The sequence below is a fragment of the Nicotiana tomentosiformis genome, chromosome 4 (genome assembly GCF_000390325.3).
Source record: "Nicotiana tomentosiformis chromosome 4, ASM39032v3, whole genome shotgun sequence".
Classification (NCBI taxonomy): domain Eukaryota; kingdom Viridiplantae; phylum Streptophyta; class Magnoliopsida; order Solanales; family Solanaceae; genus Nicotiana; species Nicotiana tomentosiformis.
In genome coordinates, this window is record NC_090815.1 from 121,751,417 (window position 1) to 121,895,595 (window position 144,179).

Genomic DNA, 144,179 nt, shown 5'->3' on the forward strand with positions numbered 1-144,179 from the left:
TCCAAAATAGCCATTGGCTCCTCAACATAAGATAGATCCTTGTCCAACTGGACTGAGCTGAAATCCAACACATGACACGGATCACTGTGATACTTCCCGATCATAGAAACATGGAATATCGGATGAACTCATGCTAGACTGGGAGATGAGGCAAGCTCATAAGCAACCTCTCCAACTCGCCGCAACACCTCAAATGGACCAATGAACCTTGGTCTCAGCTGGACCTTCTTCTCGAACCTCATAACGCCCTTCATAGGCAAAACCCAGAGCAAGACCCACTCTCCAACCATGAATGCAACATCGCGAACCTTCCGATCCGCATAACTCTTCTGTATAGATTGGGCTATGCGAAGTCGATCTTGAATCACCTTCACCTTATTCAGAGCATCTTGAACCAAGTCTGTACCCAATAATCTAGCCTCACCTGGCTCGAACCAACCTATTGGAGACCGACACCTCCTACCATTCAAAGCCTCATATGGTGACATCTGAATGCTCGATTGATAACTGTTATTGTAGGCAAACTCCGCAAGTGGCAAGAACTATTCCCAAGCACCCCCAAAATCTATCACACAAGCGCGGAGCATATGCTCCAGAATTTTAATAGTGCACTCGGACTGTCCGTCCGTCTGAGGGGGAAATGTTGTGCTCAACTCAACCCGAGTACCTAACTCCTGTTGTACAGCCTTCCAGAACAGTGATGTAAACTGCGTACCCCGGTCAGAGATGATGGATACCGGTACGCCATGAAGCCTGACGATCTCGCATATATAAATTTTAGCCAATTGCTCGGAAGAATAGGTAGTCAGCATAGGAATGAAATGAGCTGACTTGGTCAGCCTATCCACAATCACCCAAACTGCATCAAACTTTTGCTGAGTCTGTGGGAGTCAAACAACGAAATACATAGTAAACCGCTTCCATTTCCACTCCGGAATCTCTAACTTCTGAAGTAACCCACCTGGCCGCTGATGCTCATACTTCACCTGATGGCAATTTAGACACTGAGCTACATGTTCCACTATGTCCTTCTTCATTCTTCTCCACCAGTAATGCTGCCTCAAGTCCTGATACATCCTTCGCGGCACCCGAAAGAATGGAATACCGCAAACTGTGAGCCTCCTAGAGAATCAACTCACGCAAACCATCCACATTAGGCACACATAGTCTGCCATGCATCCTTAATGCACCATCATCCCCAATAGTGACCTCCTTAGCATCACCGTGCTGGACCGTGTCCTTAAGGACAAGCAGATGGGGCTCACAGTACTGACGCTCCCTGATATGATCATAAAGAGAAGACCGAGAGACCACACACGCCAATACTCAACTCGGCTCAGAAATATCCAATCTAACAAACTGGTTGGCTAAGGCCTGAACATCTAATGCCATTGGCCTCTCTACTGCTGGTAGACATGCTAAGCTCCCCAAACTCTCTGCTCGGCGACTCAAAGCATCGGCCACCACATTGGCCTTCCTAGGGTGGTACAAAATGGTAATATCATAATCCTTAAGCAGCTCTAACCACCTCCTCTAACGCAAATTAAGATCCTTCTGTTTGAACAGATGTTGCAAACTCTGGTGATCGGTGTAAATCTCACAAGGGACACCGTACAAGTAGTGCCGCCAAATTTTCAAGGCATGAACAATAGCTTCTAACTCAAGGTCGTGGACATGATATTTCTTTTCATGCACCTTCAGCTGTCTGGATGCGTAGGCAATCACCTTACCGTCCTGCATCAACACTGCACCGAGACCAATCTGCGATGCATCACAATATACAGTATAAGACCTTGAACCTGTAGGTAATACCAATATTGTGGTTGTAGTCAAAGCTATCTTGAGCTTCTGAAAGCTCTCTTCACGTTCCTCTGTCCACCTGAACGGTGCACCCTTCTGGGTTAGCCTGGTCATAGGTGCTGCAATAGATGAGAAACTCTCTACAAATAGACGGTAATACCCCGCCAAACCAAGAAAACTTCGGATCTCCATAGCTGATGATGGTCTAGGCTAACTTTACACTACTTCCACATTATTTGGATCCACCTGGATCCCATCACTCGATACTACATGACCCAAGAAATCCAGTGAGTCTAGCCAAAACTCACACTTTGAAAATTTTGCATATAACCTCCTTTCTCTCAGGGTCTGAAGAACAGTCATCAGGTGCTGCTCATGATCCTCCCGAGTCCGGGAATACACCAGAATGTCGTCAATTAACACAATGACGAATGAGTCAAGATAAGGCTCGAATACGCTGTGCATCAGGTGCATAAAAGTAGCTGGGGTATAGGTCAGCCCAAATGACATCACAAGGAACTCGTAGTGACCATACCGAGTCCCGAAAGTAGTCTTCGGGATATCTGGCTCCCGAATCATCAACGGATGATAGCCGGAACGTAAATCAATCTTGGAAAATACCCTGGAACCCTATAGTTGATCAAATAAATCATCAATACGAGGCAATGGATACATGTTCTTCAACTGGCAGTAATCAATACACATCCGCATAGAACTATCCTTCTTCTTCACAAATAAGACAGGAGCAACCCAAAGTGACACACTGGCTGATTGAAGCCCTTATCAAGCAACTCCTGAAACTGCTCCTTCAACTCCTTCAATTCAGGAGGAGCCATACGATATGGAGGAATAGAGATGGGTTGAGTGCCCGACAATAAATCAATGCCAAAATTAATATCTCTGTCAGGCGGCATGCCCGGAAGATCAGCTGGAAACACATCTGGAAAGTCCCTCACTACTGGAACTGACTCAACTGTAGGGGTATCAATACTGAGATCTCTCACATAAGCAAGATACGCGTCACACCCCTTCTCAACCATTCGTTGAGCTTTAAGAAATGAAATAACTCTGTTGGGAGTATACTCTAAGGTACCTCTCCACTCAAATCGCGGTAAACCTGGCATAGCCAGCGTCACGGTCTTAGCGTGAATATTAAGAATAGCATAATGGGGCGACAACCAATCCATGCCCAAGATAACATCAAAGTCTACCATGTTGAGTAATAATAAATTGGCTCTGGTCTCAAAACCATTAAGAGCAATCAAACACGACCGATACGAGCGGTCCACAACAAGAGAATCTCCCACAGGAGTGGACACATAAATAGGGGAACTCAAAGAATCCCGAGATACGCCCAAATACGGGGCAAAATAAAAGGACGCATAGGAATATGTAGAGCCTGGGTCAAATAATACTGACGCATCTCTATGATAGACCGGAACAATACCTATAATGATAGAGTCGAAAGCAACTTCCTCTATACGAGCCAGAAGAGCGTAATATCTCGCCTGGCCTCCCCCTCTAGGGTGACCTCGACCTCCCCGACCTCCACTTGAACTGGCTGAGTAGGTGGGTAGTAGCTGGTGCTAGAATCATAGCTTGATGACCCGGTGGAGTACGTGGTGGCTTAGAAGTCTGCGGAGGTGCACCCCTCCTAAGTCTGGGGCAATCCCTCACCATATGGCGGTTGTTGCCACACTCAAAACAACCCCTCGGAGGGCGTGGCTGCTGTGACTGACTCGGGCCAGGTATGCTGTACTGGCCGCTAAAAGAACCCCGAGCAGGAGGCACACTAGCTACTAGCGGTGCATAATAAGGCTTCTGGGTTCTAGCAGTGGCTGGAACACCACTGGCGGCTGGAAGGGCTGAATGAAAGGGGTGACTCTCATAACCCCTACCATGTCGAACTGCAGTTGGGGCACGAGTACCGTTATAAGTGCCAGACTCTCGAGACCTCTTGGCTTCCCTCTCCTCTCTATCCCGGGGAAGCATGCCCTCCAATCTCCTAGCAATACTCACAACCTGCTGATAAGAAATATCCATCTCCAACTCCCTGGCCATACGAATACGGATACTAGGGTAGAGTCCCTCAATAAATCAATGAACCCTCTCTCGAATTGTGGCAACCAAGGCCGGTGCATGTCGGGCCAAAACACTGAAACAAACTGCATCTAACACAGTCATAGCACCCAGGCGCATCTGCTCAAACTCCGCGCGCCATGCATCCCTGAGGCTCTGAGGGACATACTCTCTCAAAAACATGTCCGAAAACTGAGTCCATATAAGTGAAGTTGCCTCATCTAGACTACTAAACTCATAAGCACGCCACCACTGATAGGCTGCTCCTCTAAGCTAGAAGGTGGTAAAAGAAACCCCACTCATCTCCGCTATGCACATAGTACGGAGAATATGATGACACTCCTCCAGAAAACCTTGGCATCCTCTGAAACCAATCCACTGAAGGCAGGAGAGTGGTACTTCTTGTACCTCTCAAGTCTGAGCTGCTCCGCCTCAGAAACTACTGCCCTAACCTCGTGCTAAACCGGAGCTACCGGCTGTAGAGGTATAATCTTTGGAATCTGGTCGGCCTGAACCCGCTGCTCTGGAGTATCGGCGACGGGAGTCTGTGCTCCTCCCCCATCCTGAGATGTGGCAGGAGCAAGTGGAATCAATCCAGCCTGAGCTAAGGTGCTGAACATGCTCAGAAATTGGGCTAGAGTCTCCTGGAGGGCCGGTGCAGCAACAGGTACCTCAGGTGCCTGCCCTCCAGCTGGAGCTACTGGGGGCTCCTCTGTAGCAGCTCGTGCGGGTGCTCTAGTTGCACCGCGTGAACGTCCTCGGCCTCTACCCCATCCCCGGCCCCGGCCTCTCGCGGCTCTACTAGGGGGCGCGGGTTCCTGGTCATCAGATCTGCATGTACGTGTCCTCACCATCTGTGAGAGAATAGAATACAGAAGTTTAGAAATTTTGATGTCAACAAATTTCGCACGATAAGGAATCAACGAAGTATAATTTTTCCTAACAGTTCTATAGCCTCCCGAAGATAAGTACAGACGTTACAGTACCGATCCGCGAGACTCTAATAAACCGGCTTGTGACTCTCGACACCTATGAACCTAGAGCTCTGATACCAACTTGTCACGACCCAAACTCCCTCCGTATAACGTCGTGACGGCACCTAGTCTCTGCAACTAGGTAAGCCTAACAAATTTTGGAAAATGACAAAACGAAAGTAAAGCTTGGCAACTAACAGCAGTGGATAACTGAATAACTAGTAACAATGTCGCCCGGCATGTACAATAACCAAGGTATATAATAATAAAGTAGGAGAATATAACAGTATAATAAGAGACTGGAAGTTAACAAAAAGAGAAACACAGTGATATAGCGATACAACACACAGGGATAAACAGTAGGGGATATCTCGAGATACCGTCTCGTAGACCCAAAAATAAATGTGCAAGGAGAACTCCCGAGGTACCGCCTCGTAGTCTCAAAAGTAAATGTGCAGCGAGAACTCCCAAGGAACTGCCTCGTAGTCTCAAAAGTAAATGTGCAGGGAAAACTCCCGAGGAACCGCCTCAAATTAAAGGAAAAACAGGTTGCTACTCAGTAAAATAAAAGGGGGTTTTCAACAAATAGCCCGTGTACGTACTCGTCACCCCACGTACACGGCGCTCACATATCACAACAGTACCAAATTCTAAGGAAATTTCCCCCACACAAGGTTAGGCACTTACCTCGAACCAAGCTCAATCAATTGGTAACAATGTCTTTTCCACGAATATCCAACTCTGAATGGCCCAAATCTAGCCAAAACCAATTACATATCATGAATACAACTATAATAAACTAATCTAATTAGTGAAATCAAGATTTTAACAAAAATTCTGAAATTCGTCTAAAAAGGTTACCCGGGCCCACGTCTCGAAATCGGGAAAAATCATAAAATTTGAAAGCCCGTTCACTCACGAGCCCAACCATACAAAATTTATCAAAATCCGACCTCAAATGACCACTCAAAACCCAAAATCCAACTCTTCAAATCCATAGCCTCAAACTCCCAAATTACAACTTAAATACACACTAACTAGGTGGAAAATAAATGGGGAAGCAAGATTATTGATCAAAAATAAGCACAAGGGACTTACCTCATGAAATCCCTCGAAAATGCTCACAAGAAATTGCCAAAACCGATCTCAAAATGATGAAATAAAGCAAATTTTGCGAAGTCTCGCATTTAAGGACTCTACCCAGGCCTTCCGCACCTACGGCAACTTGGCTGCTTTTGCGGTCTCGGAGGTGCGCCCCTTGCCCGCTTTAGCGCCAATCGCATGTGCGGAAAATCCCCTGCATATGCGCCTTGCCCACATCTGCGTGTCTGTGTGCTCTTCTGCACAAGCCGCTTCTGCGCGCGAATGGCCACATCTGCGGCCTCTGTCCATGGCCTCCCTGGCCGTTTCTGTGGTCCATTTTCTCGCTTCTGCGATCACGCATCTGCGGTCCCCAATCCGCAGATGCGATTACACAAGCAGTTGCAAACCTTCAGCCATTCTTCAACTTCGAACCTTGGTCTGTTAACCACCCGAAATCAACCTGAGGCCCCCGGGACCTCAACCAAACACACCAACAAGTCTCATAACATCATACGAACTTAATCGAATCTTCAAATCACCTCCAACCACATCGAAAATACGAATTACACACAAATTCAAGCCTAAGAAACTTCAAAATTTTCAAATTCTACAAACAACTCCAAAACCTATCAAATCACGTCCGATTGACCTCAAATTTTGCACACAAGTTATAAATGACATTACGGACCTACTGCAACTTTTGGAATCAGAATCCGACCCTGATATCAAAAAGTCCACTTCCAGTCAAATTCTCCAAAAATTCGACTTTCGCAATTTTAAGCCTAAATGAGCTACAAACCTCAAATTCACAGTCCGGACACGCTTCTAAGTACAAAATCACCCAACGGAGATAATGGGACTGACGGAACTCCATTCCGGAGTCATCTTCACACAGTTTCGACTACTGTCAAAATTCTAAGACTTAAGCTTCCGTTTTAGCGACTAAGTGTCCCAAAACACTCCGAACCCAAAAATAAAATCTCCCGGCAAGTCACATAAGCTTAAAAGGATACGGGGGAAGCAGTTAATAGGGGATCGGGGCTATTACTCTCAAAACGACCGGCCGGGTCGTTACACCAACTCGCTCTCTACGACTCTTCAGAAATGTGAAGTAAACTGAGGGTCTCTATCTGATATGATGGAAATCGGCACACCATGCAACCGAACTATCTCCTGAATATAAATTTGGGCCAACCTCTCTAAAGTATACATAGTCACAACCGAAATGAAGTGTGCCGACTTTGTCAACCTGTCGACAATGACTCAAACTGCATCAAACTTCCGCAAGGTCCGCGGCAACCCAACTACGAATTCCATAGTAATGCGCTCCCATTTCCACTCTGGTATAGTCATCTACTAGAGTAGGCCACCTGGCCTCTGGTGCTCATACTTAACCTGCTGGCAATTCAAGCACCTAGATACATACACTTAACCTGCTGGCAATTCAAGCACCTAGATACATACTCAACTATGTCTTTCTTCATCTGCCACCACGAATAATGTTGTCTCTAGTCACGATACATCTTCATAGCACTTGGATGAATAGAATACCAAGAACTGTGTGCCTCCTCTAGAATCCTCCCTCTCAAGCCATCGACATTAGGAACACATAAACGACCTTGGAGTTGCAGAACACCATCCTCGCCGATATAAACCTCCTTGGCACTACCATGCAGTACTGTATCTCTGAGAATCACCAAGTGCGGATCATCAAACTGTCGAGCCTTGATCTGCTCCAATAGTGAAAACTGGGAAACGACGCATGTAAGAACTCGGCTGGGCTCTGAAATATCCAACCTCACAAGTCTGTTAGCCAAAGACTGAATGTCCAAGATATGAATTCCAAGTTACTCATACTCTCTGCCTTCCTACTCAAGGCATCCGCGACCACATTCGCCTTGCCCGGATGATAAAGAATGGTGATGTCTTAGTCTTTTAGTAACTCAAGCCACCTACACTACCTCAAATTGAGTTCCCTTTGCTTGAACAAATGTTGCAAACTGCGATGATCAGTGTAAACCTCAGTGGACACCCCATAAAGATAATGCCTCCGGATCTTAAGAGCAAGAACAGTCACGGCCAACTCCAAATCGTGCACAGGATAATTCTTTTCATAGGGCTTCAATTGGCGCGAAGCATATGCAATAACTCGCCTCTCCTTCATCAATACACAACCCAAGCCAACGCGTGAAGTGTTGCAATACACAGTATACATACCCGAACCGGAAGGCAATACTAGGACTGGTGTTGTGGTCAAAGCCGTCTTAAGCTTCTGGAAGCTCGTCTCACAATCATCTGACCAACGAAACTGAGCACCCTTCTGGGTCAATCTAGTCAAAGATGCTGCAATAAATGAGAAGCCCTCCACGAACCACCTCAATCTTCTTGGGATCCACCTTAATACCGTCGCTAGATACAACATGCCCCAAGAATGCCACAGAATCTAACCAAAACTCACACTTTGAGAACTTAGCGTGTAGCTTCTATTCCTGCAAGGTCTGAAGCACCGCTCTCAAGTGCTGCTCGTGCTCCTCCATGCTACGTGCTGAAATCATGGGCTGATGACCCTGTTGTACTTTCTTGCCCCAAATTTTGGGGCAAAACCTCTTCATGTGACCCGAATCCCCACACTCATAATAACATCTCGGCACTATAGATTATTGCCCCGAAGTCTGACCCTGATGGCCTGAATACCCACTAGAAGAAACCTGGATGGCTGGTGAGCGGTATGAACTCTCTGGCATGGCACTAAAATAGGCGCTAGAAGAAACTTGATGACCCGAGTACCCACTGGAAGAACCCTGAATGGTTGGTGGGCGGTAAGAACTCTCTGGCATAGCACTAAAATAAGGTCACGCTGGAGCACCTCGAGGAGATGGTGGTGTTGGATATGCGGGCCTGCTAGGCTGACCCCTCCCAAACTGACCTCTGCCCCCAGCCGGGGCACCTCTAAACTCTCCAGAGAAATGGGTCCTCTTGTCCCGTTGTATCTGCTCTCTACCCCTATGGCGATATCCCTCAATCCTCCGAGTAATCTTTACCACTAGCTGATAAGAAGTCCCCATCTCAACCTCCCGGGCTATACTAGCCCAAAAACTAGAGTGCAACCCTACAACAGACCTCCGTACTCTCTCTAAGTTAGTAGGAAGTATCATAAGTACATGGAGAGATAACTCAGATAATCTTGCCTCATAATCGGTCACTGACATCTGACCCTGCTCTAGTTGCTCAAACTGACACCGCAACTCTTCCCTCTAGGAGGGTGGGATATACCTGTCCAAGAAAATTTGTGTAAACTGGTCCCAAGTCATGGGAGGAGAACCCACTGGCCTGTCGAGAAGATAAGACTGCCACCACCTTCGGGCCCTGCCCTCCAACTGGAAAGTAATGAAATCCATCCCATGGGACTCCAATATCCTCATGTTGTGTAGTTTGTCCCTACTCCTATAAATGAAGTCCTGGGGATCCTCATGTCGCTCACCTCCGAAGACAGGAGGGTGTAGCCTAGTCCATCTGTCCAAAAGCTTCTGCGGCTCGCCGGCCGCAGCTGGTCTAGGCTCAGGTACAGCCGTTATAACTGGTTGGGACCCGTCCACGGGTAGTGTACCCGGGGTCTGATATACGGCAGCTGCATGCCCAGGTGCCTGAGCAGTAGGGGTCTGTGTTCCCCCTCCCGCCTGAGGTGTGGCTGGGTCTGCTGGAAATAAACCAGCATGGGTCATAGAATACACGAACCGCAGCATACGGCCCATGACCTCCTGAAAGCCCGGTGCTGACATGAAATCTACCAGACTGGCTCTGTTGGGGGCACCTCGCCCTGCTCTTCAACAATGGGATCCTCCACTGGATTCGCTGCTGGTACAACTGGGGCAACTCTGGGATGTTCTCGTCCCTTACCTCGGGCTGGTGCCCTCCCCCGACCTCTACCTCGGCCTCTTGCAATAGAGGGAGCAGCTCCTCCCGGGTCTGTAACGTCTGATGCGCGCGTTATCACCATCTGTGAGAGAATAAGAGAAAGAACTTAGTTTACCATCAACTACACGATAGGGGATGAATAAAGAGTAGTTTGCTAACACTCTATAGCCTCTCGAAGATAAGTATGGACGTCTCTGCACCGATCCGCAAGACTCTATTAGGTATGCTCATAACTTGTGAGACCTACGCGAACCTAGTGCTCTGATACCATGTTGTCACGACCCAATTTCCATTATAGGCCGTGTGGACGCCTAATACCATTGTTAGGCAAGCCAACACTGATCAATCTAGTGGTTTCCCGTTTTTAATAAGTTTGCTAAGAGAATAACATTCCTCATTGTTAAAAGATTTATGAATTTACAAATTTAAAATAATTAAACGAAAGCAACTGAGTGCAAATCGTAATCATAAAAATAAATCCAAAATTATAAGTCTACTAGTGTATGCCAAGACCTGGTATCACAAGTATATAAGCATTCTATTAGAATATACAAAAGAATACAAGTCTATTGTCTAAAAGGAAATAGACAGAAAATAAATCAAAAGAGAGAATCTGGCTGCTAATGAACGGCTCGAAAGGGAAGCTCACTGTGTGGTCTCGGGCAAGAAGTCAAGCGTGCGCGCCGGACTAATAACCAGATGCACCTGCCTCAGACCCTGCATATCAAATGCAGAAGAGTAGCGTGAGTACATAAACAACATGTACCCAGTAAGTATCTAGTCTAACCTCGAAGAAGTAGTGACGAGGGGTCGACTTCGACACTTACTATGGGCCAAAAATATAATAGTATGAAGTTATAATTAAACAGGATATATAAAATGATAATAGAACTCATAGCAGGAAAAATAAGTAAACAGTCCTTTCATTTCAAGTGAGAACCAAGTCATTTCTCTCGTCTAATCCTTTCACCTTTCAAGTCCATGGAACAATATTAAATATAAAAGGGTTCCAATATCTTTACGCACGAATTATGCCGAGGACGTATGGCCCGATCCAAATATACATATAAATATATTGTGCACTGCAGGGGGTCGAACGGCCCGAACCATAGATACATCAATCAACCTGCCGAGGCGAACGGCCTACTCCCATAAGAGTAGTAGAAATTTACCCCGCTCGCGGAATATACTTGCGAAGTTTTCTCAAGTTATCATAATATTTCTCAATTCTTTTTCAAGGTAAGAAATTCATCTAGGAACCTTTAAAATATTGAAATTCTCAACCTCCGCTTTAATCGAAACAATTAGTAAGCATAAACAAGCAACGGTATCAACAAAATATGGTGTAAGCCTAAATCTACCCGGACATAAGCATGAATAGTAGCTACGTACGGACTCTCGTCACTTCATACGTACGTAGCCTCCCCCCCCCCCCACACACACACACACAAAACAAATAGAAGTACATAATGATTAGGTTCACCTATGGGGTTAATTCCCTCTTACAAGGTTAGAAAAGAGACTTACCTCGTCTCAAGGCCTACTTTACGGTCCGAGATTGTGCCCAAACCCTCAATTTGGCGCCAAACGACTCGCAACTAGTCAAATATTCTTTAAAATAGTTAACAAGCGCTTAAAAGTTCATATCTCAACTATCAAAGTGATTTCCCAAGCCTATTTGCAAATTTTCTAAAATTCGCCCCCGGGCCTACGTGCCCGGATTCCGGAAATGTTTGAAGAAAGTTGTTACCCATAACCTTATGAATTCAAATATATGATTTTTACTAGATTCCATAACGAATTTCATGATTAAATCTCAATTTTATCAAAAACCTAGGTTTTCACCTAAACCCATAATTTTCACTAATTTACACGTTATAATCTACCCATAAACTATGTATTTAACACACATTGTATAGAAATTACTTACCTTAAAGTACTATGTGAAATCCCCTCTCTAAGAGTTCTAAATATCGCCCAACAATGGAAATAAATGAGCCAAAATGACTAAGCCCCGCTTTAAAAGAGACCTCACTGCCTCCAGCGATCTCGCACCTGCGTTATCACTTCTGCGGACAAAAGTCCGCTTCTACGGAAATGCCCAGGCAGGCTGGCTCCACTTCTGCAGATGGGGTCCCGCTTCTACGGTCCCTATTCTGCGGAGGTTGGGGCGCACCTGCGGATCCTGGGCTGCCCTTCCTTGGCCGCTTCTGCGAGCTTGCACCTGCGGCTGGCCAAGCGCAGGTGCGATTATGACAGCAGCTGGGAGGTTCAATTGTTGCTCCCAATTTCTAACTTGATCTGAGCCTCGTCCGACTGATACTCGGGGGCCCTGGAGCCCCGCCCGAACATACCAACAAGTTTGGAATCACAAGACGGACTCGCTCGAACTCTCAGAACACCCAAAACAACATTAAAACTAAGAATCACACCCCAAAACCAATTGAATCAAACTTATGAACTTTAAGTTCTTCAATTTACTCCCAATGCGCCGAAACGTACTTAAACTACTCAAGATGACACCAAATTTTGCGTGCAAATCTTAAATGATATTACGGAACTATTCCCAGTCTCAAAATTCTATTTGGACCTCGATATCACCAAACCCGCTCCAAACCAAATTTAAAGAACTTCTAAAATCTTCAAAGAACCAACTTTCACTATTAGGCGCCAAGATGCTCCCGGGTCATCCAAACCCCGATCTGAACATACGCCCAAGTCCGAAATCATCATACGAGCCTATTGGAATCGTCAAATCCCGATTCTGAGGCCGTTTACTCAAAATGTTGACCGAAATCAAACTTAGCCTTTTAAGGCCAACTTAAGGAACCAAGTGTTTCGATTTCGACTCGAACCCTTCCAAATCCCGAATCAACCATCCCCGCAAGTTATAAAATAGTAAAAGCACGTACGGGAAGTTTTATTTAGGGTAACGGGATTCTAGAAAGTAAAATGACCGGTCGGGCTGTTACAGTACCCCAAGCGCTAATATAAAGCCTATAAGGCATGCTGCAGCGTGCAGCCCGATCTAAAATGATAAATAAGACAACAAAGCATGTTGCGGCGTGCAGCCCAATCCACAATAACACTCATAACACGGCTCTCAAGATAAACTCAATCATCAATCTCTCAAGTCTCAAGGGCTCACAGATCTCGTACCTCTCAGCCCAAATAATGATAACATGTAATGTAATAGTGAATGATAACAGAGACTGAGATATGATATGCAAATGAAGAATTATGATTGAGTACATAATTGCAGTTAAAGCTAATAACTCAAAAATAGTAGAAATAGCCTCATTAGGTCACAACCGAATAAGCACATAACCTAACATGATTTCTAACATGAATCACAGTTTAATTACTCTAACGAGTAGGGATTACACGGATAAAATAAGACTTGATAGCAACTCAGTACAAAAATGCCACCCGGATCATGGTTACTACAGTGCACGCCCACACGTCTATCACCCTAACACAATACAAATAACACATTTCCCAGGAATAATTACCTTCAATTCCAAGTTTAGAAATATTACTTACTTCAAAACGTACAACTCACTACTCCAACAAGCCATTGCCTCGCGAATCGGCCTCCGAACGATTCGAATCTAGTCACAAACATTTAATATAATCAATACAAGCTATAGGACACAATTCCATATGATAAAGCTAAGATCATTAATCAAAACCAAAAAGTTAACCCCGGGCACGCACCTTGGAATCCGACAAAATTCATAATTCCAGACACCCATTCGATTACGAGTCCAACCATGCCAAAATTATCCAATTCCAACCTCAAATTGACATTCAAACATCCATTTTTATTTTTGAAAAGTTTCCACAAAATCCTCCATTTCTTCACTTTAACTCACTAATTAGATGCTAAAAATAAAGATGGAATCATGAAATAATAATAAATCTGAGTCAAAAATACTTACCCCAATTAAAATCTTGAAAATCCCCTCCAAAATCGCCTACAACCGAGCTCTACAACTCAAAATATGAAATAATAACTCTAACCCTCGTTTTGGGTTTTTAACAGTATGTCCAATTCTTTCTTCTTCGCGAACGAGGAAGGTTCCTCACATTCGCGAAGCACAAATCTCCTCAACTGCCAATTCCTCCTTTGCAAACGCGATCAGCGAACGCGAAGGCTAAATGCCTGATGACCCCAAGCCGATCTTCTTTCTATGCAAACGCGGCTCCCTGCTCGCGATCGATGCACGGCCTCCTCAAGCCTTCGCGAATGCCACCTCTGTGTTGCGAACGCGAAGAGAAAAAAGTCACCTGCCATCAATAACACTATGCGAACGCGAAGAAGAGTACACCAAATATCATATCAGCGGTTCTTTAAGACCAAAATGAAATCGAACTTTGTCTGAATCACACCGGAGGCCCCCAGGATCTAGTCCAAACAAACGAATAGGTCCTAAAACAGGATGAACTTAGTCGAAGCCTCAAATCACATCAAACAACATCAAAATTACGAATCGCACCCCAATTCAAGCCTAATGAACTAATGAACTTCCAACTACTAAAACTAATGCCGAATCCCAAACCAACTCCGGTTGACCTTAAATTTTGCAGACAAGTCATAAATGACACACCATACCTACTCCAACTCCCAAAACTGAAATCTGAAGTCGATATCAACAAAGTCAACTCTCGGTCAAACCTCTCAACCTTTCAAACCTTCAACTTTCTAATTTTTGCCAACTCAATCCAAAACGACATACAGACCTCCAAATCAACATCTGGACATACTCATAAGTTTAAAATCACCATAGGAAGCTATCGGAACCATCAAAACTTTATTTCAGAGTCGTATACACAAAGTCAAACACCTATCAACTCTAAGAACTTAAGCCTCCAACCTTGGGACTAAGTGTCCCAATTCACTCCGAATTATCCCCGGAATCAAAATAACTACCCCGATAAGTTATATAACCACAAATAAACATAAAAGAAGCGGTAAATGGGGAAACGGGGCTACAATACTCAAAATGACCAGTCGTGCCATCACACTTATAAAACCAGACAGTGTCCATGGCATAAATGAACACAATAGTGAGAACCAAAGGCAGTTAAGGAATGATAGTGTGACCTATGGTTGTCTAGGTATACACTAAAGTTTGACAGTTTAAAGATATCAAACCTACCGATTGACCAAGTATATCCGACATAAGTTCACTACGGAAAGCTCAAAGGGAAACCAACTTATCCAGATGTGATTAATCATTGCTTGTGAATCACACGATTTTTCATGCATATTTCCGTTTTATAGCCATTCGCATTCATGTGGGAGATTGTTGGATTTTTAGTTAAAAATTGAGATGAATGGGAAATGGAGAAAAAAATAAAATTTTAATTTTTCCTCCTTTACAAAGGAATATTGTCCCTTATTGGAGGAGAAAAGCTCATTTGTTAGGTATATATATATCGCACTTCTTTTAGCTCTTAAAGAGCCAAGAAGAAGACAAGCCTCGTGTCGTCGTCGTCGCTAGGCTTCGGCTTCGAATCAATTCGGATTTTGTCAAATGATCGGATTTATCGATTAATTTTTTGAACCAAATTTATTTGTTTAATAGTAAAACTAAATTAAAAAATTTTAATCCATTGTTGTGCAAATTACCGTGTGTGAAAGTTGTTGGATACTGGGTTTGGGTTGCGGGTCGCCCATATGGACTGACTCTACCCATTTAGAGGAGATAAAACCTTACGCAAGTTAAAACATAGATAAATAAAAGAAAAAACTGTTGCACGTTAAAAAATAATGGAAACGTGCGATCAGTTTGTGTGAGCGACAGTTTTTTCTTGAAACCTCTCTCTCCTTTATATATTTTTCTTCCTCAATAAAGAAAGGGACTAAGAAATGATTTTTACTAAAGTAAGAAACATGTCGTGATAAACAAAAATAAGATACTTAGTTCGTGAACAAGAATTTTATTTCCAAGAGAGACAAAGTCAGATTCGAGTAATTAATTGGAACAAATTTTGCAAAAACTTATGTTGTTGTTAACAGGTACACAAAGTCGATGTCTTTGTTACTCGATTTTAATCATTATTGGCATTAGAGCCTTTGTTGTGTGTTCTATTGTTTTGAATACACAGTTGAAAAATATCGCCATAAAGGGTGTGTTTGGTATGAAGGAAAACATTTTCCGAAAAATATTTTTTAATTTTTTATGTTTGGTTGTTTAAATGTTTTGAAAAATATTTTCGTTATGAACTCATTTTTCTCCAATTGGAGGAAAATGTTTTCCTTATCAAGAGAAGGGAAAATATTTTTCAAAACTCCTTCTCAACCTTCCCCACCCTCGCCAACCCACCCAACCCCCACCCCTCTCTCCAAAAAGGCTTTTTTTTTCAAATTTTAGTTTTTTTTTTGTCACCACCCAGCCCCCACCCCGCACAAAAAAAAGTTTTTTTTTTACTTTTTTTTTGTAATTTTAAATTTCTGTTTTTTCGTTTTTCTGCACATCCACCCCGCCCCCCCCCCACCCACCCACTAGAAAAAAAATATTTTTTTTTATTTTTTCAGTTTTAGTTTTTTCATCTTTTGGTTTACAGGTTCGAAATTTTACAAGTTTCAAAGTTATGAGTTCGGAGGTTTATGTGTTTGGAAGTTTACGTGTTTAGAAATTATAAAGTTTACGGGTTCGAAATTTCGCGGTTTCGAAAGTTTAGCGGTTCGGAAGTTTATGAAATTTGTGGGTTCGGAAGGTTGTTGGTTCGAAAGTTTATGGTTTCATGTTTATTGTATCTAAATTATTTATGAATACTCTTGAGAAGTTATTTTCCTTAATTTGCGTACCAAACACCGAAAAATGAATAAAATTATTACTTATTTTCCAAGAAAACATTTTCTACGGAAAACATTTTCCGTTATACCAAACACACCCAAAGTTCTTTATCAATTCGTTTATTGGAAACTGTTTTTGATGTTTTGGCGTGAAACTCAATTTCAAATTAAGAAGGTCAAGAGTATCGCCGAGTGAAAAATGATACTCCTGTTGTGGTGGATTAAAACCAGAACTCAAATTGTTTTAATGTATCGGCTGTAGAATTTATTTTTTGTATGTTTTTGAAGCCGTCAATAGCGGCCCTCCATCGTTATATGGTGACAAGTTTTCTAAGTATAGGTTCAGACATCTTCTATATGCAAAGGAGAACAAATGAGAAGTAGTCACTATAATTAGAGATGGAACCCACAAATCTTGATTGAGACACATGTGTGCACTTATATAGTAGTCACTTTCTCTGTTTGGCATTTTCTTTAAATTCTTAAAGCCATTGCCAGTAAGTCTTCACAAATATTGAAAGAAATCTCATAACAATATTTGTTTCTAAAGAAGTGGCTTCACATGTTATGATTTGGGTCATGAATGTTTTTATGTAATGTTAAAGAGATGTTTCTCTATGATTAGATGCCTAAGTCGCATTTTCTTTTTTATTTGTTAGGGCTTCTTTGTAATAATAATCTTCTCTGTTTTGTATTATAATCTTCTCTGTTTTGTAAACTAAGTATTAATGAATACTTGCCTTCCTTTTTTTGGGTTGACATATGTTCAACACAATGAGGCATGAGAAACTACAATTTGTTTTGGGCAGATTGACTTATCTTTTGAATGGGTGCATGATATTCATATTTAACATGTCAACAATATGTACTGATTGTGCCTTGACGTAATGGAATTAAGCCAAGTTATAGTCAATCTGTATTGATAGAAAAAGTGATCACATATTATTTTATGTGCTTAAACAGAGTACTTAAATATTAAGAATACTAGTCTTAGTTACATATACCCCTATTCTTCTACAAGTTATTGTGACATATATTGTCGCATTGAATGGTTGTACCCATTTTTATTATTTTCTTGGTCCTATTTCAGATATGGCTGAATAGGGACAAGTTCGAATTACTCGAATTACATAGATATTACTGATTGGAAAGCATTAGCTATTTTAGCGGACTCTTTTCGAGGGTCTTGGGTGAAGTTTTAACTGAGATTTATCATAATATTTGGCCTAGTTCACCTTTTAGTATATATGTGCAAGAGTTAGTGTTCGATTGGTACATGTATGTCTTAGCAAACATGTAAATTATTATTATATATTTTATTTTCATGAAATTTAAATTATGTTGTTTGTCTCACTAGTTACAAATATTATTTATTATTTTATTTTATAATGGATTGATACTTGAAATAAAGTACACACTAAGAAGTGATTTTAATATTAATTAAAATATTTAGATATAGATGATGAATGGAAATATATTGATCTTTCGACATGCATAAATTGACTAAAGTATATATTGATGAGTTAAACTTGTAATATTGTCTCTAATAACAGACATGGCATCGAAAAGTATTATTGCGGACTTGAACAAGGGTGACAAACTGAAGGGTGAAAATTACGACATCTGGAGTCGTAAGATGTGGTATGTACTCAAAGAACAAGATGCTCTTGAAAGTATTAACCATATTATGAGTCACTCATAGGAGGGTAACACTGCCCAACACATGAGGGATATGGAAACTTACAATATTTGAAAAAATAAAGAATCCACTGCACGTGAAATTATTGTAAGTTCAGTTGATGATGATCTCATCCACGAATGTAAGCAATATCCTACTGCTCAAGCCATGTGGGCACATTTAAGAGAGGCATATGGCGGTGCCACTGTGACTCGCCTTAGACAGCTAACAATCAAGTTTGACACATACAAAAAATGGCATGATCACAGTGTCAAGTAACATCTAAGGGTGATGTCAGATATGATTGCTCAACTTTAAAATGTTGGTCATATTCTCTTTGATGAGCAACAGGTTCAGGCAGTGATTCGGTCTCTTCCCAATAATTGGGAACATTTAAAGGTCAACTTGATCCACAATGATAGCATCAAAAATTTTACTAATGTTGTCCATCATGTGGAGCTTGAAGATAAGCGGCTTGGTGCAGCTAAAGCTGTGCCTAATGCCTTTGTGGCAGAACCAAGTGGAACAAAGAGATCAAGCTTCAAGCGCAAGAGAAACTCAAAAAAATAATGAAAAGGATAAAGAGACCGGAGAAGGATCCTCCAAGAAAAGAAACAAGCCATATTCTAAGAAAGAAAACGGTTCTACAAGAAGAAAGACAAACGTAGGATGAAGTGCTACAATTGCCAAGTTCTAAGGCATTTTGCTCGTGAGTGCATTGAGCCGAAAAATGTAGCATTTCAAAACGTATCTCTTAGTTATATATATGTTTCTAGCACTGTTTTACTAACTGAATTTCATCCTGTGTGGATTGTAGACTCAGGGGCCATCGACCATGTGAGCCGTGATAGAGAAGCATTTATAGAGTTTCGCCGAGTTTCACCTAGATCAAAGCATGTATATGTGGGAAATAATGCAAAGCTTGAAGTCCAAAGGATAGCCACTTGCAGAATGGACATGCGTTGTGGCCGATATTTGATGTTGCATGACGTCCTATATGTTCTAGAGATTCGACGAAACTTAGTCTATGTGTCTGTTCTTCTAGATTTAGATTTCAATTTGAACTTTAGTCGCATTGGTCTTAGAATTACTCTAGACAGTATTTTTTTATGGTTTTGGACATCATTATGATAGTTTTATCGTGTTAGATTGTAATCCTTCTACGTATAACTATTATCTTGATTGTTGTGTTATGGCATGTTATTCTAGTGATAATGGTGTTGATGTTATTACATGGCATGCAAGATTAGGTCACCTAGGGCAAGATCAAATGAATAGATTGGTTAAGGAAAGACATTTAGGGTCTTTCTCTAAAATTGAATGCCAACTTGCAAAAATTATCTTGCCAGAAAGATTACATGTAAACCATTTGGAAAGGCTAAGAAAGCTGATTTTCCATTGTAATTAATCCATTATGATATATGTGGTCCAATGAATGTGAGGGCTATGTCGGGTGCTTTATATTTCATAACGTTTTCACGCTCTTTGGTTATATCTATTTGATTTCTCATAAATCTGAAGTACTAGAATGCTTTAAGAAATATTTGAATGAAGGTAAGAATCAATTAGATAAAAGGATTAAGACCTTACGAACCGATAGAGGGCATGAATATCTATCAAAATAATTTGAAGAATTGGGTAATGAAAAGGGCATCACAAGACAATTAACTATTCCTTACACACCTCAACAAAATGGTGTAGTAGAAAGGAGGAATATAATACTATTAGACAAGATAAGGTCCATGATGGCACAGGCAAATTTACCTATCTTCTTTTGGGGAGATGCGTTATTAACTACAGTCTATATATTGAACAAAGTGACTTCTAAATCAGTTTCTTTTGCTCCGTATGAGCTATGGAGTGGTAATAAATCAAACTTAAATGATTTGCGACTTTGGGGTTGTGCTGCATATGTAAAAAAAAATTAGCAAGTTTGGTAAATTAGGTCCAAAAGGCAAGAAATGTATCTTTATAATATATTAAAAATACTCCAAAGGGTATATGTTCATTGGTGAATTAGAGGATGAAAGTGTTACTGAGATTGAATCACGAGATGTCAAGTTTTTGGAAAATAATTTTCCAAAGAAGGGCGAGTTAAAGAATGGAGAGCCTTTTTATGAAATGTTGAACTCAGTTAGTCAGCAAATGTCTTCTGACACAGCTGATAATCAAATCGATCAAGATCTTATTCTTGATCCGAGTGGGAGTGGGAGTTCGCATCCCAAAATCCTTCTAACGAATCTGAATTTCCACTACGAAAGAGTACCAAGAAAAATATACTCAAACGTACTTATGAGATTGATGATTACGTTTTCTTGGTATCTCCCATAGAAATGGATGAGCTAAAGTTTGTGACTAAGGCTTTATCGAGCCCTAAAAAAGATGAGTGGATAAAATCAATGAAAGAAGAATTAGAGTCCATACTAACCAACAAAGTCTGGATCTAGTTAACCTTCCGTCAGGGCGTGGAGCCATTGGGAACAAATGGGTTCTCAAAGTTAAACTCAAAGTGGATGGGTCAATAGAAAGATATACGGCATGATTAATGGCAAAAGGCTTTACTCAAGAAGCTGGAATAGATTATGAAGAAATATTTTCACCAGTTATGAAATTTACCTCAATTCGTTTACTTTTGGCTATTGTTGTATGTTTGGATTTGGAATTACACCAAATGGACGTGAAGATAGCTTTTTTCAATGGAGAACTAAACGAGGAAATCTACATGGAACAGCCTGTAGGCTTCATCGTTAAAATCCAAGAAAAGGCCTTTAAATTGAAAAGATCTATTTATGACCTGAAGCAATCGGCAAGGCAATAGTATTTGAGATTTCACAAGGAGGTGATCTCGTATGATTTCACCATGATCAATGAATACCATTGCATTTATGTGAAGAAGTCCAATGGGATATTTATAATTCTTTCTCTTTACGTGGACGATATTTTATTGGCCGGAAATAATTTAGAGTATTTGAAAAGTATCAAGTCATGGCTTTCAAAGTCATTTGACATGAAAGATATGGGTAAGGCAGACTATATCCTTAGAGTTAAGATCCAAAGAGACCGTTCCAAAAAGGTATTGAGTCTATCTCAAGAAACTTATATAAAGAAAAATTTGGAGCGTTTTTGCATGAATAGTTGCAAATCCATGAATACTCCTATAGCGAGAAGTGAAACTTTAAGTCTTGAAAATGTGTCCCAAGACTGAAAATAAAAAGGAAGACATATCTCGATTTCCGTATTCAAGTGTTGTCGGAAGCTTGATGTACGCTATGATATGTACTAGCCCAGACATTTATTATGCCGTAGGTCTGGTTAGCAGGTATCAATCCAATCTTGTAAGAGATCATTGAAAAGCTGTGAAGAGAATTTTCAGATACATGAAGGGACTACAGATTATTCACTATGTTATAGTGAAAATGATTTATACTTGAGAGGATATAAATATGTTGATTGGGTTGGTGACCGAAATGATAGAAAATCAACATCCGAATATGCTTTCTTACTTAATGGTAGTGCTATTTTACAGAAAAGTAAAAAACGAACGTGTACTAATCTTCCGACGATGGAAGTTGAGTCCGTGGCTTGTGCATCTGACGTACAAGAAGTTGTTTGGTTGAAGAGATTCTTCGAACATTTGGATATTACAAAGAATTCTCAGGGTCCCATGACTCTTTATTGTGATAGGCATACACAAAAGATCCTAAGTATCACAGCAAGACCAAATACATTGACATCAAGTATAACTTTGTGAGAGACATGGTAGCAAGTGGATAGATAAATTTACAATACATTCCTACGCGAAGCATAATAGCTAGTCCTTTTATAAAGGCGATATCTAGAGACTTGTTTGAGAAACATGCTATGGCTCTTGGTTTGCAAAGGATATGAACATATTTATGTATTGTAAAATGACTTTATTATTATAATATGCTCATCAATATTTGACTCGTGAAATTATGCTTATATCTCGTATACATGTGATGATGTTTTGTTGATAAAGTATGTCGAACAAGTCGCGAGATTGGCTCTTTCACACGAGCAATTGCCTCTTACGTTAAGAATCGTGAAGACATAAGACCTTATAGAACCTTGGATAATACGAGGTTATATTCACTTGCAAAAGGTCGGTCTTGATAACTAGTCAGACTCATAAATTCCACCATTCGATTATGACTTATTTTTGTAAGCCAGATGCGAGTTTCTCTAAGAAGATGGATTGAGGATTATTGAAGTGAGAAATTCAAGTTAGACATTTGTGGGTGTCTAGACTAAGATCCGTACGGTAATGAATTATTTAAAAATAATGAGATGCATGCGCCAATATAAGGCAAGAATATTGTAGCACGTATTGCATACCACGTGTGCTTAGCAACCAATGGGTTAATGAAAGAATGGATCCCTGCTTCTTCATTGTGCGAGACCCAGAAAATCATAATTAACTTTCTTTGGAATACCCTTTGACATTTTATTGTATCTTGAAGTACCAATTAATGTTGTTACTTTAGCATGTCACTAATAGCTACGTGTAATTTAGCAATGCAGTGCATGTCTAGGAAAGCAGTTGATCTGGGATGGATAGTTTCGAGTAAAAAGGGAAGACAACTAAAATAAATAAATAATATAACTTATATTCATTGGTTGGCCATTACACTTACCATAGGGTAACAAGTGTAATTGTGGATAAAGCTATACATGAACTCGAGTTCACCTCTTTCGAGGATGAGGGGTCGAATAACTAACTACTTAGAGTAGCCAACGATGTCTGGGGTATAACGAGTAATAAAATCTTCGTGTTAGTAGTGAATCCTTTCCTAATTTGATTGGATTTCTAGACTAAGCTATATATATTAAATAACCTTAAACAGTCAGAAATATTATAGCTCCAGTTGCTCGCAAATCACACGAATTATTTACTAGTATAAATTACGTGTGTTATTCACATGGCACTAGTTTGAATCTAGCCCATCATGTGCGAAGTGGGAGATGTTGGATATTGGGTTTGGGTCGCGGGTCACCCATGTGGACTGACCCTACTCATTTAGAAGAGATAAAACCTTAAAGAGGTTACCTAGGAAAGTTAAAACATAGATAAATAAAATAAAAAATTATTGCACGTTAAAAAATAATGGGAATGTGCGATCCGTTTAAACTTCTCTCTCCTTTATATATTTATCTTCCTCAACAGAGAATGGGATTAAGAAGTGATTTTTCCCAAAGTAAGAAACACACTATGATAAACAAAAATAAGGTATTTAGTTCGTGAACAAGAATTTCGTTTCCAAGAGAGACGAAGTCGGATTCGAGCAATTGATTGGAACAGATTCTACAAAAACTTCCGATATTGTTAACAGGTATACAAATTCAATGCCCATGTTACTCGATTTTAATCATCAATTTTGATATGGTACATAGGTTGAGCTTTACAATCACACTTAATGGCTTGAGAGCATTATACTCCTTTGAAACACGTTGAATTCGAACTTATTCCATTAGGAATATAACTTACGCGTATTCCATTAGGCAAGTGGGCCGGTCCTTAGCACGAGGCCAGCGAGACCGGACCGTTTGGGATCGGGACCGGGCCGGTCCTAGCGGGCCTAAACGATTCCAAACGGTCCCAACGGTCAAAATTTTAAAAAAAATCTATCTGTTTGGGCATTTAAAATCTAGTCGTTTTCTCTGCCAAAATAGTCGTGGGCTATTTACAAAATAGTCATTTAACCCCCACAACTTTGTTTTAACCTCACACTTTTTATAATTACCCCAAAAAAATATAAGTGTAGAGTATATATCTTAAGATGTATATATAGTATAGTATAGTATAGTATATATATATATATATATATATATATATATATATATATATATATATATATATATTATAACGCATTGCTTTGAATATCTCTTTACAATATTTTTGTCTTTAAATTTGAATTAAAAAATTTAGGTCACAATTCTATAATATAATTTACAAGGAATTGCCTTAGATATTTTTATTACCATTTTTTTCTCTAACTTCTATAAAATTTAAAAACAAAATAGAAAATATCAGTTGGGCCCATATGTTGGGCTCACTTAGGCCTGGGACCGGCCCACTTAACCCGGGACCGTTAGTTCGTGGTCCCGGGCCGATTCCAACAAGAAGCCTGTGAAGCACGGGACCACTTAGGACCGGCCCACTTAGGACCGGAACTACGAAGCCCACTTAGGATCGGGCCCGACCCACATACCACCCTTAGTTCAAACGGAGGCTGGTTCTACCGGCTAAAGAGCAAACGGGCTGTTAAATCTGCAGACTCTAACGGCAATGGGTGCATTGATGAGGATGAAATCAACAACCTTGTGCAGTTTGCGCAGAAGCACTTGGGTATTAGGATTATGTTTTGAAGTGGTCTTTGTGTGTTAAAAAGTCTACTTGTGTATATATATTTCTATTAGGATCGAAATAATCAGGTATCATGCGGAAGCTAGTAAAGCTAACTTTGAACAACGATAAATCAGATAACAAAGAAAAATATACCAAAAGAGATACAAACATTTAACGTGGTTCGGTCAATTAACCTACGTCCACGGGGGAAGATGAGCAATCCACTATATAAAAGAGAGTACAAAATATCGAGAGAACAACCACAAGAAGAGGCAAACACAAGTGGCAGGCTAACACTTGTCCCGAAATTCTTCCCCTAAACAACTCTCAAACCCTATATGGCTACATTGTGGATGCTACTGAATGAGAAGGAATGATCTTCAATTTATAGAAGTCCAAACATTTTCCTCCAAGAAAAAAGACTAGCTAAGGAAAAAAAAACCTAAATATGGTAAATATGTAGTCATTTCCTTCGTGAGATAGGAAAACCAAATATAGTAAAAAAATTATGACAACCACCTAACAATTCCAAACTTAGTTTATTTTCTATTTCACTTTCTCTTACTCCCTCACATTTCTATGGATAACTCCTGTATATTGTACTTCACATTTAACACGTAGCATGAAGCTGAGAAATGCTAAAAGCTTTTGAAAAAGCATTCAAATAGCCATTGCAAAGTTTACGAATTCTACTTAGTAAGGGACCTAAACACATGATTTTTTTTCTCTCAAAGTCAGACCAAGCCTTATGACGAAAAGGAGAGACAAGACGGATCACCTGTCGATCTGTGATTAAAAAAAACCTACACATGAATTATAGGATACAGATTGACAAACACAATGGGCTCTTCATGCGTAAAAGGGGAAAATCTTATTCTAACAATCTAATATCTAGAGCATTTGATAAAACGAACCTTCCTTTCGCTCTTAAGGTGGACATTTCTTGACAAAACCAGTTACACAGAGACCAGATCCCCTACATAAAGTTCAGAGAGAATTTTCTTCAAATGCAGGTCTCCATTATTCCAGTATATGTGTCATTCACAACGATGAATGCATCAGTAGCATCACACTCTCCAGTCATTTACCCATCAACGGCGAAAAAACCTCCTCTTAGTAATAACACTTTGTCCATAACAAATCTGTTCATTAACAAAAGATTCTATAAATGACCAAAATCTATACCTCTCATCCACACATAAACTACAACATTATACAGAGTTCAAATTATTCAATCAATGTGGAATATATATAGTAATTTCCTTCCACACTTGTTCATATACAAGAAAGCACAACAAATGAGCAATCCTACTATCGAATATTGATGCGTAAAATATCAGAAATTGAGTAAAATACTTCCTTTTGAAGGATGGGTGTATAATACAACAGCATACTAGTAAACTTCCATGTGCAATATACAGCTATAATGAGGCTGTCTTTGGTCAACCTTAGTTGTAAGGTGCACACATAAATTAGCAGTTTCTCACGAATCCATCACTCCCCCCCCCCCCCCCCTCTCCTTTTCTCAGAAACAAGGGCAAGTTGCTTCCAAGTTAATATTTGAACAAAAATTTATATGAATCTCTTCATAGCCATGGGAGTGCCATCCCTGAATCTCAAAAAATAATTGGATGGACTGGCCTAATCTCGGATAGGAGACGGAAGCTTCCAATAATTCCATGAATTAAAATCCTCCTAGAAAAGTGAAAAATTGTTTGGCGACTGTAAGATGATTGAGGTTTCAAGAAAACACTAGATATGTATTATAAAATTAAATTTCGAACCAGCAAAATCTAGTATTTCCAGGACTCCATAGAACGATGTAAAATTGTTTTGAGAAGGCAAAGCTGAGACATGCAAGCTCTATGTACCCTGAAATGATCAAGGGAGCCTAAATAGTCATGGGGATAATACTGCAACGGTGAGACTTTTCCGCTCATACTTTACGCTTTGGGTCGTCTACGCCGTACATCGCAAACATGGCATGAACTTTAAAACTGGGATAAAACTAGCCCCTTCGAAACCTACTAATTTTTTAGCAGTTAATTCTAATTATCCACATTTGAATATATAATTTCTAGGTTACATGTAGATGGAGTTAAAGTCTCCAAATAAAACAAACATGCTGACTAAATAAAAAAAATAGCCAATCGTCAAAACGAATATAATGGTGAAAGTGGTTCTGATGCTCCACTTCAAGATAGCTAACTTTCAACGTCCCACATCACTTTGGAGAAGGATAACAGTGAAGCTCAAGAAATCACAGGCTTCTCTTTACTCTATCATGTGCTAAATAGCCCATTATCGTTTATTCAGAACAAGAAAAGCAAAGAAATCCAACCTGCTCACGTGAGGACAAGGGTGGAAACATGCCATCGACGCAACCATGTATGTAGGTGTATGACTTTGTATCTATGTGGTGGTTCATAACAATTTGGCCCTGTGCATTATAGAACTACCATCAAAAACTCGAAGAAAGTTACTTGCCAAATGTCCTTAGTTGATTCTACATACCTTGGGATCGATGGTGAAGATTTTTCCTTCAGGTATTCCAACCTTGAGGTAGCTGAGCTTGTCGGTGTCTCTGTTTCCAAAACCAGCATAGAAGGGATTCCTATCAGAAGGGAACAATGCCTTGACATCCTGAAAATTTCAATAGTTAAAAGTTAATTATCTGCATATGTTGCCAAAGCTGATGACAAGATAAAGTGCTGAAAGTTAGCCACTAAAACTTCTACAATTGCCCGTAATTTAGATACTCCCTGCCTATAGTATTCCAAGAGAAAACCCATGATAAATAGGGGGAAAAACACCAAAATAAAAACCATTGTTGCATTTATCATAAAAGACGTAATCCACTCTGAGTTACAGTTTCGAGCTTTCTCTTATTAGTCATTATATCCATCTTGCGATTATTCATTCCATTAGTTACATCTTGATGTTCCTGCACGGCCATATTTTGAGTGTGGCACAACAAACACACAACTTCTCATCCACCTTAAGCAGGAGTAAGATCTGTTAAATGGTATTTTTCTATGTCCAAATCGCGTTGTATCAAACGTCCACTTGTAAATTTTGGAGCATTTGGGACTTCTGCGTGTGTTAAACAGGGAGTTTTTGTGCAGTTAAACTAAAAAGCACCAAATACCCATTTATTCTCTCACTCAACTTGTTTACATCACAAGGCATATCTCCCTTAAGATAGCAGAGAAGTTAAGATTAGACAACACGGATGTAAGTCATCTTTATTCCATTAAACGATAAAAGCACTCTACCAGATGCAGCTCGCCTCACAACTTTTGCAGACATGCATAACTTTTTTGTTTAAAATGCTAAAGTTACTATTAGGGGGGAAAATATGAATCAAGAAACTGACCTGTAAGCAAGTAATTTTGAATTCATGAGGAGATCTTGTAACCACTGCAAAAGGTAAACAGGTAGATACACCTCTCAATCAATATTATGAGCAGAATTTGAAGCGGTTCTTCTGGGAGAATTTAATATCATATTACTAAATGGTGCAAGAAATGCAGAAGGAAATAGCACATTTCACCATTTAAGCTCATAGATAAAAGCATGAAACAGCCAGTCCACTGAACCAATTAGAGAATAGGGTGCCGACGGCAGGATATTAAAAATTGCTAACAATTAAAGAGTAAAAAGGAGGACATAAGAACATGACACTGCAAGAATTGTCAGCAAATATTGACAATGGATACTAAAAAACTTCCAGGCGTCATTACCATTTTTTTATGGAGTAGATAATTTCAACCATCAAAATAGTTGTTCTCTCTTCAGGATTAAGTTCAATGTTAAATACATTTAAACCAAAGAGCAAGTTAATAAAAAGGGGACCAGCAATTGAGCAATCCAGACACAAATTAAAAAGGGTAGCAATAAAAGGATAGAAAGCACAACGTGCTATATATAAATTATCTAATAAAAACAAAATTTCCAGGCACCGTCCATATCAGGTTTTAGTCTACCCATATGTTGATAGATAATTTTGTTTTATTCTACTAATCATGATTCATAAAAATACAGACAAACAGGACAAACAGAATATAACCAACTCAATGGGATGCATAGTTTGGAGCAACGAAAAATATAAAGAGAAGGCACTTCACGAAATAAAGAAAGGAATAGCCCGTAACCTTCTCGAAATAAAGAACGAAAAAGTCCATCAGGCGATGTAAGAACAGGTCCTTCTGGTAATCCCTTTCCATCCTGCAATTATCAAAAACACAAAAAAGCCAAATTAATTGATGAGGAGCAAAAAGAGAAGTGTGGTTACTTGAGACAAACTTACTTTTCATACCTGCATAAGATTAAACAAGAATTGTCTAGTGAGATAGGCCTGTGAAATAGCACGTGCACTTTGGAAAAGCAATTGATAGCCGTTCTCCTGCAACAAGAGGACAACATCATGCATTCTTATTCTACTATCAGACGAAAACTAAAACATATATTTACATAGAAGAACTGTAGAGACATTTCAATCCTTAGCAAGCATAGCAAAAGGGAAAACAAATTCACAACATAAGAGAACATCCTTGAACTAAAGACTTGAATTCTGACCAATTACTTGCCATAACTATGAAATTGGCATCATTCCACATCACAGCTCGTCTGAATAAACCTCAAAAAAGATTAGAGAAAATGAACTAAGCCTAAAACCTTGATAGCCGAAAAGAGATGTGCAACGCCTGACTGTGACCAATCCACCCCAACCAAAGGCATGAACTGTCCTAGAACATCAGATCTGTTTAATTGAGAAAAATATCACACATCAGGCAGGCACAAGGAAATAATATCATCCATATTTCTATCACCAACTCAAACAGAAGTCTAGCATTTTTGTTCACAAAGTTGTTCACTAAGGAACCAAGAAGACGAACCAACAGATGTTCAACGAGGATAACAGGAAACTAGCGTAGAAAATTTTAGAGCCCAGAGCTTCATTCTAACAAGGTTGACTATGTAAACCAATTTCTCACTTGTTTCGAAATATTGTCTCAGGTAGTAGATATTTGCTTTAAATCCTGCCAACAATCAAGTGAAGAAAAAGAACCAGAGACAAAGGTGGCAATATTAGCTAGAAATGACAGTTGTCATCGTTGCTATTCCATGTTTCGATGGAACGACATCACATATAGTCATAGAGTTGGATTCAATCAACAAATTCCGCAGCTCAATCTAGCTGTTCCAAAAGTCATGAGCCAAGTCAAATTGGTCAACTGTTTGATTGACTCAGCTAAATTGCATCCCAATTGTAGGCCCATATAAGAAGGGCCATATCCTTCATTTCCTTCTTTCTGATAGCTATACAATTCAAGTTGGTTATATCTTAGAAACCCTCCCTCCCTCTCTTGACAACGGAAATCTTCACTTCAACTATTCAGTACTTCTTGAACACTATACTGATCACAAAAGTAGTCTAAAAAACAAATCGCAAATGTCAAATAGAACTTGCTGCATGTGCATAAAAGATTAATTAATCCTAAACTGATACTCTAATAATTAATCCTACACTGATACTCTTCCATCCCACTCACTTTTGACTGAAAGTCAAAGCAATAATAGACATATGATAAGATGTACCATTTGAAATATTATTTAGAGACTATATAAAACTACTACAAACAGGATCTTTTTCCAATCCAAAATATTAAAAATGCTCAAGAAATCATGATCAAAATTTACTGATCTTGAAAATCATCAAATGGTAAATATTTTGACCAGAAGAGATCAAGAGTAACAGAAATAATATTATGATGTGAGGTCCACTATTTAAAGCTTTCAATTCCGGCATAGATCACAGAGGGAGAGAAGACGAACAAGACGGCATCTTAAATAAAGGTAATATGCTTTCTCCATGTATCACAATAAGTACCACTTGTTCATAGACTTGGAATTGATAAATATTCAACAATGTCCATTGTCAAAGCTTGTAATACTAATTTGCCTTAGAAGTACAAATGAAGTCTTAGACAACATTTAGTTCATTGTCAGCTTGGGTTCAGAAATAGTTTATGACTGAAGTAACCTAGTGTGTAGTACGTGACATGAATGCTATGTTGCCCGGACTCTCCAAAAAAAGCTGCCGCACCCGCGTCGGATCCTCAAAAAATGCACTAGTTTTGGAGGATCCGACACACACCGGAGACATTTTTGGAGAGTCCAACTGTCCGAGCAACATAGCATGAATGTGAACGAGTTTTTTCAGCATAGATTCTTGTAGTTTTGAATTCAATTCTGGTTATATTATTATACCATGGCAACTCTCTGGAAAATTTAAGGGACAGAGTCAACGGTAAATTTGGAAGGAGTCTCCGTGTTGGGACTCCAAACTGCATCTTGAAAGTTCCCTTTCGAAAGTACGAAGATAAAACCTCAAAAATACCAAAAATGACAACATTACCTCTAAATTGGGACCCACTTTTCTCTACACTAAATTATATATCAGCTCTGTTCTCAATCTCCAGGGCAAACTAAGAAAATCTAATCAGGAAGAGGGATATTGGACTTGTGTTTTCAACACTTTTAAGTGAATCACGCTATGGTTCATCAATTAAGAACGCCTCCTTGCTTCTAGGATATGTGCATGGAAGTGAATCACAAAGTTAACTACACCAAAAAAGCAATTTACAGCCAAACATTGTACTTAATAAAGTTGATGTTGATGTTACGATATGAGGTTCATGTAACAGAAAAGAGTTACACAAGAAAATATCAAATAATTACCATTAACACTCCATTTGGACTAATCAAAAGTTGATGGAGTAATTGTTGTGTCCAAGACTTGCTATTTTCAACTTTAATCATAAAGAATGTCACAAGTAGCAACTTTTTTGAACTATTATGTTCAACTTTGATCACAAAGAATGTAACAGTTATCAACTTTTTTAATCAAAAAAGCTGATAATTGTTACATTCTCCGTGATCAAAGTAGAACAAAATAGCAAGTCTTGGACACAACAGCAAGCTCATAGAGAAATCAATAGCACCAACCATCTATAGCAGAAAAGTGAATCAATTTTACCTAGTAATTGTTCCATCAACATCAGAGACTACAATATTTGTGTCCCATCGCCACAAATATATACACGCATCAACCTGCAAAGTATGTATCTCAAACAAATTATAAGCAAGCATTTGCATAAGCACACAATAGTTAACCAATAGTAAAAAAAAAGAATCAAACACCGAAGCAATGTGCAATGAAAAGAAGTCTTAGCAAATGACCTGCTGTTTCGAGCATGTGAATACAACTACATTCTTTCCCTCCTTCAGATTCAAAGTTGCTAGCTGTTCGGATGTTCGAGTAGTTAAAGAATCTCCATCTACCATGTCCAGCTCCCTTAGAAAGTATGCTTGCCCTCTACTATCTAAATTCATACAGAAACCCGCTTCCACGCCATTGACACTTACATTAACCACCTTTTCTTTTGCCTTCAAAACCTCCTGAAACTTTCCGAATCGAACATACCAAGGAGAGGATTTCAAACTCCCATCTGGTTGCTTCACCACTATGATATCCACAGCACCACCAAATGGATTTAAAGTCCCAGAAACACTACGTACGCCTCGACCTATATAGCTACCTATCCTCCCCACAGTATTCATTCTCTTACAACAACAACAAATACGCCTCAGTACCAATTCGGTTCCGCTACTCGTTTAAATCATCTCATGCCAATATTATGCAAATACAGTGTTCATTTTCTTAATAGAAGAAAATCTGTCAAGTTTCCACTTTGGCACAGTCTTATTGCCACGTCACAAATCAAACCCCCAATTCATCAAGATTGATTTTTTTTAAGCTCATCTGCAACAATCCATTCATTCCCTCACGTAAATCTTTAGATTCTCTCACAAAGATTCAATCTTTACTTGATTCCCAAATCAATTCTCTCGCTCACGTATTTGAATTCTAACAACAATGATCAAAGAACATTAATTGATAAAGATTCAAAGACCGGTGAAAAAACGAGCTTTCTTGCTTAGAAAAAGGCAGATAAAAGACGAATATCTGAAGGAAAACATATATATACTATAACAATGCACAAATTTGCTGAAAACACAGAAAAGTATACCTAAATAAATTGTAGCAGAAACTGAATCCAGCTCAAGAAATTAATCAGTGGACAGGGTCACAAATGAAAAAAAAACGAAAAATAAAAAGATAGTATTCTTGCAGTATTAAAACCGCCAAGACTTCAAACTTAAACGTTGAATAATAGTTGGCTGAAAGGTCGACCAAGAAAAAAAAAGGTTGGCTGAAAGAGCATATATTCTTTTCTAAAATGATATCCGAATGTGCCACTGCTATAATTAATTGGAATCTTACCGAAATGTCCTAACTCCTAACTTACCGCACTGTAGTACTTATCAAAACTAGCGGAATATATATAAAAATTAAAAACTCAAAAAAATAAGGTGTTTTCTCTCTAATAATCACATACAAATTTTATATTTTAAGCGTGATTAGCAGTATTAAATGCTAAGACAGGAAGAAAATTTTATGAATGAAGTAACAAATAAGGTGATGAAATACAATATATATATATATATATATAAAAACAGGATTCTAAAAATTTAAGCAAAAAATGACTTTTTTCAATGGGTATGGTTGAGATTCATTGAAAACATATAGATGAATCAATATACAAAATTTGGGGAAGATTGGAGGTGATTTGAACTGATTTGATTTCAAAATTCGTAGTTAAAATCGAGTTCAAAAAATTCTTCTGCGACACATGTATCACGCATGTATCTCACACGTAGTGGATACATGGATATACATGTGATACACACTTGATACACATTTGATACAAATATGATATACAAAGTGATACACAGTGTGATACACCTATCATTTTTTCATGTTCATCTTCTACTTCGAATTTTCAATTCAAACCACCTCAAAACTCCACAAAATCGTCCCAAAACTGAGATTCAAGCTCCTTAAGATTTACCAAATCTATTCTAATAACACACACTCAAAAGAAAGCAAATATTTGACCTTTTTTGGCTACAAATAATTATTTGATTAATATTAATAATATTTTATAAATTGGCCAATTTTTGTAATAGGTTATTTATAAATGGATATAGCTGATATTTTTCCTCACTAATTTGACACGGTCCAATAAGACGACACCGCCAATGTCTCTAATGGAGTAGTAATTTTTATACACTTATACTTCTTTTGTCTCCATTTAATAATGAGGAAAAATAAAAGACTTTTAAATTTATGATTTAAAATAAATCATACATATTTATGTATTTATAAATTATCTCGTTAAAGGTAAAATAAATAAATTATTTAATATAAAATACAATATTCTTTTTTATCAACTAAAAGGAGAGCGTATTATATAAGTTGAGATGGAAGGGAAAAAATAGCACAAAAACATCCACTATTTGTAAAGTTATTGAAAAATAGCCATTGTTTTGCTTAAACACGGAAAGTTCCAGCATAATATGAGGAACTATGGAGCTCCTGCGTATAAACTTCCAGCATATGATGTTGGAACTCCATCACACGTAAAGTTCCAGCATAATATGCTGGATTATGGAGCTCCTGTATATAAACCTCTCGCATATTATGTTGGAACTCCAACACATTATGCTGGAACCTCATATGTAGAAATTTCGAACTCCAGCATATTATGCTGGAATATTTCAGGATCAGGGGCGGCCCGTCCATAAAGCAGGTAAAACAACTGATTTAGGCCCCACATTTGTGGAGGCCCAATTTTTTTTACCACCTAATAGGCTATATATAATTTTTTTAAAAAGTTATGTGAAGTGAAAAGGTTTGATTTCTTTATTTAACAAATAAAGGGATGAAGGATTTGCAACTGCTTTGATCGGCCAAGGAAATTGCATTTGAAATTAATATCGAACCCGAATTTCATAAGAAACCTGTAATATATATGAAGAAACAATTTGAGGAGAATGTTAATAGTAAAATCTCAAAATCTCTCGTAGTGTCCTTTAGAGTTGATTACTTTTTATACATACTCCCTTTGATCCATAATAAATGACTTTTTAACCTTTAATGTGCCCTTTAAAAAAATACTGACTCCTAGAACAAAAATGTATTTTGATTGAATTATCCTTAATTAAAATTTATATGTTGTTAACTTGACACATTGAGATATATAAATAAGGGCAAATTTTGGAAAAATAAAGTTAATTCATTCTCGATTATATAAAAGGACACTTATTTTGGACCAAAATAAAAGGCAAAAAAAAATATACTTATTATGGGCCGGAGATAGTAGTTGACAAGGTTGTTTTTTCACTTTAAAATAGATCTGAACAATTAGAGGCATATGAAAATATTTTTGTTTTTCTATCTAGCAGTAAAAACTGAGATCACTAGTTGATGAAAATTTGAAAAATATTTCCTTCATCTTGAATGCTCCTTAAATCATAATAATCAACCCGGTATTGATAGTTTATATTTATTTTATGAATCAAAAATATTAAGAAAAATAGTACAATTAGAAGATAACAATTTAATTGATATACTCAATCAAATAAAAGGATTTGATTATTTTTCAAATGCCTATTTTACTTATAGAATAATGTTAATAACTCTTATTACTGTTGCTTCAACGGAAAAAAGTTTTTCAAAATTAAAATTGATAAAATCTTACCTAAGATCAACAATGTCTTAAAGATATTAAATGAATTAACTATATTGTCAATTGAGAAAGACGTATTAGGAGAAATTGATTATAAAAATTAATAATAACTTTGCATCTAAAAAAACTTAGAAAAATAGACTTCAAATAAAATAAAATATATTTTATTAATAAAAAAGTCAAGGCCCCTCATAAAGTTTGGCTTTAGGCCACGAAATTGGTCGAGCCGCCCCTGTTCAGGATCTTTAAGGTTGTTTTTATTCAGATTTTATCTTTACATGAAAGTGACTAAATTTCGATTACTTTTGAAATTGTGGCTATTTTTTAATTACCAGTTATAAATCTAGCTATTTTATATTATTTTTTTTCCCGAAAAAACATATATTGTGACTCGTATATTGTTAAACTACACATGTATCAAATGTGTAAATAATTAAAAATAGTATATTAAAAAAATAGACGGTTAAATCAAAAGGGTTTATTTTGTTAAGGCGTGTAAGATGTATTTACTTGATAGGATAGAAATTGAAGACAAGGCAAGAGTGTATTAGAGTGTATTCGTATTTCCTTTTTAATTTCAAGGGTCTCTCAAAAATGTTATGTAGTTATTTATTTGAATATTATTTGAGATTTGTAACACTTGTGGTTTAATTTAATATAAATCTATCTCTTTCCTTTAAAAAAATTCTTTTAACTTCTTTTGTTACACGCTTACATAGGAGGAAAGGAGAGAGAATAGTCCGCAGGTAAATCGCAAACTCTAACTCGTACTACCCCAAAAAAAAAAAAAAAAAAAATCCTGGTGCACTAAGTTTTCGCGTTGCGCGGGGTCCAGGAGAAAGTATTAAATTTAACGGTGAAAAGCCAAATAAACCTTTGTATTTTCGAAAATGGTCTAAAATACCCATCGTTATATTATTGAGCTATATATACCCTTCCCGTCATATTTTGGAACAAATATACTCTTATTTTGGATGGAGTGCCACGTGTCAGCACTAGATGAAAACGACCCATTTCTTTTTTTTACCCGATCCGTTTTAAAAAACTCATCACCCGACCCGTTTTAAAATTCAATTTTTTTAAAGCATATATTTTGTAAAAAGTGGAATTTTTTTTTGTAAAATTTTTTTTAAAAAAAGAAAGGGAATTTGCAAAATATATATTTTTAAGTCTTTTCAGTTTTTTTAAAGTATTTGTTTTGTAAAAAATTAAAAAAAAAATTAAAAAAAATTAAAAATGCTTTAAAAACTGAAAAATATATATTCTGTAAAAACTGGAGAAAAAAAAGAAAGAAATTTGCAAAATATATATTTTACAGTTTTTAAAGCATTTTTAAAGTTTTTTTTTTGTAAAAACTGAAAAAAATAAATAATTACAAAATATTTTTATTTTTTTAAAACTAATGCATATGTAGTCCACTGCTTTAGGAGAGTCTTTTTTTTTTTAGTTTTTAAAAAACATATTTTTTTTCAGGTTTTACAAAAAAAATACTTAAAAAAAACTGAAAAGACTTAAAAATATATATATTTTGCAAATTCCTTTTTTTTTCTTTCAGTTTTTACAAAAATAAATTCCAATTTTTACAAAATATATGCTTTAAAAAAACTGAATTTTAAAACGGATCGGGTGATGGGTTTTTTAAAACGGATCGGGTAAAATAAAAAATGGCTCGTTTTCATCTGGTGCTAACACGTGGCGTTCGATCCAAAATAAGGGTATATTTGTTCCAAAGTATGACGGGAAAAGTATATATAGCCCAATAGTATAACGAGAGATATTTTTAGACCATTTTCGAAAGTACAGGAATATATTTGGCCCTTCGCCGTAAATTTAAACAGCTTCAAGTACTAAATCCAGTACTTAAAGCCTTCATACAAAAAAATTACTTCAAATGCAGGTCCAATATACTCATATGTCTCGTTCACAATTCAAATATGTATGCATCATTAGTATCACGCTCTACAGTCAACGAACTATCACAGGCTAAAAACAGCTTTTCATATCAATAACACTTTGCTATAACAGTTCTGTTCATTATAAGCTAAAGTATATATAAATGACTGAACTACTACAAAATCTACACCTTCTCAAGAACATATAATACTACAACAATTTACAAAGTTCACCTCATCCTGAAGCGTGGAACCTGTTTGTATTTTCCTCCCATAATTATGTATATACATGTTATGTCCAAGCAAATCGACAAGCCTATGATCGATGAGTACAATATCGGAAAATTGAGTATACGATTTTCTTCCTCCAGGATGAGTGTACAAAATATACAGTTACAAGGAGCTTGTCTGTATGTTCGGTCAAGCACATGCTAGCTATTTATAGTATTGACTCTAGCCTTTTGCTGCAAAAGAAAAAGTAAAAGTAAAAGTAAAAGCATATACATTAGACCACAGATTGAGTACTGAATCTACTCTTATGTCTTGGCAAACAAAATCCTGTAATTTCAGTTCTCTGTCTTTGGTAAATGATATCTTTAGCATGCAGACAGGCTATCGCTTAGAAACAAGAATAAATTTTAAGTTAAAGCATAAACAATAGTTACCTGAATCTTTCCGTGGCCGTGGGAGTACCACCCTTGAATCTTAAAAAATAGTTTAGGATGGACTGCTAATTTTCAATCAATAGGTGGAAATCTCCAGAAATTCCACGAATTAAAATCTTCCTGAAGAAAACCGAAAATTGTTGGGCAAGAGTAAGGTTTTGCTTTTCAGTCAGCATTGGATGTATATCAGACATATAGCACCGAAGAACTCATATTCCAAGAGAATACGGGATACAATCAAGCAACACTTTGATTAAGCTATTTTGAAGTGTGCGACTTTCTGATCTAAAAGCTTAAGCTATTACAAATAGCATACTTTTATTTACTTAATTACTTCTTCAACAAGCTGCCATCTAATTTAACATTTACACACAAAAAGGAACAATAAAAACTTTCCTCAATTGGGATATTGTAACACCTCCGCACACCCAGCACTAGACATCTTGAACATGAGTAACGTAATTGAAGGGCCACAACATTGGAAAACACAACAACAATGACGGGTCTGGTTGTCATATCATGTTAAGAAAATTAACTTTGAACCTAATTCAACCGCAAAAGCTAGTTCGTATGATGAGATTTTTCCAAAACCATGCAAGGACACAACCTACTCCCACAACCAATGTGGTGTGGGATACTCTTAACATTAACATCGAAAAAATAGTGTAGCTTCAACTGAAAATGTTGGTATTTTTGCTATCCAGGATAAGCTAGGTATCCCTTATTTGATTCTGATTTTTTAAGTACAATAACAAAAACATGTCCGGCCAAGCGAAAAGGACTGAGGTTCAAAGCTCTTTACTTCAATTTTCTTTACTCCGTAACATGGTTTTAACTTTCTAAAATAAGATTTCAAATTTCAGCACTATTAGGCTCCATAACCTGCAAAACAATGCAACCAATTACTTCTTCCAATTCATTAACTATTAGACTTTTCATGTTGGCCATAAAAACTTTCCAGCCAAAGGACATTCCTAAAGTTTTACCTTTTAGCTTTCTAAGATTGGTTCAATTATCGAAAAAGAATTTTGTCCAACCCCCGTTTCATAGACAGAGTGTTCAAGAAGGGGACACGCTTAAAAGTAGGTGTCATCCAAGAGAATAAAGATAACGATGATACACCAACTATGCCTCAATCCCAACCTCGATAATAGTAATAATCAGCAAAGAAGAAAAAAACACTACTACAGCAACGCTGCAGAGAGGGGCACACCAAATGGCTGCTACTTCACTGCCGGACCTTGCACAACAGACATTCTTTTGAAACAGAATGATGACAAGTGCAGAAGTTTCAGCTTCCACGGAAGACAAGGAAGAGAACTTGAGTGTAGCGAATCTACTATAACTTTAGAAAAAGTTTTAAGTCTCTAAATAAAGAAAACCTTGTTCATGACTGAACAAGATGATGAGTCGTTAAAGTGAACATCACGACGAAAGTGACTCTGATACTCCACTTCAAGAAATCTAATTACATCCTACATCTCTTTGCAGATGAGAAAAAATTGAAGGAACAGATCACATACTGCTCTTTACTCTATCACATGATTAACCAGCTAATAATCATTCATAGAGGAAAAAATCCAACCTGCTCACATGAGGACATGGCTGGAAACATGCCATTGACAAGACAATGAAGAGAGGTATATGATTTTGTATCTATGTGGCGATTTACAACAATTTGACCCTGTAGATTATAAAAAATGTCATCAGAAACGTTCTTTAAGAGTTATCTGCAACAGTTGACAGTAACAGTTGACTACATACCTTTGGATTGATGGTAAAGATTTTCCCTTTAGGTATTCCAACCTTGAGGTAGCTGATCTCATCCGTGAGTCTGTTTCCAAAACCAGCATAGAAGGGAAAGGGATTCCTATCAGGAGGGAACAATGCTTTTACATCCTGCAAACTTGAAAGTTAACAGGTTATCAATCTGCAATTCTTGCCATAGATATAAGAGAAATTGCTCAAAGTTAGTAAATATATCTTCTGCAGAGACAGTAATTTAGATACTCCTTGACCTCAAGAATTTGCATACTTTATTATTCCCATAGAAAACCCATGATAAACAGAAAAATAAAACAAAATACAGGAAAAGAAAAAGAAAGAAAACCTTTCTTGCGTTTATGGTAAAAGATGTTTCCCAAAGTTTCATGTTTTCTCTTATTAGCTATTGATATTCGGCTTAAAGTATGTTGACGGGAAGTTGTCCTACTTCGCCCGGGACAAGGTTATTTCGACCCAAGACGCCCCCAACTTGTATAAAAGCAAGTCTAAACCTATTTTGGAGGGGGAGAACATATTTTTGAGAGTGGAGACGCCACTTTGAGAGGGAAGAACACGCACGGAACACTCGGGAGCAAGGATTCTCAATTTTTTCTTTCTCTTCTCTTCCTTTAACTTTATAGTTCATTAGTTCTAGAGTTGTGGGTGCTACATGAACGTTGTAGTTTGAAGCTTGAATTGTTCTTATTATTTTATCATATTGGTTTATTTATTCAATCTTGGGCTTAATTATTTGATTGCTTGATCACCAATTAAATACTATCTACGAATCTAGGATTAAACTCGGGAGAGGGAATTCTAGATTGCATATAAGATTGAGTAGAGAAAGATCTTTAACCTGAGCATCGGGAACGGATTTGCGGTTAGGAAAGGAATATACCTAATCGCCTTACTTGGTTACTATACAGGAATTATTAATGCGTTCTTGTTAATCCTAATTCCATAGGAATATAGGCGTTAGGTTAGCTTGAATAGGCGATTAGTACTTCGGGAGACGGCTACGAGTAATATTAACCCTGTCAATCAATAAACTAGATAAATTAATTAGACAATTTAGGTAGAAAACTCAACGGGATTGTTAGCTAACCTATAGCTCTAGAATATTGTCGCCAAATTGTTTACTTTAATCTCTTAGTTTGCTATTCTAGATTAGTTGTAGTTAATAATCTTTAGAAAATCGCTTGAATAGATTAATTGTCTTAGTTTAATTTAGTTGATAGTTAATCACAAGTCCCTGTGGATAAGATATCTTGACTTACAATCTTATATTACCTGTCCACGTATACTTGCGTGTGCGTTTGGAAGCAACAGCTATTATATCCATCTTGCAATTTATTTCAATAAATACATTTTGATGTTTCTGCACAGCCATATTTTAAGTGCGGCACCCCAAACAACCCAATTTCTCATCACCTTAAACAGCAGTAAGATCAGTTAAACAGTGACCAAATCTCAGTGTATCAACCAACTGGTTTAGACATTTTGAGCATTTGGAAATCTGCTAGTGTAAAGAGTGAGTCTTCGTGCATCAAAATTCAAAAGCACTAAATACCCATCTATTTCTCTTACTCGGATTGTATTACGTTTACATGTTAAAACTCCCTTAAGCTAGAAAAAAAAGATTGGACTAAACATAGAATTAAGTCGTCATTAATTCAGTAAAAAGACAAAAGCACTCTACCAAATGCAGATCATCGAAGCAAAAGTCTGAGAGCCTCCCTAGCCCCATGGCTTTGGAAGACGTACAAAAATTTGTTTGCTTAATAAGCTAAAAGTTCTATTAAGAAAAAAAGGAAGCATGTCTGAATCAAGAAACTGACCTCTAAGCAAGCGATTTTGAATTCATGAGGAACTCTTCTAACCACTGCAAAAGGTAAAAGGGTAGATGCATATCTCAATCATAATATTAGCAACATTTGGAGCATTTTTAGTTTCTCGAAGGAATTACTTAATATTTAGTTACTCAATCAAGACATGCTGCAAGCATGGAGGTTAAAGTTGCAATGCCGAAGAAAATAGCTTCTTTCACATTTTAAGTTCATGCTGTAGCAAAAACATGAAACAGCAGCCAGTGAACCAATAATGCGTTTTGCATGAAACCAGCAGCGACTGAACCAATAATGCCTTTTGCATTCTAAATGCATGTTATTACTAATACAGTTTGAGGCACGTTTGCCAGAAATAACAACTATCATTCCTTTTTATCACAGAGCCATAGAGGTAATTGTCAATGGTAGGATAGTTAAAAATCGCAAAAACAACTAAAGAACTAAAAAAGGACATAAAAAAGTGCAAGAAAAATCAGAAAATATCTAACAATTGATAGCATATAACTTTCAGGCATCATATCATGTTCACTGGAGTAGATAATTCCAATAAAATAGTTGTTACTTCTTGAATATATTCCCTCTTTAAATGCACTTAAATAAAAAATCATATAAAAGTGGGAGCAGCAATGTGAGCACTCTGCCAGTAAGGAAATGCTTTTCAGAAACGTGGGGTAGCAAGAGTGGGGTTACGGTGCAAATATGCTCATCAAAGAGGAGAGGAAGCAAACAGTAAGCAACAACAGCTTACTTCTACTTCAATGCTCTACCAGCATCCCCAATAAAAATAATACATAGGATAGAAAGTACAACATGGTCTTATTTTTAGTCTACCCAGGTGATAATGGATGGGTTTGTTTAATTCTAATAATCATGATTCATAAGAATATGGAAAACATTATATTTGCAACTCAATGGGATGCATAGTTTGGAGCAAAGAAAAACAAACTCTTCACAATATAAAGAAAGGAATAACGGGTGACCTTCTCGAAATAGAGAAGGGAAAATTCCATCAGGAGATGTAAGAACTGGTCCTTCCGGTAATCCCTTCCCATTCTGAAATTATTTTAAAAAAATGAAGTCAAATTAGTGGATGAGGAGAAAATAAGTGATTACTTGAGCCAAATTTTCTTTTCATCAAACTACCTGCATAAGTTTAAACAGGAATTGTCTAGTGAGATAGGCCTGTGAAATAGCACGTGCACTTAGGAAAAGCAAATGATATCCATTCTCCTGCAGCAAAGAGGATTGTCTAGTGATTATGCACTCTTATCCTATAATGAGTGACAAATTGTTTTATTTACATAGAAGAAGTATAGAAACATTTCGAGCCTGAGCAAACAGAGGAAAAAGGGCAGAAAACATATTCACAATATATAAGACGAACATTCTTAAAGTAAAATCCGGGATCTAATGACAGATTACTTGCCAGAACTACAGAAGTGGCAGAATACCTTCTCACACTTAGTCTGAATAAACCTCAAGAAAAGGGGAGAAGAGAAAACAAATGAAGTATACGGACCTTGATAGCCGAAAAAAGATGTGCAACGCCTGTCTGTGACCAGTCCATCCCAACCAAAGGCATGAACTGCCCTAGAACATCAGATCTGTTTAATTGAGAAAAATATCACATCAAAGACGCACAGGGAAAAGGAGGGGATATTACCTTTGTTATATAAAACATTTATAGTGTTTGTCATATATCAATCAGCTCAGATAGAAGTCTACTCTTCTTGTTCGCTAAGGAACCAAAGAGTGGACCCAACAGAAGTTTGAAGAGGAGAAAAGAAAACCAGCATAACAAAGTTTGGACCCTAGAGATCTGATCGAACAAGTTGAAAAATGTAAACCAACTTCCAATTGTTTCAATATATCGTCTCAGTTTATAGATATTTCCAGATAAAGAATGACTCAACCAAGAAGAGTTGTAATTTTTCCGCCTTTAAAAAGTAACACTTATGAATTAGTAGAAGTGAGGGCAGAACAAAACAAAAGACAAGGGAGGGAAAATTTGCTAGAAATGACAGGTTTTTTCTGTTGATATTCCATGTTTTGATGGAAAGACACAACATAGAATCTCAATCAAAAAATTATACGGCTCAATCTAGCTGATCTAAAAGTCAGGAGGCATGCCAAACTTATCAATTATTTGCTTGAACTCAGCTAAATTGCATTCCTACTGGAGTACAGTAAATAAGTATCAGATCCTTCATTTCCTTCTTTCTGATAACCATACACTTCAGGCTGCACCACCAAACAATCTCTATTTTCCAGTAGAATGTTTCAAGGTCAGATGGTGTAAAGTATGGGCGTTGTTACATGAATGTTCAGCAGTTTTCTCAGCATTGATTCTCTGTCAGAAGTTTGAATTGATTTCTAGTTACAATACACTTATGTATTACCGATCAAAAACAATTTTGGTACACAGTTAAGGGAGAATTTGGAAGAAGTTTCCAAATTTGTTTTCCAAATTCCATCTTGAAGGTTCCCTTTTTAAAAGATAAAATCTCACTCGTACCTAAACGTCCACTTCATATCTAACTTTTGACCGTTTTTCTCTACAATAAATTATAAATTGAACTCTATTCTTAAATCTGGTTTATGACAATCTATGGGGAAGGGTGAGTCCTCGGCTTGTGGAATTTTCAACAGTTCCAGGTGCATCATGTTAAGGCTCATCAATTGAGAACATATCACATCCAATGCTTAGATTGTAGGACATGGAAGTGAATTACAAAGTTAACCACATGTAGAAAGCAATTTACGGCTAAAAATGTAATTGCTAAAGTTGATGATCGGACAAGACGATTCCTACTTATCCAAAAAAAAGGATAAGCCAGATTTTTGTAACAGAAAAAGGTTGGCATATCTGACCTGTACAAATAGATATTGAATAATAAACACTGAGGCATCCATTCAAAATCTATAGTAGAAATGAATCAATTACCTAGTAATTGTTCCATCAACATCAGATATAACAATCTTTGAGTCCCATCTCCACAAATATATACGTGCATCAACCTGTGAAGTATGCATCTAGGACAAATTATAAGCATGGAAGCGTTTGCACACAGAAAGATAGATGTAAAGTTTCTTGAACGTGCTCAAACACAAAAGGGGGATGTAAATAAAAGTCCAAGCAAATGACCTGCTGTGTTCCCAGCATCGCAGTCGAAAACGTGAATACAACTATATTCTTTCCTTCCTTCAGATTCAAAGTGGCCAGCTGTTCAGATGTTGGAGTGGTTAACATTATTTTCTTCTTAGAAATCCTTGACCTGGGCACATCTTTTTCTCTGACACCACCTGTGTTATTTGAAATACTTTTAGCATCAGAGTTTACATCTTCATCCACGGATGAGCCAGAACTTTTCTGGCTTTTTGATCTCTTATAAGAAAAAGACCATGATCTCCAGTTCCCACTCGATAAATTATTGGATCTGGCATCTCTTTCTGTAAAGATTCAATTAAACTCGTCAATAATTATCTTTCCTAATTTATTGGTCCAGCAAAGAGGCATAACCACTCAGGCGATCTAAAACAAAAATACACTTCAAGTGTCTCAAGGTAAAATCACAGTTTCACCGGAGAAATGAGAAAATTATCTGAAACTCAAACTAATACACATAGTACACGAGTAAAGAGTAGAAAAAGCATTATAATAAGCTTCAAAATGATTTAAAAAAAGGTGCACATTTAAATATTCTTTTACCAATTTTTGGAGTGGCTGAAATATTTTGCACCTCCTCTGCGACCTCAGCAACTTCTGTTGTCTGTAGTACAATTGATGAGTTTAGGTCATCGGGGTTAGAAGGCATATCATTATCAGGAGACCACATATTGGGTAGAGATCTGCTCATCCGCATAACTTCGTTATCCTGAACTACTACAGGAATGTCAACGTTGCTTGATACAGTTTTGAGTTTTCTTCCATCTGCAACAAATGGCGGATCACGTTGGATAGACTTTTCCAGAGCAGGACCAGGCTCATTCTTTGGGACTAGATAGTCTTTTTCCTTATAATCTAAAGAAATGGACTCTGCGTATCTGGCAACCGTGTCACCACAACCATCAATGTCACCAAAGAGAAGCTGCTGTTCCTCCAAGCTTTCTGATGAAGGAACAGTAAGTGGGACCAAACTGCCGCTAGATTCATGAGGATCACCAAGAGCTTCTGAAGAAGACATAGGCAAAATCCACCCAAAATCTGCTTCCGCAGCAGAGCTATTCAATGAGCCACTCTCACAGACTAAAAAATGAGTGGTTGAGTTTGCACAGATTTTGTTGGTTAAATCCTTGAAACAGTTTTCATTTTTTTCAAATCCTTGAACATTTGAAGAATCCTTTTCAACTAATAAATCCTCTTCTGGTTGAGAGTTCCCCACTGCCATTAAATCATTCACACCGAGAAGCGTTTGGGGATGCATACAAGCTTCTAGATCACGAGAAGCACACAAGTTTTGAGTAACTTGTTCAATTGAAACATCTAGCACTGCTGTTGAGTTCTCTTCAGTTTCACAATAGGAAAAAGATTGGACCGCAGCAGTTTCATTTTCCTCCTCTGAAAGATGGTTAGTTGCAAAAGAATCGTGTCTCTCAAGCTCAGCGGAGTTCACAACTTGTGAACTGGAATTTGAAACCTCAGATATAAATGTAATACCCTTGGCATCATGATCAGCATTAACTATGCCTAGGTCACCACCGTCATAAGAACTCTTTAAGCTTTCTTCACCACTATAATGTTCGCCACCTTGGACAACAGTTGACACTCTTGCAGCATTCTCAGATGCTGAAAATAACACATGTTTACTAGATTTCTTGACAGACTTCTCTAGAGCCTGAAAGATCAGTTGATTACCATCATCCTTCTCACGAGCAGACTCACGGAAATCAAGATTGTCTAACTTGTTATCATGTGACGGAAAACTCATATCACTTTTTGTGTCATTAATTTGCAAGTACTCATCTTTAACACCCTGTGACGTATCTTCGGCAGAAATTCGTGTAGCGTAGTCTCTACTGTACCTCTTGGGGGTCAGATTAGTAGACCACTTCATTTCTAAGAGATCAGCTGCCATTTCAGCACACTCCAACGAGTCTGCCCTGATAACACTGGCATTAGTGTCTTCCTCGAGAGGCCTGTAACTCTTCATCGACTTCCTCCCAAAAACCCTGCCTAAAATCCCAGGTTTTCGGGAATTAGCCCTCACCAAGACATCCTCACCGCTCACATTAATCTGAGTAACTGAAATAGAGTCAACAGCATCATAATTGCAACTCTTTGATTTTGTTGGCGGCTTACTACTCGTTTGCCCATCAGTATCCTCACCCGAGGATGAAGAAGAAAATAAAGAGTCTCCTCCATCTTCTATATCCAACTCCTTTAGAAAGAAAGCTTGTCCTCTATTATCTAAATACATATGAAATCCCGCTTCAACGCCATTGACAGTTATATGAACCACCTTTTCTTTCGCCTTCAAAACCCCTTGAAACTTCCCAAACCGAACATACCAAGGAGAGGATTTAAAACTACCATCTGGTTGCTCCACCACTATGATATCTACAGCACCACCAAATGGATGGAAAGTCCCAGAAACACTACTTACTCCTCTCCCAATGTAGCTACCTATCCTCCCCATAGTATTCATTTTTAAAAATAATACGAATATCTGCCAAAGCTTCCACTTAACACAGTCTTATTGCCACATCACAAATCACAACCCCAATTCATCAAGATTGTAAATTTTTAAGCTTAATTGCTACATTTCACTCATCACATCCATTAATTTTCAAATATTTCCCACAAAGATCCAATTTTTAATAGTTTCCCCAATCTTTATTGTCCCCGGCTTATTTGAATTTTCAAGAAAAGGATCAAAGAACAATAATTGATCAAAATTCAAAGACAGATCAAGAAAAGAATCTGTCTTTGTTGGAAAAAAGACAGACAAAAAGAAGAAGAAAACTAAAAGGGGATACACATACACTACAACAATACACAAAATTTGCTGAATACCCAGCAAATCAAACGAAAAAAACAGTAATAAAATGGTATCAGAAACTGAACCCAGCTCAAAATTCAGTGTTGAGCTGATTAGGGTCCCAAATCAAGAAAACCAAAAAAAGAAATATAAAATAGAAAAGAAATCATAGTTCAGAACCAATAACCGCCAAGACTATAAGTTGAAGAACAGTTGGCTGAAAAAAAGTATATTCTTTTTAATATGATCCGAATGTGCTTCTGTTATAATCATTTGACACAGTCCAATAAAACGACACCGCCATTTGTGTCTAAAACTTTATTACTTATAATTATATACTGCCTGACCTGTATTTACGTAAATGAATACACGTATATAACGTGTAAGTAATCAATGAAGAATAAAATTACAGTGTGAAATCAAAAGGGTTTTTCTGTAAAGACAAAATGAACTTACCTGAGAAGACACTGAACAGGAAATACAACGTTAATATTTGGTATATAGTACTAGTACTAGTAATTGATTGATATTTTTGCAGGATTTACAACATTTGGAGAAGCAAAAAAAGATTTCTACATGTGACAGTGACACGTCAGTTTTGAATTCAATGAGGGACCCTGAATTAGTTGGGAGACTTCAATTTGGGGCTTAAAATTCTCTGCCGTATTTATTTTCCTTTTCTTTTAACTATTCTATCCAATTAAAATAATATAAGGACTTTTTTCACTTTTATAACCCGTATCAGAAATTATTTAAAAGTAAAATATAAAGTTTGTTTAATTTTTGTATATAACATACAGAATATATATATATATATATATATATATATTTATTTGACTATTATTTTCAAAGCGATTGTTCAATGTCATTTTCCAGTAGGTTTCAGTTATGCCAATTTTTTAAATAAATTCCGACTTCAGTTCCTAATTTTTGTGAAATGTATGTTGAGTAAGTATTCTGTAATATTAACATAAGGTGTTAGTTTCAATACAATATACTGAATATAACAAATGGAACTTATAAATTGCAGTTTTATTCTAATGAAGTGTTTCTACTTATTAATTTTTATTTAACTAAAGATTATAACCGTAATAAAAATAATTTTTGGGTCTAACTCAATTGATTAAGTGAGGATTGTCAAGACAACATCTCATTTTCTAGACCAATGCGTGACTTTCATTAGTTTTACTTGATAAATTTATCGTTGACCAAATCTAAAGCTTATACTTTGGCATAATGATTAAGAGTAATCTTGTTTTAAGAAAGCTCTTACAACTTAACACAATGTACTTTGCAAAAGGTCACTCTCACTAACTCAGCACAGTATTTAAATGGGGTTTTCACTTTTAGCCCGCGAGAAACTATTTAAATTCGGTAGTCGAAAAATAAGTTTTGTATATAAAATACATAATATATATATATATATATGACTATTATTTTGAGAGCGGCTATACAGTGTCATTTTTCCTATAAACAGGTTTCATTCATTTGGTCTCGGATATCCCATTAAGGCAAAAACTTACAAATTTCTTGAAATTCATTAAGAGTTGAAACAAAATAGTCGAATAACTAGGAGTTCTTTTCGGGAAATCTACACAATATAGACGCTCCCCAAAAGTCAAAACAATAGCAGAATATATATATATATATATATATATATATATATCAGTATATATTTTATGTATATTTAGCTAGCAGCTGTAATTAGTTTCAATCGACCGGCAAAATATGTAAAAAGCGGGGCATTTTCATATATACCCATTTTTGATGTCACCATTGAAGTTATACCCGCATTGCATAAAAATTTGCAAAGTGTACTCACTCGAATATGAAGTAGTTCAACCTCTTCAATGCAATTTCAGAAAATCAAATTTGAAGTTCTTCTATCTTTCAAATGCAATTTCGGAAATTCGAATCTTAAGTAGTTCAGGCTCTTCATTGCAGCTTCAAAAATCAAATCTCAAGTTCTTCTATCTCTCAAATGCAACTTCAGAAATTCGAATCTTAAGTACTTTAATCTCCTATCCAACTTTAGATTTTGAATCTTAAGTTCCAAATCATAAACTTGTTATTCGAATTTCAACAATCCAACACACGATTCAATGCCTAAATCTACTCCAAATGAGCTCAAATTTGAAACATAACTTTCAAATATCACAAAGAACAAACCTCAATTATCAAATTATCAAAACAACAACAAATTTAACAAATCCATTTTGCAACTAAGGAGAAGGAGAAGAAATTCTAAGCACAAAGAAGAAGAATGCAACAACGAAGAAGAAGAGAAAAATGTATGTATCTAAAATTATCTAAAAATTGGGTATCTGTTATAATTTTTTTTTTAAAAATAGGTACAAATTCAACGAGCAGCGTAAAATTGGACGCCACATAAAAAATTTACGTTAAAATCTCGAACGTCTTCTAACTCTAGCCCACGCGGAGTTTCCAAATTCCAGCCCAGGCCAATTTTTAATACTATAAACTATGGGTTTTAAAAGAGTTGAAATTGGTAATTTATTGCTTGTACAAGTTGGACTGTATGTTACTGCAGCCCAGTTAAAGGAACATCAACATCTGAAGCCCAGTAGAACAACAAAAAGAAATGGGGCAAGTGCATAGACTAGTACTTATTTTTGTTTTAAAATTTTAAACAAAAAATTTTAACTTCAGGACAACTCATGATATTTTTGAATTGAAAAATTGAAATCCAAGACGCATTGACTAATTCGTAAATAACAACTCTTTAGAGTGCTACATGGTGTCATTTCTACGAGAAATCATACCAAACTGAAAAGAAAAAAATGACCATCAAAATCTGTTCCTCTTTTGTTTTTCTCTTTTTGAATTCTTCTTCTTTCAATTGGGAATGTCAGAAAAGAAAAGGACTGAACTTAAATCAAGTATGGTTGCACGGTTTTCCAATCACGAGAAAAGGATAACTAAAATCTTTATCGAGCCCATTTAAGTATCTTTTCTTTTTTCTTTTCTTTACCCTTTTTCATTTAATACTCTTTGGAATTCCAAACTAAAAGCCTTACTTGTTACTTAGTTTCTATGCATCGGATCCAACTTCTGCATGATATCTTCAGAAATGTGGCCCCTCAGTCAAAAAGTAGGAAAAAACATTTGGGAAAATGGTTAATGAGGCACTTTTCAGAAAAATCTTAATTAATCTGCTACTTAACAAATTGCTATACGGTACAAATTTAAATTAATATATAGTGCACAACTTGTGAATTGAACCAAATTTTCCGCGTACTGGAAGTAAGATGGCTGACTTCTTGGATAAAAGAAAGACACTGATTTTAGTTTCTAGTTTTGAAGATATAAGTGAGCCACTATAAATTTCAGATTCATAGTTTACTTTTTTTTAGCCGCTATATATATTATACATGGTTATATACATATTACACATAAATTATATATATATATATATTATACATTCGTCGACTATTTTTACTTTAAGAGTTTTGATTCTTGTATAAAATTATGTGCTTATTTGGAGCTTCCCGCAGTTAAAGTTAAATAATTTGGTTGCAAGATTGACATGGATCTTATGCTAGTATAAAACTATAAACTCGCCCGAATTACTCATAGTCATCTTGGTAAGGGCTTCATTCGATAGTCAATTAATTCATTTTTTTTCACTTTATATCATACGCTTCAATGATTTGTTTACTCTACAAGCCCACATAGAGTATAGATAAATAAATAAAAAGGAAATTTTACCTTCTATATTTTATATTTTATAGCAAAATAAATATTTATGGCATATACTACCATTGATGCATGAAATAATTAAGGCATGAAATACGCAATTTATGTTTTTCTTCTTTCTTAGACAGCCGGACATACTTATTTTTAAGGTGATTGACGTTATTGTATTCATGAATACATGACGCAAATATAAGTGAATACATGCGCGTACATCTGGACTGCCCTGATTTTAGGCACTTTTTGTTGTTGTATTCATGAATACATGGCGCGAATACATGTGAATATATGCGCGTACAACTGAACTGTCCTGATTTTAGACACTTTTTACTGTTGTATTCATGAATACAACAACGCAAATACATGTGCGTACAGCTGGACTGCCCTGATATGAATACAGCAACGCGAATATAACGAATACACTACCGTAACAACTGAATAGTAGCTATAGGAAGTAATTATATATATGGTAGCTGTAGGAAATTAATTAGTGGTTTCTGAAAATTTTTCATTAAAAAATATTAACTTGTTAATACCTTTTTTCAATTAGAAACAATTGTACCTTTGATTATATTTTTTAAAATCCAATTTGGCAGTGGAAATTACCTTATGATTGTAAACCATTCTTGTTGCTTATTTTACTTGCTCACCAGGTCAGATCATCACGAGCAAATCATATTAATGATCATAATCATAGAAGGTGTAAATTAACAAAGGAAAAAGCAGTGTGTCCTTAGTTGTTGGGATGTGAAACTGGACCAAACTAAGTACCACATTACATTATTGTTGTACTTGCACTAAAGAAAGAAATTCCATAAACATCAACTCATGTGACCCACTGCATATTTGGTCCTAATTGTTATTCCTTACTTTTTCAAAGCTCCTAACATTGTTTTTGACAAGATGAAACTCTCTTATTGTCTACTGTCTTTTCCAGTAAAGAACCTCTTTTAGATCTACTTCCACTAGTTTGCTATTCTTTCTTAAACTTTACCACCAAAGGATGTGGTGCAGTACCAACGATCTCGGGTTCAAGTTTTGAATATGAAAAAAATTTTGGTAGGGGGTGCTCCCCCAAATGGGGCTCTACACCATGTGAATTCGTATATAGTCGGGTCCAATACGGGTACCAGACATCGGATGAGAAACCAAAATAATCATGACGACAATGGACAAATGTAAATGGAAACAGAGGTGAGTATAGTGTAGTACCTCTAGAATTTATTACCTTCTTTTTTTAGATTTAGCATAAATATATATGAAAAAATATTTAAAACTTCAACTGCATCCTTTTCAACTAGTAGATCACCTTTTCTTAAGGTTTCGTACTACTACCTAAGTGATACTTGAATTGCTTCGGAGAAGTTCTCCTAATTTGTCTCTCTCTCTCATTTTTCTTTCTTTAAGATAAGAAATGAGATAGTAAGTCTGTCAAGCTGTTAGGCAAGTGATACCGTACACAAGTCCGCAAGTGAGGGTGCATTAACGTGAGTTGATAAGCTAATACGGCTAGCTTACTTTTCATATGTAGGTAAAGGAAATATGATGTTAAACATTGGGGGCAACTACAAAGGAATATGTTTGAATGTGGATATACACCATTTCAGCTGAACTTTCCAAACCATGCCTCGCAATCAAGCTAGAAAAAGACTAAGCAAGTGCTATTCTAATGAAATAGCGGATAATTTAGTATAACATTCATTCATGACTACCGCTGCATGCTTAAGACTAAAACCTAGCAGTGAGACTTCTATTCTGTCGCCTTATCTAATAAGAGCCTCTAAAGCTATGTTCGACGTAATTAATCAATTAAACTAATAATTTACAAGCATTCACATTTCTATCTCTTTTTGAACAATAGCAATATAGCATTCATAAAATTTTATGTAAAATTATTAGACTATGCCATGACATGAAAGAGATGGAAAGATTCGAAAAGGAAGAGACTAAAAAGCACAAGGATTTGGGGCTTGTTGTCACCATTAATTAAGAAGAGTTGTCAAAGACCAAAAAGAAGAATGGAGTGAAGAAAAATTTAAAAGTTGAGTTGTGCATGAACACATTGAAAGCTACATGTAACACATGCTCTGTATTTGGTGTTCCATTATTACACCAACATTATATAGTCATAGACAATGTCTCACTCATCTATGGCTAATCTATTGCTCTAAGTTTTTATGGGGGGGGGGCCTTCTTTAGAATGCCTATCTCTCATGTATAAAGTATTCATTAATAGAACTAGAAAAAGTCGGCACAGATGAAGTAGAGAAAATGGAAAAGGTTTCATGACTTCTGATTAGTCATTTTAATCATTAATTACCTAATTCAGAGCTTTCTCATTATGTTCAAACATTAATGATCAAAAAAAGATAAGAGGGGTTAGCTCCGATGGTCAGCACCTTTCACGTACAATTTTAGGATTGTAGGTTCGAGTCACCAAAGGAGCAATAGCTCCAATAAATGGAATCAAATGGGAAGAAAATTAAAAAAAAGATTAAAAAAAGTGACGTTATTTATAGTTATTTCTTTTTTCCGCAAACATTGATTTCTACATTAGTAGATTTATAAACTAATCGAGTGATTATATGTCGTTTATTGAAATTGTAGAAAAATGTGATCTGAAAAACACCACTGGTATTAGTAAACGATACATCTATATTTTATTGATAAATCTATGTGTTAATTTGCATTACCTAGACGATAGACACTCGATTAATATAACAAACTTTGAACATTCAAACTTTCAAAACAATAATAGACCAATGCTATTCTTTTAATAGCCTCACTCAGACGAAATGATATCAGTTTCGTAAAAGAGTTTAACTTCTATATAGAAAAAGAGTTTAACTTCTATATACATAAAAAAAAAAATTATAGAAAAAGAACTCATGAAAAAACATTCAGACATTGTTGCCTGCTAATCATTCACCATAAATAAATAATTCATATTTTAAACTCATGTAATACAATACTTTATTTACAAATATACTTCATGATTATGATACATGAAAAAACAATTTTTAAGTATGCAAGAAAGAAGCAATAATAAAAAGGATAAAAATACCACAAGGGGTAGGATCGAATTATAACCAGAGGTAACTTCTGGAGCATTTTATCCTTAGCGACGCGAATCTGTATTAGTCGAGCCAGTGAACTTCAATAACCTAATCATTTTCTTGGCATTTGATTTTCTGTTCAACTGAACTAGATTTCTTGCAATGAGCAATAGCAGCTTGAATAGCAGCTTGTAATTCTTCCATAGTACTATCACTTGAAGATGAATTATGATAATTAGCACCTGGTGTTGCTACAAGTAGACCACTATTTGTAGGAGAAGTTTTCATAGATACTGGAGCTGAATATGCACCTCTTTTTATTCCTCTAATTTCCTTATTTTTCCCACTTCTAAAACTTAAATTCCCAGAATAAGAATAACTTTGTCTATGTAATTGCATATTTTTTCTGCTTCTAAAAGATAAAAAAGGTCTCACCATTCTCATATACCTTTTCAAGACTTGACTCACATCAAATTTTAGCTTCCTTTGTTTTTCCTTGTCTTCTTTTTCCTCCTTTTTCCTTTTTGGTAATCCAAATAAAGAAAAAGATTTGGACTTTGGTTTTTGATCTTTTGATGTAGTAAAAGAATTTGTTTGATGAGGATGATGAAAGCTATGGTTTAGATCATAATAAGAGTTATCATCATCATGTTCTAATTCTTTTTGGTTTTTGGAATTTTGGATTTTCTTTTCTTCTAATGAGTCTTTTATGGGAAGTGAACTATCAATGGAATTTGTAGAAGAGCGAGGAGAAACTGGAAGATGGGATAAAAGGTGAAGAGGAAGTAAATGGCCGTGGAAAAAAATATCATCAGCTGGAGTTAAATCTATAGCAAAAGAAGATGGTGGAATATTTTGCTTTGTTTTATTATTATCAAGAGGGGTTTTTGTTGAGTTATTTTCATTAAAGGAAATTGTGAAGGAAAATTCATGTGATGGAGATGATGAAGCTGAAGGTGGTGAAGCTGCAGCTGCACTGCCGGCGGCGGTGGTGGACGGTGGTTGTTGTTGTTGTATTTGCTTTGCCTTTTGGCTTTCTTGATTGGGCTGCTTCAATTCTTCTTTGACTCTCATCTTGTCCATGACTAAAAATGTTTTAAAAGGGTAATAAATTTAGTACTAAGATCTAATATTGGATCTTTTTTTCAAGTTTTCTTGTTTTTCTTTGATTGAGGAGAAAAAGAAAAAAGAAGAAGATAAGATACGTGAAGAAGGGGGTGTTGGGAATTTAGGCTAAAATGTCTTATACAAAAGAGTTTTGTGTGGCAATTATAGTGATATGAATATTGTTTATTGTTGAATGAAGAGAAGGGGTTATGTGGTGGCTATGAGATGGAGATGAAGTTATTTTGTAAAGGGAAGTGGGGTCCTTTTTATATGAACAGCTATATGGTGCTAATTTCAGGAAAAGTACCCTGACACAACAAAATCCAATGCTTTCTAGCTTTATTATTATTTTTTTTTTTTAATGTTTTTGCCAAAATTGGTGGGGAAAAAAATTAGAAAAATTAACACGATTGGTCATTCACTCAATCGCTTAAACTAAAAATAGCTTGATTATAATATATATATAAGATGTGTATAATCATATATAATTAATATATAATTTAGGTATATAACTATAAAAAGTAAATAATGAATATAACTTATTTAAGTATAAATGTACTGTCATCTACTACTACTCATGGGATGATGTAGCTTTTTATAAGCGTAAGAAATGTACTTGTTGTCTTAAACTCAAACTATACGTATGTATTTATATTTATATTTGTATTTATTTGATGGATATAAATATAAATGATTGATAAAAAATATTAACCGTACTGTTATTATATTATTATACATGCACTTAAAACATTCTGAATGCACCTCGACTTGTATCGTTAACAAGAGTATTGTTATAAAATAAAGACAAGTATAGAGAGAAACTGATATATTATTCAAACTTATGTACATAATGAACTGAATTCTCTTCTATTTATAGAAGAAAGGAAGCTGTTGTGTAAGCTGCTATTGCAAGCTGTTGTGTAAGCTGCTACTCTAAGTTGTTGTGCCAGATATAGATAACCTTCTACCATGGGTAATATTTATCCATAACGGAGTACCGAAAGGATAAGATTCTTCAGGAGTCTTATTTTCAATAGAGTACTAAATAGATAAACATATTTACGGCGGAGTCTCATATGGATAAGCTTCTTCAGGAAGCTTATTTACAACAGAGTACTAAATGAACATTCATAATATAATATATTTATAACACCCTCCCCCCTGGATATTCATTAAAAGATAATGTGTCTCATTAAAACCTTACTAGAAAAAAACCCTGTGGGAAAAAACTTTAGCAAGGAAAAAAGAGTACATCGCGTATTTTACTCCCCCTGATGAAAACCTTGTTTCAAATATTTAAGTCTCTGCATTCCAATCTTGTATACCATCTTCTCAAAAGTTGAAGTTGGTAAAGATTTAGTGAATAAATCTGCCGGATTGTCACTTGAACGAATTTATTGCACATCAATATCACCATTTTTCTGAAGATCGTGTGTGTAGAATAATTTTGGTGAAATGTGCTTCGTTCTATCTCCTTTTATAAATCCTCCCTTCAATTGGGCTACGCATGCAGCATTATCTTCGTATAAAATTGTGGGTCTTTTCTCACATTCCAAACCATATTTTTCTCGAATAAAATGAATTATTGATCTCAACCATACGCATTCCCTACTTGCTTCATGAATAACTATTATTTCAGTATGATTTGAAGAAGTAGCAACAATAGATTGCTTTGTGGAGTGCCATGATATGATAGTACCTCCACGTGTAAAAACGTACCCGATTTGAGATCTAGCTTTATGGGATCGGATAAATAACATGCATCTGCATAACCAACAAGATCTGCACTATCCTTGTTAGCATAAAACAAACCCATATCAAGAGTTCCATTTAAATATCGCAATATATGCTTAATCCTATTCTAATATCTCCGTGTAGGAGAAGAACTATATCTTGCTAGTAAATTAACAGAAAATGCTATGTCAGGCCTTGTAGCATTAGTAAGATACATTAATGCACCAATTGTACTGAGATAGGGTACTTCGGGACCAAGGAGTTCCTCATCCTCTTCTGGAGGTCGGGACAAATCTTTATTCATTTCAAGTGATCGAACAACCATTGGTGTACTCAATGGGTGCGCTTTGTCCATGTAAAAGAGTTTTAAGACCCTTTCTGTATAGGCAAATTGATGGATAAAAGATCCCGTCTGCTAAATGTTCAATTTGTAGACCAAGACAAAGTTTTGTCTTTCTAAGAACTTTCCTCTCAAATTCTTTCTTAAGATATTCAATTGCCTTTTGGAGCTCTTCTGAAGTTCCAACAAGATTTATGTCATCAACATAAACAGCAAGTACAACAAATTCTGAAGCAATTTTCTTTATAAAAATATATGGACAAATAACATCATTTATGTAACCCTCTTTCAGTAAATATTCACTGAGGCGATTATACCACATGCGCCCAGATTGCTTTAAACCGTACAAAGATCTTTGTAATCTGATTGAGTACATTTTTCGAGATTTTGAATATACTTCAGGCATTTTAAAACCTTCGGGGATTTTCATGTAAATTTCATTATCAAGTGACCTGGACAGATAATCTGTAACCACATCCATTAGATGTATTTCAAGCCTTTCACGTAACGCTAAACTGATGAGATATCGAAATGTTATGGCATCCATAACTGGTGAATATGTTTCTTCATAATCGACTCCAGGTCGTTGTGAGAATCCTTGTGCAACAAGGCGAGCCTCGTATCTTTCAACTTCATTTTAAGCATTTATTTTTCGCACAAAAACCCATTTATGACCAACTGGCTTTATACCAGCAGGTGTTTGGACTACTGGTCCAAAGACCTCTCTTTTAGCAAGTGACTTCAATTCCGATTGAATTGACTCTTGCCATTTTGGCCAATCAGATCTTTATCGACATTCTTCGACAGATCGGGGTTCAAGATTCTCACTATTTTGTATAATGTTAAGTGTAATATTATATGCAAAAAATACTATCTACCACTACTTCAGATCGATTTAAATTAATCCCAGCACGAGTAGAACTTATTAAAAGTTTCTCACTCACTTGAGTCTCGGGTTCATTGATTTCTTCAGGAATCTCAGAACTAATCAGATCTTGGGTCTCTTTAGGAGATCCCCTCATAATATCATTTTGATCATTTGTCGATTTTCTTTTTCTAGAATTTCGATCCTTAGAACCCAAAGGTCTACTACGCTTCAGGCATGCTTTAGGTTCACTAGCTCCCATACTAGTAGATGCTCCTGCAAGGGACATCAATTCGGATAGGCACATTCTCTGCAGGGATATGCGACTTAGTTATCCTTTTCAAATCAGTAAATGCGTCTGGCATTTGATTTGCTATATTCTATAAATGGATGATCTTCTGGACCTCCTAATTACATATAGGGGTACGTGGATCAAAGTGAGATAATGATGAAACTTTTCACACACTTTCTCTTTTGATTTCCTTTTTCTCTCCCCCTAATTGTGGGAAATTTATTTCATCAAATCGACAATCTGCAAATCGTGCAGTAAATAAATTTTTCGTCAATGGTTCAAGATAGCGAATAATAGAGGGTGATTCAAACTCAATATATATTTCTAACCTTCTTTGGGGCTCATCCCACTGCGCTGTGGTGGTGCTACTGGCACATATACAGTACATCCAAAAATTCGTAGATAGACAATATTTGGTTCATGACCAAAAACTAATTGTGACGGAGAATATTTATTATAATGTGTTGGACTGAGACGGATAAGTGATGCTGCGTGCAAGATAGCATGGCCCCAAACAGTAGTGGACAATTTTGTCTTTCATAAGTAGTGGTCTTGCTATCAATTGCAATTGTTTAATAAATGACTCTGCAAGGCCATTTTGAGTATGAACATAAGCTACAGGATGTTCAACTTTTATTCCAACTGATAGACAATAATTATCAAAAGCTTGAGATGAGAATTCTCCAGCATTATCAAGGTGAATCGCCTTTATAGGATAATCTGGGAATTGTCTTAATCGAATTATTTGGGCTAATAACTTTGCAAACGCCAGGTTGCGAGATGATAGTAGGCACACATGAGACCATCTTGAAAATGCATCTATTAGGACCATAAAATATCTAAATAGCCTACTTGGTGGGTGAATATGTCCACATATAATCCCATGTATACGTTCTAAAAAGGCAGGGGACTCAATGTCAACCTTCATTGGTGATGGTCTAGTGATCATTTTGCCTTGATAATAAGCATCACAAGAAAATTCATCATTTGTAAGAATCTTCAGGTTCTTTAATGGATGCCCACTCGAATTTTCAGTAATTCGTCTCCTCATTATTGATCCAGGATGGCCTAAACGGCCATGCCAAAGCACAAAAGTATTTGAATCAGTAAACTTCTGGTTTACAATAGAGTGTGCTTCAACTGTACTAATCTTTGAATAGTATAAGCCAGAAGATAAAGTTGGTAACTTTTCTACAATGCATTTCTGGCCAAAAAAATTCTTTGTAATACAATGATATTCCACGTTCATTTCATCTATTGTTTCAACATGATACCCATTTCGGCGGATATCTATAAAACTCAATAAGTTTCTTCGGGACTTGGAGGAGAACAATGCATTGTCGATAATAAGTTTTATTCCCTTAGACATAAATACAGTAGCTCTTCCGGAGCCTTCCATCAAACTTATATTACCAGAAATTGTTGAAACATTTACTTTTTCCTTATGAAAATAAGAAAAGTATTTCTGATCTTTGAATATGGCATGAGTTGTTCCACTATCAATTACACAAATATCTTCATGATTGGTCTTTGATCCAAACATAATTTGAGGATTATCCATATTCTTCAAAAATAAAATAAATATGATAGTAAACATCATTTTCAAAGCATAACTTTTATTTATGTACAACAATTACATAACCATACTATCTACTACAAACAACAAAAATTAAAATATTTACAATTCTACAGATTCACTACCGATCACATGACTTGTTTCTCCTTCTGGGAGTGCAAAATAATCAGCTACATCCAAATGCATAAAGTCTAAATTATCTTCAGAAATAAAATTTGCTTCAGCATTTTTCTTTGTCTTCTTCAGGGAGGCTTGATACAGCTCAACCAGGTGCTTTGGCGTACGACATGTACGTGACCAGTGCCCTTTTCCTCCACATCTATAGCATGCATTTTCTGGCTTTCCTGCTTGCACCGCTTCATGCTTTTGTTCCTTCCTTTTCTACTACTGGTGGTGAGGAGGGTTCTTTGGTGCATTGTTATTACTACGATTAGAGTTTCCTCCCCAACCACGGTCATGACCATGACTGGGGCCACGTCCTCTTCCACGCTTAGCTTGGTGGAAGTTCGTCTCATTCACTTCAAGGAATGGACAAGAACCAGTAGGTCGACTTTCATGATTTTTCATTAATAGCCCATTATGTTGCTCGGCTACAACAAGATGTGAGATAAGTTCAGAATACTTTTTGAATCCTATCTCTCGATATTTCTGTTACATGAGCATATTCGAGGCATGAAAAGTGGTAAAAGTTTTCTCCAACATATCATGATCAGTAATATTGTCATCACATAGTTTCAATTGGGAAATAATTCTGAACATATCGGAATTATACTCACTGATAGATTTAAAATCTTGTAGCCTAAGATGAGTCCAATCATAACGTGCATGTGGAAGAACGACCATCTTCAGGTGGTCATATTTATCTTTCAAATTATTCCACACTATGACTGGATCTTTAACAGTAAGATATTTCATTTTCAGGCCCTTATCAAGGTGATGGCGTAGGAATATCATTGCTTTGGCACGGTCTTGGTTTGATGCCTGATTTTTATCTTTGATGGTATCTGCTAGACCCATCGCATCAAGATGAATTTCGGCATCAAGCACCCAATACATGTAGCTTTTGCCCGATATATCCAGGGCTACAAACTCAAGTTTAGAAAGATTTGACATTATTTAGAAAAAGAAAATTCGTACCTCTGATACTTTCAAAGTATTTTCTCGAGATGGTAGAGTTTCGTGCTGATAACGTGTTATAAAATAAAGACAGTAAAGTAAAGACAAGTATAGAGAGAAACTGATATATTATTCAAACTTATGTACATAATGAACTGAATTCTCCTCTATTTATAGAAGAAAGGAAGCTTCTGTGTAAGCTGCTACTGCAAGCTGTTGTGTAAGCTGCTACTGCAAACTGCTTGTAAGCTGCTACTCTAAGCTGTTGTACCAGATATAGATAACCTTCTACCATGGGTAATATTTATCCATAACGGAGTACTGAAAGGATAAGTTTTTTCAGGAGGCTTATATACAATAGAGTACTAAATAGATAAACATATTTACGGTGGAGTCTCATACGGAGAAGCTTCTTTAGGAAGTTTATTTACAACGGAGTACTAAATGAACATCCATAATATAATATATTTATAACAAGTATCTATTGTTGGAGTCCAATTTTGTAAAACGGCCAAGGGCCAAATATACCCCTCTACTTTCGAAAATGGTCTAAGAATACCCCTCGTTATACTATTGGGTTATCTATACCCCTGCAGTCATACTTTGGGTTCATATATACCCCTCATTTAAACGGAGGGACATGTGTCACCTTCATGTTAGTCAATTCTAAATATCTCCCAATTAATTAAAAAGACTCATTACTCATACCCGAAAAAATAATTATTTTTTTTGTAAAAATTGGAAAAAACTAAAAAACAATTTTCTAAAGCAATATTTTGTAAAAACTGAAAAAATAAATATTTTCTTTTCTTTTTTTTTCTTTCCAGTTTTTAGTTAAAAATATTTCAGTTTTTTCTAGTTTTTAATTTCTTTAAAATTACTTTTCAGTTTTTACCAAAATATTGTTTTAGAAAATATTTTTCAGTTTTTTGTAAATTTGTTTTTTAGTTTTTTCCAGTTTTTACAAAAAAAATTATTTTTCGGGTATGAGTAATGAGTTTTTTTAATTAATTAGAAGATATTTAGAATTGACCAACATGACAGTGACACGTGTCCCTCCGTTTAAATGAGGGATATATTTGAACCCAAAGTATGATTGCAAGGGTATAAATAACCCAATAGTATAACGAGGGATATTCTTAGACCATTTTTGAAAGAAGAGGGGTATATTTGGCCCTTTGCCGTTTGTAAAAACATTGACTGTAATGACACGTTTTTTCCATACAGTAGTATTATTTTCGTATTTTCTTATTTTAGATTTTTGTTACTATATGTTATTTCTTTTGCTTCGGTCATCTTATTATTTTATTTTACTATTGTTACTGTTTATTTTTCTTCTGTCTTTGAGTTGAATGTCTATCGAAAATAACATCTATATCTTTACAAATATAGGCAGAGGCGAATCCAGGATTTCAAAAGGACGAGTGCACTATTTTGAAAAGGTGAATCTAGAATTTACATTTGACGGGCTTAACTTTAGTCTCTTACCCCGAACCCACTACATTTTTGAAATTGTAGGTTTAAAATTATATTCTTTTTTAAAATTTTACTTATTTTCTCACACACACACACACACACACATATATATATATATATATATATATATATATATATATATATATATATATATATATATATATATATATATATATATATATATATATATATACACACATACACACACACATACACACACACACACACATATATATATACACACACACACACACACACACTACTATAGACATCGAAATTTTAACGGATCAAGCCAAATCCTAAATTCAAGATGACTCTTGAAATATTAAGAGTCTATTAGGGTTACTTGGTGGCTACTCCACCCAAACCCTAATTCATGCTTATAAATAAGGCTACATATGTCCTTCAAAGATGATCTCAGCAATCCCATAATGCACAAAGAGATCAAATATACGATCTTGAAATTACATAAAAAATCATGGAATATTCATTAGAGATCAAAAACATGTCAAATATGTCTTGCTCAAAGTTCTAGCAACATTCAAGATCCAAATGGAGTGTTGTTATATGCTTCTTGATCATCAGATACATGAAGGAGATGCATATCATCCCACGTTCGAGAAATACGCCGTTAATGTCCTCGAATTACAGATAACAAATCGGAGGGAAGAATCAAGGGATAAACAAAGTTGTAACATACAATGTTTATCAATAAAATCTTTTTTTTTCTTTATAGTTATTTGTGATTGCAGTTTTATTTTGAACAGTCAATTTCACTTGTACAGGTGCACCCAATAATTATTGCACCATAGGAGTCCTTGAGAATGGGTACACACACATATATTTAAGTAAATTTGAAGAAATATAATATTATTATACGTGGTTTAGGAAGAGGAGTATGAGTTCACGTGAACCCATAGTCTAAGACCTAGATACGCCTCTGAATATAGTAACAAGATTTGCGTATAAACCACTTTTTTCTAACCCTATTTATGAGATTATAATGAGTTTGTTGTTGTTATTATTGTTATACTTTTGTAAAAATCAATTGATTCTCACCTCTTTTTAAAAGGCGTTTCTGGGGCGAGCCCCGGGGTGAGGCGTACCAAAAACGCCCCGGGGCGCTGGTGTGGGGCGAAAGTTTCAAGAGGCGTACGCCTCGCAATTTGGGGCGTATGCTCGGGCGTTCGGGGCACATTTTTTTAGTAAGGAGTAAGCCTGAGAGACTTTTTCAAATTAAAACAAAAATTGTTGAATTAGTCCTTCATATAATACCCAAATTCTCAAAAGTTAGTTTGGTAATTACTCAAAAGGTTTAAAAAAGAACTCAAAAGTATTAAATTTAAAAGTAAAGACTTTTTTTTATTGATTTAAGCCCTAATTCATGGTTTTTCCAATTTTTTATCTTGTCCATTAGTCTGTTAATATCTCTCAAAAGTAACGAATATTTAATTTTTTTTTACAAATAGAAAGAGAACTACATTTTTCTTCATAACAACAAATTCAAAGTTCAAATTGAAGGTTAATCATCCTTTTTGTTTCTCCATATAGAAAACTTTATTCTTTTAGACTCAAATTACTTGTGCTTGTAAGTAATGTATAATAGATTGTTTTGATTAGTTTTGTGTGGGGATGAAGCACACATATATATAGTTTTCTTTAATTTTTATGCAATTTTACCTGTTTATAAATATTAACTGTTATTATATTATTTTATAAAATATTAAAAATTAAATACTTTAGAGTACTTACGCTCCGTGCCTCGGGGCTTACATCCCGCTGAGGCATATATAAAATGCCCCGTCTTACGCCCACGTCTTTTAAAATACTGATTCTCACGTATAGCTAGCTACCCGAGGAATTATGCTAAAAGCGTACTTGGTAAAAATGGTGTGCACCTTTCTCAAGAAGAATCTTTGATTTGATCAAACAGATGATTTGCATCTTCCACTTAGATTTTGCAACTTTAGTGTCTGCATGTCCTCTTTCTGCTCGCAAATGGCTTTGGAATAAGCTATTTTAATATAATACCCCCTTTTAGACTAGGTACCAAATCTTCTCTCGTGTCACTAGCATCAGTTAGGTTACTTTATTTTAATGCATGTTAATATTTTTTATTATTTTTGTGTAACCTACCGTTTGTAGATTCAAACTGTAAAATTAATCATTAATATTTGTATTAGAATAAATTATCTATATTACGTTTTTCGAGATGCGACCCTTTTCCGAACTCTACTTGAACACAAGATACTTTGTGCCCGGCTGATTTAATATCTTGTACAATATGGAAGTTAATTTGCAGACAAACCTAAAGTAATTCTCGTGAGCATGTTGCTGCGTGATTAAATGTACAATTTTCTTGTTCCAACTTATATGGCAGTTCTTTTTTATCTTTTACAAATTTTTAGACTTTTGGAAAAATTGACACCATATTATTATTACACACAACTTTCGCAAGTTTCAAAAATTCAAACCCAAATAGTGATACAGTCTACCATTACTACTCATATTAATATACTGTGCAAGTCAAGTCAACATTTTTAGTTTGTTTAACAAAATGGCGTCACATAAGGTGAGAAAGATGGAACACTAATCAACTGAATTGACAGAATAGAGAGTGTCACTCTTTTATGATCTATTTTTAGCTAAAACAAGCATTTGCCTCTATTTTCTCAAATTAGCGATTTACAATACACTATAGTCGCTTTATAACATTTAACAAGAATGGCAAACTTACATAGATAGTTAAAGTCCAAGTATCATTCTATAAACGAAAAAGGTCCAAATATGCCCTTGTACTACGCAAAATTGAGCGAATTTATCCGTTGTTGATACTTTGGCACAAACATGCCTCGATCGTCCAAGCTTAAAGACTTTAATGGGCCAAATATGTCGTCAAAGTATGTGCGTGAGATCAAATATGCCCTTTATATGGGGCTGATTAAAATAAAGGCATATATATAGTTGGAGCAAGTATTAAATGACAGAAGCATATTTGTACCAAAGTATTAACGACGACGGACAAATCCAGTCAATTCAATGCATATTTGGACCTTTTCAATTCTATAAAAGAATTGAGTGAAGATACTACTACTAAGTTCTAATACGTATTTCACAACACTGTTACGTTTTCTTTCTATTTGTTATCCTATTGTTTACAAGATTAATGTTGACCGAGAAAAATATTGATAACAACCCGTGAAAGGATTCAATCTTATGATACACGAGTTAGGTAACAATAAATAATGAGTCCTTAGTAGAGTACTAGTACTAGTCTATACATACAAAAAAGATACGAGTGGATATTTTGTCTCAGTAATGCCAATCAATATAAATGCAAATGATTCATTCGTTTAAAATGTCCCCACCCAAAATGTCATGATCTGTTTTCAAAGACAACTAGAATGACATTAAATTTAATTTGTGACTTTAGGACTCTTCTCTTGGCTTCTTGATTCACCGTCAGTTGAAATTTGCCTAACAAACAAAAAAAACGTAAGAAGCAAAATGTGTTGCCAATTGATGGTACGTACTAAATTGGATGGATTGCACCACTTCAAAAGGTTCAATCTATCTAGACAACTTAAACAAATCTCATCTAGTTAATGCACGTAAGGCTTGCATGTTATGCCTCATCATACATGCCCCATATGTATCTATATTTTTTTTTTCCGAGATCAACTTGTGCACCTCGATCTCGCTATTTTCTATTAGTACATGTATCGGGTAAGTTTACCCATCAAGACTAAGGCTAATGAGAAATCACTTAGTATTTTTTGTTTGTACTGGAAGTTGAATCCCTATCTCAAATAATTTTTACTTACTTCATTAACTGATAGGCCACACTCGTGAGTGCAACAACATATGTATATACAGAGGCGATATCATGATTTGAAGTTTATGGGTTCAGAATTCTAGTCCATTTAAATTACTAGGTTGTAAGTTAATATTTTATACATATTCAATGAATTTCTTAAGACAAATACAAGACTTGAACTAAAGATACTAGGTTCGGCCGAACCCGCATTCTGCATTCTATCACCGCTCCTCGTATCTATCTATATTGTGTCCAACATATTTTACCTAAGACCAAGGAATTAATCAGATCATATAACACTTTTGACTGTCCGACATGATTTAACGCCCAGATAATTTTATCTAGGATCAAACCTAGTACGATTGATATACACCTCAAACATTCTGTCTAAACAGGGTAAATGCTTTATATGAAAGAGATATGGAACATGGTATAGTACGAAGTGTTTAAAGAAAAGAAAGTAAAAAAAAGCAAGTGCATTGAAGACCAAAAAGAACATAGAAAAGTAGTACAGTACAGAGTTAATAGTTAGGTAAAGGGTTTCGGGGGGGGGGGGTAGTATGACCCACACACACGTGTACTAAGGGGTCCATTTTACAGACCATGTTATGCCACAGAAGAAGAATTTTGGCTGCTTAGTTAAGGTCAACATCTCAATCATAGAGCCATTATTTTGAGTGGACAGACTCGTCTTCTCCACTAAATTAAACACCACTCAATTTTTTTTATATCTTAAGCTAAAGATAAGAGATGTTTGCTTGTTTCTTGTCTTGCCATCCTACAATTCCTACTGTCTTTTGAGAGAGATAGAAGAAAAAGGCACATAGGTTTCAAGTGGCTATAGTGGGCAAAGCAGAAAAAAGAGTTTTTTGCACCAAAAGATCTTTGTTCTTTGACTGTAAAGTCTTTGTTCTATACAATGTTTGTTTCTCTCTGTCCTCTTTCTTGTACCCAAATGGACCTTAGAGTCTAACAACAACCACAATAACAGATTCGGTGTAAACCCATACGTGAGGTCTAGGAAGGATAGTGTGTACGCAGTCTTACTCTTACCTTGTGAAGGTAGAAAGGTTGTTTTCGATAAACCTTCCGCTCAGAAAAGCGAAATCACAACATTGTCGCGACCACGTAGTTAAAAGTAGTGTGCTCTACCGCTGAGCTAAGACGACTTGCTACCTTGCTTCTAATGCAATTCAAAAATTAGCTCATAATGTAATATTAGCTCAAGATCATATAACGAGACAATAATTTATTATCAACGAATGTCGGACACTTAACATCTCCTTCCTCTGCACGCTAGTGGCTAGACATGTAGAGTGCAGACGACATCATAATGTGACCTCATCTAAAAATTTAAGATATTAAAAAACATACACTTTTATAACTTAATTATTTTTTTAGTAGTGGTGAGTCGCACATAACTTATGTTTTAATTGGTAGTTTTATACAGTTATTATATCTTTCTAAATGACAGGAGAGGTACACAATTGCAATGTTAATGCTTCTCTCATGAGGCTCACAAAAAAAAAAAAAAAAAAAAGAATAATTTTTCTGATTTTTTTCAGATGAAAGAATGTGATTTGACAAAGGAAAGAGCAATTCCAGACCAAGAATATCAATGATTATGTTGTTTTCGAGCAGTCCAACTATTTGGTACATTGTCACATCATTGCAAGTCCAGAATTTACATTTATGTACCTAGATTTTGTGTCAATTCTCAGAGCCTAAGCTAGCTTTAAAAAATAGTTAGCCAAAGAAATCAAAGATTTGCCAGAATCCAATCAGACAGTGAGACAAAAAGAAGACTGTACATTGATACTTTCAACATTATAGGATAAATCAATCAGACAGAAATATAGAGAGAATACATATGAAATAAGTGCCAGAATCCAGTGCTTACGCTTCTTGCGACTAATTAATGTATAATACAAGAATTAATTTAATAAGAGGGTGATCAGCAAGTTTCTCATTGTAGGGAGAACAAGGAGAAAAAATTGGAAAAAGAAAAACAAAACTCTTAAGGATCCTATAATCAAACTTACTAACTACTGATGTTACAACGAAAAATGGCTTTCCCTCACTACGATTCGCTACTAAGGAAGATACGAGTATACATTTGATTAAAATCAGAGAATTTACCTCTGATTATAGGCATATATTCCAAATTTTAATCATTCTCAGAAAGTGGACTATGTACTATGAATTTCAGAGCTCCATCTTCTGAGGTAGAGGAGGCAAACTAGAAATATTAATGCATGTATCCCACCAGTCAAAGAATCCAGTTCACATTCTTTGTTTACTGAAACAGAAAGAACCATTGGGACAACGATGCCATACCTCCCAATTGTAATCGTCTATGAAGCAGTCGTTAGTATTGCACCTCTGCTTAACTCGTCACTCACTATTATATCTTGCATCTGTGAATAGTAAAGTAAGGATGATCAAATATGTTTATTTCAAGGCAAACGAGTTCAGCTTGTCTACAGAAAGTGAGGCATCTGACCTCCAAAAGGTCTCTTTCCTTCCATGGCGTCTTTCTTCTCTTGGCAGCTTGAGCATAGGAAAGGGCCATCCCATGGCCGCGAATATCTTGTCTTCGAGGAGCCAGCATGTATTGAAACACCTTGACCTGGCTTTATCTCCACTTGACAGATGGCACATATGAATAACTTAAACATGTTGCACACTGGATATTTCGCGTCTAACCTGCAATCGTGGGAAGAAAGCAAATATAAACACTAGATCTGAGCCCACCGCTATATCTGAAATGGGAGTTCCAATTTGCGCATCAGATGCAAAGAAACACTTAGCATGTGACAAACCTGTCTGAAAGAGATGCAGATCCTTCCTCAAATAGTTCTTCCACTACATCCGGTTCACAAAAATCTTTCTGAATATCAGAAGACGACGCCGAAGTTCTTTTGCGAAACATAGACTTGAATACTCCTTTTCCTGACTTTTTGGGTGGCGGTGGAGGAATTGGTTTTTCTGGGGGATGTACATCGACCACAATACAGGTCGTATCATCTCGAATCCCTTTTGGCTGTACAGCTTCCTGCATATTGGAGTAAGAGTTAAGACTAGATAGAAGCAAATCCAAGTAAAGACATCACATATCAAGTACATAATCATACTTTTACAATTTGGGAGGCGGAAGCATCCGCAGGCATTCCGTGACAGCATTCAACAGCCATTTCTGCAGATAAAGCATCCCAGACACCATCACTTGCTATTACAAGCCTTCCACCTGCTGCTGATAGCTGTTGACATAATGCTTATTGTTTAGAACAGATATGAGATATGACTTCCAATTAGGAAAGAAAAAAAAGTGCTTGTGCAACTAGAAGACCAAAACGTTCAGGCCAATCTAGAAGTTGTTATTCTAACGGGAACATACAAATGAAGAATAAAATCCCTTCTTCAGAAAATGAAAAGAATAAAATCTAGTGTTCCGATGTTTCTAGGCTGAGGGAAGCCAGGAACTACTATGATTTCTATTAAATATTACATAGCTCGCTATATTGACTTAAACTTCTATATGCTGAGTAACATCCAGCAACTCCAAGTACTATCAACTCTATCTCTCCCTCCACCACACACACACATACATTGAGTTCTTGAAAAGGGATGGTATCATTGATGTCAAGCTAATGATGGTAATATACTATGCCTTTGCACTTAAATGCAAAGATACAAAAACGATTCGGGACAAACTAAAATCAGGAAACAGTACACTTTCTCCCCCAATAATTGCACCAATCAAGACTGGATTAAAGGCTTATAGTCATTGTGTATCATCAAACAAGCATCCAAAGCCAAAAAAAAATGCAAAACCACCAGGCCGTGGAAAATCGTTTCCAGGAAAACCAAAGAAAGAAATTTTGACTAGAGTCCACCCTCACTGTCAAACACAGGGTTTACTGACATTTCAACCAAGAAATCTTAAAAGCTTTAGTATAGAGCCTAAAATCAAACTGTACTATTCATACCCCAAATTTGACAAAATATAGAATAGTGGGCAAGAGGTAGAGCTGTTTATTTATTTATTGTGCCAAGAAGTAGAGTCTTTCCAGGTGAACTCAAGCTGCAAATCTATTGTTGCAGATACACAAAGGAAATGAAGAGCAATGGGATAAGCACATAAAAAACAGAGCAGAAAACATCATAGACCAACCTTCACTTGCTTCACATAGGGTACAGGAACTATATATTCGCCAACATCCATATCTCCAATGGATCTCGAGAGGCAGAGCCCACCAGGCCAACATCTCAAAGGACCAATCTGAAATGAATTTCAATCACTGGTAAGACAAAGCACAAAGCTAACCCACTTCCCAAAACTTCTTCCGGGAGAAGAAAGTCTGAGAAAATGAAAATTAAAAAGTGAACCATAAAATAGGACATGCCAATACATAGTAAATGAGTCGTGGCCTATAGCTGCTAACTTCAAGGAGACAAGGGGGAAGAGGTATTTTTTGTATGTTCAAGTGGGGCCCGGGGGGGTTGTTGTCGTGATGTTTTAAAACCAGAGACCATATGTAAACATGACAACCAACATACCTCTGTACCACCACCAGCATTAAGCCGGCCAACTTCTCCACCACAGGCTGTTATACGTTCCCTCCTATTCAATTAAAAACATATATAATCAATACCTTAATGCAAGAGGTGAAAGTATATTAATCAATTGGTGAAAGGCATTAATCTTACTCCTCTTCATTGCAGTCAAGCCTATGATCGGCTGATAGATAATAAATTCCTCCTTCAGCTGATTCTAGTATGCACCGAGAATCGCCAACTGATGCAACTGTTACAACCCATCCTTCAATTATGACAAACGTGACTGTTGTCCCTGAGGTTTTTGCTGCATAGTATAGTAGGAGGCAATTAGATCGTTTCGACAATATTGGAAATAAGGTAATTGGAGATAGTAACAATAGAAGCCAAAATCCAGAAAGAAAAAAGCATATAGCAAGAGCTGAAGAAAACATGTAGAATATCATCCGAAGCAAATATGAAGGCTAGAATTCAAAAGCCTCAAAGTAATAACAAGTCTTGCATCAACATGTGGAACATCGCAAGCTTTGTGCTATGTTTGATCAAGCAGGCATAATACCAACACAAAACTAAACCCTTTTTATGCATACCAAATTGCAATATCATGTTTCCAGAAATGAATAAAGAAATTACTCATACCTCTTTCTTGGAAATCTTTATCTGTTTTGACAAATCCTGCAACCAAAGCTCTAGGAAGTGCTGCAACCCATTCATCTCTGCTAAGATCTGGAGGAATAGCACTCAACACATTCTGCAAGAGATTTTCTTTAGCATATATAGCGGCTGCTGACCCATTGTGCCCATCAAATAACTGCAAAGGTGGGAGATTACAAATTATAAGACGGACATTATTTAAGAAAGGAAAAGGGAGTGCAAATAATTGAAATTTAACATCTTAAAAAGAATTTCAAGGTCAACAGCAAAGATTTTCGCTAGAAGTTAACGCAGAAATTCCATACTTGAAACACGCATTAAAATTGAGAAGAACTGAAATGCATCTCTCCTGATATGTCAGGAAGTTGGGGAAAAATAAAAGTAAATCACGGTGACAAAAGCCATTATAAAGATAAGGCCCATAAATAGAAAATAAGAAAAAGGAAAAAGACCACCAACTTATAAAAGCAGAGATGGAAACTATCTTATAAGATTTACAAGTCAAAAACATAACTTACGACACAGAGTTGTACAACTAGAGATATCATTAGAATATTTCAAGAAACCAACCAAATTCACAAGGCACCGAATCCTAGATAACAAACAGCAGGCTAGTCGGTATCAAAGTTGCATCACAGCCACATGTCGCATTAGCCAGTTTCCGCGAATGCTTATCTGAACAATAAGTTAAGTTCACTTTATTTTTTGATAAGGAAACTTATTTATTAATTGATGGGGTAATTTTTTGGCATACAAGCCGAATACCGAAAAGTAGAGAATCTACAAGAGACACTCAATCATCTATACAAGCAGGGACTTCATGGTGCACCAAAAGGAAACTAAAGATAAAAAGACTATTCCTTAGATTTAAAAAGCATTTTCTATCCTTCAAGCGATCTCCTATTCTCTCCTTACATACAACCAACACAAGAGCTAATGAGGCAACATCCCATGCCTTAAGTTCTACTTGTTTAATGAATACAACTTTCTTTATCTCCATGGATTGTTATATAGCATAACTAAATGGTGGCCATCAAACTTTTAAAAGCGAATCAACCTCAATATACGCCTCTACTTCCTAGATGCTGTACAATGATAATAGGAACAAACAAAGAGTTCTCCTTCTTGAGCTGACTACTTGCATTATGCACAATCCATCTTAGACAACAAAGTCAAAGAAGCAAAAGCAGCACCTTTAAAAGACTATCCTCCCTCAGTACCAACAAGCAATTGTTTTTCTCAACCATATACACAAAATAAAGCACTGACTGGATTCAACAAGAAATCTATCTGATAATCCAACAATAACAAATATTAACACAAAGACATATATAACAAGGAATCTACAGCATTAGCATATAAATGGGACATTTTCCTCAAGAAGCATAAGAAACTTACTCCAAATACAGAATAAGTGGCAACTCCATCACCCAAAACTCGCTGACATTCGGTCTTAACAAACGTAAAGTCTTCGCCTTTTTTGCTCTGACTAGCTTGACCATGAGAAATCTCAGGTCTTTCAATCTTCTCATTAGCCAATTCACGCTTTAACAACACAGACAATGGGACCGTTTGATGTTCACCCTTAGACAACATTATTAGGTCCCTCTCTCAAATCAGATAAAGACTATATCGTTTTTTCCAATCAAAACAAATGTAACTTCCCAAAATTACTCCTTCATTGACTGTCAATGTATTTGGTCAACGCAAATCCAACGATGACCTATACGCACAAAAGATTAAACATCCACATCAATACATCTTAAATCACAAAATCTAGCCTAAATATCTAATCAAATACACGATCACAAGGAATGAAGGAATGAAACTAATCTCACTATTTTAATATAATCAAAGATCTCCTCATAATGAACATTAAAAATCAAGAATAAAAAACCCCAGATTCCAAACTCATGTATTTTTATCAGGGAAAATGTAAAAGAACATAAAATTAGAAAATGCGAGAAAAAAATGCAATTACAAAAACGTAAAAAGAAAAACGCACGGTGTGAAGATAAAAGTTCCATAGTGGTGCGTATACAATACTGTTTTTTTCTTCTGTTTTTTTCCTTGGGGACAGAGAAAAGAGTTGTCAATGTTTAAAGGCGCATAAAATGGAGTTTTTGGCCTTAATTTTTGTTTCTCTTTTTTTCTTGTTGCTATGTGTAGTTTGTTTCTTTTTTCTGGGTATTTTGGTTTCTGAAAAAAGATAGAAGAAGAAAGAGGAGGTGTTGTATAGATTTGCAGAAATGGTGGTTTAATTTGTTGCATAACATAATGTTAGATGTAATGTAATAACATGTGTGCTGACAATGTCCGAGAAACGCACTGTTTGTTTGATTCGGCGTTAACTAAATTAAAACTAAATTAAAACTAAAATAAAAGCTGGAATATATGAGCTGTTATTTACCTTATCCTGCACATTTCTTACTCTATCCTGCTAGCTTGCGCTCCTTGGCGCGTTTTCTTCTTTTCTTTTTCCCTTTTGGGAAAAGAATACCATTTCTGTTAGGATAACCGAAAACAATTTCTGAACGTTTTCAGAAAAAGAAAAAGGTAAGTTACTACTTGTAATTATTCAATAAAAAGTTTTTATTGCAACTGGTTCAAAGTACTTTCTTCTACAGTATTTTTCATAGAAAAAATACCTTTAAAATATTTTGTAAAAAGGTTTACATACAATTGCCAAACAACCAACTTTTTTCGAATAATAATATGAAAAACTGCATGATTATCGTACCATTCATGTTTCTTCTCATAAATATTCTACCTTCTTATAAAAGTCTAAAAGACTAAAGTTTGTGCTCCACGAAAGTGTTTGGGCTAAATTGTCATAATTATGTGTGAGCTTAATCAATATTAATTAAGAAAGTTTTCGAAGGCCGGCACGTATCAGCAATTTGTCGTCAACAAAGGATGAAGGCGAGGTCGAAGACTCAATAGAGGTCGAGAACGAGGACGAGTACTCTCTTTAGCAGAGTAGTAACGACTAGTTTTAGAAATAAGACTTTAAAGAAAATATTTCAGTGAATATTCCTCCGATATGATACTATTAGGGTTTCTATGGCTCATATGCCCTTATAAATAGAAAGATATGTAGCTATATGAAGAATTGGACACTCGTTGTAAAAAACTACACATTGACATTCTCTGAAAATTCTTGTTTTATCATTGACATACAAAATATACCTTTTCTTGAGATCTTTGTCTATCGTTTCTCCCACGATCCAAGGAGGATGTGAAAATTGTAAGGCTTGTCATCATCTATCGTTGCGAGAGGGGATATCAAAGAAGCTCACCCTTTTCGGGTGACTCCTATGCATTTATTTATATAAATATCATTCATTGTTATTTATTGCTATTTAATGCTACCATTTTATTCTTCGATATCGAATATTACTTTATTGTCACCATTTACTGCTACTCAAATAGTACTCGTAACATCTTGCTATAAAATCGGTTGATTAATCTTTTGGATATTAATATTGGCTAAGATTAATTTCATTCTATTAGAAAATCTAATTGTTTAAACCTGGATCTAAATTTTGGGTCAAACAGAAAGCTTAATGAAATTACAGTTTATATTCTAAGCTATATTACATAAAGGGTAGTTTGATGCATGAAGCATTTTATATTTATGCAGGGTTTGGGGAAGGACCGCACCCTAAGAGGTGTGATGTAGGCTTATCCTGATGCAAGTATCAATGGCCGATTTCACGACGGATTTCACGACTGACACTCGTGACATATAAATTGTAGGAAAATAACTTTAATTTGTCGTTGCTCTAATGGTAAGCAATATTATGTAACATATATTTAAAAGAAGCCGAGAAAAAATTGGAAGGGAATTGCATATTAAAACTTTGGACTGACTTTCTTGTCAACAACTTCTGTTATGCACTTACTCTGAATAGGCCCTCTTTTACATGTGAGTTGTAACAAATAAAATTAAAAAAAGAAAAGAAAAGAAAGAGAATGGAGCACTTTTTGTGATCCATTTTATTAAATAGGAAAAGCCGACTTATCACTTGAAAGTTGAGTCGGCCAATGAGTAACTGATTGGCACGTAGAGTTAAATTTGAAGCGGCTCACACTAATAATTACACTACTCGAAAAACTTTTTTTTGCGGGTGAAAAAAAAAATATTTTTGCGCACTTAGTGTTTAGACTAAATTGACAAATTTAATTTTAAAGATTAATTTGATAATACGTACTACTTTATGAATAGCAAAATTTATATACAAGATATTTGTCTAATATTTATTGATTTGTTAAAGTTCAACTTGAGTATGTTTTCTCCGGAAATATTCCCTCTATGTATGTTCAGAAAGGATGGAGTCAAAATACAAACATCAAATTATTTAATCTCTATTTAAATCTAGATATTATTTAAAAATTTAAAAATTTAAAAATAATTTTCAAAAGGGATCATAAATAATTACTATAAATCACAAACATTGTGATATATAAAGAACCGTAGTTAAATTATTTGACTTTTAAGTGGTGATAATATTATATAAAACGAGATTAAGACTTAAGAGACATTATTATTTGTTAATTGTCGAGACGTTGATGATAATAGAGGCCTAATTAATCTAATTAAAAGACATGCATCCCAATTAAATGGAGAATATAGTTGTTTTTATCTTAGATTAAAATTATTCTTTTTAAGCAATTTATTATCATCTTGGTTGTAAAATAGACTTTCATTTTACATAAAATTGTTACTACAGTCTAGCTTTGAAAATAAAAGGAAAAATAAGATATTGTGGAGAAATATGGGATTATGATTTAATGTGGGGGTAACATTTTTTTCTCTGCTGTCTGTGTTTCAACCAAATGCTTTGACCTCCAAATGGCCCCCGAAATCCACGGCGTCAATCACATGTTGCACTTTTTGATATTTCCCTCTTCTACGCGCACCTACCATGTGTTTCCTTCAACTGTTTTTTTTATTTTTATTTTATGGGATTTGATAATCCGAATTGAGTTGAGAAATCCCAATAATTCGTTAAACTCTCTCTCTAAATATAAAAGAAAAATAAAGCAAAAAAAGAAGAAAAGAATTAGCTAGAAATCAAGTGAGAGAATGAAACTCTAATAATATCTTAGTAACACGCAAAGAAATGTTAAAAAGCAAGCGCATATCACAAAACGAGACTCTGAAATAAAGACTAAATTGGATTAAACCATCGGCTATCGAATTAGACTCCCTACGTTTCATTAAATTTTTATGCTAATAACTTGCGCTTATCGCTTAAAGATATTAGTATGACTTATGGTTAGAGCTGTCAATATGGGTCGGGCCGGGCCGGGTTAGTCTAGTCCAATCCAGCCCATGTAGGCTTTAGTAAATAACGAGTTGGGTTGGGCTAGCCCATCATTTTGATGGACCTTATAATAGTCAATCCACCCCAGCCCTATGTGTTCCTTGGGCTCCCATGAGCCGGCCCATCATCTTTTAAAATATAATTTTATATTTTTTCTTTAAGTTCTAACCTAAAAAAAGATAAATATTTAAAAGTTAAAAAATATCTTATTGGAAAATTTTTGTGAATCTTAATAACTTTTTATACTGTTCCAATATATCACAATAAACACTAAAAAAGTAAAAGACAAGACTATATTTCATTCACTAAAAGTCAAAACTCAAAACAAACTATTCAAGAGAACGTCCATGACGCTTATGGGGTATCCAACACATCTTCTTCAAACACATTTGAATCCGCTTGTGATAAGGTTGTCTTAACATCTTCACTTTCATCTACATCTACAATTCATACGCAATATTAATTAGTTAAATCTTAAAATAATAACATTTTAAAACTAATAATATTCAAATTCACATAAAAAAATATTACAAGTTTGAGTTTGGGAAAAGTCGTGCAACCAGTTTCAAGTAGTAACAAGTATTTGGACATTTTCATGATGGATGCAACTTCTGTACTTTGTCGGAACAAGCACACTAATGCTAAATGTTGATTCCGACACTACAGTGGTAATAGGAATACTAAGTACATCACGTGCCATCACTAAAAGATCGGGATATTTTCTAGAATGGTCCTTCCAATACATCTCTTGAAACTTCTCAAGATCAAGCTTTGATTCCTCTAACTAAAGATCCAATTCTGACTTTCCATCGCTAGAGGCAGTATACATTTTATATATTTTAAATAAATATTTTTATTAGGCCCACGAGCCGGCTCACCCCAGCCTCAATTAAGCCTAACAAGCCACATGCTTATTCGGGCCGGGCTTAAAAGCCTCGTTTTTAAATGGGTTTCAAAAAATCTAGCCCAACCCTGCTAAATTACGAGCTGAACTAGGCCGGCCCAATAAATCAAGCCCATATTGACGGCTCTACTTATGGTGCATCATAAATGGACACAGATTTGATGACTTGACTACTGACATGGCAAAAATTTTAAAGTTGAGTATGATTGAGAAAACACGCAATTTGAACAAGAAAAGATTTAGGCAAGTATACGTAGATCCATTGACCATCAACTAAATCAACTAAAAGTTTTAAAATACATCTAACATCATTGGATCATCAATATTGAATCATGACAATGCTTCTAAAGGCTACAAAAGTTTGGACATTACTCCATCTAATTCACTTTAATTAATTTGTTTTGGCTGTTTTCACATATATTAAGGTATCCATCTTTTAATATTAATTAACAATAAAATTGATCATATTAATCTTAATTTGTTCATTGGAAATATAACAAATACTCCTAGGCTTTTTACTCTAAAGACAACTTTAGAAAAAAAGAGTTAATTTTTTCTTGACATCTGAAAATATTAAATATTGTGGACTACAAAAAAAATGCCAAAAAATTAATTAAAGTGGATGGGGAGGAGTAATGTTTGGCTGCTTATTGATTGAATATTCTAATATTAGTGATAGTAATTAACTTGAAGCGGAACAAGCCAGGATGTAAACTGGAATAATTGTGCGACATAGCGATTGAATCAAGAATTTAATCTATCTAATCTTATTAATAATACAAAAATTAATAGTCCTTGATTAATTGCTCAATTTAATGAAACTAATTAAATCACCATCTTAGCTTTAACTTGCTAGAGAGGGTCAAATTGGATAACCAGTCAACTTCAGTTATCTTTAGACCAGATCATACGGGAAAAAATGCAGCTGTCACTTGACATTAATCCCCATTTATTACTCTAAAACTTCCCTTTGTAGTATATGATTTTCTTTTCACAAATGGGAAAGAGCAATGACTTTGCTAACTCGTCAATAAAATTAAAATATGCAACTTTCAGCTTTTGTATCAATATTATGCAACTAATATTTTATATGAAAAACCTCCAAATATGGCCGAAAAATTAAGTCTAATTAGCATGCAAGGTTTAGCTGAGTTGGTTGGGTGATTGGTTTCTCTGATGAGACCTGAGATCGATTCCCCTCACCAGCAACCTCTTCAGTTAGAGCTTGTCATACCGGGACTTGCCTAGTACAGTGTACACCCGAAGGGTATTGGCTCCAGGTTTCCCTGGATTTTTTTTTTAAAAAAAAATAAGTCTAATCCGAAATATATGGTATTTATTTTGGCAGTACATATATATACATATAAAATTATCTTGTAATTATATTTATGTCAACCACTCACTTTATGTATATTTTCATGTGTAAAAAACAATACATATAGGGTGATGAAGATAGAGCAGAGCACGTTGTGGTGTATAAAATAGTAAGAGAAGAAAGCTGTAGCAGTGGCACACAGCAAATGTAGCAATCAAACAGGTTGTCCAAATTACATCAAATCATATGTCTAGAGTAAGCTACGCATATTTGCTGCCATGGTCAATTCACACCTAGATTTGGTCAATTATCATACATATTATTTTAATTTATTACTACTTTTCTATTCTATTTTTCTATTGCTGCAAATATTTTTCTTCTTGCCCATTACGTACAGCTAGCTTTTCTGGACCGCGAGGATTTTAGCCAGATATTCAGCTCTACCGTATTACATACAAGAGGGAAAATTACTTTAACCTGCACTTATCACCTAACTTCTCTATTCTATGCATGAAATTAATTTTCTATTTTTATCATCACAGTGCATACTAGCTACGGGTTCAACTGAACCCATAACTTTAAAAATATAATGGATTCAATATTAAAAATCTTAAAATTGAACCCATAGGATTTAAATCTTGGATCCGCCTCTGATCATAGTTAATATATATTGGCTCTTATGATTAATTATTTAGTTTGATGCAAAATACTGAGCGTGTATATTGTTTGTTATTACAAAGTTTTCATTTAACATATTTCCGAGTTTTCAGCCAAAATATTATTCAGCGGCACGCTATAGTAATAATATAACTGGGGTATGTTGTTGTAGCCAAAATAATGTTCAAATAATAAATTAAACGTTTAACTTGCAAAGTTAATTAATAAAAGTAAAATATAACAAAGGAACCAACTCTATTTTTCTCCAAAAAGGTTAGTATAAGCTAGAGTTTTCCCTGTGGTTCTTTCTAACTGACGAACGCAAGAGAAGAAAAGATTAGCTGTTCAATTTGCACGTCAAAAGGAGGAACATAACGGAGTTGCAAAAAATATTAGTAGTACTACTAACAACTAAACTACTAGTATCATTTTTCAATGACTTTTTCTGAATCAAGATCAACCCTCCTTGTTGTGCTGCTGACAGATGTACTAAAACTTGTGCGACAACATATTAGACAGAGAAACAAAGTGCACAGCAAATTCTCATCTCCTGCAAAAGTCACCAGTTGTTCATTAGAGAGACAAACAATGACAACCAAGAAAGTGAGCACATATTTAACAGTCTAATAGTTCCTTTTGTAGACATAGATTTAAGAAGGAAAAAGGGAGAGTTAAGGGGTTGGGGTGATAGTGGCCCTCACACCATCTATATGTTGTTCAATAATCTCTAGTAGTAGCATATATGTGAGATCATGTTTCCCATTTCCCACCTACAGAAACATCTACAATTAATGTGCTAAAGTGACATTTAGTTCTATAGTTATTCTTGCACTTTGTCTCCACCAGCTATTTAATCCACAACTAGCTGCTATGTATGATATTTTGTTCAAGCAGCTAGCTGTAATTACAGTTGTCTGCAGACTATAACACAACATGTCAACATTTGCAAGTTGTATCTTTAAAAATTATGCATAAGATGAAAAGTCATACTTCAACATATGAACGTTAATAAATCCGTCCATTAGACTATTGTATAAATGATGTACTTATATATGCCCTTTTCCCTGAAAATCTGGCTTCAGATCAAACAAACCAATTGCAGAAGTTCATTTTTGACTTAGACAAATGACAACTTCCTAAAAATAAGGAGCAAGTTTCAGAATTTTCAAGTCCAGTAGATAAGTGTAAAACATATATGACTTTAATCCGATGGAAAGCTTCTCTCTTTCATTGTCGTTTTGATATAAACTCATGTATTAGAAGCAATATGTCACTGAAGTTTACATATGCAGAGACAAGTATGAATAGTTAGTCTTAAAGAGTCAGCAGCGTGTGAACGATAAAATTATATCGTCATTTGTCATATCAATATTTACCATATAGTATATTCTGAAAATATTACTGCAAAGAAAAAGAAAAAGTCTCAAAGATTCTTTACAAGTCCTTGTACCTGGATATTGAAAGGCTTCACTGCTTGAGCATTGTAGATATGTACCCTAATTTGTAGAGGTTTCAGTACTTTCACTCTCACTGACATTGTTTACCCTTATGATATACGCCTATAGAGAAAGGAAAAGAGATACAGTTCAGAACTTCAAATTGCATAATAATCTGCTTCTTTCATTGTACTCGTGTCAACAAGAAGTTGTAATTAGAAAGAACGTATTATTGGACAATGTTGCATGTCTCAACTTTGTTGAACATAGGGTATGGAACATGAAATTTGAGCTAAAGATGCTCAATGACAAACTTACAAACATCCTTAATATTCAGAAGTGTCACCTTAAATTTTGTAGGGCGTATCAAATGGAAGACAATTGCATCTCCATCAGCCAAGTCATGATCCACAGCAAACTTCTTCCATCCACCACTCAGTCCATTTTTTTGGGCCAAGTATACTGTTGGCCACTCTTCTCCTGTTTCATCTATTAAGGTGATAGTGTCATCTCTTCTTGGAAGATTCTTCCTGCAGAAATTAGATGGTAGACCCTGCATTCATGAGTTGCAAATGAATTAGCATCCTCCTTGTTCATTCTAATTGATTCGATTATCGTAACTGCATAACAGTTTGGTATTAAAAACCTAACCATAACTATAGAAAAGAAAGAAAAACCCTCACAAGATATGCAACTCATTATGTGAGCTATAGCATCCACTTACCTGTAGCAAGTTGACTGCTTTATTTTCTAAGTAGTAGTTCCACTTCTTATGGACAGTTCCTTTAGTTATTTTTTAGGTGAACTTGACAGTGTAAGAATGCTTTTACATTGTAAGTGTATAGAAGTTAAAATCTTTTTGCATTGATTTTATTTAAACCGGGGGCTTTATACTTTCTGAGATAAGTGTGAAAACTTTTGGCCCATAAGTTTTCACTCTTTGGAAATGTAAACTGATCTATTTCTAGAGAGGACTATATAATCTATTAAAAATTTGGGCAAAGACAACACTTCTATGAATCAATATATCTATCAACTACACCGCAATCCCAAAACTAGTTGGGTTGGCTATATGAATCCTTTGTATTTTTTCCACCTTATTTCGAATAGAATAAAAAGCTTGGCGCTCGGAATGCTGGATCATCCTATAAAGTTTGGTGCAGCATTTTTCATTGCATGAGCAGTTAATACAACTGATTTCCAAATCCTTAAGCTGAGCTTTTAGCTACTTACTTGCCTACAGGGTCAACGGTGACAAAATTTAAGTTCTATGCATTGGCTGTGTGAAAAATATTACCAAATAAAAGATAATAGCTGGCAACTCCATTTAGTAAGCACTGATTGATAACTTAGAATAAATGCAGTATGTAAAACCTGCTATAAGAGGTTAAAACTGACCAGCCAAAAACCTCCAGAAACATGGGAGGGAAGCATTGATCTGACTAAGATTGGATAGTCAGGTCCAAGACTTGCTTCAAGTTTCTCTGCTTTCTCTATGGAAGCAGCCCTTTCTTCGTCCGTAGCATATACCATATTCGACGAATCCCTCTTCCTTGGGGTGGACATCCTAAACAAACAAACGTTGAACGCATTACATGACATATAATATAGTATAAGCTTTCTCATTTTCACCTTCAACAACAACAATAACCCAATAAAATCCCACAAGTTGAGTCTGGCTAGGTTAGAGTGTACGCAGACCTTAACCCTACCCAAGTTAGGTTAGAGTATACGCAGACCTTACCCCTACCAAGGGATAGAGAGGCTGTTTCCGATACACCCTAGGCAAATTTCACATGCATCAATGGTAAAAAATGAAAGCCTTTTAATAACAAGAAAAAATTGTGTATACCTTCTAGGTATCATCACCCTTTCATAATAAATCACCTGTACTCCAAAAATGGGTAGATAAACAATGTTGTTAAAATGATTTAAAAGATAAACATAGAGTGAAGCAATTCGGGCCCAAAAAGAAAAAAGAGAAGAGAAAATTAGGAGTAGTATGTACTTCTTTGAATTCAGGAGCAGGTTTGTTAGCAACACGAGGTGATCTTCGAACTGAAACAAGCTCTGTTCTGATAATCCTAGGTTTCACCTTCTTCATCTATTAATTCCCAAAAAAAAAAAAAGAAGAAGAGAAAAGTGGGTTAATCATTCGGGAAAATACAGCGAAAAGGAAGGACAGCAAAAGAGAGAAAAGAAGGAGCATAAAAACGTACAGGAGAAGGTTTGGGGGAAGAGGAAATTTTGAGAGCTTGAGTAAGCAGAGGGAGATTGAGTTCCTCCATTCTTTTCTTGTTTTCTTCCAATCGCTGTTGGCGTAATTCCTCATATTTGACCTTCGACATCACCATTTTTGTTTTTCTGGTTCTGGATCTTTTTGAGTTTTTGACAAAAAACAAAGGTATTCTGAATGTTACAAGAGATTGAAAAAGATAGAGAAGAGGAACATCTAACAAAGAGACATTTCTTATAGATAGTAGAGAGAGCAGAGTCGACCGTTGGAATACCACTTCAGTCTCGCACCCCCCACCCCACCCTCTGCTACCCGCCCCAATATTAGCCTCTGCATTTCTTGAATAGTGTACGGAACTAGCTTCTTATTGGGCAAGGTCTAATCAAACCGCCAATTTAGCCATTTCAAATCTTCTTTTTTATTTTGGAATAAAATATAATTTCCTTTACTCTTGATGGAAAGAATTTTTTTACTTCGGATAACGATAATAATCTCGAGATAGAATTTGAGATTGTATTTATCTCATATTTGGTTATTAGTTAATCTTAGTATAACTTTTTCACTAAAATAGTGAAATTAACTATTCCTTATAAAATGTGGGATAGTTAATCCAATGAGATATCTACCCTATAGAACCGAGTCTGGAACCAACAATGTGAGTAGGTTCACACAAGAGGGCAGCCCGATGCATTAAACTCCTATTATGCACGGAGTCCGAGGAATAGTCAGACCACAAGGGTCTATTGTACGCAGTCTTACCCTGTATTTTTACAAAAGGTTGTGTCCGGCTAGAACCCGCGACCTCCTGGTCACATGACAACAACTTTACCAGTTACGTCAAGGCTCCCCTTCAAACACTTGTCTGTTGTTTAGCGCAAACAACTAGATGATAATTATAAGTTAGAACAGTTCTTTGTCCATGTCTTTTTACTTATAGAGTCAAACCCATGCAACCAAATCCAAATTAACTAACTAGTATATTCATGTCATTTTGTCCAAACTTAACTCAGTATAATCATAACGCATGATATACAGTAAAAAAAGCGCTTTGTTGGAACGAACAAAGATAAAACTAGGATTAGCCTGTCTTATATTCTACATCAGCGAAGTTAAAAATTCTGTACAACCAGAGTAATGCAATAAATGAACATGACAAGCTTAGAAGAAGCAACTCTTGGTAAATTTGTCTTTACACATCAAACTCTAATCAAAATTAGGTCACTGTTTAGCCGATTTTAAGTAATGAACCTCTCAATTCCTGATAAGAGTCATTATCATTTTCTTCCCATTATGTCTGTGTATTCTTCATAATCCCATGTCATATTTCTCTTCATATAGCACCCACTAAGATCACCAGCTGCAAATCCTACAATCTTGAGCGACGAATGCATTTCATAGGATTAAAAGGTGAATGCCTTCGTGACGATGGAAATGATGCTTTCCTGAAAGTTGGCGATGACCTTACGTCCCAGTCCTCAACAACCTTTGGGACACACACATCAAATAAAATTTGACCAAGAACACCATGAGCATTAATTCTTGGTGGGCTTGATAGGGGAATGTATCGTTCTTTCTGTTCGTGCTGGACTGACCCAACATTACTTCCCTCGTGATACTCTACAGAGCTCGGTACAAACAAGTGGTCATTCAACTCGAGAGCAATTCTTTGGAAGCTTTGATTTGCAGTAGCAGCGGCTTGTCTAAGATTGCCTAGAGGCTCGGAGATTTCATCATGTGATCCTTCCAACCCCATCTTCTCCCCTTCAAGTTGACGAATTCGTTGAGAATAGATCATAGCAGCTTTTCCAAGAACCTCAGTCACTGCAGCCTTGTATTCAAGTTGGTGGTACCTATAGTGACCTGGGTTGATGCAAGTCACAGTAGAAGGAATTTCATCATAATCACATGATTGTGAGAAGCTGTAAAACCTATATATGCATTCCATCTGATTCCAACTTGATGAATGCTAATAAAACGTCGACGTCTCTAACAATTCAATAAAACAATATGTTTGATCTCAGAAAATGACATAGAGAGAGAGAGAGAGAGAGAGAGAGAGAGAGAGAGAGAGAGAGAGAGAGAGAGAGAGAGAGAGAGAGAGAGAGAGAGAGAGAGAGAGAGAGAGAGAGAGAGAGAGAGAGAGATTGGACTGCAATTGAAAATTGACTGGAGATGTAAATGATACTGATTTGGAAATTGGGAAGTACAGAAGGAAAGCCTGACTATCTGATTCCAACTTGATGAATCCTAGTTAAACGTCGATGTCTCTAACAATTCCATAAAACAATATGCTTGATCTCAGAAAATGCCAAGAGAGACATAGATCAGATTGCAATGGAAAATCGACTGGAGATGTCAACAAGACTGCTTTGGAAATACAAGATTCTTGTGAATATATGTGACTCCAGTTCTTGAAACTAGGTCTTTCAGTCTTTCCTAAGCATGTTAGCTCGTTACCATCAACTTCTACAGGCCATTACCATATAATTTCATCTGAAGTTCTATTCTTTCTTCTACTAATGTGTAAAAGATAAAATATCCTGAGGGTCAAGTTCTGGTCCTCTACTGACATAAATTATCAGAATATAAATAGCAAATATAGTAATATCAGAAAAGGGTCAAAACTACCCCTATTGTTTGGTAAATGATTTACATTTACCCTCCATCCATCTATCAGTCCAAAAGTCCAAAATTACACACTGTGTCCATCTATCGGTCCAAAAATACACACTATATTGTTTTTATTAATAAAATACTACGTTTAACGACACACTAGGTGGGCCTTCAAATTAATACGTTAGCATCTTTTTACTGGGCCACGTGGCACTCTCACTCTTGTCACATAAACCAAATCTGGGTTTAATTTCAACCCATTAACCGGATCCGACCCTAGTTTTTGTTACCCGCCAAAAAGACTACCAACATAGTATTTGGTCGGAAAAACTGCTGCCGGCGACCCTTTTGTCTTCGGCCCTCTCTTCTTCTTTTTTTCTTTTTTCTCTTCTATTACTTTCCAGGTGACAAAGTTTTGGTTTTGTGGAGAGAAGGATGGTGTTTCCATTCTCTTTTCTTCTCTCTTTTTATTTTCAAATCTTTTTCCTCTTTAACAATGTAAATCTTTTTTCTGGTTCATAAATAAGCAGAACAAATTAACAAAGAAAATGTTCTTTACCTCCTCTTGTTGGGTTGGGGGTGGAGGGGTGAACTGGTATACTTTTAATTTTTTCAAGATAAAGATGTTGCTCACCAAATTAAACAGAATCCCATATGAGATTTGTTTTCATAGGGTGATGAGACTAGTTGCAGTCAGTGGTCGCTCAATGCAAGTTATAGGGCACCAAATTAGCGATCTAGCTGTGATTTCAGGACTCGTGATTGTTTCTGTAATTGCTGTTTGGTTCACAGGAATTTTAAATTCTTAGGTCATTGGTGTAGCGGTAGGATTTTTGGTGACAGTAATTCATGGCGTATTGTGGAATCCAGAAGGTTTGTTTGTGGATGAAGATGCTGTTAATTTGACCCGAGTAACTAAAACTAGGGCCGGATCCGGTTAATAGGTCGAAATTAAACACAAATTTGGTTTCTGGGACGAGTGCCACGTGGCCCAGTAAAAAGATCCCAATGCATTAATTTGAAGGCCCACCTGGTCTGCCGTTAAACGTAGGGGTAATTTTATTGATAAAAATAACATATTGTATATTTTTAGACTTATAGATGGACGTCGTGTTTTTTTTGGACTGATGGATGGACGGAGGGTAAATGCAAAACCATTTACCAAACAATAGGGGTAGTTTTGACCCTTTTCCATAGTAATATTAGCCACCCAGGGGTTAGTTCAATTGTCAAAGGTTGAGGGACTTGTGACTAGGTCATAGGTTTGAGCCATTTAAGTGGAGACAGGTAGAGGGGCGGGCCCATCATCCCCGAGTTTCGAAGAATGCGGCTGGCACAAAGGGTCGACTCCAGACCAATTTCTCGATCACAAAAAAAATTAGGATTTTTTTTAAATTTATTGATATCCAATAGATTTAAAATGTCAGATGCCAGATTGCATTTCAGGTACATGAAGCAAGAATGTTTACACAGGATTAACACCATACCTACGTGAGGGGAACTACTCCATTTTAGTAGTTTGACATCAGAACCCAGATCTTTAAGTCGCTGAGCAAAATTGCAAATAGTTTGACAGGGAGCAAGATCATCATCTTCTGAGCACAAAATGAGATACGGAGCTCCCGTGCTCTGTGAAAAAAATATTAAGTCAAGAAGAAATATAGGAGAAAGCGACAAAAATAAGCATAATCAAAGCTGAGAGACACTTACAACAGAAGCATATAGAGTCTGCCAAAACTCTGCGCGGTGTGATTCAAATCTTCTAAGGAAGAGGGCATCCAGACTGGAAGCAATTCCATTTGCTATCCATGAGGCTAGGGGAGGAGGACGTGACATTCCAAGAACTGTTGGATGTATTATAAATCTAGTACCCAGATCACTAGTAAAGTCAACTGGAGAAGAATCGAAAATGTAGCCCGAAAGACAGTCTCTAACAAGTCGAAACTCACCCTTCAAATTAAACAAAATAATCGGATCAGATATCACTGACACTGTCATCATGTTACTTAAAAAAATAAGGCAATGGACTATCTCAATTACAACGGGGGTGGTGGAGGGAACATAAGCTTTTAGAAGATAAGCAACCAAAATGTGACAAAAAAAAGAGAAGAGGATTATGATAGGCTAATGAAGTTCTTGGTGTACAGGAATCTTTTAGATAGAATTGTACAGTAAGCTTGAAAACTTGAAAACATAAATCGTGTCATGGAATGGAACTAAATTGACATTTAAACACTAAGTCGATGCCCAAGCTTGTTTCATTGTGGCAGACTCCATGAATCATATCTTAAGATTGGGAAAGGACATAAACATCATGAGAAAAACATAATGGAGTTTACCAGATTGACATGTTCTTCACATTTGCCCTCTATTATCTGCGATCAAAATAAAGAAGAAGAAATTAGTTGTTCCAAGTAGAATACACTATAATGAAAAAGAAAGAAATACTTTAAACTGTTGTATGTACTGCTGTACATATGGGTAACAATGATCATATTAAATTTTTCAAATAATTTTCAAAAGAAATGTTGCTTACCTGGAGAACCTTATACATGCATGCTTTTGGTCCACCCGAAAAAGATGCAAAGACAACAGGGCATGGTCTAACTTTTAGCTCCTACACATACAACATTATAACAAAGTGGTCACTAGAAAATCATAACATGGACAAAAACATGGCTATCAGAAATATATGGAGTTCAAAACATGTTAGTTTTAAAGTTGGTGATGACTTGCACCAACTTTTGGGAGATTGCTTGTTAGGCCACTCCTCTCTGAGATATGTTCATCCTGAATTATACACTCCCATGAAAGCCAAAGAAGCTTGCGTTTCAGATCATCTGAAATTTGGGCTAATTGGTTTCTCATGAGGTCGTAATTCAGAATGGCGTGCAGTCTATAGAAGTAAGATCCGGTCTAAACCTTTCTACTTCATTTTGGACTCAAAAGAAAGGACTTTGCGGTTAGCCTCTTTGATGAAGCTCTTGTAGAACTTCCTCACCACAGCCTCAATTTTTGATGGAGCAAATGGCAATTATCTTCTTCCGAATGGTTCAAGACTTCTGGAAAAGAAATGTTTTTCCTCTGTGACATCCTTATATGATACTAGTGGAACAGGAGGTCGTTCCCTTGGAAACCAACTTGGAAAACTAGAGAATAGTTTCTACCAGCGAATCCTGATGCAAGATAATTCACCGAGAATGTGAATGAGACTACTCCATAATGTTAAAATGCATCATATGGGATTCATGATGGCATTGACAGCTTGGACAGAATGAATGTTGGAAAACTGAAGACACGGAATCTGGAAAATGGTCCCAAGTTGCGTAATATGCAGACATTGAAGGAGAGAAATAGAGAGCTCTAACTGTCACATGAAATTCAAAGAAGATTATCCATATAATAAAGTTTTCACAGCCCACTAATGATCCTTATCGTGCGCAGAGCATGAATTTACCGACTTAAATGCCTTAGATTCCCAATTTCTTTGGTTGGAGGAAGAGTTGCATAAGGAGTATAAGAGTTAGTGAAGTTCATGGTTCTTTTGGTCCTTTAGATTTTGCTATATGTAAACTAGATCCTTGCACACCCTTGCATTTTACTCCTTTTGTTGTTTTGCTTTTAAAACCTCCATTTTTTGCTTTTACATTATCAATAAAAATACCCGCTTCTACCAGTAGAAGAAAAAAGATTGTAACTTCACATAGGGCTAACCTCAACAAGCTCATTCACAATATTCGTTGCCAATGCTGCAGCTTTATCAGGAAAAAACCTGCAGGATTAATAAGTAACAATCTGATAAGTCTGCATTGCAAGTTCTCTTCCTTTAAAAGTTGGACCACATAAGAAAGAAGAAGCTAACATATTGAGAACACCACCAAATATATAAGTAGAAGTCCAGAATAAGGGTCAGCTTGAGATTATCCTAGAATCAGCCACCTTTTATTTTTTATCAGTACAACAACAACAATTCAGTAAAATCCCACAAGTGGGATCTGGAGAGGGTAGAGTGTATGCAGATCTTACCCCTATCCCGGAGGGATAGAGAGGCTGTTTCCGAGAGACCCTCAGCTCAAAAGACAAAAATAGACAATAGAATCCGTGACAACAGCAAAAATCAGAAAAATAATATAAGCATCGTAGGAAACAGAAAATAGATGGAAAAACAATAACAACAACCAATAATAATGCCACAGTACTATTAAAAAAAAGGAAAAATAGTGTGGACACAACATACACCACTCGCAGTCCAAGACAATACCCTAACAGACTAGCCCCAACCCCGGTACGAAGGAGAAAAATGCTCGACTCCCTCCTAACCTTCAACCCTAATGCGCGACCTCCATACCTTCCTATCAAGAGCCATGTGATTTGATTTATGTAATTTACATCCGCCACTATTCTATATTCCTATCCGACAAAACAAGACAGAAATCTCCGACAAAATTTTTGGAAAGCTCCAATAAAGATGGTACTAGAAAACCAGACCAAGTTACGTTCGGGTTATAGAAACATAAGATTACCTCACTTCCACAACCCAGAGTTCAGTTCTCTATATTAACCGAGATCTACTAAACATTGATAAGTTCATCTCACATTAAGTCAATTTTTGCACCGCCATTCTCACTATTAAAGTTCATCGAAAACCATATAAGTCCAGCTCCAGCCAAGATATGTTAGTACACTGCTGGAAAGCTGTCTCCAGCCTAAATTGACTGACAGTCTATCTTTATGATGTATTTCTAATGATCAGAAAGTCATACAAGAACCTAACTTTTAACTAATTCAGGCAAATTCCAGAATACTTATAAGAAAGACAAAAAAGGCACTTTTCACAAAAATTCAGCAACACCCCAAAAAAAGATTGTTTGAATTAGGTAAAGTTCAAACTGAACAAAATCAAAGAAATGAAGGCAGGCAAACATGGAACTCATATTTCATTATGATTATTTGATCCTTAATTGGGATTAAGACTTAAAAATTAAGCTAAAACACAGAAAAGGGAGCATACATGTTAAGGAATTGAGAGTGACAAATAAGGGAATTCCATCCAAGAGAAGAGTAGAGGTCAACATAGTTTTTGAGGTGTCGATCTTGACTTGACATCCATGCGAAAACCACAACTATTCCTTCCACTTTCCCTCTCTCTTTTCTCCCCCAATAATACCTTCCCCCAAATCCCCACATCCTCAATTTCCCACAAAAACTTGAAAGAAATCAAACCCCACAATCTAAAACCTCTGTTAAAACTCAGAAAAACAAGATTCAAGAAAGTTGAAAAATTGGTGTGATGAGCTTAAAGATTGAATTTTTATTATCTGGGTGTTTTGTTTTTTCTTGATATGTGTAGTGATAAACTTATTTGCAGCTTGTTTATATATGTGATTTTGATGGTTCAAGCTATGGCCATACTTGTTGATGCTACTTTTTGGACTTTTGTGTAATCATTGAGAGGCTTCTAATAGCTGTACTCTGCTCATTCAAAGTACTATTCTGCCCTTGATTTTGTCTACGTGGCAGATTTTAGTAGGTAGTTGATGGAGCTAGCATCACGGCTGGTGCAACTGAGGATTGGTAAATTGTCAATTTTATACAGAGAATGGGAAGTGAAAAGTCGTATTGGATAATTCCTGTTGTTGTTGTGAGAGTATTGGCAACTGCAAGCCGTATACGAAAAATCTTTTAGCCAATTCAATTGCATTTATTTTCAGTTCAAAGATTGGAAGTGTAGCCTCACAACAACAGTAAAGTTGTCTTTCACATACGGTCACGAATTCGAGCAGTGAGAGTAATTAATAATGCTTGTATTATTAGAATAAGTTATCGATATCACATTCTTTAGGATGCGACCCTTTCCTACCGACTTGTTTGGATGGTTGTTACATGTCGTTTTATAATATATAGTATTATATTGTTTGATAAATATAATATTTGGATAGATTGTATTGGTTGTCGTCGTTTCATTGATGTCATGCACCAAAACATGAAGAATAAACTTGCAACATTATTAGGAAAAAATAGGATACAAAGTAGAATTATTATATAAAAAGATATGGTAAAGAATAAGTATGTTTATTTAATAATAAAGAAGGGCAAAATAAGAATTTTTTTTAAGGTAACGACGCCACCACACCAAATCCGTTGTTATATAAAGTGACATTTTTCGTCATCACGTAATGACTGATTTAATGATACGATAAGTAATAAAATTTAAATAACAATCAAAACAACATTGTATTTAAAGTAACAATACGATACAATACAAAAAAAGAAATATGATACAATACAATAGGTTTTTAAAAACCATCCAAACAAACTGTAAACCCTGCGACATGCTTTGTGTATCAAGCTATACTTTTATTTGCCTTATTTCCTATTGACGACAATAATCTGTCCATATTATATTCTTGGGGTACGACCCTGCAGTATGACTTGTGCATCAAACTATCCTTTTATTTGCGTTATTTCCTATTAACAACATCAAGTTGTCGATATCACATTTTTTGGGATACGATCGTTTTCTAGACCCTGTGGCATAATTTGTGTACCGAGTTGTTTTTTTGTGTTCAAAGATTTCATAAATTATTTTTGACGTTCCATATTTCCCTAAGATAATATTTCCTATTGACTACTATTAGTACTATCTTTTTTTTTATCAACATTACAACGTAACTGATAAGGAAATACAGAAGATCCTCCTGATCAAGGACACTTGAATTCAAAGTTTCAAACTCGCCCAACTAGACATTATTGAAAATACAAAGTCATTAAATAGCTAATTGCGTATTTGTGTTTGATGATAGGCTATAATTACGTATTTTAGTCGCTTATTACACTCTAATTTACTGCACTTTAATTGAGTTTGAGCTTTAATCGCTGGTGTTTTGCATTAATTGTGTGTTTTATGCCTTGTAGGAGTGATTCCGAGCTATGTAGATGTTAGATAATGAATTCAAGTGATTTGGAGCTTTGAAGTCTGAGTAAAAACCCAAGGAATTAAGCCGGGATCGTGTTCGGGGATCAAATTTGATAGTTAAGAACGAACGAAAAATCGAGTAGGGATATTATGCACTGTATAGTAAAATACACATAATTTTTCTCTCATAACTCCATTTGGGCTCCACAATATATGGTTGGAAAGCTAATGAAAAGAGATATAATTTTTATGTTTTATGTTTTTCCAAATTCCAAACAGAACAGGGTAAAAATCGCGGTCGAATCCGCGGCCGCGGATGTGAGGCAGAACACTGGGTAAAATCCGTGGCCAAATCCGTGGTTGAATCTGCGGCCGCGGACGTCCTGACTTGGAAAAGTATCCTTTTTCGCGTAGGAGAAGGTATAAGTATTTGGGCCCGACCCTACTTGATATATATACATGGAAAAATAGTATTTTGAGGACTTTTGACATAATTTAGACCTAATGAGGCTAAGGAGACTGGGGATTCGACCTAAGGAGTCAAGAATATGCGAGAAGCAAGGAGGAAGATTCAACCACGAGTTTTTCCCTTCTTCTTCCTACTTTTCATTATTGATTATGACTTTTAGTATTGTAGTTTTTACATGCTATTATGAGTAGCTAATTTGTTATCTAGGGTTTTGATGGAACCTTTTGTAGGATGAGTTATTGTTATGTTTTAATATAATTTAGCCTTTGAATTTATCTATTTGTTCAACTACGTGTTTATTTCAGTTGATTGAATGACCATCGATTGACCGTGCCTATTTATTATGTGTTTCTTGAGAAAGGATACATATTTAGGTGGTTGTTGAACAACGTTACTCATAACGTATGCGAGAGATCAATATAACGGGTTTAAAGGTAGGTTTAGAAATAACAAAGCCTTGACGTGGTCATAGTGAGCGGTTCGATGAAGCCAACTAGCATAGTTCGAGAGAATATGTCTAGTAAATTATTGTAGTTGCTCGAGAGAGAATTACGGCACCTAAAGTGCTCACGATTAGTAGAGAATACATTGGCAAAATTGTTGGGAACATAGCTGGAAGGATTCTGACAATTAGGGAAATCATAACTCTAGACCTCTTTAATTTAATCTCCAACCATTTGTCTCGTTAGTTGATAATTTTACCACTTTCTAGTATTTGCTAGTTAATTAGTTAGAAATATAAATCTCAATCTTTATAATTTAGAAAATTGTTCAAACTTGTCTTCTTAGTGATATTAAACAGCTATAGCTAAGCCTTAGTTCTTTGTGGGATTCGACTCCGGACTTTTAGACCGGATTATATTTGCAGCGACCGCTTATCCTTTTCAGAACTAGAGTTGGACGTGATCAAGTGAAGTAATTAGAAGTTAACTAAATACAAACTCGCCTAATTAGTATTGGTCATTAGTAGTAAGGAGGCTACTAAAATTCAATTATTCACGACACAATTTCAATTGCAACTTTTTTTAGATGTTCAATGGTTATATGACCAATTACAAATATCCTTTTAATTGCATTGATTCGTTTCACATGAGATTTTATATCAAGACGTAAGAAATGATATATAAAACATATAGTAAGATTTCTGTAGGGCCATTTACTTTATTCAAATTGAAACGGGCTACTAGAATGTTCAGCTTGTTACAACTTACATTAATTAACTCTGATTATGTCATTTTCAATATCTAATATGGACCAAGTTTTCTAAGTACACCTCCCTAATGCTAGCTAATTAATTATGTTATGACCATATATTTCGGGTCAATTGATTTCGTGACTCTTTACAAACTTGTTTTTAGTTTTATAACCCTACCTTTTTTTTTAATACACATGGAGATTTACTTTTACACGCAAGAGATCTGTCTTTTACACATAAGAGATTTTTCTTAATTTTAAAATTACAAAGGGGCATGATTTACAAATAGCCCTCTATCAACTATCACAATAATGTCAAGCATATATCCAAATCATGGTAGACATCGAACTTTTAAGCAAAATTATTTAAATTTCATTTTTCTTTTACGAAAATGTCTCAAATAAGTTCTAACTTACCAATCTTTAGCCACTAATTATATGCTTACCAAAACTAGCCAAGCACATATAAAAATTAAAAACCCAAATAAATAAAAATTCTTTTTCTCCAAGAATCACACGCAAAGATCTCCTTCCATATTTTTAAGTGTGATCAGCAACATTAGATGCAAGATGAAAAAGAAATTTCATGGATGAGGTAGCAAACGAGGTGATGAAATTCCAATGTGATGAGCTTAATTCGTTCCTAGTATCTTGCTTCAAAATCTGTTAATACAAATTGTTAGAAGCCATGTATTAGGATTCTATAAATCCGTTTATTTGAAACAATAATAAATTGAATTGTTGATCTATGTGCACGGCAGATATATCCCAAAAGTAGATTAACGTCCTTCTTACAAAGTTGAATATCAGAGGATTGTCAAGTGAACTATGTAAACAGATCAATTCTTCAACATTTACAGATGATGTAAGATTAACAGACACAAAATTTTGTGCTGTTAACCATGTTTTAATAACTTTTATTATGTTTAACAGAATGAAATGATGCACCTCTTTCTTCTTTCTTTTTAATGTATGAATCTTACTGACCACAACAAAACATTTCTTTGCAACAATAACTTCAAGCCATTTGCCAAGTGATCTGTTAGGTTCAAAGATCAGCATTTCCTCATTAGCTGAATTTCTCAAACCATGAGCGTCAAGGCAGCAAGTTGGATGTCAGCCTCCAATTAGACAACATAAACTATTTTCACTTCCCTCTTAAGCTCATGCTCTTCCGCTTCTGATTGACGGCAAAACGTCGTGCCATAGCAGGGTTGTAGAATGTTCTCATGTGTTCTGACAATTTATGAATGGCTCGTAGATCACCAACTGCTGAAAGCCGCATTAAAAACGAGTCAAATTTTCGGTATGGCAGTTTCATACCCCTGCTAACAACTTCTTCCAAAAGAAAGCATGCTTCTTCAGTAGCATTGCAGTCAAAAAGCCCTTCAATCATCACACAGTATGTTTCTGTAACACGCGCACAACCTCTCTTACTCATCTCATGCCAGGTCTCAAAGGCTCCATCTACATCGCCCATTTTAAAGAACATAACAATTAGCATATTATAAGTCTGCACACTGGGAACACAGCGCACTTCGATCATCTTCTGATAAAGCCTATGTGCTTCATCTCTCTCTTTATTGTCACAAAGGACCTTAAGAAAACAGTTGTATGTAACTATATCAGCGGGGTAGCCCTTGTTTCCCATCTCTTCCAAAAGCTTATAAGCTGCCTCAGTTTTTCCACCCAAACACATACCTTCAATCAGTTCCTTGTAAGTTGAAACATCAGGAACACATCCACTGCTTATCATATCCCCTAGAACTTTAAAACATTCCGTCATCATATCATTTTGAGCAAGAGCCAAGATCATAATAGTATAAGTTTTTGCAGTGGGAGAAGACATGGTTGAACCTTTAGTTCTCATGAACTCGAGAAGTTCAGCAGCCTTCATCACCATCCCAGCAGAGCAAAACGTGTCAATGGCAGTATTATAGGTGAAGTTATCCGGCGTATGCCCTATGTCGATCATATGTTCAAGAATGCTCATAGCTCTATCTGGGTTTCTAACACGACACCAACCGAAGAAAAGAATGTTATAAGTATCAGCAGTTGGCTTAACCTTACTCTTGACCCGCTTAAACATAGCCTCGGCATCCTCCACAAGGCAGCACTTAGACAAAGCATCCAACAACAAATTAAAGGCATAAACTTCGGGTTGTGTCTTCACTCTTAGCTTCTTCTTCTTTGCAAACTTATGAAGATGTGTCAAATGCCTTTCAGTATACTGTCTAAGAATTGTCAACAAGACTTCTATAGGAACCAAACGCTTATCATTCCTCTTCATGTAGTCTAGAAGATCACAAACAATACGAAACTGCTTCACCTTGTATTTCGTACTAGACAATATATCAATCATCTCATTATATGCCTGGGGCTCGTGACTATAATTTTCTCGATGTCCTGCCCACGTAAAGAACCTAAACGCTAACTTCTCTTCATAGTGAAGCTTTTGCAAGACCCCCACCACCAATGGCGTCGTTAATTCTATTTCAAGCTTATCAAGAACTCTCTCCATCTTATGCTCTGGCTTAGAGTGATCCATCACAACCTTGTAAACCTTATCATCAATGGAATCGTCGCTACATTTTTCTGTTTTTTTCTCCAATGCAGAATTTTCTGCACAATAAAACCGCTGAAAGGACCCACTGATGAATGATGGTACCCCAAATCTTGAACTTTTATTCAAGATAAATGATACCCTTGTAGCAAAAAGATGTTGTAATTCGTGTTTGCTGGCATGCCCATGAATATGTTTAGATACTAATGTATTTGGCCTTAGATTTTGATGAAGCTTGTGATTTTGGGAATGCAATTTTCTTGTCAAAGTTTTACAGATAAATGAGACAACTTGGAGCTGAGACATCGCACAGCGAGCAAAACAAATTATCTTTTATCAATCATGTGTGCTTTCCGCTGAGGCATTTCATCGAACAGGCGGAAGCTATAAACACAGTGAAGCACGACTGAGCTCTCTCACAACTTGGCTATTGCTTCTCAGTCTTTTACCCAAAAATATATGGAGGCATACGTATGGGTGGAAGCAGAGAGCAAAATAATGGACTCATACGACGCTGTTTTGTTCTCCGTTCAATCTGCTCCCGGCGCCGGAAGTTACAAAGTAAGTTTTGCTACCTTTGCCCAAACTGTCACCGATATTTTAATTTCGGAAAAGGCCTAAAAATGACCCTCAACTAAACTAAATGGCCTACCTATGTCATCCGTTAAAAGGTCGGTCTATCCATGCCACTAACGTTATACTTTTGGCCTATTCATATCACTAACCGCCTATTTATGCCATTGTTCACTAACAGTTCAATTTTTTGATTTTTAAATAATAAAAATTAATTTTTCAACCTCACATTTGTCACGTGTCTTTATATTACTGGTTCTTCTTTATTTGACCATATATTTCTTTTAACTCTGATTATGTATAATTAACCATATCCAACCTGATAAAATCCAATCATCTTTTAACCCAACCCATAATTCCTTGTCACAACTCAAAATCCAACTAGTCGTGATAACACCTAACCCAACCCGCTAGGTAAGCCGATTAATAACTATCCAATTTAATGAAATTTTTTCCAGACAATTAATGATAAAATAACTGAACCTTAATACATTTTCCAAGAACTGATAGTACAAATCATGAGCTTCTAAAATTTTGATTTTTACAAATTGGATTGAAATAAACACAACATCGATTTCAATTAAATACAAATCATTGTAAAAATCACTGTTACAGTTTGTAAAAATCACTGTTCAGGTTGAAACCGAATCAGTGATTTTTACAAATCAAACTGTAACAGTGATTTTTACAATGATTTGTATTTATTTGAAACTGATGTTGTGTTTATTTCAATTCAGTTTGTAAAAATCTAAATCTTAAAAGTTTATGATTTGTATTACTATTCCTTGGAAAATGTATTAAAGTTCAGTTATTTTATCATTTATTTGTCTAAAATTTTTTTTATTAAATTGGATAGTTGTTAATTGACTTACCTAGCGAGTTGGGTGCCATTACGACTAGTTGAATTTTGAGCCGTGACAAGGAATTATGGGTTGGGTTAAAAGATGGTTGGATTTTATCGGGTTGGGCATGATTAATTATACATAATCAATGTTAAAAGAAATGTAGGGTCAAGTAAAGAAGAACCAATAATATAAAGACACGTGACAAATGTGGGGTTGAAAAAATAATTTTTATTATTTAAAAGCAGAAAATTGAACCGTTAGTGAATAATGGCATAAATAGGCCAAAACTATAAGGTTAGTGGCATGAATAAGCTAAAAGTATAACGTTAGTGACATGGATAAGCTGACCTTTTAACGAATGGCATAGATAGGCCATTTTCGTTAGTTGAATGACATTTTTAGACCTTTTCCGTTTTAATTTTCATCAGACAACTGTAGATAAATTCTTCACCGTTGTGAATTTTTTTGTTTATTTGCAATAAGATGTAACGAGATATGCTCAATAAAATTAAAGAGCAATAGACCAGGTTTGTACATAAACCCCAAGGTGTTTGATAGAACTACGTTTATAAACCACAATGAATATTCAAGTATTCAACAAAACCAAAGAAATTATGATAGATTAGAATGAAAAAAGAGAGGGTAAAGGGCCAAATATATCCCTCTATTTTAGAATATTGTCTACATTTAACTTTCGTTATACTATCCGGCCAAATTTAACCCCACCGTTATACTATCCGGCTAAATTTACCCCTACAATCAACAAGCTTTTAAAAATTACCCCTTGATCTGTTAGGTTATCCAAAATCTCCCAATTTCCTTTTATTTAAATCACTTGTTGTTCTTCTTGCTCCACTATTTTCAGAAATTATTATTGATGTACTAGACTATGCAAATTATTCATGGATATTTTTAATTACCAATGCACTCACTTCTCTCCCTGTGATAATGTGTTTGGAATTGATTTAAAATTTATTTACTTTTTAACCACATACACACCGTAGAATATAGTGAGTCTAAATATTATGTATTATATGCAGTTGCTCATCATGTATGTATATGTATATTTGAATATATTTTGTTATTGTCTGGTTAGTGTAAAGTTCGATTAACTAACCTAAAAGTGCACAATGCGTAGGCATTTGATTAAAACAAAGTTGAATTCGAAAATGTAAAGTTTTCAAGGAACTTCAATTTTTCACTAATACTTGCAAAGTCTCCATACCTTTGGGCAACGAATTCATTAAAGTTGGGGTGTTATAAATACTTTTAAAATTTAGACAAGCTACCTAATTAAGATTTTTCAATTTACTATACTTTATTTACAAACTGTTATATTATTTTAATATTTCTTTCTCTTACTTTTCCCCCATTAAGAAAACAGGTAAATGCCAATTATTTCGAAAATAGTGGATCAAGAAGAAGAATAACTGACTTAATTAAAATGACTTGGGAGATTCTGGATCACCTGACGGACTAAGGGGTAATTTTTAAAAATTTGCTGATGGTAGGGGTAAATTTGGCCAGATAGTATAACGGTAGGGGTAAATTTGGCCAGATAATATAACGGAGGTTAAATGTAGACAATATCCTAAAGTAGAGGGGTATATTTGGCCTTTCTCCCATGAAAAAATGTGGACTTTAAGCTCCCGCTTGGCCAAAGAATTTTTCAAGTAAAATGCATATCCAAACATAATTTCATCTTTCAAAAATCATTATTCATCTCATTTTCAAAAACTCATTTGTTCAAGTTTCAACCAAATTTATATTAAAACGATAGATAAATATGAGAGAGGGTGTGACCTAGCTATGAAGGTAACTAGTGCAAGATAAACAAGGAGGGTGATTTCTTTCCATAAGTCTAAGTTAGTTACTTGATATTTGTGTGCTAATGAAAATTAATAGGTATTTTGTTAGTCTGTACTATTATAAGTAAAAAAAACAATATGAGAGAGGTTATTATTCATTTACAAGATAAAGTAATGATAGTATTAATTTCTATTAGAGTTGCATCTAATTCCATAATAACAATTGGGTCATATTCTCTCAAAAAATGAGAACTAACTTCAACGGAGATCCATAAACAACTCTTCCGAAAGTAGTTTATTATACACAAACCCCACACTTAAAGTGGTAAATCATTTCGGTTCAGAAGTGTTGTATTCGGGTAAAATCGAGCCCGCCGATTACATGACTCGACTTTCCGATGGGCCAAGCGGAGTAGGAAGGTGACCGTAATGTATCGGAGTCAGAACGAAAAATCCCTCGTATCAGGGCTCGAGCAAATCGAAGTCAGGCACTTCGTGAAGGCGTTACTGAGTCCGGGATCACTCTCCTTATTGGTTTGGCAATTTATTACATCTTTTATCTATTTAATCTAACGTCATTTATCATTTGTATTGAATTAATTCGCATATCCTTAAAACCACATATAAATTCAATTGTTATCCGTTTTAGAGGGTAAATAGTTTGGCTCCCAACATGGGGCTAGGGATAATAATGGTAATTTGATACAAATTTCCATAACATACTCTATTTTACACTTGTTCTTTGAGATTTTAATTTCAGGTCAAATTAAAAATATCGAACTCTCAATCTGCTCCTTTGAACGTTGGTGCTGAGTCTAGCCACCAGGGAGAGAACAAAAATGTAGTACCCAGCAATGAGGTGCCCCCCTATTGACCCCAACGGAGTTCCAGTCACGGACCCGATCGATACCAACTCACATGTAGCCATCGACGCAAAATTACCTACCGACCCCGAAAATAACGTTCGCGGGGGAGCCCGATCGATGGCCCGGAGTACACACGACGATGAAGGTGATGGGATCAATTTACGGGTGATCTTCGAAATTTTACAGGCTCAACAGGCAGCGATAGCCCAGCTATAAAACCAAAGCCGTACCAGCAGCAGAGTAGAGCCCGAACCATCCCGGAAAAACACTCACAGAAATGAACCGGCCACAGAAAGGCTGGGTGAAGTTGAACCCGGAACCAACCCCGAGATAAAAAAGATGCTTGAGGAACGAACAAAATGGGTGGAATCAGGATAAAAGAAAACTAAAGCCAACGACAAAAAAGTGGAGACCTATTAACTCCAGGGTTGATCAAATCCCAGGAGCACCCCTGATATTGAAAGGCTTGGATTCCAAGAAGTTGGTCCAAAAACCTTTCCCTCCGAGCGAAGTTCAGAAACCGATCCCGAAGAAGTTTCATATGCCCGAAATTTCAAAGTATAACGGGACCACGGATCCGAATGAACACGTGTGCCATCAAGGAAAATGACTTGGAAGGTGACGAAATTGAATCGGTTCTCTTGAAAAAGTTTGGGGAAGCCCTGTCTAAAGGAGCAATGATATGGTATCATAACCTGCCCCCTAATTCTATTGATTCGTTTGCCATTCTTGCGGATGCCTTCGTAAAATCTCATGCCGGGCCCATCAAAGCCGAGACCAGAAAATCAAACCTCTTTAAAGTCAAGCAAAGAGATAACGAAATGCTCAGAGATTTCGTGTAGAGGTTTCAAATGGAAAGGATGGATTTTCCCCCGGTTGCGGACGATTGGGTTGTTCAAGCATTCACTCAAGGACTCCACCCCCAAATCTCTTTGGCCTCACAGCAACTGAAACATAATTTGGTAGAGTAGCCGACGGTAACTTGGGCTGGCGTCCATAACAAGTACCATTCGAAAATCAAAGTAGAAGACGATTAGCTCGGGGCCTCTTCCAGATCTGTTTATCCCGTCAGAACTAGTGACAAATCCAAAAGAGCCGTCGATCATGAACCAAGATCGAACAGTGATAGGTATCAACCATACAATGGAGATCGAAGGGGTAATGGGTCCGGACGCAACCTTGCGAGGAGTGAAAGAAAGAACGATCGAGGCCACAATAGTCATGGACTCATGAGTAAGAACGGTTTCGACAGGCCACTTGGGGCCCGGGAGGCATAGAGACTATCAGAATACAACTTCAGTGTCGATGCTGCTAGGATCGTATCCGCCATCGGATGCATCAAAGATACCAAATGGCCTTGACCGTTGCAATCCGATCCTGCCCAAAGGGATCCCAACCTAATGTGTAAGTATCATGGCACGCACGGCCACAAAATCAAAAATTGCCGACAATAAAGAGAAGAAGTAGCCTGGTCATTCGATAATGGACACCTCCGAGAATTTCTGAGTGATCGAGCCAAAAATCACTTCAGGAATAGGGACTCTAACAAGCAGACCGAGCAAGAGGAACCTCAGCACGTCATTAACATGATCATTGGTGGAGTTGACGTCCCCCAAGGGCCGATGCTAAAGCGCACTAAGGTGTCCATTACAAGGGAAAAGCAGACCCGAGATTATGTACCGGAAGGAACCGTATCTTTCAATGATGAGGATGCTGAAGGCATTATGCAACCACATAATGATGCACTGGTAATATCTATACTCATAAATAAATCTCGAGTTAAACATGTGTTAATTAATTCAGGTAACTCAGCCAATATCATCAGATCGAGGGTCGTGGAGTAGTTAGGTCTACAATACCGAATAGTGCTTGTACTTTGAGTTTTATGCACGTCCCGAACCGATGGGCCATGACGAGTGCCCGAGTCCTACTTGTCGAACACCCCTAAGCATGCTTCTAAGATATAAACATGAATTAAGGGTAGGTCATGAATAAAATATGTCAATAAAGTGCTGAATCACATGAATAACATACGTGAGGAAAACATATCCAAAATACATATATACATATACATGCGGAATATGGTAGGGCGAGCCGACAAGGCTACTATAGACAACTATATATCCAAAACTAAAAACCGACAAGGCCACATACTATCTAACTATACATGACTGTCTACAGACCTCTAATAAAGTGTAAAACTGTATGAAGGACGGGACTGGGCCCTGTCATATCCATATCTACATACAAAAATAGCGTACCAAAATCAATAACAACTCCGGATTAAGTGGAGCACACCAACTCTCGCTGATCACGGATCATAAAAAAGGGGACCGTCAGCTAGTCTACATGCACCCGCGGGCATTAAACGCAGGCCCCAATAAATATGGGCGTCAGTACGAATAATGTACCGAGTATGTAAGGCATGAAAATCAGTATAAAAGACATAAAAGAAAATGAAGTGAAAGAATCCGCCTATAAGTCTAAATAACTTTGTGAATACTGAAATATTTATAAAGTCGTGCATGTGTGTATAAATGTCATATCATGCATAGGTATATGTGTACATAACATCATCAAGCCTCTGAGGGCATCCCATCATATCATCTCGGCCTCTGTGGGCGAAATCATCAACGTATACCAACTGATCAAGTGGTGGTGCGTATATAACGCCATAACCTTTCCCAATATCCTATATACATATAATATACATGTATATAATGCCATCTGGTCATGGGTCAATGTACGTGTATAAATAAATGCAATACATAATGAAGTAAGTCAATAAGATCTCTCGGATAAACTTTATCAACTTACGTATTTTTCTAAGACCCATGAACAGATGATATAATAATAGGACACATGGGGAATCAAGAACATATGCACTCCTAGTACTTCTATGAATAGAGAAATTTATGAAAGTTGTGCGTTTGCTCATTTCGTTTGTATCATATGGATCATGCCAAATGTAAAGAAGGGATATCCTTAACATACCTGAGCCGATTCTCTTGATAATTCCTCTAACACATGTCAATCGCGACAACACACGTAACAGCAAGATTGAAGTAGGAAAATATCTGTATGATATTCTTGAAAAAGGTTATACCGGGCTTCCTTATAATTGTAAGTCACGTTGCTATTACATAAGGTAGTTTCGTATGTATTTTGTTGAAGCTTTCATGCGTTAATTTGTAGATATATCCATCTCCCTTTAATGAACTAGGGATGTGTCTTATCATATCATAAGGATCCTTATCATATGATAAGGATCATATGATAAGGATTACTTTGCAAACATCCCCTAAATATTCCACCTAGCAATCTAGCCAAAGAGACATTGTTTGGTCTTAGCATATAAACCCCTTGCTGCCACGTTCGAGTGATGTCTCCATTAAGCTTATCCACAAATTTTAATTACCTTGTTAATCTCATTAAAAATTAACAATTAACCAATTATTCACATAATTAGGTAATATCCTAATTTACTTAAAATACTAATCACTTTTAACACACTTTATATACCTTACTATCATAATCATGTGATACCTTGTATGACACTAGTCCATAAATATCGGGTATTATAGCTTGGATCATATTTTATCCCAAATTGAAAACCTTCAACTAAACTCATCTTCTTTGATTTGTTTACCCTCTAACCTTCACGACACTTACTTATCACCTGTTATAAATAACATAAATACTTATAACCTCAAAAATAATCTCATTCCCGAGCCTACGTCGATTAACTTACGATGAAACTTTAACGCATGAAAATGCGAAATGTAACATCCTCCCCCCCTTAGAAACATTCATCCTCAAATGTTTAACTCCCCGGGATCTATATAAATTTTGGCAGAGTCGTCGTTGTAACAGTACTACTACCAACCCTTCCTGTAGAAAACTCAATAATTCAATGCTACATAGGGCCACAATCATCAATAAAGACAATGGCCTCACACGACCAATGATAATAACTAACACAAGAATCCATACATGCACCTTAAGGCTGTGATGTCTCAGTCGGATACCTAGACTTCATATCTTCTTCAGCTTCTCAAGTCATTTCTTCCACATTATTGTTTCTCCAAAGTATTTTCACTGAAGTTACATCTTTAGTCCTCAATCTCCGAACCTGTCTATCTAGTATAACAATGAGAGTTTTCTCATATGATAGCTGCTCTGTGACCTGAACATCGTCAACTGACACGACTCTAGAAGGATCTCCGATACATTTCGTAGACACATAAAAGACTGGATGTATAGACTCCAAGTCAGAAGGCAAGTCTAACTCATATGCTACATGGCCTACCTTGCATATGATATTATATGGTCCAATGTACCGAGGGATAAGTTTTCCTTTCTTACCGAACCTCATAACACCTTTCATCGGTGATACCTTTAGGAATACCCAGTCGTCAACTTGAAACTCCAAGTCTCGTCGTCGATTATCCACCTACTACTTCTGACGATTTTGAGCTGCTAATAACCTCTGTATAAGCTTAATCTTCTCGATTTCCTTTTGTACTAACTCTGGTCCTACTAACTTAGTTTCCCCAACAGCGAACCATCCTATAGGCGACCTACACTTCCGTCCGTAAAGAGATTCGTATGGAGCCATCTGAATACTTGCAATGACCCGACTTGCCATTTTAATAATTTATGCCCCATTCAATGACTTAAAGTCTCAATCAGCTTTGCAATATGTATTATGACCCGCAGGTGTGGTCGAGTTTGATTTACTGAATATTCAGAATTAAAGTAAAAGAACAATCCTTATTTAGAAACTTAAATGGAAAGATTTGACTGGAGAGTTGGCTTTTGATTAAACGAATTCGGAATAGAATTTTGATGATGTCAATAGCTCCGTATGGTAATTTTGGACTTAGGAGCGTGTCCGAAAAATTATTTGGAGGTCCGTAGTGGAAGTAAGCTTGAAATGGCGAAAAATTAAATTTTGGAAAGTTTGACCGGGGTGTTAATTTTTTGATATCGGGGTCGAAATCTTATTCTGGAAATTTGAATAGATTCATTTTATCATTTATGACTTGTGTGCAAAATTTAAAGTCATTCCGGATTGATTTGATATGTTTCGTCACAAGATATAGAATTTGAAACTTCAAAGTTCATAGATTTTTCTTTGAGGTGTGATTCGTCGTTTTGGTGTTGTTTGATATGATTTGAGGCCTCGAGTAGGTCCGCGTTATATTATAGAACTTGTTGGTATATTCGGACGGGGTCCCGAGGGCCTCGGGTGAGTTTCGAATGCTTAACAGATCGAATTTCGATTTGGAGGAGGAGCTGAAGCAGCTAGGCTGCTGGTGTGATCGCACTTATGCGAACAAGGGCCGCATGTGCGAGCTCGTGAATGCGAGAAATGATTCGCAGAGGCAAAAATGCATGGGCTGTCTAGGAACCAAGGGTGCAGAAAAATCATCACGGGTGCGAAGACCGTGGGTGCGAAAAAAATCATCGGGGGTTGCGAAGACCGCGGGTGCGAAGAAATCATCGCGGGTGCGAAGAAATCATCGCGGGTGCGAAGACCGCAGGCGCGAAAATATCATCACGTGTGCGAAGACCGCAAGCGCGAAAAAATTATCGTGGGTGCGAAGACCGCATATGCGAAGAAATCACCGCGGGTGCGAAGACAGCAGGTGCGAAGAAATTACCGCGGGTGCAAAAATATTGGACAGAATGTTAAAAACAGAGGGGTTCCGAGTTTTGCCATTTTTGGGCCTTCAAGAACGGTTTTTGGGGCGATTTTGAGAGAGAATTCAAGGAAAACTTGAGGTATGTCACTTGTGATCATTTCTACTCCATAATATTAAATTATCATCGACTAATCCGACTAGATTACATATTTTTGAGGTGTAAATCGGGGGTCTGAACTTAGGGATTTGAAAATAAGATTTGAAGATTTGGAGGTCGAGTTGAAGCCGGATTTTGGTAAAATTGGTATTTTTAGACTCGTGGTTGAATGGGCTTTCGAATTTTGTAACTTTTGTTGGATTCTGAGATGTGGGCCCCACAGACGATTCTTGAGCTAATTTCGGATTGTTTTTGTTGGAAAATTAGTATTTTCTTATGGAATTAATTCCAATAAAATTTATTGACTGAATCGAATTATTTGTGGCTAGATTCGAGGTATTTGGAGGTCAAATTCAAGCAAGAAGGCGATTATGGAATATTGGAATCACTTTAAAAAGGTAAGTATCTTGCCTAACCTCTAGTGGGAGAATTATCCCTTAGGCATTGAGTCTTATGTGGAAATTGTGTAATTGAAAACCATGTACGCGAGGTGACGAGTACGTACTTGGTTTATATGTGCAAATTATATCGGTTGAAATTCGTAGACGCCCTTAAGTATTAAGTTGGAAAATTGTTGTAACTTATTAAATCCCTTATTTGTCATGCCTCATTCTTTGTTTGCCGAGGTTGTTTTTATAGGATAAATTGGTGTGATTCTCACTTGACTTTTATGTGAACTCTGTGTTTGTTTGATTTGCCATTTTTTTTATAGAAAATATTTTCATTATTGATTTTACCTACAAATAATTAAAATGAAAAATTTAGTTAATAACATGAATTACTTTTCAGTTCACGTTGTGAAAAATTTGGTATTGAATTATAAAGGCCGTTCATCATATTGAGGCAAAGTGCCAAATTGTGAAATATTATTCGGTTGAGTTGTTCACTCCCGAATATTTTGTTAAGATATTGTGCACATTATGATCGAGTCATGGCTCCTTATTGTGGAAAAATAATGTGTTATTGATTTATGTGGCAAGTTGTATTATTTGAGCGCTCGATGTGTAATTTGTGATATGTTATAATATTTGAGCGCTCGATGTGCAATTTGTGATATGTTATAATATTTGAGCACTTGATGTGCAATTTGTGATATGTTGTAATATTTGAGCACTTGATGTGCAGTTTGTGATATGTTGTAATATTTGAGCACTTGATGTGCAATTTGTGATATGTTGTAGGATTTGAGCACTTGATGTGCAATTTATGATATGTTGTAATATTTGGGCACTTGAGGTGTAAGTTGTATTATGTTGTGATATTTGCGCACTTGAGGTGCGATTTGTGAAATATTATGATATTGATACGCATGCGGTGAGATAAGGGTGGCTTGAAACGCATGGCTAGTAGGGGAACTACTAGAAGTCATGCGGTGATATAAGGTCAGGGTGTTGAAACGCATGCGGTGAGATTATGGTGGCTTGAAATGCGTGGCTAGTAGGGGAACTAATAGAAGTCATGCGGTGTGATAAGGATATCTAAAACGTGGGATGCCATTTCGGAAAAAATATTTCTTTAAAAATTAAATGTGAAGGCTCCTGCGGTGATATAAGAAAATGAGATATTGTAAATTTATTTATGATTTGGGACTACGAGGCGGTATCTCGGGAGTGCCCTGTTGATATTTCTTTATTTATGTTCCTGTCTTGGTGATGTTGTTTCATTGAATATGTAAATTCTTGTCTTCTTCCGTGATGTACTAGTTGACTTTATTATCATGTGTTTTGTGTTCCTAGTTATATTGTGTTGGCTTTGGCTTTTTAGCACGTGACTCTAAAGAAGTATATTTCTGGGTTTTCTTACTGATTTTCGATGATTGAGTTGATTTAAATAAAAAAAATTATTATTTATTTTAAATTAAATAGTTTTACAACCAAACCAGTAGTTTATCTGATGCCTTAATTTAAGTGAAGTGTTACTTTCTTCACCCAATTGAATTCTAAAAATAAATTCAATTCTTTGTTGATTTCTTACTTGATTTAAAAATTCTAAACTCACTTTAGTGGAAATAGATTGATCATGTGGATCTTATATACATTGAGGATATTTGGCACGTGAGTTGTTCGTGCAGTTGAGATATGAATTGAGGGCACCAGGTGCCGTACCTAGTGCCGGGGAAACATGCTGATTTAATTATGGGGCACGAGGTGCCGTGAAAATATGAAAATGGATTGAGAACCATATTTATGATAAATATGAAAATGGGCTGAGACCCGTATTTTTATGATTATGAAATGAGGTGTCACATGGTGACTTTTTAATTGAAAGAATTATATTCAAAATATTTATTTGGAAGGATTTTTATTCAAAAAGAATTATATGAAGGAATTATATGTGAAAGACATTTATTTGAAGGACTCGATTTAATTGGGTGTAATTGTATTTATTAATTGTTGAGGGATATTAATGGTATTCTTGTTGTCTGTTGTGCATATCACTTGTTGTTTTATCCTGCCCTTATTGTTATTGTTTTCTAGTATTTTGTATATTATATTGCACAAGTTATTAGGCTAGTGAGTGTCTTGACTGTTCCTCGTCTCTAGTCCATTGAGGTTAGTCTTGATACTTATTGGGCACCGCTGTGGTGTGCTCACTCTACACTTCTGCACATTTTTGTGCAGAGCCAGGCATTGGAGGTATCGAACTTGAGTAGAGTTAAAGCGCGATCGTAAAGATTCAAGGTAGAGCTGCTTGGCCGTCGCAGTCCCTTGTAGTCTTTTCATTTCATTGTACTGTTAATTTGTAATCAAACAGTATTGTATATTCGATCTTCGTGATCATTCCATGTATTCAGTTAGAGTTCGTGACTCAGCACTACCAGTCTTGGGAGGTTGTATATTGTAATTATTTCCGCTGTTGGTTTTTTAAAAAATGGCTTCAAAAGGTAATTGTAATCGGCTTACCTAGTCTTAGAGACTATGTGTCATCACGACGCCTGTGGTGAGATTTTGGGTCGTGACAAGTTGGTATCAGAGCTCTAGGTTCATAGGTTCTACGAGTCACGAACGAGTTTAGTAGAGTCTTGCGGATCGGTACAGAGACGCCTGTACTTATCTTCGAGAGGTTATAGAGCTAGTAGGAAAATTTTTCACTTCTTTCATTCCTCATCGTGTGACATTATTCAGCTTGGCGCATATATCTTATGTTCTTTTGCATCAACTCGTGTATGGAATTGTGCACTGGGTATCAACTATACGTTAACGGTTCGTGATACTATAGAGGGGTTATAAGAGAGCCAGGGTTGCTCAACCATTATTACAACGTGTCGTCCAGATAGGTAATGCGGAAATAACTGGTGGGGTTGGGGTGCAGCATGTTCTGATATCTAGTTGATAAGTATTATATTAAAAAGGTTTAATTAATTGCCTAATCATCATAAATTATGGTAGGGTCACGAGGTGGATGTAGATCTGAAATAGCTGGTGGTATTAAAGACTATGTAGTTTGTATGGGATTTCTATTTAGCGAAGGGTACGTACGCAACCAAGGCACTAAAGGAAGCGAGTTTAACTGTCACGAGGATGACATGTGCCAAATAAATAGTTTGAGATGTCTTATGACCGGAGTCGTACGAGCGATGGAGGTTAGTATTGTGGATCATCAGAATGTGCCCTATGGCTTCACGCCAAGTGAGGGGAGTCCACTATCAACGATCATATTGTGGGGGTCATGTATTATACCAGTTTTGGCCTGAGATGTATTTATGTGGTATTGAAAGGTTCTCCGAAATTTGTATATGATTAAGAGCTGAGATTGGTATGGGATGATGTCGGGACTTGCGGTATTCCCGCTTCCTTAATAATTCTACATTTCAGTATCAACGAGGTCACAGAAATAATTTTAGAATACTCACAGTGCTACAGTAGTTCTTTTAATGCACCACCGGCACGAGGTTCCTATAATGGTTATTCTAGTTATCCGGCAGAGACTCAGTATGAGCAGCCGAACCCGTAGAAGGGTTGTTATCGGTATGATTGTACTAGACACATTAAGAGGAATGTCCGAGACTTGGAAGAGACGGATTTCATCAGAATAGTTAGGCTACGAGATTTATTCCAGTTAACACTCCACGTGCACAATCATCTAGAGGTAGAGGAAATGCGGGTAGTGGGCACCTAAGAGGTGGAGACCCGACCCGTTGATATAATCGCTATGATTTGGCTGAGGCCAATACACTAGATGGTGACGTTACAGGTATGATCCTGATTTTTGTTATAAAAGGATATTTTTTCCTTAACTTGATTCGGTTTTGAATAGTGAGGTGAGTCCTCCTATTATGCTCAACTTATGGGTGAGCTTCGTAATTCATGATCCACTTATATGTTTATCCCTGTTGAGAGATTTGAAGATGTGAGCATGTGTCTATCATTTTTATTTTTGGGCACCATTGAGGGCTATAAGTCCAAAAGTAATTTTTATTATTCATTACAGTGGGTTTAATGTGTCTCGGAATAATTGATTCCAATTTTATGAATTATATGCCCTATCGGTATGAGGGTTCGTTATGTGTTATGAAAAAAAAAAATTACGAAAATTTATTAAAAGGAAGAAAGAAAGGAAATTGAAATTTCAGTTGGCACAATGTGCAAAATACTTGTGATTCGGAGTTAAGGATGAGGTCCTTGTGGTGAAATATTTATGAGTTTAAAATTCTCCCTTTGTGAAATTTAATTTGTACAATAATATTAATAGGGAGTCATGCCTGTTAGGCTTATGTGATAATTCTTATATATTTTCTGTTCATATTCAGCCATTTTCGTGTTGTAAACATTGAGTTTTAGCCTATGAGGTGAGTGCCCAGGTGGTGTTAAATGTGACTCATTAATCCGAGTAAGTAATCATGAGGTCTTCATGCCTCGCATTCTATTGTCAGTGTTGTAAAAAATTCAAAACTAGGTGGTGGTTAATATGAGATTAATTGTTGATGTAGTAACTAATTATGAACAACTTTTAAGACTAGAGATGTGGTGATGAGCATACATATGACGTGCTTCATGTCTTGATATCATTATGATAGTGCAATGCTGAGATTATTGATATATACCTTGTGGTATTTTGTTGGGTTGCGGATGTGTTGTAGGAGTTATTTTGGTGTTACTCTGGCAGGTGGTTAGGCCCAATTACAGGGGAGACTCTTCCGAAATTTTCTAAAATATTTGGGAGTTAGTAAAATTTGGGGGATTGAGATGTGCGAAATGAGAGATAAGTTATGTTGTGTGTTTAAGGGCGAATGATCCTAAGCGGGGAAGAATGAAATACCCCATAATTTTTTTTAAAAGTATTTCAACACTATCAAGAAAGTTGATGTGTGCATATGCATGAGTTGCTATAGCTAGTTGAGACTAATACCGTGCGTCGAAGTGAAAATCAGGCATTTTGGAAATGAATGGAGAGTTAGGGATTTTTGCTCTAAAGCTTATAAGAATGGAGAAAAGAAATAATCTCAATTGAGATGGTGTTGTCGGACCCGTATTAAATTACGAGAACGTAGAATCACCCACAAGTATGTGTGCAAGAATATACTCAGTAATTTAAAGTCCTCAAAAAGATTCTTAGCACGTTCGAGGACGAACGTTTGTTTAAGAGATGGAGAATGTAACGACCCGACTTGTCGTTTTAAGAATTTACGCCCCATTCAATGACTTAAGGTCTCGAGCAGCTTCGCAATATATATTATGACCCGCGGGTGTGGTCGAGTTTGATTTACTGAATATTCGGAATTAAATTAAAAGAACAATCCTTATTTAGAAGTTTAAATGAAAAGAGTTGACTGGAGAGTTGACTTTTGAGTAAATGACTCAGGAATAGAATTTTGATGATGTCAATAGCTCCGTATGGTATTTTGGACTTAGGAGCGTGTCCGAAAAATTATTTGGAGGTCCATAGTGGAAGTAAGCTTGAAATGGCGAAAAATTAAATTTTGGGAAGTTTGACCGGGGGGTTGACTTTTTGATATCGGGGTCGAAATCTTATTCTGAAAATTTGAATAGCTTCGTTATATCATTTATGACTTGTGTGCAATATTTAAAGTCATTCCGGATTGATTTGATATATTTCGGCACAAGCTATAGAATTTGGAAATTCAAAGTTCATAGATTTTGATTTGAGGTGCGATTCATCGTTTTGGTGTTGTTTGATATGATTTGAGGCCTCGAGTAGGTCCACATTATGTTATAGAACTTGTTGATATATTCGGACGGGGTCCCTAGGGCCTCGGGTGAGTTTCGAATGCTTAATAGATCGAATTTGGATTTGGATTTGGAGGAGGAGCTGGAGCAGCTGGGCTGCTGGTGTGATCGCACCTACGCGAACAAGGGCCGCAGGTGCGAGCTCGTGAATGCGAGGAATGATTCACAGAAGCAAAAATGCATGGGCTGTCCAGGCACCGCGGGTGTGAAAATATCATCGCGAGTGCGAAGACCACAGATGCGAAGAAATCACCGCGGGTGCGAATACCGCAGGTGCGATGAAATCACCGCGGGTGCAAGAATCCTGGACATAATGTTAAAAACACACGGGTTCCGAGTTTTGCCATTTTTGGGCCTTCAAGCACGGTTTTTGGGGCGATTTTGAGAGAGAATTCAAGGGAATATTGACATAACTTCAAAAAGGTAAGTATCTTGCCTAACCTCGAGTGGGAGAATTATCCCTTAGGCATTGAGTCTTATGTGGAAATTGTGTAATTGAAAACCATGTACGCGAGGTGACGAGTACGTACTTGGTTTATATGTGCAAATTATATCGGTTGAAATTCGTAGACGCCCTTAAGTATTAAGTTGGAAAATTGTTGTAACTTATTAAATCCCTTATTTGTCATGCCTCATTCTTTGTTTGCCGAGGTTGTTTTTATAGGATAAATTGGTGTGATTCTCACTTGACTTTTATGTGAACTCTGTGTTTGTTTGATTTGCCATTTTTTTTTATAGAAAACATTTTCATTATTGATTTTACCTACAAATAATTAAAATGGAAAATTTAGTTAATAACATGAATTACTTTTCAGTTCACGTTGTGGAAAATTTGGTATTGAATTATAAAGGCCGTTCATCATATTGAGGCAAAGTGCCAAATTGTGAAATATTATTCGGTTGAGTTGTTCACTCCCGAACATTTTGTTAAGATGTTGTGCACATTATGATCGAGTCATGGCTCCTTATTGTGGAAAAATAATGTGCTATTGATTTCTGTGGCAAGTTGTAATATTTGAGCGCTCGATGTGCAATTTGTGATATGTTATAATATTTGAGCACTTGATGTGCAATTTGTGATATGTTGTAATATTTGAGCACTTGATGTGCAGTTTGTGATATGTTGTAATATTTGAGCACTTGATGCAATTTGTGATATGTTGTAAGATTTGAGCACTTGATGTGCAATTTGTGATATGTTGTAATATTTGGGCACTTGAGGTGCAAGTTGTATTATGCTGTGATATTTGCGCACGTGAGGTGCGATTTGTGAAATATTATGATATTGATACGCATGCGGTGAGATAAGAGTGGCTTGAAACGTATAGCTAGTAGGGGAACTACTAGAAGTCATGCAGTGATATAAGGTCAGGGTGTTGAAACGCATGCGGTGAGATAAGTATGGCTTGAAACGCGTGGCTAGTAGGGGAACTACTAGAAGCCATGTGGTGTGATAAGGATGGCTAAAACGCGGAATGCCATTTCGGGAAAAAATATTTCTTTAAAAATTAAATGTGAAGGCTCCTGAGGTGATATAAGAAAATGAGATATTGTAAATTTATTTATGAAATGGGACTACGAGGCGGTATCTCGGGAGTGCCCTGCTGATATTTCTTTATTTATGTTCCTGTCTTGGTGATGTTATTTCATTGAATATGTAAATTCTTGTCTTCTTCCGTTATGTACTAGTTGACTTTATTATCATGTATTTTGTGTTCCTAGTTATATTGTGTTGGCTTTGGCTTTTTAGCACGTGACTCTAAAGAAGTATATTTCTGGGTTTTCTTACTGATTTTCGATGATTGAGTTGATTTAAATAAAAAAAATTATTATTTATTTTAAATTAAATAGTTTTACAACCAAACCAGTAGTTTATCTGATGCCTTAATTTAAGTGAAGTGTTACTTTCTTCACCCAATTGAATTCTAAAAATAAATTCAATTCTTTGTTGATTTCTTACTTGATTTAAAAATTCTAAACTCACTTTAGTGGAAATAGATTGATCATGTGGATCTTATATACATTGAGGATATCTGGCACGTGAGTTGTTCGTGCAGTTGAGATATGAATTGAGGGCACGAGGTGCCGGAAAAACATGATGATTTAATTATGGGGCATGAGGTGCCGTGGAAATATAAAAATGGGTTGAGACCCATGTTTAGGAAAGTTATGAAAATGGTCTGAGACCCGTATTTTTATGATTATGTGTCACATGATGACTTTTTAATTGAAATAATAATATTCAAAATATTTATTTGGAAGGATTTTTATTCAAAAAAAATTATATGAAGGAATTATATGTGAAAGACATTTATTTGAAGGACTTGATTTAATTGGGTGTAATTGGATTTATTAATTGTTGAGTGATATTAATGGTATTCTTGTTGTCTGTTGTGCCTATCACTGGTTGTTTTATCCTGCCCTTATTGTTATTGTTTCCTAGTATTTTGTATATTATATTGCACAGGTTATTAGACTAGTGAGTGACTTGACTGTACCCCGTCTCTACTCCATTGAGGTTAGTCTTGATACTTACTAGGCACCGCTGTGGTGTGCTCACTCTACACTTCTACATATTTTTGTGTAGATCCAGGCATTGGAGGTATCAGACTTGAGCAGAGTTAAAGCGCGATCGTAAAGATTCAAGGTAGAGCTGCTTGGCCGTCGCAGTCCCTTGGAGTCTTTTCATTTCATTGTACTGTTAATTTGTAATCAAACAGTATTGTATATTCGGTCTTCGTGATCATTCCATGTATTCAGTTAGAGTTCGTGACTTAGTACTACCAGTCTTGGGAGGTTGTATATTGTAATTATTTCCGTTGTTGGTTTTTGAAAAAAATGGCTTCAAAAGGTAATTGTAATCGGCTTACCTAGTCTTAGAGACTAGGTGCCATCAAGACACATGTGGTGGGATTTTGGGTCGTGACAATACTGGAATGATAACTATTATTATACGCGAACTCAATAAGTGGCAGTTGATCATTCCAACTACCCTTGAAGTCTATCACACAAGCCCGTAACATATCCTCGAGTATCTGAATAGTACGCTCAGCCTGCCCGTGTGATTGGGGATGAAATGTTATACTAAGACTTACCTGAGTCCCTAATCCTTTTTGGAAGGACGTCCAAAAATTATCCATAAACTGAGCACCTCCATCCGAGATAAGAGATAAAGGGACACCATGAAGTTGTAATATCCCCTTAATGTAAAGCCTTGCATAAACTTCTGCGGAATATGTAGTCCTAAGAGATAGAAAATGGGCTAATTTTGTAAGTCTATCAACAATCACCCATATAAAATTGAACTTACACTGGGTACGAGGTAAGACTATGATGAAATCCATATTAATTACTTCCCACTTCCAAGTCGGAATCTCTATAGCCTGCAATAGTCCACCGGATTTTGATGCTCAATCTTAACCTACTGACAGTTAGGGCACTGAGCAACAAACTCCACTATATCCTTTTTCATTCCGTCCTACCAATATATTTCCCTGATATCGTGATACATCTTTGTTCCTCCTGGATGGATAGAATAATGAGAATAGTGAGTCTCTCCCATAGCCTGCCGGCACAACCCAGCAACATTAGGGACAAATAATCGTCCTCGATATCTGAGGACCCCATCTCCTGTAATCTTAAGTGGTGTCTTCTTCTTCTGAGGGGTTGTATCTCTATAATGAGTTAACACATGATCCTCGTACTGGCGAACCTTCACTTCAGTTACTAAAGAGGATGTTGACATGTCATGAATTGTAACTCCGGTATCACATGAGTCGAGTAATCGAACTCCAAGACTGGCTAGCTGATGAATCTCATGGGCTATTCCACTCTTCTTTGGATGTAAATATGACAGGCTACCCATAGATCTACGGCTGAGGGCATCAGCTACTACATTCGCCAACCCCGGATGGTATAAAATATCAACGTCATAGTCATTCAGTAGCTCCAACCATCTCTTTTGGCATAAATTCAATTCCTTTTGCTTGAAGATATACTGAAGGCTCTTATGATCCGTATATATATCAACATGAATGCCATACAAGTAATGCCTCAATATCTTTAGTGCATGAATCACTACAGCTAACTCTAAATCGTGGGTCGGGTAATTCTTTTCGTGCTTTCTTAGTTGTCTAGAAGCATAAGCTACAACCCTACCATGCTGCATCAGTACACAACCCAATCCAACGCCCTAAGCATCGCAATAGATAGCATAACTATCGCTTCCCTCTAGGAGTGTTAGAACCCGTGCTGAAGTTAATCTGTCCTTCAATGCATGGAACCTCCGTTCGCAAGCATCAGTCCACTGAAACTTAGCTCCCTTCTGAGTCAACTTTGTCAATGGTGTTGAAAGAGAAGAAAATCCCTCTACAAATCTCCTGTAATAACTTGCCAAACCGAGAAAGCTACGAATCTCTGCCGGGGTCGTGGGTCTAGGCCAAGTCTTTATTGAACCAAGTTCTAACTTGCACTTTCCAAGCCTTCTCTTCTTCCAAACACATCAACCACAATAGCAATGGTATTCTTAAGTTATTTCTACTGATTTCCATCCATAAAACATCAAGATTTCAACTCCAAATAATCCAGTAACTACAACACTTCAACATGAAGTTCAACTTACTTCACAAGTTTCCTTTATCAAATCAACTAGATATACATAGATGATCTTAAATACACATAGGAGAAGTTAAACCTTAAATTGGAAGCAAGAATACTTATCCAACTAAGCTTTACTTCAAGCTCAAATAAGCTCTTTACCCCAAACCACAAACTAGAGAGATAACTAGGTGATCTTGATCTTAAGAGAGAAATCACCTTACCAACTTGTAGATTTGGTCTTGAACCCTAGGATAACTTTAAGAGAGATCTTGGGCTGATATTTTGAAGCTTCTTCACGTTGCAATAGAGAGAGATGGATTATGAATTATTTTCTAAGTGCAATTGAGATATATCTATGTTTATATGACCCCACTAATAGGCTTGGGCAAATGGGTCTTAGGAAAGCTACATAATTCAACCAGAATTCACTTTTAGAGAATTTTGCATACAACTTCCCTTTTTTGTAGAACTTTGAGCACAGTACGCAAATGATCTGCATGCTCAGTCTCTGAACGATATTAAACCAATATATCATCAATAACTACAATCACGAACATATCTAGAAAGGGTCTTAACACACAGTGCATCGAGTCCATGAATACTGCTAGGGCATTGGTCAAACCGAATGACATAACACGAAACTCAAAGTGCCTGTATCTGGTCCTGAATGTTGTCTTCGGAATATATTTCTCCTTAACTCTTACCTGATGGTACCTGGACCTCAAGTCTATCTTCGAGAAACACTTGGCATCTTGCAATTGATCAAATAAATCATCAATCCTCGGGAGCGGGTACTTATTCTTGATCGTCACTTATTCACCCGTCTACTCAACTGAGTGCCACATACTTTATCCTTGTTTATTATCAACTTATCACGGGCCATTACAAGCCATATATATATATATATATATATATATATATATATATATAACTCGCATAACTAATTTTTTAAAACAAAGTTTATATAGATACATAGGGGCCGACAAGGCCGTAGACATGTCATACCCAAAACTATACATAGGATACTGTTTGCAAAACCTCTAAGAAAGCATGACCATAATATATATAAGTTGGGACAGGGCTCCTGACGTCCTCATAAAATAACATAACATATACATAACCTTGACTTGGTAATACTCCAGGAAGAAGTGGAGCTCACTAACCAAAAGTTGATATCTGGAGGAAGCCTACAGTAGAGGGTCCTCGCCTCGTCCTATATGAGAGCCAGGGGTGTACAAACCGAGCAGAAAAACTGCACCAAATCGAAAAGTCAAACCAAATCGATTAAAAAATTCGACTAGGTTTGGTTTGATTTGGTTTGGTATTGAGTAAAAAAACTCGAACCAAACCGACATATAAATATATATAATTTTTTATATATAATTTTAAGACTTTATATAGAATTTTATTTAACAATGTCCTGAAATATTTGAAATTCTCTCATGGAATATAATATTTAATAGAACTATAAAGTGCATTCATTTTTATTTACTTTAAACAATAGATTGTATCACTTTCATCATTTCTTTGTTCTTTCATATATCATATTTCAAGATTTATTATATGTTTTTCGAATTTTAAGTGGTATTTCGATAATCTAAAATTACATAGAACATATTATTATTTAGGTATCATATTGATTTTTATGTTTAATTATTAAATTTGGTTAACCCTGAAAGCATACATCAACCAAATATTATTGGTAGACGACTAAGAAAATAAACTATTATGTGTTACTAAAAACAATTCTTCCATAAGATCACTTTAATAGATCATATGTTTTTTTTAATTTTTAGTAAATATATATTCACTTATCAAAACTTTATCTATATCTTTAATAATGCAAGATTGAAATAATATTCATATAACAAAAAAAGCCGAAAAACCCGAAAAATCCGATAAAACCGAACCAATCCAAACCGATATAATTGGTTTGGTTTTGATAAAATCCGAACCACCCCGGTCCATGCACACCCCTAATGAGAGCCTCAATCAGACACACTTCAAAGCAGAATCTTTATATCCTTATCAGCTACCTTCCTCCTCTTGGCTCGACTACTCTCCTCTTCCTCTGCATATCCCATGACATACATAGACGAACCTTGATTGACGGACTCCGAAAACTTCGGACTATCTGGAACCTCAGAAGAGCTGGTGTCTATAAATACCCTAACATAGTTTTGAGCCTGGGGTAAATCTGGTTGTGCCAATCCGTGCACCACTCCTCTTATACCCTGATCAACAGGCCCTGATAATGAAACTAAGGGCCTTGGTGAGGTTGGAACTCCTCTCACCCCATTTGCTACCGACAAAATCGAAACTACTCGAACGGATGACTCATATGGATCCTCGGAAGGATCCTCCTTAATAGAACCCATGATCTTCGATGGGTCTGACTCCATAGTGGAGCTTATATCTCCTTTTAACACTTTCGTAGCTTTCTGACCCATGCTAGCGGCTGGCGCCTGTCGTCTAGTAGTAATAGGCATCACTAAGAACATAAATAAGTTAAAGATTAGGAGTGAAAACTTACGACTCAGTTCTATCGCACAATCTAGATTAGAAAGAAAAGTAACCATCCTAAATATCTTGTAGCCTCCTGTCTATAAGTGTGGTGCACAACACACCCATAAACAAAACTCTACTAAACACGGTCTGTAGACAACCCTAGGACAGAACTGCTCTGATACCACTTTTGTCATGACTCGAACCGATAGGCCATGACGAGTGCCCGAGTCCTACCTGTCGAATACCCCTAAGCTTGCGTCTAAGATATTAACATGAATGAAGGGTAGGTCATGACTAACATATGTCAATAAACTGCTGAATCACGTGAATAACATACGCGAGGAAAATATGTCCAAAAGACATATATATATACACATGCGGAATACGGTAGGGCGAGCCGACAAGGCTACTATAGACAACTATATATCCAAAACTCGAAGCTGACAAGGCCACATACTATCCAACTATACATGACTGTCTACATACCTCTAATAGAGTGTACAACTATATGAAAGATGGGACTGGGCACCCTCATACCCATATATACATACAAAAATAGCGTACCAAAATCAATAACAGCTACGGATAAAGTGGAGCACACCAACTCTCGCTGATCAAGGATCCTACAAAGGGGGATCGTTAGCCTGTCTACATGTATTTGCGGGCATGAAACGCAGGCCCCAGGAATTAGGGGCGTCAGTACGAATAATGTACCGAGTATGTAAGGCATAAAACCAGTATAAAAACATAAAAGAAACATGGAGTAAAGGAATCCGCCTGTAAGTCAAAATAACTTTGTGAATCCTGAAATATTTATAAAGTCATTCATGTGTTTATAAATGTCGTATCATGTATAGGTATATGTGTACATAGCATCATCAAGTCTCTTAGGGCATCCCATCATATCATCTCGGCCTCTGTGGATTAAATCATCAACGTATACCAACTAATCAGGTGGTGGTGCGTATATAACGCTGTAACCTTTCCCCATATCCCATATACATATAATATACGCGTATATAATGCCATCTGGTCATGGGTCAATGTACATGTATAAATGAATACAATGCATAATGAAGTAAGTCAATAAGATCTCTCGGATAAACTTTATCAACTTACGTATTTTTCTAAAACCCGTGAACAGATGATATAATAATAGGACACATGGGGAATCAAGAACATATGCGCTCCTAGTACTTCTATTAATAGAGCAATTTATGAAAGTTGTGCGTTTTCTCGTTTAGTTTGTATCATATGGATCATGCCAAATGTAAATAAGGGATAGCCTTAACATACCTGAGCCGATTCTCTTGACAATCCCTCTAACACACGTCAATCACGACAAAACACATAACAGTAATATCGGAGTAGGAAAAAATTTGTATGATATTCTTGAGAAAGGTTATACTGGGCTCCCTTAGAATTGTAAGTCACATTGCTATTACATAAGATAATTTCATATGAATTTTGTTGAAGCTTTCATCCGTTACTTTGTAGATATATCCATCTCCCTTTAATGAATTAGGGAGGTCTCTTATCATAGTGATTATGGGGCCCACTTGATAAGGATTACTTTGCCAACATCCCCTAAATATTCCACGTAGCCACCTAGCCAAAGAATCACTCTTTGGTCTTAGCAAATAAACCCCTTGCTGCCACGTTGGGGTGATGTCTCTATTAAGCTTATCCACAAATTCTAATTACCTTGTTAATCTCTTACTAAAAATCAAACATTAACCAATTATCTACATAATTAGGTAATATCCTAATTTATTTAAAATATTAATCACTTTTAACACACTTTATATACCTTACTATCATGGCCATGTGGTACCTTGTATGACACTAGTCCATAAATATCGGGTATTATAGCTTGGACCGTATTTTATCCCAAATTGACAACCTTCAATGAAACTCATCTTCTTTGATTTATTTACCCTCTAACCTTCACGAAACTTACTTATCACTTGTTATAAATAGCATAAATACTTATAACCTCAAAAATAATCTCATTCCCGAGCCTATGTCGATTAACTTGCGACGAAACTTTAACGTAAGAAAATGCGAAATGTAACATTTTAAACGGATTTAACATGGCATGTGAAACTACTAAAGAGGAGATAACCTTGCCGGTAAACACTATCGGAACCATTCAGGAAACAAAGTTCTATGTGATCGAAGGAGATATGAGATACAATGCTCTATTCAGAAGGCCATGAGTTCACAAACATGAGGGTTGTACCCTCGATAATACACCAGGCTTTAAAATTCCCCACATCGGGAGGGATCAAGACAGTGTACAGAGAACAACCAGCCGCAAAAGAAATGTTCGCGGTCGATGAGGTGACCCCGATATCCGCACTCTCGATATCAAAGGACCCGAGTTTGGTTACAAGGAAAGAAACCAAATAGCAATTATCGCGACCGGCTCCGACTGAACCAGAGAAGTAGGAGACATGCGAGGATGATGATTACGGAGTCCTTAGGTCATTCATAGCCCCTGATAATTTCGATGCCACCAAATCAACGGTCGAGGAGCTGGAGCAAGTCATACTGGTCGACCACTTGCCCGATCGGAAGGTATACCTGGGCACAGGGCTAACTCCCTAGCCCAGGAAAAAACTCATTGAATTCCTTATAGCTAACATAGATTGTTTCGCTTGGTCCCATCTTGATATGACAGGGATCCCGTCAGAAATAACTACTCATAAGCTGAGCTTGGATCCGAAGTTCCACCCAGTTAAACAGAAGAGGAGGCCTCAGTCCGAAGTCAAGCATGCATTCATCAAAGACGAGTTATCCAAACTCCTTAAAATAGGTTCCATTCGGGAAGTTAAGTGCCCGGATTGGTTAGCTAACGTAGTGGTAGTGCTTAAAAGGAAAACAAATTAAGAATGTGTATAAACTACAAAGACTTGAATAAGGCATGCACTAAGGATTCTTTTCCTTTGCCTAACATCGATTGCATGATCGATGCGATGATCGACCACGAGATACTCAGCTTTCGCGATGCCTATTCCGTGTACAACCATATTTGGATGGACCCGAGTGACCAAGAAAAGACTTCCTTCATCACTAAATACGGTGCCTATTGTTGTAACGTAATGCCGTTCGAACTAAAAAATGTTGGTTCCATTTACCAACGCCTAGTAAATCGGATGTTCAAAGAGAAAATAGGAAAATCAATGGAGGTTTACATTGACGACATGTTAGTTAAGTCCCTGCGAGCAAAGGACCATTTGGAACATTTGCAGGAAACCTTCAACATACTGAAGAAATACAATATGAAGCTGAATCCGGAGAAATGCGCATTCGGGATTGGGTTCAGGAAGTTCCTTGGATTTATGGTGTCCAACCGGGGGATCGAAATCAATCCCGACAAGATCAAATATATAGAGGACATCACCGTGGTAGACAATGTCAAGGCCGTTCAAAGGCTAACCGAGCGCATAGCCGCCATGGTTCGATTCATTTCAAGGTCCTCCGATAAGAGCCATCAGTTCTTCTTGTTATTGAATAAGAAGAATAACTTCTCGTGGATCCCAAAGTGCCAGCAAGCTTTGGAAGTACTCAAACAGTACCTTTCGAATCCACATTTGCTTCATACTCTGAAGGCAGACGAGCAGTTGTATCTGTACTTAGTGGTATCCGAGATAGCGGTAAGTGGAGTCTTAGTCCGGGAAGAAGAAGGTACACAATTTCCTATATATTATGTTAGCAGGACTCTAGGCGAGGCCGAAACAAAGTATCCTCACCTGGAGAAATTGGCGCTCGCTTTGCTAAGCGCCTCCAAGAAGTTAAGGCCATATTTTCATTGCCATCCCATATGTGTCGTAACTACTTATCCATTGAGAAACATAATGCATAAACTCGAGCTCTCGGGATGATTATACAAATAGACCGTGGAAATTAGCGGGTACCATATCGAATATCGACCCCGAACAACTATCAAATCCCAAATTTTGGCCGATTTCGTGGTCGACTTCACGCCAGCCTTAATACATGAAGTCTAAAAGGATTTGTTTTTAACCTCGGGGACATTCTTGGGAATCAGGACCCTCTTTACGGACGGTGCGTCGAACGCAAAGGGGTCCGGACTCGGCATCGTGTTGAAGCCGCCTACGGGGTAATATAGTTAGGCAATCTATTAGAACAGTGAAATTGACTAACAATGAGGTCGAATATGAGGCTATGATTGTAGGTCTCAAATTGGCTAAAAGCCTGGGGGCCAAAGCGATCAAAGCTAAATATGATTCCCTTCTCGTGGTAAATCAAGTCAATGGGAAATTCAAAGTGAAAGAGGAACGAATGCGAAGATACTTTGATAAACTATAGGTAACGCTATATCGATTCAAAGAATGGACCCTAAAACACGTGCCCCAGGATCAAAATAGCGAAGCCGATGCTCTGTCTTACTTGGGGTCGTCGGTTGATAATGATGAGTTCAGCTCGGGAACGGCCGTATAACTCATGAAATTAGTAGTGGAAGAAAGCCATACCTAGATTAACTCAACAAGTTTAACTTGGGACTGGAGAAACAAGTATATAGACTATTCGAAAATACTCTGTTCAGAAGAACGTTCGATGGCCCACTCGCCATATGCTTGGGGTCGAGAGACACCGAATATGTTTGAGGGAAGTTCACCAGGGCACATCCGGAAACCATTCGGGGCATAATCATTGGTTCGTAAGATAATCAGAGTTGGCTATTACCGTATCGATATGGAGAAAAATGTGAAAGACTTTGTGCGAAAATGCGACGGCTGTCAGAGGCACGCACCAATGATCCACCAACTTGGGGAATTACTACACTCGGTCCTGTCGCCTTGGCCGTTCATGAAATGGAGAATGAACATCATCAGTCCCCTACTATGAGCACCCGGTAGGGCTCAATTTATACTATTTACGATTGACTATTTCTCTAAATGGGTCGAAGCTCAAGCGTTTGAAAAGGTCCGGGAAAAAGAAGTCATCGATTTTATTTGGGACCACATAATATGTTGGTTCCGTATACCGACGAGATAGTGTGGGATAACGGGAAGCAGTTCATTGGCAGCAAGGTAAGCAAATTTTTCGATGGCTATAAGATCAAAAAGAGTTTGTCAACATCCTATCACCCTAGTGGGAACGGACATGCGGAGTCGACGAACAAAACAATCCTCCAAAACCTTAAGAAAAGGTTGACCGACGCCAAAGGAAAATGGAAAGAAATCATGCCCGAATTCTTGTGGGCATACCGCATAACCTCAAAATCCAGTACTGAGGCCACTCCGTTTTCGTTGGTCTACGGTGCCGAAGCACTAATACCGATTGAGGTGGGGGTACCGAGCCTCAGGTTCTGATATGCTACCGAAGAATCAAACGGCAAGGCCATGAGCATGAGCCTAGAACTACTGGATGAGAGGCGTGAGGCCGCTCTAATCCGGTTGGCCACCCAAAAGCAGCGGATAGAAAGATATTACAACGAAGAGCCAACCTCCGACACTTCAACATTGGGGACTTGGTGTTAAGAAGAGTAACACAAAACACCTAAAACCTGAACGAAGGGAAGCTAGGACCGAACTGGGAAGGTCCATATAGAGTTGCCGGGATTACTGGTAAAGGTACGTATAAACTCGAATCAGGAAATGGCGCACAACTACCAAACAACTGGAACATGACTCACTTAAAACGATACTATTTCTATGGTACGACCTCTTTCACTTTATTTTTTATATTACGAATTGGGCTAACACTTGCAGGCAATAGCCAAAAGAGAATGTAACGGTTAGGTCTGAAAGCACGCATTGCACTCTTTTTTCCTTTAATCATTTTTGTCCCAAATGGGTTTTCCGGCAAGGTTTTTAACGAGGCAACAATAAATCGTGCTAACTTAAAGTCTAAGACCGGTTTTAAATCGGAGTCAATGGTCACATCAACAGTATCCGAGCCCACTCAAAGATCAACCTCAAATATTGGGTGCTATCACCCTCGGGTCAGGATTTTTAGCAAGGAAGGAAACTCTGTGCTGAAACAGTCTAGGCTCATTGGTTAGGATTTATTGTAAGGGTCAAACGATCAAATGAATCGTGCCCTCATAGGTCACCTCGGCCATAATACGAGCTTCTACACACTTACAATCTTGTACGTTACACACAGAAATGAAAGATAGTTTCTACCTTGCTAACAAACATTTTTTGCTTCTTAAAAGTATCGAGCCTAAGGGCTATTCCTACCCAGGAACTATAAAGCCCAAGGGCCACCCTTATCCGAGCCCAAAGGGCTACCCCCACTCGGGGACTGCCGTCCGAGATAAGTTCAGGCGACTCGGGTTATCGAAACCCAGAGTCACAGGACCTAGTAGGTAGTGCCCAAACCTAAAAGGCTATGGCCGCCCTAAAAATGGTTCAGAAACGTCCGAAGCCTGTAATCAAAACATAAGGCCTTCAACAAAATTCCAAACCTGTTCGAAGGCTACCCTCAGCAAAGATATAAACTAAAAGCATTTAAATAATCATCTTTGGGAAAGCTTCCAATCACTCCGAGCCCCCATACGTTTCAAGTAAAACTTACATCGGGGACAAGTCATGTTCGGACCTCCGAAAAATGACTTATTACTAAGTTTGATTCCATGCTAAGGCATTTGATTACTACATTCCGGAATGTCTTTACAAAGGCCAATGAAAACGGCCTCAACAAAATAAATGTACAAGATACAAAAACAAAGACAGTAAATACTAAGGCATCTACGTCTGATCTTCACCAGAACCTGCCTCGTCACTAGAGCCGTCGGGGCCTTCGGGGTTCTTCGGAGCCCTCAGAGCTTCCTTCATCTTCGGGTTTACCAAAGTCTTGACCTTGACCTCAAGTCTCTTCACCTCCTCGATCTCGGCCGATAGGTCAAAGCCTCGTGCATGGATCTCTACGAGGGTCTCCCTCCGGGATAGCCGCCTCACGTACTCAACAGTAGTCTTCAGGCAAGCCTCGACTGCTTTGACATCAGCCCTATACTGTCCACCATCTCTTCAGTATCGGCGGAGGTTGTGCGTATCTGAGACTTTATAGATTCATATTCTTTACCGAGGGTGTCCCGCTCTACCGGAGCTGAACTCAATTGCGATCAGAGTTCATCATTCAACTGGGACCGCTTGTTGGCTTTTCCTTTCGCCACCTAGATTTGAACCTCTACCGATACCAGTTATGCCTGGGCGGTTTCGTTCTTCGAAGCCAGCCGGTCTATTTCGCTCTTCCAACCATCAGCCATGGCTTGGACCTCATTCATTTTAGCTCGGAGTTGGTCGATCTGGTCAATCTTCTGCGGAACCTGTGAGGGTTGGTCATTAGTCGTCATGGCTAAGTCTTCATTGCTAACTTCAAAAATCTTTACCTTTTCGACCAAATCGACTTGTTCCCGCCTCAGGTTCGAAGCTTCCCTCTGAGCCTCATCCAGCCTGGCCTAAAGGTCCTTGATGGCCCCTTCGTGTTGCTCATTGAGAAGCTTATATATATATATTTTATCGGCAAGCTCCTTGACCTCAAGATCAAGCTGGTTAACCTCAGCCTGGTACCAAAGAAAGCTTTCATGATGAAGTACCGAGGCCTACAAAAGAGTAAAAGAAGAAAATATGAGAAATATCAAAAACTAAGTCAAAGTTTGAAAAAGCATAATGATGCATTTCCTGATTCAGCGCCTACTGTGCTTCGTTGAAAAGGCACAGAACGTCCACCTCATTCATTTTCTCTTGGTCTTCTTCGGTTACCAGGCATCGGAGGTAGCTCGCTACTCCCACTGGAGCAGAAAGAACCTAGGCATCCTCCGGGACAATGATGATTATCGACCTCTTTCGGCCAGGATCAACACTCGGTGCGGGGAACTGGTTGATTAACTTTGGACTCGAGTTCAGTCTGCCGACCTCTGAAGACGGATCCTTTCTCGGCACTTCCAGGTCGCCCAACCCAAAAAAGGCTTCCAAGGCGGACGAGTCCACAACATCGAAAAAGGAACGAAATGGATCATCCACTCTATGAGCCCATTCGCTAAATTTCTCCTTCCTCCTTGGGCCTTCTCGAGCATAGACTCGGTGTAGGAGGGTATCCCCGAGATTCAATTACACCGGGGACTTACTTTGGTGCAGAGCCGACATCCTAGGAAGTATTATCCCGGGGATCTGCGTCGGCTTTCTGAGTTGGAGGGGGATCGACCTCATGAGTCTCCTCCTTAGATGCATCCCAATCCCCAGGATAGGTCGTCCCATGAATTACAAAGACAGATTCATCCCCTGGATTGTCCCTAAGCTTAAGGCGGGAGTCGGAGGTAGGCACACGGGAGCTGGATCCCCTCCTAGGCTTGCAGAGCACCCGCTTCTTCGATTTCTTCACCTTGGAGATCGGGGAGCCTGAGGGTTTTCTTTTCCTCTTCTTCTTTCCCTCTGTGGCAGCAACAAAGGGATCAACAGACGGGGGTATATTTTTGTCCCCTTCCAAAGGCCTAAGTTTGGTGGTCTTAGGCAAACCTGCAATGATAAAGAAAATGGGTTAGTATAATATAAGGTGGGGACGTAATGTTGGCTATTCGGAAAGAAACCTTACCATGAAAATATGTTTCACATTGGCCCTTTAAGAGTCCGCGCCATGTGCGCTGGAAGTAGGACATCTAAGTACAAATGTCCTCGATCCACTCCTTTAACCGGAGATTCGGAACCCACGCAACAGTTGCACAGCCACAAACAAGAATGAGAAGATCGAAATAAAAAAAAATGAAAATTTGATGTCGAAAGAAGGAGTTGCACTTACGAGATGCATTCCATTTCTCAGGGAATTACATGTATTCTAAGGGGATCAAATCCTCGGTCTTCACTCGGACGAAGCGTCCCTGCCAGCCCCGGTCACGGTCTTTGTCGATGATGGAAAAGGGGGCCTTGGTGGCCCGGCTAAGCTTGATTATCCCCCCTCAGAATATCCGGGGACTATATAATCGAAGTAGGTGGTCAATCGTGAACCGACGAGATTTGGTCTTGTTCACGAAGTAACAGAGGTGAGTCTCGATCCTCCACAATAATGGATGAATTTGCCCGAAGCACACTTTGTACCTCTTGCAAAAATCCAGTCCATCGGGCCCAACGTGAAGGGATAAGTGTAAATACTTAAGTACCCTTCCACATGGGTAGTAACGGCATCCTCGGACCTAGGGACTGCTACGTCATGCCTTCCCAATCGCAGTCCTTACGAACTATGGGAAGAACATCCTCTGTCACGAAACATATATATCTCGAGACTCATTCGCCCCGGTCATGTTTGCGTGAAGGCTTCTCGGCCTTAAAATCGTCTGCAATTGAGCAACCCCCGGAGTGTTAAACGCCGACAAAAGAGGCTCGGGGAGCGGTTCGTTAGAAGCCACAATAGGGGAAGCCGTTTCGCGGGCCACCACCTCGGGGCGGCTGCTTCAGTACCAACAGTCGGTTGATAAGATGAAGAGGCAACTTGTTGAGGAACGATTTTCGATATTTTTGCCATTGTCATCTGGGAGAGAGTTTGAAAATTTGAGAAATAAACATGAAGTTTTGGAAAAATAAGTTTTGAGGAAGAAGAACATGGTATGAAGATTTGAAGAAATTTTGGGTAGAAATCTGGAGATTGCTATGGAGGTTGAAGAACATGGCTGAAGATATGATGATTTGAAGAAGGTTTTGGTAATGGTTGGAAGACTTGAAGATAGTAGTTTGATCGTAAAGTAGAAAAATGACAAATGAAGGAGGCTTTTATAGGGAAACATCCGATGCTTCAGATTCGGAGGCAACTTACCGGTGAGCGACACATGTCCGAAGTCAGAATGACAAGATTTATGGGACGTTTCAGCTCCCCATCGTAACTTACGAAGGAAGGAACCTGATTCATCTGCCGCTTCCCATTGTTTCGGTTAGCCTACTCTCTAAGAAACAAGGGGACTATCTGTATACGGGTAAAACCAAGCCCGCTGCATGACTCGACTTTCCTATGGTCCAAGCGGAGCAGGAAGGTGACCGTAATATATCAGAGTCAGAACGAAAAATCCCTCGTATCAGGGCTCAGGCAAAGATCTGCCCTCGGGGATATCGGGGCCATATCCTCGAGGTCCGATTTAAGGATTGAGACTTCGGAGACCATTATCAAGCAGTTGCACACGACTAACAATGGGCAGTGATGTCCGCGCCTAATCGGATATCACGGCGTAAATCTTGACTCGTATCAGCGGTGAATCAATGATTAGCATAAAGAAAGATTTTTTATCCTTTTTAAGAATTGTACTTAGGGTAAAACTCTTCTACTATATAAAGGGGAAACTAACTATTCATTAAATACATTATTATACTCATATCAAGGCAATATACTCTTATTCTCTCTGTTATTAAAAGCTCTTACTTTTGTTCATTAGTTTTTCATTAGTGTAACCCCATTGATCGAAGTCAGGCACTTCGTTAAGACGTTACTCAGTTTGGGATCACTCTCCTTATTAGTTTGGCAATTTATTACGTCTTTTATCTGCTTAATCTAACGCCATTTATCATTTGTATTGAATTAATTCGCATATTCTTAAAACCACATATAAATTTAATTATTATCCGTTTTAGAGGGTAAACAAGTGTGCCTTTTCATCTTTATAGCATTTTATAGAAAATTTCAAAATTATATTACACTTTCCATCTTTGCAATCTCTCTCTCTATATATATATATATAATTGAGGGACCTTGGCCTGGTGATGTGGCAAGCTTTATATACCGAGGATTGCCTATATCTTTTTTTTCATTTTTGGGGGATTTTCTCCTATTTTTTCCTATTTACCTCATTAACTAACAATATTATAAAATAATCGTTGTGCCTTTTACTTGAGAGTCTAAACGTCGCTTCATATCCTAGGAGTGAAAGGAGCATTCCTTCCTCAATATCTCTCTTTTGTTCGCCTTGTGCGATATAACTCTACTCTTCCCCAACTAGAAGGCGAATTCTACTAGTTGCAGAATTTTTGTTTCGAATTCGAAGCCATAAATCAGCGATGGTTACTACTGGAAAACTCCTGTCATCTCGGTCACCAAGCCAAGGACAACATGATGTCTGGTCCCGAGAAAATCAGTGGAAAAGTCATGACTTTACAGGTCCCTTTAATTTCTTCCTAATTTTTTAACTCAATTTTAGTGTTGTTTATTTTCGGAACAATTTGAGAGGATGTCATGAATGCTATAAATAATGAAATTCGATCGATCTAACATGTACCCAAATAGATCATAGTTGATTGAAGTGTTGGTCAATCTTTTGAGGTTTAGCTGGAAATTCAGTCATTTTTTAAAACGAGGTCTTTTTTTGTAGAATGATTTGCCGATATTATTGGATTTCTTATAGTTGATTTAGTCTATTTTATTGGGAATTTTAAGTTTAACATATGTGGTCTCAAATTTGCTTGGAGTAGGTTGCGAACTATTGTCATCTTTCTAGCAGATGCATCACGTCCCATCCTTGAAAATATTCTTTGATCTTAATCCCAACAAGCAAATTCATGAAACAGTCTATGTGCGGATCACTGATTTAACAAATTATGACAGATTCGTAATATAATTAGGTAAAACTATTTTCTCCCTTATTTTGGTTGGCAGCTTCTAACGTAAACAGAATTACAGTTAATTTTTTATTCTATGCAGGCAGACCCACTTAAATACCATAATACAATGGGCTCTTTCATTCTTGATGAGAATGTCTATGATGGAAGCTTGTGGTCCACATATGTAGTTGCTTTTAATTATTTATTTTATACTTCTGCTTAAAATAATTTCTAAGTGCATAGACAAGCATTTTTCACCACTTAGATGGCATAACAATTGGGAGTCCAGAACTAAAATGTGGTCCTTTTGGATTCAAAGAACCAAAATATGTGGAAAAAAAAATCTGGTGACCATAATATATATATATATATATATATATATATATATATATATACATATATATATATAACGCTCTTTTATAAGGCGTTATTCCTTAACGGCCATTTTTCCAATTAAATATTGCGCCCTTATTTAAGGCGTTGTATTTGAACTCAAACGGGGGAAGGTATAGCGTCCTAACTTAAGGCGCTATAGTATAACGCCCTTACCTAAGGCGCTATACTTACATAAATAATCGTCCCTTCCCCTTCCCCAGGTCTCCCCCCATTGTTAACCAAAAAAAGCTCGAGTAGAGCCCACCGGTCCCACAAAAAGTGTAGATTCTCGGTCCTACATCATATCTAAGGCGTTATCTTATCGTGGGTTGCTTGTTTCGGCTCCAAATTATCAAATCTTCAACTTTTCAAAAACTTTAAATCAAGGTATTCCGACTTATTTTGTATTAAAATTCATGTATAAAAATGCCTATTAGTTATTTTTACTGTGTTCTATGTTATTTCATGATTGTTTTGAGATATAATTAATTTGTTAGTTTTTATCCGGATTATATTATTAGTATGCTAAAAAAATTAGTAAAATAGAGAAATTGTTATTATTTGTTAAAAAAATATTAATTAGTTACTTTTTAATGTGGTATATATTTTTTCGTGATTAAATTAATTTATTATTTTTATCTGGTTTAGATTATTTATCTGGTATATATTTTTTAGGAATAATTAATCTTGTTTAGATGCTATTGTTGTACATATATGAATATGTGACTTTAGTTCCATGTAATGGTATCTTGTTCCCTAATGTAATGCTCGTATTTGTAATGTAGTACACTTTTAGCGTAGTAAAATGTAGTGCCCTTTAGCGTAGTATCTTTGTAGTTATTGAAATTAATCATTTAAGTACCTGTTAAACCCAAAAATATCTCAAAAAAGCTGATAGTTCAAACACAATCTCTCACCAATTCTAGTCAACAAACGTAAGAAAATAACATGAGAAAACAACAATATTTGTCAAACTAAGTATTGTTATATGAATATTTAATAATTAAAGCAATAATTAATTATTTAATTTTATTATAGTAAAAAATAGGTGAGTAACAAACAAACATATAAAATAATAAACTAACATATAAAATAATAGATCTTTTGAGTGATAAATTGGGAAAATTTTCTCATCATGAACACAAGAACATTGGATTCCTTGGTGCTACTAGGCCTCAAATATCGAGTCCGGAACCAAAATATGATTTATTTGGACTCAAACTAAGTATTGTTATATGAATATTTAATAATTAAATCTTGTATAGTTATGAAACTTAATTATTTAATTTTATTATAGTCAAAAATAGGTGAGTAACAAACAAACATATAAAATAATAAAGTAACATATAAAATATAAAATTATAATATAGAAAATATATCAACCTAATTAACAATAAAGTAAAAATATCGAATAAATTTTAATATTAAAGATGTTAGAATATATTTAAAGATGTTAAGAAATAAAAAAGAAAAATACTTTAATTAATATTGTTCAATTTACAGTAGTCGTTATGGAGGTTCCGCCTGTGCATCCCGGACCTGCCTCGTTAGAGCTACTGTTGCTACAGGCCGAGCATAGGTCTTCGTACATATGGGAGGGGTAGTTATTGGCCCAGACGTTCCGTGCTAGAGGAGTAGACGATGTGTGGGGCTTTCTTAGGGCCCATCATCTCCATCCCCGTATAGTCAGACGCCTTCAGGATACGAGTTTCTATAGGATTATTGAGATCGGCTGGCTACAACTAGATTGGTCGTGATCACTACTTTGATAGAGCGGTGGAGACCGGAGACGCACACATTTCATTTACCCATTGGCGAGGCTACTATCACGCTTCAGGACGTGGAGGTTCTGTATGGGCTGACGTTTGATGGACATCTTGTAGCTTTACCGCATGCTATCAGAGATTATACAGGATTGCAGTACCTGGAGATGTTGCAGCGACTCACCGGTTTCTAGCCAGCGAATGAGGCTGCATTGGTTGGGGCTAGTCGTCTGCAGTTGACGTCCGTCCGGCTGCATCTGGAGGCGATGCATGCAGACATTACAGATGATACACTGGATCTTCATATTAACCGGTACATGAGGTTGTTGATGCTGCTTATGTTTGGAGGGGTATTGTTCCCGAACACTTCGGAAAACCTAGTCAGCTTGAGATTTCTTCATCATCTTGAGCGGCTACATGATTTACATAATTACAGCTGGGGTGCAGTTGTTCTTGGTTACTTGTACAGGAAGATGCACCGGGCGAGCATGGGCATGCAGCAAGACGTTGCCGTATTTTTGCCGCTGATGCAGGTGAAAACATAGTCAATTATTTTCATGATTATAACATACATAGTAAAAATATACCTTAAATTTTACGTCCATATTGGATATTAGGTTTGGTCCTGGGAGCGGTTCCTACAGTTGCAGGCACCTCTACCACCCCTCGCTCCGGATGCACCACCACCACCACCATTTCTCCCTTTAGCTAGGAGGTGAGTTGATAGGCGGGGATATGAACGTGAGTACGAGGCTCGACATAATCTCCCTTATTGAAGGGATTTGTTGGATTTGCTGGAGGGCACACAGGTAAATTTATACTTAAGTTTACTTGGCTTGGCTTTATATGTATTGCGTATACTCACAGTTCATGTTTTTACTTAATAGTTCATTTGGAGGCCATACAACGACGAGTTAATAGCTGGTTTGCCCGATTATTGCTTGACCGACCGAATTATGTGGAGTTCTTCCGTCTCGTTGATGTGTCTCGATATTGTCGAGCATCATGCCACCGAGCGAGTCCTTCGCCAGTTTGGTCGACCGCAGGTTGTACCTCCACCGCCCGCTTGGCATAGGACACATTACCAGCGGGATGATCGTTCCAACATTGACCATACATGTGTGGCATGGCTAGAGGCGCAAATCAATATTTGGGACCAACGGCATGACCTAATTCTGCCACCCCCTCCACCTGACCGTACGGATGGTGAGCATGAGTATATGGGCTGGTACCGCAGCGTTACCCGACATTTCGTCGGGAATCCCGTTCATTGTGCTGGTAGTCGGTATAATCCATACGCCGGGAGGTACGAGGCACTTGTATGTTATTTCGTATACTTACTTATAATGTTAACCTAGCGTTCAATAATTAATATTTTACATATTGTGCAAGCTATTGGCCTACTCTATTCTACCAGTTGGGACTGCAGATGCAGCAGCATACCAGCGAGGGAGCGACCGCTTTGAACGAGTATGGCTGGCAGGTTACATATCTGGCTTCCCGGACATTGAGGCAAGTCCGAGATGATGAGAGCTTAGGATACGAGGCTGAGTATGTGCCGCCAGAGCAGTACCATCATGGGCCACCAGTGGAGCCTGAACTTAGTCGACGTGGCAGGCATGCCCAGAGAGGTAGGTTATCCCACGAGGTCGTGGGGGTCAATGAGGACGTGGTCCCCAGCAAGGGGGCATTGAGGCACATGTTGAGGATGTTGGAGTTGATCAGCCGGGTGACCACCATGAGCCAGACCATGCTCCTAGAGATATGTCGTCATTCAGCCTTCAGCTTACTCCAGGGACATCGCAGGTTACCCCGTCAGCTCCATTGTTGATCGCGGGCACGACCATTACGCGACAAGAGTGGGATCAGTATTTTCCTGGCCCTCCAAAGCCATCGACAGTTGCTGATGATCGTTCGACACGAGATGTGGATAGTGGGCGCCGACTGAGTTATGTCTCATCATCGAGGGATCTTTCACAGGATTTGATTAGTTTGTAAGACAATTTAAATTTTTTTAGCTAACACGTACATTACTAGGCCCCTTCTACCGACCCTGCCACCCTTATTTACGATCATGCTGCAGCGTATCCTCCGATAAAGAGGCGACGTGATGAGGATGATCCTGATAGTGTAGCCTCAGGCTAGCGGCTGCTTTAAAGCATACATGCTGTGAGACATATTGACTTTTTTTGATTTTATGTACATATGACACGATGCACCTCTAGCCCTTTCAACAAATCGCTCTGCCATCTGCTTGAATTACATCTGCACCATGGCAGTGACATGCAATCCACGTGCAGACTTCAATAACCCGTTGAAAGACTCTGACACATTTGTAGTCAGAATTCCCCATCTTCTGCCACCGTCCACATGCAAAGTCCACTTGTCAAGCTCATGTCGCATCAACCAATGATAGGCTCATTGGTCTTCCTACCTGATCGATTACATGCGCCTCCTGAATTTACACTCTTGGTGATCTATTGTAGCCATCCACATTAAATCATGCAAATCCTTATTGGGATGTGCCTTCTAGAAATTGGCCTTCAAGTGCCTCACATAGTAACAGTGGTAGGCATACGGTACCTGCCATGCAGGCAAATTCTGTACAAAACTTAAAATACCGCCATGCCGATCAGATATTAGACAAATACCTGAACGTTGTCTGATAACGTGCTCATTCAAGTGGTTCAAAAATAGTGTCCACGTCTCTTGGCTTTCATTGGCACAAATAGCAAAAGGTAGGAGAGATATACTTCCATTAGCATCTACTACAACGACGATCAACAACTTAATATCATACCTTCCATAGACATGAGTGTCGTCTATGGATATTACCGGCCGGCAATGCACAAAACCATAAATTGCTGGTTCAAATGTCTAGAACACATATCTGAATATATGTTCTGGTATTATCGGACTCCGCTCAAGCTTCCATTCAACAACAGTCCCGGGGTTAAAGTGTTGCAATGCGGCCATGTACCTGGGTAGAGATGCAAAGGACTTATCCCAGTTACCATAAACAATTTCAAACGCACCTTTGCTCCCGAGAAATGCATTTCTTTTGGTAATGGTACACCCATATTCCTGGTGGACAGATGTTATACACTCTTTGATCTTGTACCTTATGGATGCTTCAATGTGTGGAATCAAGACAAAAGAAATCAAGTCAACATTTAAGTTAAAATGATTCCTACTGAATGTGTCCATTTCACAATTGTGGGTGCAAATGTATTTACCCACAATCCACATACTTGTTTTCTTCTTCCTCGCACGCAACATCCAATTACAACCCGTAAACCATCTATGGCAAATAACCTTGTATACATCCGGAGATGACTCTGCTACCGTGATCTCATGACACTCTTTTACGTTGTACATTCGCACCGCCCTGCTTAGGCGCGCTTTATCAGAAAAAAGCATGCCCTTTGACAACACCGTTGTTCTAGATTCATCCCATATTGCGTTCCGAATTTCGTCAATATCCCTTGTGAGGGCATCCACATCCGTCATACTTGACAAATGATCAAGGTAGAGAATCTCCCTTGAATGAAACGGCACGTGGGACTCGAACACTCTTGGTCTAATGGGAGGTGGATCATGCTCCCTTGTCAAATCAGGTTCAACATTCTCTTCCTCCTCATCATCACCCTTATTAGGGAAGGGTGTGTCATCTACAGACTCATCGACATTGTTGTCATAATCACTATTCCCTTTCTGACTCTGTGCATCTGCCAGATCCCAATTAAATATATCGTCTTCGGGCAATTGAGTAAGGACAGGACCTTCATGTTGCTCGTTTTCACTGCACAACCAACAAAATAATGAGTTACTCAAATTGATCCAAACTTTACATATAACTTTATCACTTTACTTGCAAATCATAATGTGTTGATATCCCATGATGGACATTATCCTGTTGGTGATGGCTCCCGGATGGACCACCATGATCCAACACACCAAAACTAGGCATATTCCAACTGGGCGTTGGTTCATAACTTGTAAAATTTATTTTTGGCCAGTACCCTCTGTGGAATATATGAGTGTTAATAAAATTCAATACATCAAAAATAAACATCGTAACACAAAGGAAAATTAAAGTTTACCACTCGGCTTGTGGATTATGTAAACTAGAGGAGAAATTATTTCTTCGCTCCTCATTCACATGTGGAGATAAGTTTAGATTAGGCCAAACTATTTCACTTGGAACTTGTTCGGCTAAAACTGCTCCAAAATAATCACCCGATGACTGAGGGATATCCCTACTTTGCGCAATCTCATTATTGCGAACGTCTTCAGCTTTGACGTACATTTCCAATATTTTTATCACAAGATATTTTCGGTATTCACCCGGAGTCCTCAAAAAATCTCTCATACTTTCATCGTCTTCGATGTTAAACTCAGCATAACAAGCAACCCCTTGCGAAGTGACAGAATACAGATATCTTCCGGTTACTTTAATATTCACCGAACGTTTTCTCACACTCATTTTTTTACATAACAATAATACCAATGTATCGTACTCTATTATAAGTGGCAGCTTAACATGACACTGTGGAGATAAACTATAGCTTACCAAGTTATTCGCCGCCACAACCTCACCCCCCCCCCCCCCCCCCCCAATATAATAAAACCCTAATTCTTCGCTCTTCAGACATTATGACAAAATTCAAAATAACTTAACGAAGAAATATTTCAGAAGACTTGAGAATATTTATGAATGGATTTTTATAGAATCCTTAACCTCTTTAAATAAGGTAAAAACCAGTCCCGGGAGTACAATTATTTGAGGTATAGCGCCTTAAATATGGGCGCTATATCCAGTTGAATTATTGTTATGTCAGTTAAGCCCAGAAGAATCATTGGTGAGCCACATAATATATATAGCGTGGTAAGTTAGGGCGTTATATATATAACGCCTTAAATAAGGGCGTTATACTTAATTGGGCAAACGGTCGTTAAGGTATAACGTCTTATAAAAGGGTGTTATATATATTATGGTCACCAATTTTTTTTCCCACACATTTTGGTTCTTTGAGTCCAAAAGAACCACATTTTGGTTCCTGGTTCCAAAAATTAGTAGTAAAAGCTTTTCCTTGAAGGAAAACTTTTGCTTGATGCCAAATATGAAAGTTCGTGATACTTAAGATGAACATTAAGATGGTTTTTGTCATCTTAGCGATAAATTCATAGTATGCAGAAGGTGCTTTACGTTTGAAATTGGATGAAAAGATAGTGGTCAATCACTCAATCAACAAGTATTTTTATACTATAACAAAGATTAGATATACCAATTATGAATTACAGAATAAGGTATGTAGCTTAAATTATGTCAATCAAATGGTTGGAGGCCTCATATTTTTGTTATATTTATTGAGGATTATATTCAATTGTCTTCTTATGCCGGAAATGATTTTGTGCATTGAAATATAGATCAACATATTTAAATTATCATTTTATGCACTGTATTTTTTCTATAATCAGAAGCTAATCATATTCTGCAGATTCTTTTTAAATATGAAAGGGAAATGATTGGGGTTTACCCGAAAAATCGGATAGAGTTAAATTTATACGTAGTTCTAAAAGTACGTAGTATAACTTGACACAATTCGTAAAGAAAAATAGAAATATCTAATCTTGACTATAAAGAATAAAAGATAAACACAGTAGAAAGGAGGAAAATGAATGAGCAAAATAAGATGAAGTGATAGAGTACAAAAGGTTAATCTTTCAATATGAGAAAATAGGATTCTTGTTACAATGTGAATGTCTCGCTGCTTTACAGAAACAACAATCATCCATTTTATGGTGGAGAGATCTTACTTTAAATATAATAAAAAATACATAGTGGGGAACCTATGATGAATTAGTTTTTTCCTAATTCCTGCTAGGATTCTCTCCCCTAGTGCGGTTGCAACGACTCTTGTCTGTGAGCTCGATCTTGACTCGAGCTCTCGATCTTGACTCGAGTTCTCGATCTTGACTCGAGCTCGATTCTGACTTTGAGTCTGATATCGATTCGGTGTCGGTGTCGGTCGGCCTATGAATCTAAAGCTCGATAATTTCGCTTCGCCTCGTAGCTCGATTTGGATTCGAGCTCGATAATGATATCGAGCTTGACATTGATCGGTCCTAGAACTCGAAGCTTGATGACCCGACTTCGGACCTCAATCTGATATTACGAAGACGCTCTTCGATCAAAGTATTACCATCTCGACTAGTTCGTACGGCGGACTGATCGGTTCTGGCCGTATACAATTGGAACAACTGATGAGAGCTTTACAGTATTTTTTGATTTTTCAGGTACACTGTCTCAGCCATAACTTTGGCATCCTCCTAACAGCTACACAATTGTCAAAACATTATACTGACAAATCAGTTTATTAATTAAAATGCTCATCTGCCTTGCCAATTATGCTTATTTTATATCTTCCTGTATAGTCTAAGAAGAGATGTTATGATACTTGTATTAGACAGGAAAACTATTTATCTTTAACCTCCTGCTTTTGCCTTTTCTCACAATTATTTGGTCTTTTGATCTTCTCAGTTATTGTTTATCTATTATGCAATTAGATAGGTTAATAAAAAATTATAACTGTTGTTATTTTTAACATATGTTCCCAAAGAGATGTAAGTGTAGTCAATAACACTTATTACAATCACTTCTTATTTTATAGTGCAGATTATATCTCTATTAATCAAGAGAAGAAAATATGTCTAGAGGAGCTTCTCTCTCTATGTAGAATCGAGAAAACTGGAGCACAGATCTTCCAAAGAAGTGTTAAATGGTCGGCTATCGAGCTGAGTGGAAGTTGCTGGAGGAAGGAATCAGACAGAGTACATTGATTTTTCCTAAAGAGTAAACATGTCCTACGGAAAAGGAGATTCTTGAAGACGTGTGAAGTAGGGAGTAGCCGGAACCAAAATGTGGTCTTTTTTTACTCAAACGACCGAAATGCGCGTCCGTTTTGAACATTTGAACGTTAAGGTATAGCGCCCTTTAAAATAGCGCTATATATATAAAGCCTTTTATACACATGGCGCAGAAAAAGTAGATACATAGAATTTAATGTACCAAAAATCAAATAGACTGCTGGGTGGTGCAATGGTTAAGGTTAAGTAAAAAAGTTGGTTTTGTCTTTGAGGTCCAAGTTCGATTCCCTCTAATAACATTATTTTGTTTTCCTATTTCTTATTTATTTTTCATTTTTTTTCATTATTTGGTTTAAGTATTTAGATAATATAAATACTTTAATATTTATAATTACTTTTCAATGCAAGTAAAATAATTTAATATTTATTAAAAAATTATAATTTTTGAATTCATTTAAAGTAAAAAAAAAAAAAAGAGAAGACTTTTATTATTTCGTTAAAAAATCTACCGACATTTTTAATAGTTGTTGTATTTTTTGATACAAAAAAAAATATATAGTTTAATCTATTGCTTGAATTTTTTTATTTTTTGATATCTTTATTTTCAAAATTTAGTTATTAAAATTTAATTATTAATCAAAATTCTAATTATATATTTTATATTTTTCATGAAATGTATTTTTTATTTCTCCTTTTATTCATTGGCTATTGTAATTGTATTATCCATTTCAAATTTTTAAATAAGAATATGGTTGTTCTTATAATCCATTAGGATTATTATTAGCTAAGTAATGGAATATAATTCTTATATTCTTATTAGGAAAACTATTTAAATGGTTGCTCGTAGATTAAATTTTTTCTAATAAGAATTATCCTAAACTAAACTAAATATAACCATTTAATTTATGAAAACTCATTTAATTAATTTTTTTATACTAAATTTTCATAAACTAAACTGTATTATAACTATTTAGTTTATGAACAATCATTTAATTAAATGTCCTGATAAGAATATGAAAATCATAATCCATTACTTAGATAATAATAATTCTTCGATTATAATTTTAAAGATTAAATAGTTATAATAATTTATATTTAATAATAAGAAAATTATAAGATTTATAATTAAAATTTTGATTAATAAAATTTATATAGTGTAAATATAACTAAAATTTTAATAACCAAATTTAAAAAGAAAGATATCAAAAAATGAAAAAATTCAGGCAGTAGATTAAACTATATATATTTTTTGTATCAAAAAATACAAAAAATAATTTTGTTTTACGTATAATACAAAATAACAACTATTAAAAATGTCGGTAGATTTTTTAACGAAATAATAAAAGGCTTTTTTTTTTTACTTTAAATGAATTCAAAAATTATAATTTTTTAATAAATATTAAATTATTTTAATTACATTAAAAAGTAATTATAAATATTAAAGTATTTATATCTAAATACTTAAACCAAATAATGAAAAGAAGTAAAAAATGAAAACAAAATAGGATAAAAAATAATGCTGCTAGAGGGAATCGAACCTTGGATGTCAAGGACAAAACCAACTTTTTATTTAGCCTTTAACCATTGAACCACTAAGCAATCTGCTCTTGTTTTGATACATTAAATTCTATTTATCTGTTTTACCTATGCCGTGTATATTACATATAGCGCCCTTTTAAAGGGCGCTATATATATTTTGGTCACTAAATTTTTTTTCCACGCATTTTGGTCGTTTGAGTCATAAAATACCACATTTTAATTCCGAACTCAACAAGTCCGTGAAGTAGGTGGCTATGTCATATTCCGCAATCAACATGATTCTTCCACTAACTGGCATGGATAGAGACAAGAGATACATCAATCTTAATAGTCATGTAGTCCAAACAAATATATATCATTCTATTGTTGTCAGAAAAGCTTATAAGCATCATGTAGTCCAAACAAACCAAAATAATATGCATGCAACTTTCACATTTTCTGTTTACACCAATATTAATTTTATTGGGCAAATGGTGAATTGTTATGCTGCTGTTATATTAGCCGCAAATGCATTATCTCCGATTGGTAACTCGTATAAAAGAATTTAGAGATCATACCATCTTACAGACTCATCTAAAGTACTAAGATATCATCTATAGTTGCACATAATTATTCTTTTTAATTAGATACAGCCTCTCTTTACAGAATAATAATAATAATAATAATAATAGGCACGAAGCAACCTCTTATGGAACCTCCGAAGGTTCACCTTCTTATACAAACAAATATATAATTACACAAACTAATTGAAGCATTGAAATAAATACTTGTGTCTTTTCTTTAAAGCGTTAATCAACATAAGAAATTCATTGATCCGGTGGAATTTTCAGTGAAACGCTATCCATTATCTCAAAGTGAATTGGAAAAATGGAGCAGTCAGTTGCTAAAATTCGACAAAAGCCTGCAAGAATGCCTTGTCCTTCACCGATGGGAGAATCCGTGTCGTCAAAATCAACCACAATACGTTTTCCATTAGATAAATTTAACACGTCCCTTTTCTTCACTTTAAGTATCTTGCTAGCTCCTTGTGAATCTTAAAAGATAAAAACAAAAATCAATGTGATTCTCTATTCTTTGATTGAGGCATGCAGTAAATTCAAGGGTATTAAGACCGTGCATAGCTTGCAATACTGGAAATTAGGAAGGAACCCAAAAGAGTAACTTCATAACACTACTGTTTAAATAGGATTGAGGGAATAGTTTTTTGAACAAAAAACATATGCCTAAGCTAGCGAAACAGAGCAAATAAAAAAGAAAAGAAATAACACTACACATATATGATATGTACATGCATGGGAAGTTTCTTTTTGTACACGAGGTGATTGCACAAGACATGCAAAAAGTTGTGGAGGGTTTTAAATATAGAGATAAAGAGATTGTGGAGTGTTTTCATTAATGGCAGATTATTATATATATACACAATCTTCCTCTTTATTATGAAGAAAACTA

The 144,179-nt window shown here is 36.7% G+C and overlaps 7 protein-coding genes across 11 annotated transcripts; all 7 read right to left on the minus strand.

Annotated features, from left to right (window-relative positions):
• Window positions 1–25,347: 25,347 nt before the first annotated feature.
• LOC104102350 (phosphatidate phosphatase PAH2-like) lies at window positions 25,348–48,023 on the minus strand. Of its 5 annotated transcripts, XR_001970413.3 has the most exons (11): window positions 45,237–48,019; window positions 44,673–44,977; window positions 44,472–44,545; window positions 43,047–43,131; window positions 42,671–42,757; window positions 42,508–42,580; window positions 41,519–41,562; window positions 39,681–39,815; window positions 39,502–39,600; window positions 37,917–38,036; window positions 37,336–37,715 (listed from the first exon to the last, which is right to left on the minus strand). XR_001970413.3 is itself a non-coding variant. In XM_070200206.1 (10 exons), the coding sequence occupies exons 1-10, from the start codon at window positions 47,170–47,172 to the stop codon at window positions 25,793–25,795; spliced, it is 2,883 nt and encodes a 960-aa protein (XP_070056307.1). In that variant the 5' UTR covers window positions 47,173–48,020; the 3' UTR covers window positions 25,348–25,792. The 5 variants fall into 5 exon arrangements, 2 of the variants coding, with proteins under 2 accessions (XP_070056307.1, XP_070056306.1); XM_070200206.1 differs by lacking the exons at window positions 37,336–37,715; window positions 37,917–38,036; window positions 39,502–39,600; ... (1 more) ...; window positions 41,519–41,562; window positions 42,508–42,580 and adding exons at window positions 25,348–25,843; window positions 27,043–27,141; window positions 27,216–27,344; window positions 28,078–28,121; window positions 28,856–28,928 and having other exon boundaries at window positions 45,237–48,020; XM_070200205.1 differs by lacking the exons at window positions 37,336–37,715; window positions 37,917–38,036; window positions 39,502–39,600; ... (1 more) ...; window positions 41,519–41,562; window positions 42,508–42,580 and adding exons at window positions 26,045–26,396; window positions 27,043–27,141; window positions 27,216–27,344; window positions 28,078–28,121; window positions 28,856–28,928 and having other exon boundaries at window positions 45,237–48,021.
• Window positions 48,024–54,143: 6,120 nt separating this feature from the next.
• Window positions 54,144–55,623, minus strand: LOC104102343 (BRI1 kinase inhibitor 1-like). The gene has a single exon (XM_070200207.1). The coding sequence runs from the start codon at window positions 55,356–55,358 to the stop codon at window positions 54,384–54,386; it is 975 nt and encodes a 324-aa protein (XP_070056308.1). The 5' UTR covers window positions 55,359–55,623; the 3' UTR covers window positions 54,144–54,383.
• Window positions 55,624–68,387: 12,764 nt separating this feature from the next.
• LOC104112089 (probable protein phosphatase 2C 12) lies at window positions 68,388–74,076 on the minus strand. Its single transcript, XM_009621923.4, has 10 exons — window positions 73,815–74,076; window positions 73,208–73,532; window positions 71,795–71,966; window positions 71,309–71,462; window positions 71,159–71,222; window positions 70,773–70,880; window positions 69,733–69,858; window positions 69,421–69,653; window positions 69,102–69,304; window positions 68,388–69,015 (listed from the first exon to the last, which is right to left on the minus strand). Exons 2-10 carry the CDS (start codon window positions 73,403–73,405, stop codon window positions 68,993–68,995), a joined length of 1,281 nt encoding a protein of 426 aa, XP_009620218.1. The 5' UTR covers window positions 73,406–73,532; window positions 73,815–74,076; the 3' UTR covers window positions 68,388–68,992.
• Window positions 74,077–80,253: 6,177 nt separating this feature from the next.
• Window positions 80,254–83,972, minus strand: LOC104112090 (B3 domain-containing protein At5g42700-like). Its single transcript, XM_009621924.4, has 7 exons — window positions 83,671–83,972; window positions 83,460–83,555; window positions 83,304–83,338; window positions 82,850–83,018; window positions 81,798–82,004; window positions 81,466–81,574; window positions 80,254–80,565 (listed from the first exon to the last, which is right to left on the minus strand). Exons 1-6 carry the CDS (start codon window positions 83,803–83,805, stop codon window positions 81,512–81,514), a joined length of 705 nt encoding a protein of 234 aa, XP_009620219.1. The 5' UTR covers window positions 83,806–83,972; the 3' UTR covers window positions 80,254–80,565; window positions 81,466–81,511.
• Window positions 83,973–84,750: 778 nt separating this feature from the next.
• LOC104112091 (uncharacterized) lies at window positions 84,751–91,719 on the minus strand. The gene is made up of 7 exons (XM_009621925.4): window positions 91,312–91,719; window positions 90,015–90,072; window positions 88,837–88,917; window positions 88,640–88,675; window positions 88,011–88,250; window positions 87,788–87,929; window positions 84,751–85,547 (listed from the first exon to the last, which is right to left on the minus strand). The coding sequence occupies exons 1-7, from the start codon at window positions 91,485–91,487 to the stop codon at window positions 85,054–85,056; spliced, it is 1,227 nt and encodes a 408-aa protein (XP_009620220.1). The 5' UTR covers window positions 91,488–91,719; the 3' UTR covers window positions 84,751–85,053.
• A 3,926-nt stretch (window positions 91,720–95,645) lies between these two features.
• LOC104112092 (pentatricopeptide repeat-containing protein At1g73400, mitochondrial) lies at window positions 95,646–98,064 on the minus strand. Its single transcript, XM_009621926.4, has one exon. It carries the CDS (start codon window positions 97,746–97,748, stop codon window positions 96,027–96,029), a length of 1,722 nt encoding a protein of 573 aa, XP_009620221.1. The 5' UTR covers window positions 97,749–98,064; the 3' UTR covers window positions 95,646–96,026.
• An 18,941-nt stretch (window positions 98,065–117,005) lies between these two features.
• Window positions 117,006–117,392, minus strand: LOC138910469 (uncharacterized). Its single transcript, XM_070201712.1, has one exon. The coding sequence runs from the start codon at window positions 117,390–117,392 to the stop codon at window positions 117,006–117,008; it is 387 nt and encodes a 128-aa protein (XP_070057813.1).
• Window positions 117,393–144,179: the final 26,787 nt, after the last annotated feature.

Bases quoted from the DNA above. Each gene is read 5' to 3' on its own strand.
- LOC138910469 (XM_070201712.1), bottom strand. From the start codon at position 117,392: ATGGGTAGCCTGTCATATTTACATCCAAAGAAGAGTGGAATAGCCCAT.
- LOC104102343 (XM_070200207.1), bottom strand. From the start codon at position 55,358: ATGGACAAGATGAGAGTCAAAGAAGAATTGAAGCAGCCCAATCAAGAA.
- LOC104112092 (XM_009621926.4), bottom strand. From the start codon at position 97,748: ATGTCTCAGCTCCAAGTTGTCTCATTTATCTGTAAAACTTTGACAAGA.
- LOC104112091 (XM_009621925.4), bottom strand. From the start codon at position 91,487: ATGTGGGGATTTGGGGGAAGGTATTATTGGGGGAGAAAAGAGAGAGGG. The intron at 88,676-88,836 runs GTAAGCAACATT...TTTTGATCGCAG, and splicing joins GCATGTATAAGGTTCTCCAG to ATAATAGAGGGCAAATGTGA. The intron at 87,930-88,010 runs GTAAGTGTCTCT...TTTTTTTCACAG, and splicing joins AGACTCTATATGCTTCTGTT to AGCACGGGAGCTCCGTATCT.
- LOC104112089 (XM_009621923.4), bottom strand. From the start codon at position 73,405: ATGTTGTCTAAGGGTGAACATCAAACGGTCCCATTGTCTGTGTTGTTA. The intron at 69,654-69,732 runs GTATGATTATGT...TCCAATATGCAG, and splicing joins CCGCCTCCCAAATTGTAAAA to GAAGCTGTACAGCCAAAAGG. The intron at 69,305-69,420 runs GTTTGTCACATG...CCACGATTGCAG, and splicing joins TCTGCATCTCTTTCAGACAG to GTTAGACGCGAAATATCCAG.
- LOC104102350 (XM_070200205.1), bottom strand. From the start codon at position 47,172: ATGAATACTATGGGGAGGATAGGTAGCTACATTGGGAGAGGAGTAAGT. The intron at 44,978-45,236 runs GTAAAAGAATAT...GAATCTTTACAG, and splicing joins TTCAGCCACTCCAAAAATTG to AAAGAGATGCCAGATCCAAT. The intron at 27,142-27,215 runs GTATGTAGAATC...TATAATGCACAG, and splicing joins TCTTCACCATCGATCCCAAG to GGCCAAATTGTTATGAACCA.
- LOC104112090 (XM_009621924.4), bottom strand. From the start codon at position 83,805: ATGGTGATGTCGAAGGTCAAATATGAGGAATTACGCCAACAGCGATTG. The intron at 83,556-83,670 runs GTACGTTTTTAT...GGGAATTAATAG, and splicing joins CTTCCCCCAAACCTTCTCCT to ATGAAGAAGGTGAAACCTAG. The intron at 82,005-82,849 runs GTCAGTTTTAAC...TCATGAATGCAG, and splicing joins TTTCTGGAGGTTTTTGGCTG to GGTCTACCATCTAATTTCTG.